This window comes from Dipodomys spectabilis, unplaced genomic scaffold (assembly GCF_019054845.1).
Source record: "Dipodomys spectabilis isolate Male_0828 unplaced genomic scaffold, ASM1905484v1 ptg000095l, whole genome shotgun sequence".
NCBI lineage: Eukaryota > Metazoa > Chordata > Mammalia > Rodentia > Heteromyidae > Dipodomys > Dipodomys spectabilis.
In genome coordinates, this window is record NW_024870772.1 from 12112678 (window position 1) to 12256856 (window position 144179).

A 144179-nucleotide genomic window follows, 5' to 3' on the forward strand; every position below is an offset into this window, starting at 1 on the left:
ATCTGTAACACTTACAAAAATAACAAACCAAAACCAAAATCAGTATACCAAAAGAAATAAGAAATATCATGTCAAAAATGGAGACCAAAGGAATGACATGAAAGGAATTAATGAAACAAAAAGTTGTTTGGAAAACAACAACAAGATTAACCTATAATCAAACTAATGTAAAGAAAGAGGGAGACGATCCAAAATAATAAGGTTAAAGAACAGATACTAATAAAGTTCAGAAGATCAGTAGGGAATATTTTTGGAAACTCTACCTTTCAATACACTGGAAAAGATAGTAGAAAAAGACAAATGTCTAGAAAGGTATGGCTAATGAACCAAAAGAATATAAACTAGTTAAGAATATCACTGCCTTAGCTTATTCCTAAGCAATGTAATCTTTTAGGCTATTATGTAATTGTTTTCCTAATTTCTTTCTCAGCTACTGGTTTTGTGTATTAATTTTGTATTCACTTCATTGCTAAAAGTGTTTATAGGAGCAAAGATTTACTTTTGGAGTCCTTAGGGTCTTATATATAGAATCATATAATCTGAATAATATTTATTCTTTTAATGTTTGAGTCCCCTCTCCCCCTATTGTGTGAAAGGTTTAGAAAGGATTTCTTTTAGTAAAACAAGAGTTAATGTAGGGAGAACGAGAGAAACACTTCTTGCTTCCTGTTCAGGAATGAGAGTTAAAAACTTGAGTCTCTTTTCTTCTTCACTTAATTGCTCTGGCTAAGAATTGAAGCACTATATTAAGTAAGAGTGAAATAAGTGGTCACCCTTGTCTCATTTACGATTTCAGAGGAAATGCTTTCAAATTTTCCCCATTTAGGCTAAACAGTTTATGATTGGCTAGTTTTTATCACTTCAAGGAAAAGCCAGGATTAAGTGGGCTGTGTTTGGGTCAGCTTGTTTATGAAAGGCCAACTCCAGAGTCCTAGGGAACTAGCAAGGAGCAGTTTTTTCCTATCCAGCAAGCCCTTTGATATCAAAATGTCAAGTATGAAAATAGAAAATACGGTTAATACAATAAAGTTTGACCTTGCCTTTAAATATTCAGGAATAATTTATGAGAATTCTTTTGTTGTTATTGTTGCTGTCTTTTCCCTTGTCTGATGTTGCTGTCTACGAAAATGTTTACGGACACAAGAAAGTTGAGCATCAGGCAGAGACTGATTATCTTCTCACCTAAGTTTCACATAAGGCTAATATTAACATTCTGTTTCCCAAATGACAAAATCAAGAAAGAAAGAAATCTAGATAAGCTACACCTCTAAACCACATTATTAAGATCACAAAGCCTAGAAAGAGCCTGCTCTGGGGGCCTTCGATCCAAAACAAAGTGCTTATGACTCCACTTCCTCCATGCAGATAGGAGAAAAGCAACATAGAGAAAAGGGAGGCAGGCAATTCGAAATGTTTGTCACTACAAATATGTTTTTATATACACTACAAATGTATTCAGGTAATATAGTAATTCCACTGGTGAATTGTTTGCATGAAGTGGTATAAAAATAGTACTTGAACAATTTCCATTAAAAATAACTGATTTCATATTATCAGCATAATTGCAACAGATGGCACATTTGTTTGTACTGGATTGATTAATTCATGGAAGAAAGTATTTTAGATGACTAATCTGTAATCTAGCCAGTAAAGACCTGTTTCTATCCCATGCTGCCCTTGAGGAGGACAGGGAAAACAAATGCCACACAGGACAGAAATGAACTTCTTAAAATAAAATGATACAAAGAAGATAAATGGAAGTAATTATCAACAAGAGTATCTACTTTACTAGAAGATTTTACCTTGAAAATATGGAAACACTAATTCATGTAAAAATGGAGGGTTTTATACAGCAACAGTGTGAAAATCTTCAACCTAATCACATGTATCTGGATGCATCTACTAAGTTTATAGATTTTTAAAATGTTATAACCCAATATAACGTGTTAAGACAAAGAAGACATTTATTTTAGTGTACATAATCCTAAGTACAAGACGCAGAAGAGTTTCATTTATGTAAATACTTCTATAGGAATCTGTTTAGCATTTTTATGTTAGGTAGCTCTATTGTGAAATAGTCAAGGAAGAAATTACTTCATGTTTGAAAAAATGTCAGGTCAATTTTAGCAAAGTATGAAGTATGGGAAAAAATGTCAAAGCTAATTTTCTGTGGGCTAGCTGCATATTCCCAAGACATTAAAATGTTTATAAAATTAAAGGAAATATCTACTAAGTAGCAAATTAGATACTAGAATTATTTCTGTCAATACTTGAAAACTCAACAGTAAATATAAAGAAACAGCTGGCTGTAGTGGCACATGCCAGTAATCAATGAGGATAAAGCAGGAGGGTCACAAGTTTGAGACCAGCCTGGGCTATGCCTTGGGGGAAGGGTGGAGGAGGTGAGAGAGGGAAGGGATAGTATAGGAGAAAAACAAAGGAGGGGGTAGCAATGCTTGACAAGCAATGTACTCATTACCTTACTCATGTAACTGTAACCTCTCTGTACAGCATCTTCACAATAAAATAAATTGTTTAAAGAAAGAAAGAAAAAAGAAACAGGACTCAGATAGACAACTCTTTTTTAAAAAAATAATTTCGTGGGACTATTGATAGATTAAAGTCTAGCAATAGATGTAGCCATGTACACACACACACACACACACACACACACACACACACACACACACACACACACACACACAGCCTAAGCTACCAGAGTTTCTGATGAATTTTGTCATGTGTATGTATATTCATATGCATGGAACCATGACCACAATCATAAAACAATAATCATACCCTACACAGGCTGTAGAAATGTTCCTCATGCACTTTGATAATTTCTCCTTTATTCAATTTACCAGCAGCCACTCATTCATTAATCTGGCTTTCGTCATTGGGGGTTATTTTGCATTTTCTATAGTTCTCTATAAATGAAATTATAAAAGTTTGACTTTCCCAACTTAGCACTCTGGCCTCTCTTACTTGGCATAATTTTTTTTTTTTTTTTTTTTTTTTTTTTGTCGGTCGTGGAGCTTGAACTCTGGGCCTGGGCGCTGTCCCTCAGCTCTTCAGCTCAAGGCAAGCGCTCTACCACTTGAGCTACAGCGCCACTTCCGGTTTTCTGGTGGTTTATTGGAGATAAGAGTCTCATGGTCTCTCCTGCCCGGGCTGGCTTTGAACCGCGATCCTCAGATCTCAGCCTCCTGAGTAGCTAGGATTACAGGCGTGAGCCACCAGCGCCCGGCTTGGCATAATTATTTTGAGATTCACCCACGTTATAGAATGAATAGCATTAATATAGCTCATTCCTTTTTTATCATTGAGTAGTATCTCACTTATGGGTACATATGTTTGTGCAGTCACATGTTAATGGGCACTGGGTTGTGGCTAGTTTGAGCTTATTACAAATAAAAAATTATGAACACTCATGTACAAATGTAAGTCCGAATATATGCTTTCATTTACATGGGTAAAGAACTAGGTATAGATGTTATATGACAAGTATATTAACCCACCAAGAGAGTTTGAGAGTTCCAGTTCCTCCACATCCCTGTCAACCCCTTGCAGTCTTGTCAGTTATGCGTATATACATAGAAATGTAACTGTGGGGGCTGGGAAGGTGGCTCAGTGGTAGAGAGCTTGCCTTGCATGCATCAGGCCCTGGGTTCGATTCCTCAGCACCACATAAGCAAAAAGAAAAAAGCCGGAAGTGGCACTGTGGCTCAAGTGGTAGCGCGCTAGCCTTGAGCTGAAGAGCTGAGGGGCAGCGCCCAGGCCCAGAGTTCAAGCCTCATAACCGGACCAGAAAAAAAAAAAAAAGAAATGTAACTGTTACCACCCTAGTGTTAGTTTGCATTTCTTTCATGCCTAGAGCCACAACTCAATCATGTTACTTCTAGTGTTTTTTTCAGAAGGCCTAGCAGTTTGGTCCAGCTGCCCTTAGACCACATCTTTCTAATTTTTTCTCCCATGTAGCTGTGATTACCTGCATATACCACAATGCCTGACTTTTTGTGAGAGTAGAATTAACTCATTGTTTTTCTTTGAGCCCAGATTACAGTCAAATATTCCTGTCTCCACCTCTCAAGTAGCTGGACTTGCAGGCATGCACCTATACAGTCTATATTGTCTATATTAAGAATCATTGCAGGCTGGGCACCAGTGGCTCACGTCTGTAATTCTAGCTACTCAGGAGGCTGAGATCTGAGGATTGTGGTTCAAAGCCAACCCAGAAAGAAAAGTGAGACACTTATCTCCAATAAAACACTCAGAAAATGGAAGTGGATCTGTGGCTCAAATGGTAGAGCACTAGCCTTGAGCTGAAGAGCTGAGGGACAGCATTCAGGCCAAGTTCAAGCCCCATGACCAAAAAAAAGAAAAGAAAAAAGAATCATTTCATAGGCTAATTTCCTATCTTTAAATGATTAACCATTTACATTTTTAAACAATTTTTCTTATTTATTGTTTTGAGAATTCCTTATATAAGTCCTTTCTCAGATATGCAAATCACTGCAAACAGCTTTTTAAAATATATAGCTCATCTTCTTCATTTTCTTAATGTCTTCTAGGAGCTCTTAATTTGGATGAAATACAGTTTGTCTCTTATTTTATGTTAGGTATTATATCCAAGAATGTGTTCGGTATCCAAGAACACCTTGTTTAAATCAGGGTAACAGAGACTCACTGTTTACTTTCAGGTTTTCTATCCAGTGGTTAGAGATGTCTCAATTTGAGAAGTTTAATCACTAAGATTTGCACATCCGGGGAGTGTGTGGGGATTTTAAATCACACACACACCTCCTCTCTTGGAGAAAAAAGATATTTTTTAAAAACACACACAAAAAAACCTTCTCTTGGTATTCGAGTATTCCCTGAATACTCTTTTATTTTACATTCCTTTAACTCTTTTTCCACTTGGCTGTTGGGCTATATCAAGAGAAACAATTTTAACTGTCACATGAACAGAATCCCCAATACTTATAATGAGTACCTCATAAAGCCCCTGTTAATAACCCTAGCATCTCTTGTTTGTCTCACCCAGAAGGATCCTAAATCTTTCATAGTAGACACTGTCTATCAGTTTTTCCAGGCCTGTTCTCAAAGGCTGAGAGGAAAGTAAGTATCTGCCTATGTATCTCTTTATCAACCTTGCCATTCTTCAGATTTGGAAACACTCATGAATTTATACTGGCTTCTAGAAGGGCCTTCACAGGCCTCTGGCCAAAGTAGTTAACACAGACCTTACTTTAAATATTGTGTCAGACCCTTCCTTCACACAGGCTGATAAATAGGCAAAGAAAACCAGAAGGACCTACCTTGAGGTGATGCTGGTATAGCGCTAGCCAGTGCATTTCTCTTTTGGGATCCTGTGGGGATATGGGCCTCCTGCATATGCTGTCACCAGCTGATGTCTAAGAGGTATTGACTAGCACCTGGTGAAAGTTCCTGAGGTTTCCTCCAGGGGTGTATGGAAGATGTGCCTCACACTGAACATCTACTTCCCTAGACTAAACTTTCTGTTTTCATTATATATAAGTCACATTGTACAGAAGACACAAACTCAAGGTTTACTTCTGCAGTTAATAAGAAAAAAAACTGAGCTGTCCTGTTTTATTATTTGCATAAAACTAAAGTTGCTGTCTACAGCCTTTTACTTTCTGTAAACATTAACCATAATGAATATTTTTATCTTTAGTATTTCACTTCAACACGTTCATAGGAGATAGGGAAAAATAATATTCATCTCTGAAGAACAGTAAATAAATTAAAGATATATTTATAGTATCTGTGCACCTAGAAGGGGACAATGGACAGACTATAAAGGTTCTCTGAGTTGTACTGACCTTTACATTCTCACATGGAATTACATCCTGTGTCCTGGCAAAACTTGCTGCGCTGCCTCATCAGCACATCAGAAGCACAAATACCATTTACTATTATCAGCTACGTTCTCTTCCCTGTTTCATGTTTATTTCTTGTATTCAGCTTGGTGAGGCATGGGATTAGCCATATTAGTTAAAAGTCACAAAGAAAGGCACAAGAAGGAAGTAACTATATAAGAACAGATTTACATCAGCCTGGGGTGTGGTCATTATGGAATGAGCTCAAAAGGCCAAGTCCACCACAAATTCTTCATTTAACTGGACAAAGGCAGACTTGCACAGTTTTCAGCTGATGGAACTAGAAGTCAACAATCAATACAAAGAAAGGGAAAGAAGAAGAGAGAGAAATGGAGAAAGTGAAAAGGAAAGGAAGAAAAAAAGGACACATGGAGACAGGGAATCTTTAGAAAATTAGGACTGATTGTTCAGGGATTTAAAAAAAATAAGATTGAAAATACAATAAAAACTGGTCATTTTAATAGTTTAGCAGAAATAGAAGCCAATGAAAACCAAATCAAAGAAATGAAATCTCTAATGAAGAAGTAAAAAGAACAGAAGGATACCCAGCATATACAAATGGGCATAGGGCACTTGACCATGAACTCTTCGAAACTTGAGATAAGGCTGATCTTTACAGTAGAGTATCTACAACAAAGTCCATCCTCATAAGTATTTACTGAATAAATACTCAAACACAAATTTTCAAAACTATAATAAAGTCACTTCTATCCCCTCTGAAAGGAAAAAGTATAAGATCTGGAGCTAAGAATACACATGTAGAGGTAAAAGAAAGTAAGAAAAGACAAATGAAGGGAGAGGAAGGGACAGGCCAGGCCAGCAAAAGGCTAAATAAAGCAAGAATGAGATGCTTCTGCCTTGGAGCTAGAAAAAAGCTCAAGCATAAAGCAATTATCAGTCATAACAGCAAGGACAAACCTAAGAAGAAGTACTATTGACATTACACCCATAACCAAACAACACCAGACCCAAACTAAAACAGGAAAGGGAAAAGCAGGAGTAGTACATAAGCTTCCCTGCTGGCCATCCTCCCAGGAGGGGTTGTCTTCTTGTGGAGCACTTCCTATGACTTGTCTCTTTTGGGTTCTGGCTCTAATACTTCTGCTCTGTGACCTGGGTAAATGACAACTTTTTTTTGAAGGATATCAGCTATTTTAGCCCTGGAAAGGAAATAATAATGCATACTTCTCAGAGCCAAAGTGAAGCTTAGAGAAAATTATGAGTAAGAAATGTTTAGCATAGTGTTGGGCACAGAGGAAAATCTTGCAAATACTAGTGATTCCTTTATTATTGAACACCCCTTCCACACATCCAGACCTGAAGCTTTCCTTAATACTAGAAAGCTATACTAGAATTTAAGTTTCTGCTATTTTTAGTCAGATAGGTTTCACTGTGTTAAAAATGGAATCCTGCCACAGACCAGAAATCAGTACAATAGATAGGCTGGTCTCAATTCCTGTGCAGCTACAACTTTTCTTGATATCTTGTTTCAGCTCCTAAGTGACACATTAATATTCATGTGGACTGCTGAAAAATAGTAGCCAACACCTATTATCTAGAGTGTATTACAGACTGAACACCATCTGTGATTGATATTATTCTCATACTTTACACTATTCTTGGCTCTCAGGTTAAAGTTTTTTTGTCTCTTTCTTTATGGACTTCGTGTCAAATTCATGAAATCATCCATAATCACTCTAAAACAGAATCATTTACATTTCTTAAAAAATAAAAATAAACAGTGGTGAGAACTCTCCCATTCACATCTGATGACACATAGGGTTAAAAACAAAAACAAAAATAGCTCCAATTTACCATTAACTTGTGGGTTAAAAAAAAAAAGAAAGAAAACTAAGATTTAGTAGACTTTAAGAGGGTCTAAGACCCTTTCCTTCACTATGACAATTATTTTGGCCACAATGTTGTATTTTTTTTCCTCCCTGCTGCCTTCTTTTTCTCTCCCTCCCTTCTTGTTCTTTTTAATTCTTATTTTCAGGCATGTCAAAACTGAGACAATAGGAAGACTGTCTTTGTACATTAAACTAAGTTTTTGTTCACTGTAATGGATATTATGGTTGCTTCACCAATACCTCCTCCTTCCCCTCTTAACAAGAATCCTCTTCCAGATGTATGCTCTCAGCTTCCCAACCATCCCACTGGCCCCCCAGCACTTCTAAAGCTAAGACCTTTGGACGAGGACTACAATAATCCCCAACTCGACTCGAGTTAGGAATTCATAGGAAGACAAGTAGCCCCAAACAGGCAAATGTGGCCTAAGAAGAAAAGCTTTATAATCTTTTTTCTTCTGAGCACACTTCTAGAGGCAATTCTTACACTACCCTTAAGGCTTGATAGCTCTGAGTGTTGCTTGACATCATCTTGTGTCCACATGGGGCAACTTTGCCCTAGAATGAAGCTGACCCTAGGGAAGCAGATATGAGAGATGTAATGTCAGGCTTTCATGGCATCTGTAAAGGATGAGTCACCAAATTAAGCCAATCTTGAAACTTCATTTCAAGTCATGAAGTGGGTCAATAACTTCATTTTAATGTTTAAGGGTTTCAGATGGTTTCCTGTTATTTGCATCCAGATATATAAGATCCATTTCATGTTTAAAAGTGAAGAATATCGGCTTTGGCTTTTTAAATTAAATTACATCTCAAAAAGCTATTGGGGGAGGGCTGTAAATAACAATCATTTTTCAATACTTTTTCTATCACATTTAGTAGACAGTACCATAATGACTACCAAAATGACTGGCTTCAGGTTCTTTGTGTAAGGAATGTGGCACTCTATAGAAGTCGATTTATTATTGTAATTATGAAGACAGGCTCCTATGTGTTTTGACTGGTATTGTGTACCAGGTAATTAGTACAAGATTGATACCAGATGAATAATAAAGATAAAAACATTAGGCAAATAAACATATAGTGAAACAACATGCAATAGCACAATGGTTTTATTGACTGCAGAAGAAAAAAATTCTTCCTATCACTTGTAAAAGGTATTTGCTTTATTTAACTCAGTATTTTTTTTCCCATTCTTTATGTGGGTTGAAATTCCCCCTCCCCTAAAACCTGCTTTTCTTTTTTCAAATAATAATATCCACCATGGTTGCATCTTATTCTGAAGGAAAGTAGAAGATCTATCAACAGGCTTTAACAAGGATGTTTCAGTCAACGACTCCTTTCTTCACAAAGAATCTATTTAAAAAAGAAAAAAAGAAAATGAAACTGGGCACTAAGATTAACTTGTCAAAGTTTGTCAAGACACACTTCAGCTGAAAGTTACTTTTAAATGTGAAGTGTTTGTGTAAATAGTAATTGATCCCAAGTAGAATAAACGGCACACTGATGTCTAATTCATAAACTTAATCTCTACAGTACTACATAAAGAATAGACTAAAATTTAATTTTTGTTTCTTTTAGAAATCATTGAAGTATAATCTCTGATACTGGTAGAACCTTATTGTTTCCAGTTTGGGTCCAGGAATGGGGATTAATCCTCCAGTTCCGTTTGCTCAGCTTCCTGCAGGAAGAAATGCTTGGCCAGAGCTATATACAAAACAATGCCTAAGACTTCTGAAGCAGTCTCTGGCTCACAAAGCAAGAGCTTTTGTACTACTATCTGCACAGTCTTGCTGGCATCACAGGGTTCTGAAATAATCTCTAGCGATTATTTCATTGCCCTTGATTTGAAAACTGCTAAGGGATGCTGGAACATGTTGTACAAAAAAAAATTCAACATTTAAAAATATATCTTTTACAACTGGTGTTAAGCATTGTATATTTGCAAATAAACAGTTATAGTACTTATGTAATATCCATATTTAGGTTCTGGTTTAAAGGTTTAGCTAAAATATAAAACTATGAAGAATATTCTTCCATCATAAAATAAATTAGAAAGGAAGATTAAAGTAATTAAAAACTTAATAAACATATGAAACCTTAACCTCCATGCCCTAAGGAAACTTCCTGCTGATCTATCTTACAAATTCTTCTTACACAAGTCTACCATATCTCTTTTCACACCCAATATGAACTCTAACCATTCTCCTTCCCATCTACCTTCCTAGTATTAAAACCTATCTTCAACAAAGAACTGTATTTTATAAGCTTAATTATAATCTGATCTCTCTAATCAGAAGTTCATAATTATACCAAACATATCAAATTCAAACTCTGAATGTGTCAGAAGCTATAGAGTTCTGTCAACACCATATGTATTCTTAACCAACTGTAGGTTTGCGTGGTATATTGTAGCCACTGAGCGCTTCTTGCTGACTCTGTCCCCTTTTCAAATGTTCTCCTGCTTCTATGTCTTCATAGGACTTCACCCTACTAATTAGCATCGAACTCCTATGATTCCAATCATCTCTGAAATGTCTCCAAAAACATAAAGTTTTGATCAATTTTATTAACTTTAAGAACCATATACCATTTCCCTGTCTTATCCATGCTTCTGATCCAAAGTTGTCTCCAACATTAAAAGAGTGTTCAAGAACTAGATGTTTCGATTTGAATCCTATGTCCCTTTGGGTCTAAGATCTGCCTTGGACTACTTCTTCTCAGCCTTGGTCTTGTTCTTCACTGCTGAGAGCTCCTTCTCTTGCCCTGACTCCCACATAGCTCTAGCCCTAGTACCAGCCTCCAGTAGAATTCAGTTCTCTGTCCACATTGGGAAGGGGATAAGGAACAGGGAGATATGGAGGCCTTGAATATTATATACCTAAAATTATATACTATGTATATTATATATATATATATATATACCTGAAATTATATATTATATACCTGAAACTTTTGTCAGAACACTTTAATAAATACTTAATAGCTTCTAGGTGTCATTTTTATTTAGCGAAGTAGCCAAGACATAAAGACTATAAAATTATATTTTTGAAAAGTGATCATAGAAAGTAGTTAAAGTGTTTCTAGTTAACCTAAATAATTTCAGGTAACAAAACCTTAGAAAAAATTCAGCATTCATTAGAATTCATGTTTATTTTGTTGAAAACCAAATGTCTGGTTATCATGTATATTTTTTCTTAGATAGTTAAGTAATGGAAACCAGAAATGAGGAAATGAAAATAACTTTTCTCAAGAAAATATATTAAATGTTTTAAGAGGGGCAAAAAATATATCTTCTTACTGCTAAAGTTTCCATTTAAATGGAGTGTCATAAAGAGTATTTTACTTCACAGCCTTTCATAAGATACTTGTAAATTAAGATAAGAAATTAGTTTTTCTTCAGTCAAGACAACATTCTGTCTGGCTTCATTATTTTTGAGGGTGAATTTTACAGTAAGATATGCACTGCTGAAGTGTTATTTTAGGTCTATATTTACAACTGGTTTTAAACAGCATTCTCTTTTTCAAAAGAAAATTCTATATACAAAATGGATTTTTAAAAAATGAAAGTTTCAGGAAAGATGACAGGACTCAGAATACCTTCTATTTGGCTATACCTTCATTGACTTTTCAACTTTTTCTACTTCTAGCTAGATCCCATCCTTCTTGATTATATCATATATTGCCAGATTTCATCATTATTTTATTTATGATGTTAGACCCTTAAAGATGATCCTCAACTTTTGGCTATTGACTTATTCTTTTATATCCACACTGAGACTTAAAAGATTTAAACAGCAATGTTTAAATTCAAATCCCAAATTTGTCTTAACTGTCTCAGCAGTCTTAGGGGAAAGTGATAAAGTTTTCTTGGACTTACACTTTTCTAGACTTCAGCATACTTTATATGAAGGGGAAATAATGGTTCTTTTTTTAAGAATGCTACAGAGAATACCTAATAGTGAGAATTATGTTCATGAAAAGTATCAAAGGTCATTGTTTAAAAAAATAAGATTTGATCAAAATGCCGTAGCATTGACCCCCTTCTACTAAGTGAAATTACAATAGGTAGACTAGGACTAGAACTTCAATAGGAAGACTAGAACTCAATCTCTAATATTATTTCCTATATTTTTAATGGGAAAGAAACCTTTGGGTAAAAAAGATTCAAAATTAATGTGAGGAGGAGGAAGATAAATTTTCTAAATTATGGAAATCATGGTGCTGGTTTTCCAGAGCTACTACCTGAGGAACAACTCCAGTCCAGCTTTCTTTTTTTCTCCCCCCTGGTTATTTGGAGATAAGAGTCTTGCAGACTCTTCTGCTTGTACTGGATTTTAACCACAATCCTCAGATCTCAGCCTCCTGAGTCACTAAGATGACAGATATAAGCCACCTCTCTTCATGAAACTCTAGCATGAAAGCTCCTGGCTCAACAACATATGGCTCAGAAATTACATTTCAGTAAGTAACTGTGTTGTCTTTAACTCCCGAGAACACATTATGAAGTATTTCCTTTTCCATAAAAAATGGAAGTAACTTAATCTATAAGAAAAAATGAACTCAACTTTCTAGGTTGATTTTCTAGTCCTACATTTTCTTTTTTTTTTTTATTGTGAAAATACCATACAGAGGAGTTACAATTATGTACAATGACCTACATTTTCTTATGTCATTTGTATTTTTGTTTCAGAAGTTTAACAATTTCACATTCTGCCATTCTACACACAAGAAAAGAATAAGTACAGGGGGGAAAAAAAAGAAGACTGGAAATAGCATTTGTAAGAAAAAGTTTGATGGAAAAGGGTATATTATATAACTATTGTATAATCTCAAATGTTATAATCACAGGTTGTTTTATATAGTTTGTTCTATGTATATTATGAAATATCAGAGTGTTAGATTCATATATTCAACATGAAGTACATCTTTCTTTATATGGAAACAACTCTGCAATGTCAACTTTACCTTTTCATATCAGTTCCGAGCCCGGGGAGGTTGGTAAAACTGCTGAGTTGGCCGAGTGGATCTTCTTGGCTGGCCATCACCACCTCTTCGGAACTCAAGAGTTTGGTCATAGGTGCCTTCTTCTTCCTGTTTGCAGAGAGTAATAATTCAATATGTTCAAAACCACTCCAAGTTTCCTATGTGCAGTTTATGGTTCCCATCTTAATATTCCCTTTTAAGGTGCCCAGATATTTGAAAATATCAACTTTTATAATAGAAGACACAAGGGGAAAGATTGAAAAAAAGCAAGGAAAAAAGCAGTGATATTGCTGACAGTCTTTTGATCCATAGTAATAGAAGAGTGTAATTTATGGTGGTTAAGATAAAAAACTATTTCCAAATACTAGCATGATTATCTCATCAAATGACATAATATGTAATGTGGTAAAGACATAGACGATCAAATATTACAATACTAATTTTCTTGAATATTTGGGCTTCTGATATTTTTGTATATTTATTATGGAGAGGAGTCTTATTAAGATATGGCAAAAGAGTTGAAGAGTCAAATAATGTCCACCAACTGTCCTCATCTGATGAAATCTCCAACATCAAGAACCTTACATCTAAACATAGAACAAACAATAAATTGGAATGGAAGAGGGAGGCATATAAATTATATATAAAGAAAGCTACATGCAAGATAGAGCACCACAGTCAAACTTTTTTTCCCCTCAATTTCTTTCTTTCTGAAGGGGTAAATTAACCAGCTCAAGGAATAGCATGGGGAAATTAGGATAAGCAGATTAAAAAGAATATAGAAGAGTACAGTTAATTATAATATTTGAAAAGAACTAAGCAACAAAATGTAGCCAAGACACTGGTTTCTTACTGAATGCAGCCACTCTGTTATTTTGTTTTTAAATTAATTCAGCTATGAATTATATGCCTTACTAGACATGGAAAAATAGCTTTCAATTATCATCTATTATACAGAGTTTAAGTTCCAACTGAATTATCAGAGTATAACAATTTGCATGATTTTGCAAGTTTATTCTTTCTACCTCCTCCTTACTTTATCTTTGAATATTCTTTCCTCAAAGACATAGGAAATAATGTGAGAGACTGAGTTCTATTCTTCAAAATTTTTACAGATATACCTACAGTAATTTTACCTAATGGAAAGGGGAAAATGCTAAGGCAATTTGATCAAATCCTATTTCTTTAGCAATGATATTTGGTATTTTTCATGAACATAATTCTCACTATTAGGCATCCTCATATTCTTTAAAAAGAACCATTATTTCCACTTTATGTAAAGGATACTGAAGTCCAGAAAAGCTTAAGTTGAAGAAAGCTTTATTACTTTGCTCCAATATTTCTAAGACAAATAAATAAAATTTGGGTTTGAATTTAAATACTGCTGCTTAAAAGTCTCAGTGTAGATGTAAAAGAAATAACAGCCAAACATTAAGGATCATCTTCAAATACCATTCATAAGAGAATGGTGAAATCTGACAATGGATAATTCAACAGCTACCTTTTAAAGACAAACTTTAGATGAACTTTCTTTTCAACTATCTCCTTCTCAACAGTCAATCTGAATATAGTTAGGAGTGTCGGATAATAAGTCTATAACTTAGCAAAGCAATTAAAATATAGGAAGAAGCAGGTTGGGTAGTACATGCCTACAATCCCAGCATTTGGGAGACTGAGGCAGGAGGCAGCCTACAGTAAAAAGCTGAATTCTAGGCCAGCCTGGGCTTCATGGCAAGGCCTTGTCTCAAAGATGAAAACAAAAAGAGAAAGAAATTGGAGTGAAAGAAAAAGACAGAGAAGAAAGGAAGAAATACAAGTATTCAGAAAAAGAGTTACTTTTTTGTTATTCTAGTCACTATTCTGAATGATCATTGTAAAGTATTACAGATAATTTTGAAAGGCAGATCTTTCCTTTTATGAATAAAGGTATTTAAAGCTTTACATACTAACTGCAAAGGATGAAAATATATTTGGTACTGCAGAAGAAGTAAGTATCTCAGCAACTGAATGGAATGTTGTTTTCTCTACGTCCAGCGCAAAATGGGCTGAAAAAACATCTGAAATTCTATACTTTACCAGTAAACTATAGCAATAGAAGTAGGACACTATATTTGCTGAGTGACTGCCTAATAAAAATGACATTGCTATTTGAAAACAGTCTCTTCTGTGTTTTAAAAAGTCAGACTGTGCTAGACAAAGCCAATAGATACGACTATAGAGATAACTGACCATGAGATTTCTTTCCTTTAATTTGGTATCTTCATAATCTTTTATAAGTGAACGTTAATAAATAAAGATCCTGACAGTTCAGTTTACAATTGCTGTCAAAGGTACAACATTTACTTTTTAACTGAGAAATTCCTCCTGCAGAAGAGCCCAAGGAAAAGTCTAGTTACAGCTAGTCTGTACCGTCTATAGCTACTATTTTTTTTTAGCATTGTTTCAGTATTCTTTTTATGTTTTATTCTACAGTTCAACTTATCAGGTTCTATTTAACTGACTTTGAATGAAATTCTTCCATGGTTGCTCTTCTAGCCTTTTTCATTTTTTCCCTTTAGGTTTCAATAGTGTTACAGATAAAAAAAAAAACTCAACTCTGCACATTTTTACAGTTCATGCGTACATTTGTAGAGATCTGACATGTTAGCTAGCAAAATTCTAAGGCTATCTAGACATCCCTCTAGGTTTCATGGATCTAACTGTAAACCCACAGAGATGAAGTGGGTTTCCCAAACCACAAATCTTTTTAGAGAAGGAGTCTTGACTAAGGCCATTTTGTTTCTGACTCTCAGGCAGGTTCTTTCTAAGATCTGTGATAACCTATATACAATGAGGATGTCAAGTGTCATCTTCACATGAGTTTTTGAGACTTACGAGCATTTTTTTTGGACTCAAGTTTTTTGCTTACTAGCCATGTTATCAGATAAAAGCTGACATTCAAAATGAGTTCTTTTCATACCAATGTCAGCAAACATACATTGCTCTCTTTTCATAAAATGACAAAAAATACAAAATTTGCCTGTAGTGTCAGGTATAAATGAACTCAGATTTTGGAACAAAACAGAACATAAACCAATAAGAAAATGAGGCAAATATCCTCATTGATAAGAACATTTGATAGACATAACTATACTTTTCCTGCATAAAGTCTGTACCTTTTCATTAGTGTACACTGTATCTGAGGAGCACAGACCAAAAATGTATTCCCAACTTATAAATAAGGTGTGTTACAAAAGTTCCTTGTAAATGAGTCACTTGGAATGTGGAACATATTGCAGTGAAGCTATGAAGCATTTACATAATAGGTTCTCTGTTCCACAAATATTAAGGAGGAGTGCAGCTAACCATACAAACAAAATATTCTAAGGAACAGGCTGAGCAATGCTTCTCAACTGAGAACTATTTGTCACGCAGGGGACATTAGGCAGTGCCTAGAGGGAGCTGCTACAGCATCTAATAGATGGACAACAAGGGTGAGGCTAAACATGCTGTAACTCACAGGACTGCTCATAACAAAGATTTGCTCAGTTTTAAAGCCAGCACTGCTAAGAGTCATACTCACCAGGCCAAGAAAATAAAACATCCTATTCTTCCAGACCATCACTACATAGTTTCCTTGTTTTGGAATTAAAAAAAAACAATATATATATATATATATATATATTTTGCCAGTTAAAGGGCCTGAACTCAGGGCCTGGCTGCTGTCCACAAGCATTTTAGCTCAAGACTAGCACTTTACCATTTGAGCCACAGCACTATGTCCAGTTTTCTGATGGTTAACTTGAGATGAGTGGCCGACTCTTCTGCTCAGGCTGGCTTTGATATGTGATCCTCAAATCTCAGCCTCCTGGGTTGTAAGATTGCAGGCTTGAGCCACCCTGCACTTGACCCTTCTCTCTTTCTTAATGATCACCGTCAACGCTTTCAACGTTCTCAGTCATCTCTCCCAATCCACTCCATCCCCTCACTTTTCTTAATTCTGTAGTATACACATGGAATTTTTTATGCTTCATTCTCCTCTGTTCTTCTCGTCATTGTTTTACTCCCCCTTCCCTTGATTGTACTTCACTCTTTTCAAGTATCTATTTGGTGTCTATCTTATGGGATTTTGCTTTTCTAAGGAATACACTGCTTGTGTTCTCTCCTGAATCTATTTTATGCTAGTTAATACGTCTGTATACATTTATGTTACCCAGCACTTTACTTACGTTGTTTATAAACTAATTCTACCCTCCACATGTGAGGGAAATATGCAACCCTTGTCTCTCTGAGTCTGAGTTATTTTACTTAAATTTTTCCAGGCCCTTCAATTTCTTTGCAAATGTCGCAATATCATTCTAATGGATCATAAAAATCCACTGTGTATCTATCTACATTTTTTCGATCCATTTATCCATTGAGAGGCATTTGGGCTGATTCCATACCTTTGCTATGGTGAATAGTGATGCCATTTAGCATGGCTGTGCTGGGATCTTTACTGTTATCCTAGTTTGTAATCTTTTGGATAAATACCCAAGTGTGGGATTGCCAGATCATAGGGTAGCTGTTTACTTTTTTGAGGAACCTCTATATTGCTTCTCAGAGTGGTTAAACAAGTTTGTATTTTCACCAGCAGTGTATTAGAGTTCCCTTTTGGCCACATCCTCAGCAGCATCTGTTACTATTTTCTTGATAATGGCCCTTCTAACTGGGGTGAGGTGGAATCTCAGTGTTGTTCTGGTTTTCTGTATGACCAAAGAGGTAAGCATTTCTTTATGTGTCTATTGCCCACTTTTACTTTTTCTGAGATGACTTTATTTAGCTCATTAGCCCATCTAATAATTGGGTTGTTGGTTCACATTACTGCTTCCATATAGTGAGGGAAAGAAACAAGCAAAATTTTAGAACTAGAAGGAGGTTTGTAGATTATCTAATGAAGTAGATTTATGTTTTTTTTTTTTTTTTGGCAGTAAATGCAGCACTGTGTAATTTTATGTAAAACATCAGTATAAGATAGCTAAATTCAGGTTAAAATGGATGTTTTTGCATAAAGTGGATGTTTTTGTTATAAGTAGCACTCTTTACTTTCTCTTCAGTGGCACCAAGCCTTATAATCCTTAAGGTACAAAATTATGAACTCAACCTAGCTCAACCTTTGTTACGCATTGCAAACCTATAAGGTAGAAAACTTGGCTAATACATGGAATTGAGGTGGTAAAAGAACAAGAATTGGAATGTAGGCCATTCCCCTTTGCCTTTAACCAAATCTAAGCCCTTTACTTTCATAAATCAAATGCCTAATTGGATAGTAAAAAGTCACCTTACGTATTTATTTGGAAAAAAATTCTCAGGAGTTATTAACATGAGTAATCTATTATAACAGGTGACCAAACATAGCAAATTTTTGATAAGGATAATTTATCTTAGTTTCTACACCAATGAATAAAATAATAAATGTAATGGGAAAAATAGTCTCCCTTTACTCAGAGGAGTTCGAAGATCATCACTTTTTATGTACGTTGTCTAGCAATACTGTATTTGAACTAAAACATTTTGTCAAGAAAAACAGAAGAAATATCAGATACAAAATCTGGTTACCAGATAACTGTTCCAAAAAGCATGAATAACATTTAATAATGGTTTAATTCCTGTACTATTATAAAGGTTTTCAAGAAGCATTTCTCTAAAGGTCTGATTTTTTTGCTTTCTAAAATCTGTATTTTCTAAAGACAACATTATATTAAAACTACTTTTAATTCTGTAGGCTACCATGAAATCATCAAAATACCTAGATCAGGGGTTTTATACTATGTACTTTCAATTAAAGCATAATGTAAGTAAGACAACTAAATTTTAAAGAGGTAGAAGTAAATTTGAAATCACAGTTAAAGCAGATACAGTACTATCCATCATTGTCCTTATTCTGACATCATTAAGATTTTCTACCCTATTATCAAAGTAAAGAAGCTATCTTTGGCAGTATAGATACTCATGAAAGTTCAACCATCAAAGAGCTGTCAAGAAAAAATGGGGGAAACAGCCTACAAGAGATATCCCTAATTCATTGCAAACAATAAAAGTTTACATCTGAATTTATTTATAGTCGGAAGTAAAAAAAAGAGGGGGAGGGGGAATGACTATTCTATTATGTGCCTGGTCCTTTTCAGATTATCTCATTTAATTTTTGCAATAATGTTCTAAGTTTCTTAACCTCACCATTTTATAGAAGAAACTAAAGCTCAGAGTAATTCATTATAAACAAAAATGGCCATGCTTTTAGCAAGATCTCCTAGACTGTATAACCTAAAGTTTTTTTTTTTACTGTATCACACAGTGAGTATTTATAATTCTTGTTTCAGACAGTTTTCCTTAATTTTTTAATAGCTTAATTTTTCCATGGCCAACTTTTTTTTAACTTCAAAATCTTTACAACTTCATTGTAGTATATTTGACATTTAAGAGTTTTATATACTTACAGTACACTACTTGATGTTTTACTATATGAATACATTACAAAATAATTGCAATCAAGCTAGTAAACATACTTATTGTCTCTTATAGTTAACTATTTTTTCCTATTTTGTCACTGTGTTTTGTGACAAAAACCTTCTTAGCAAATTCTACGTATATAATGCAGTACTGTTAATGCAGTCACCAAATCCCACTAGATCTCCAGATCTTACATATCTTGCATATCTTTTTCCTTTAACAAGTATTTCTTCATTTTTACCAAATTATTCTTCCTGGAAACACTATCCTACTCTGTGCTTCAATGAATTTGACTATTTTTATACTCTATATAAGTGACAGCATATAGGATTAGTCCTATTTTCCTTAGCATAGTATCTTTTAAGGTCATATGGTCAGTTCTGAATAAATGAATGGCTTCAGCTTTAAATGCACCATAAGCATCATTTAATAATTACCACCTGCATTGAAATACTATAGTTAAAACTCGAGTGAACATCTTACTTGTCTAAATGTGTACCTTTTAAAAAACTCATTGCCTGTTTTACCTAACAGTTAAATACACTTCAATATAGACCTCAATCTCCTTGATGATTTCCTTGAGAGATACTGTGTTCTGACATTAGCATTTAAGAGCTCCATCTCAAATTGCTTTGGGTCTGGGTTTAGGGTCCGGGTTTAGGGTCCATCATATTCTAATATTTTAATTCACCTAAATCTCAATTTTTTAATGTAGGAAATATTAATGATATATGAAGTATCTTGGAAAATTATGTTACTAAATAAGCAGTAGATGTTTGCTATTATTCTAATAATACTCTTATTATTATTATTAGCTACTTACCAAAAATATTCTTCAAATTGCTTTTGTAGATTAAAAAAAGTAGAAAAGTGTTTTGGAGACTTGTCACTTGACTTCTTCTAATTTTTTCAACAGTTCAAAAATGATACAAAAAACAGGTACTATTACTCAAGCCTATAATCCTAGCTACTTATGGAAGGATAGGTAGGGGAACTGGGATGGCAGTTGGAGACCAATCTGAGAAAAAGATATTCTCCAGATTCCAATTCAACCAATGACCAGGATATAATGATGTATACCGGTCATTCAAGTGGCATGGCCAAAAGGGTAATATGCCTGCCTAGCAAGCATGAGGCTTTGAAAAAATATACACAAAAACAAATCATTTCATATTATGATTATTTTATCCATTTTTGCTTCTTTTGGAGAACAATCTTTTCTAAGCATAAAGAAAAAAGATAAAAAGAAGAAAAGGAGGGGGAAATGAGCAAAGGAGCAAACTGAATACAATAAAAAATTAGACATTTTGCATAAAATACTATGTTGAAAATAAACATTATCTCTTTGAATATCTTGCCTTCAATCGTAAATTTTAAGCAATACCATAAAAAGAAGCCAGTTAAAAACAATATTTAAAAGTAATAGAATATTTAACCAGTACAATGGGGCATATACATGTCTCTGTGTCTGTTGATAAATTTTATGTTTGTTGATAAATTTTAAATCTATCTTTGTAAAAGCTATTGTATTCTAAAAAATGCTAGTTAAGCAAATATCTTTGGAATATTTTATGATTAAGACAGATAAGCACTAATTATGAGAGGTTTACTATTTCACATTTCACTCTCACAATTTATACCATTTTTACAACTTAAAATTCTTAGCTAATATAACAAGATGAGCTAATTCTTTGAAAGTAATAATTAGTACATTGTAATACCAGACTGCTTTGTACTCTAATAAAACCCTTGCTCAATACATTTTATATGAAATGAATAGATATAATCTACAGTGACCAGAAATACACATTTTAAAAATTGAATCAGCAAAAAAAAAAACCTCCACAAAGCTTCACGTCATGTTGATAAGATAAAGGCTAGAAAAAAATATGAGGATGGGAGATTTAATGTGAAATATTTTATATAATTGTAAGAAATGTATATGATAGACATAAAATAATTTGCTGATATTTTCCCTCCCTTACAGAGAACTAAAGAACATGAGACTAACAGAAAAAGAAAAGTTCAAATCTTAAGGCAAGTAGATCCCCAAGATAACCAACATTATTACCATGCTTAATTTCCAATTCATGTGTAATTACCCAAATTGACAATACTTGTATGACAATATAATCATCTGAGTGGAAAAAAATGTTTAAAAACACATATGAATTATTAGGCCAGTCAATATAGTTAGTTATAAGAATGTGAGGTCGTATCGGGAGTCAATGACCTGACACCTGACCTGTGAATAAATTCTCTTGTACCACACGCAAATGGTGGCTCTGCTTCCTACAGCTAGCTGTGAAGGGAGCCCTCACCAACCTGGGCAGCCAACTCCACTGCTCCATATCCTTTACTTCAAAGTATAAATACGCAAATAAAGACCTTCTAGCTACACTCCATAGTTGAGTGTGTTTCCTGTGCTATGTAAGAGATTATAAATTATTTAAGAGCCAGTATTTTATCTCTCCTTATTTTTTAATATTATTTGTCAATATTCCTAGTATGTCTATCTCCCTAAATCATCTTTTATTGTATAGAATTTAGTGTTTACTGTCTACATAAACTTGTACTTAAAGTTGAAAATATGGCCTATATAATACTATTACATATATAAATCTACTAGAGAACTGTTTGAGTGTTTGCTTTTTTAAAAATCAGTTACTCAATTACTCTTCATTCATATTGTACATGCCATCAAATGAAAGATCTACAACCTATTCTGAGGTATATTTCATATATTTTATTATACTTTTAGAGAACTATGTCCCAACCTAAGTGTACCTGAAGTCTGTATAGTATAAAATATATTACATTGGAACAGCATTATCACTGGTATATTCTGAATAAACATGAAATTATTTTGTCAAGTACTTCTCACAAACTGTTTTGGTGATTTGTTAGCCTTCATTGTTGCACGGTGAGTAGAAGTTAGGACTCCCATCTCCAAGGGTAACATCTACAATGTAATTCAGTCTTCAAACAGTTTACGACTTAGAGGTTGGTAAGACAATCTCAATAAGATTATTTTATTACATTATTAGGTTTAAAAGAACTAGTTGGTTTCTCCTCCGTAGGAAAAACTTTCTAGTTCCTTGAGAACTATTAGCTTATAATTCTACCCATATATATTTTCAGTTCCCTACTTAAATTTTGTGATAACTAAGACTGATTATACTTAAGAGGAAAAAAAAAACTCTATCAAAATAATTGATAACACATGAATAACAAGCTTACTGCCATGCTGAAAAATTTTATGTACATCATTTCATTAAACTCACAATTTCTCAGGCACAATGTTAACATTTATTTATATTTATAGGTAGAGGGTATACAGGCTTTGAACATGTACTTGTGGTTTTCTTGATATGTAAAATAGGACTCTACATTTTTCACTAGGATCCCGTGTATATTACAATGGTTTGTGTATATTAAGGGTTATTCCTGGTGACTGACATACCCTGTAACCAAGTTGGACATAAAAATACTCTAGTTCTCCCATCTCAATCACTTCTATGACTTTGCCTCAGGACGTTAATGGAGAAGAAACATGAAAAAGTAATTTTACTCAGTATGATTCAATTCATGGATTTTGTCTGCAATTTCAATATGTGATGAATTAACTTTTTTTTTTAAAGTAGTTTGTTTCCAAGCTTAGGAAATCTTCTCAATCGTTTTTTGATGGATGGATGGATATAGGAAAAAAAGTATCACAGAGATTTTTCTTTGTGATAAGGGAGATTAAATTTTGTAATAAGGGAAACAAATCTATCCCTTGTAAATTAGACAAAGAAAAAATAATATTTACCACCTGATACTATCTATCTATCAATCAATCAATCTGTCCATAAACAATTGTATTCTTAAACATACTGACAATAGGAACCATGTTTTAATTACCTGTAAATCTATACTTGAAGCATTTGAGGTATCTACCAGAAGATAAAGGAAATTACTAAATTCTTGTTTTGAGACTAATGTGCTCATCATTTTAAACAAAAACATAACAAATGTGTTGTTATTCTATGTTCTTCTTGTCCAAACATGGAAGATATCCCCTCATTGTCACTTACTATGCATAAAACAATGATGGCAAGAACAAATTAAGAAAGCTTAAAGTCTCTGTACAGTCAAAGATTTTCTTTGGTTTCTCAAATATTTAATATTCATGGAACTGAGAAGAAGAAACAACCTAAGTTTTCATTCTAAGTACATCCTAAGATTATTTACACTGCTCCTCTTTGTGCAACCTAATTTCTATTCCCTATGATTGTTCTGTTCCCTATTCCTGTTCCCTAGTAAAGCAGCAAACAGATCCTCTGGGCTAAGGAGGAACAGTGAACTTCCTGTGATAAGGTCTAGATTGTATAACCATTTGTGAAGACTTAAGACTATTTATTAAGGCACAGTGAAAACAATTCAAGAGATTCTAACAATTTATAACCATCTTGCTTCAGAGAACAAAATATCTGATACAATAATAAAATTTCACTTTCATTTTCACTGAATAAGAGAATAACAGGCCTAAAAGGTATATTGAAGTAAGAAGGAAAAGCTCATCTACTGTTAAACATTAATATTGGCAAAATCCAGGTTTTGACAAGGATTTTGCCAATGGCAAGCAGCAGGTGCACCAATGGTAGGACTGGCCACAAAGCTTGTCAGAGCTAAACAGAAGCTACCTATTTATGAGGACTGTAAAAGTTTGGAGGAAAATGGTTTGAAAAGAAAAAAAAAAACATTTTATAACTTTGCAACCAATACTATTAGTTAAGAAAACTTTGTTCAATCATTTTGTAAGATAAACTAAGGTAAGAGTATTTGTGGGTCTTATATTGGCCTACATTTTAAGAATGTGGATATAGAATATATAAATATATTACATTAATAATATTCCATTAGAAGACAGGAAAAGAAATGCATTTTTTAAAAAGAATTTGTCCCAAAGTAGTTTAGGATGGATAGGCAATGCCTAACTTCAGTCAGTAGTTGCCAGAGCAATTCAGGGTGAGCAAACATCACTTTCGGGAGGCGAATAATTAGAGTGGCTGCTCTTTCCAAAGCTTTAAAGGAAAGCTGAAGAAATGGAACCAATGCTAATTAAGAACCTTTGTGTCAGGCTGGGCACAGGTGGCTAACATTAGCTACTCCAAAGACTAACATTTAACAATCAAGGGCCAAACAAAGCCAGCCCTGGCAGACAAATCCATGAGAATCATCTACAAAAGGCTTGAAGTGGAGGCATGGCTCAACTGATCGAAAGAAGACATAACGGTTCCTGAGTTCAAGGACAAGTATCAGAGAGAAAACAAACAAAAAATGCCAAATATTTCAATTTCCCATTTTCCTGGCAAGATGTTTATTTAGTTCCATGTTCTTATTGCTATTTTTTCTGAGAAACAAACATAACCGAGGTTAAAAATGATTATCTTCCCCAAGTTTCTGCTCTTCTTCAAATTCACAGTAGATGCACAGAATGAAGAAGAAAATTATATTGTCATATCAAATTATTGTAAGGTTTATAGAAACAGGTATGATCAAGTGTTATCCATCACACATTTTAAATACATAAAGAAACTAACATGTATACATATTATTTAGATGATAAAAGATCTGCAGGACATAAATTATTCACAACGCTATTTACCCTAATCAGTCTACTCTGACTCAACTGAAAGAATGAACTACCCTGAAATGGCTACTTTATCCTTAAACAGCTATGATTTAAAATGAGCTAATATGTTCAATAAAGGAAAATAGCATAAACATTAAAAATTAGTTTAAAAGTGACAGGCTAAGAAATTAAGGGTATAAATATGCTCAAAGTACATTACATGCATGTATGGAAATATCACCAAGAGATTCCTTTGTATAATTAATACATGATAAAAAATAAAAACAACATTGAGCTTACTGGTTGAGTCAAGCTATTTGACTATTTTATACTAGTACATTATAAATGTGAATAACCCAATTAAAAATGCCAGATTAACTCTTATTGTAACTTTAATCCTACAAAATTATTTTTATTGCTTGGTGTTAGTGGCTCACGTCTGTTATCCTACTTAGAAGGCTGTATCGCCGGACTGCAGTTCAAAGCCAGCCCAGGCAGGAAAGTCCATAAGACTCTATTTCCAATTAACTCCCCAAAATAGCTGGAAATGGAACTGTGGCTCAAGTGCTAAAGCACAAACCTTGAGCACAAAATGCTCAGGGACAGTGCCAGGTGCCAATATCAAGCCTCAGGACAGGCACAAGTTAAAGTTTTCCCTCTCTTACTGTCCACAGACATGGAGCATCAATTCTTCTATTAACATGGCTATTGAGAAGAAACATCTAATAAAGCAGTAAAATTCACCAACAGAAATATTTCACAACAAATTATTCATAATAACTACTATATATTTCAAGAAATTTATCCTCAAAAGCTTGAAGACAGATACAAACAATTCTACATCATATAATTAAATTGGCAAGTTCCTAAATTTACTTAAGAATTTGTCACTATAAACCAGGAATTGGGGTGCAGGCCTGTGATCTCATCTATGGAGAGGTAGAAGCAAGAATATCACAAAGTACAGACCAGCCTAGGCAAAATTAAAGAATCTGTATCTCAAAAACAAAATATAAAAGAAAGGGACTAAGGGCTGGCTCAAGTGGTAGGGTGTTTGTCTAGAATATGTGAGGCCCTGGGTTCAGTTCTTCCTTCAAGGAAAAGAAGAAGGGAATCTTATCAACTTCAAATTTTGAAGAACTTGCTATTAAGATGTTTTTTCATTTAATGAGTATTAAAATAAACAGTACATTTTTATCATAAAAAAGAAAGCTCTAAATGGAGTGACAAGTTATAAACTACCAATATTTTGGCTTGGTAGCAATTAGAAAGAGATCAACTGTTAATGATGGTATTTTATCTTGCAACGATGCAGGATTATTCTATAATACTACATAAACTGTGATCCTAAGAGTGTCTCTTCATAATAGCTCTGCCTAGTTCTCCATTAGGAATTTGTTTTATAATTCCATAGACAATGCTATATAACACTTTATAATTTTCATGCAAAAAGTATGAGAAGCATTTAATTTTCCTTATTTGAAATTGTTCCAGGTTAGGAAAACTCTCTCTAGGAAAGAACCTATGACTAGCTCAATAGATTAGAGTAAATCTACTGGGATTAAAGAGTAGGATTTATTTGCACACTTGTTTCCTTGCTATGGGATTTCCTCATATTGTCCAGACTAGTCTTGAACTCCTACTCAAGGCATCCTCCTGCTTCAGCCTCCTGAGTACTAGAATTACAGCTATGTATCACCATGATCGCAGCTAAATAGTTTTAAACTAATATCCTATCTCATTTTCTTGTTTATTAAAATAAACAAGAAATAATAAAATAATCCCTCTAAAGGTACAATTTAGTAAAATCACAATTTTTAAATATCATGCTTAAGCATGGGTGCATACACACACATACTATGTCTTATATTGCTTACTTACTTAACATTTTTCTATTCAATTTATTAATGACAGGTATAAAAATAAGCTCACAGCTGGGCACCAGTGGCTCACGCCTGTAATCCTAGCTACTCAGGAGGCTGAGATCCAAGGATTGTGGTTCAAAGCCAGCCTGGGGAAGAAAGTCTGTGAGACTCAACTCCAATTAACCACTAGAAAACAGGAAGTGGCGCTGTGACTCAAATGGTAAAGTGCTAGCCTTGAGCTAAAGAGCTCAGAGACAGTGCCCAGGCCCAGAGTTCAAGTCCCCCAACCAACAAAGAAAAAAAAAAAGCCCACAACCACCTGACACTTTGTTAATGTCTTGGAACTCTACTAAAATTATTAGCAGAAGCCTAAATCTTGTTTCATAAAACATTCTTCAATGCTGGATTTTGCAGAGATTCTAGAGCAATAACAGCCATTCCTATGTAAACTTTCAAATATCAAGTTTCTAATGGAAACTTCTACCAGTGACTGATACTAGGTTGTGCCAAATAAACATAAAAATATTGCCTTACTTATGTAGCAAATGCTTTTCTTACAGTTATAACAAGATCTGAAAATCAAGACTATATTGTCACAGAATAATTCTCATTCATTTTACTTTTGCTTTTCCCAATTGAAAACATAATATAGAATTATAAAAAGTTTACAAATTGAATTTATATACATAGTACTGAATGAATTTCCTACTTAAAGACAATCACTGTCTTGAGTATATTTTCATTCAAGTCTTTAAGTTGTTTTTATTCACTTACTATGTAAATTTCTCATATATTAGTCTTTGTAATAATCTTTTAAAACAGTTATATTATAGTACAGGTACATGATACTTTACCATTCTCTTATTGCTATACATTTAAGTAGCTTTTAGTGTCTTATTATTAAGTTATGTAGTAATGATAATCTCCCAGTGATTGTTTTATTTTTCCTTTTAGAATTTCCTTAAGGATATACTACCAATTGTAGGATTATTGCTTCCCAATTTTAAAACATTTTATAGAGTCTTGGGGAAAAAATAGAGGTCATGCTAGTTTATACTGTCATTAGCAATACATGAAAGTACTCTTATCACTTCAGCCTTGCTAGCGTACATGGTAACATTTAATTTTTTCATAAATTGATAAAATTTAAATTGCACACTTTTTCAATTTGCATTGGATTACTACCAGAGTTCAATAATCCCAAATTTTAGTTATGAAAGATGACAATGCTACTTCAGCAAGAAACCATATTGAGCATAAGTCTATGGTTTAATGATAAAAAATAAAATCTTTACTAAAATTAACCTGATTTATGACATGAGTAACTGTCATGCTGCATGATAATCAAGACATTAATGGCAAGCAGTTCATGTAAGTAGCTACAGGAGCAATTATTTATATATAGCCAGAGAAAGCATCCTAGATTGTGCAGGGGAGGGGGAGGGATTTAACTTAACAAACACACATAAAGGCTTGATCTGAAGCCAGAACTGAAGCCTGAAGTGATCCAGAAAGCAATATTTCTCTCTTCTTCAGCTTCATGCACTCTGTAAAGTGAGCATCCATGAAAGATAGGCACTGTAAATTATGCTTGGCTAAGATAGGCTAGGATTACTTTACCGAGATGAGGCCAGATATTCTCACAGGGAGCTGACCAGGGGGGTGGGGGAGGGGAGTCCAAGTCCCTATCTATCCCCTACCACTATTCCTCAGGTTAAGAGTCTAGGTTCCAGTCGTTTAAATAAGGATACAGGTGGACCTGTTGCAACAACGAGAAAAAAAAAAGAGTCTAGGTTCCAGCAAGACCTCTTAAGAACTGTAACCTGAATTATATCCATTCCCTTTCATTTCCACAGAGAAAATGAAAGGACTACAGGAAAATGTATACTCCAGCTGTCTACCTTACCGACAGAACAGTGAGCTAGCAAAAAAAGACTGAAAGGACTGCCCTCAGCTAAAACATTTCTTTGCCACGTTCTGAATTTTCATGCACTACTGATTCATCTTTTGATATTGTTAAGCACTGTATAACAGGGAAAATTAAGAGTGAGGGGTAAGTTAGGGTAATAGTAAGCCATACTCTACAGTACAGATTAATCAACCTGGTTTTTCACTTTTAGAATACTTAACTCCAAAGCATGCAGAGGATAGGAATAATAGTTCCAAAAGAGGAGACAGCAAAAGGAAACACAAAAATAGTTGTTACTCTGGGTTGCTTTAAAAATGCATAGCTAAGAACATGAGACTTCAAAAGAATAGAGGAGGAAGCCAAGCCTATAATACTAAAACACTATGTTTCTATACAGGTTGAGAGGTTACAAATCACTTTACATAGGTAAATTATCTAATCCTTGCAAATCCTGAGACTCAGAGATGTTAAGTAACTTACCCAAAGTCACATAGGTAGTAAGTGGCAGAGCCAGGACTGGAACCCAGGTCTTCTGATTCATCCTGTGCATTTCCAGCTCCCCTGGAGCTGAAGCAGGGGCAAAAAGGGAGGTGGAAGTAATTTGCCCAAGACCAGCCTTGCCCTCTCCCCTTCTTTCAAAGGTCAAGAGGAGCATACATTTAACTCAATGACCATATAAAAAAAAATTGTTTCAGGATAAGGCTCACGGAGTCTGAAAATTTTCCCAGCCTTAAATCCAAAATTTCAATAAATAGTAGACAATGTCAGAACTTATTTTGGGTGATACGTCAACACTTAAATGAAATTTATTGGAAAGTCAAAGCAAAATAATTCTCATTTCTAAAAGCAAAACCATTTTGTAATTAAAATTAAGGCAATTTGCTTAAAAACTTTTAGCAGGTTCAGCTATACTTTTTAAATTACACCCTTCTTAAACATTATTTTGAAAGCTGATTATTTTGAAGACATTGATCACCTGTAACCTACTCTGTGACCACATTTTGTTGATATTCTCTCAGCAGTTATTATTATTAAAGCAATTATAATCACTACACCTATAAAAATTCATGTGTCCAGACTTTCCACAGCCAATTTTAAGTATTTTCAATAGGTAAGAACATATATTATCTTCTTGAATTGTAAGTCTTATATTGTTTTTAAAATTATTCCTAAAATGTTTCAATATACCTTTTTATAATTACATTTCTATATCAAAATTTAGGCCTTCCACTGTCTAGTTTACAGAGTAACTCTTTAATTTCCCTTAAAGAAATTATATTTTATCTTATTTCTAACAAAGCTGAAACACATTCAATGAGAAATTTTACTTCCTTCTTTATTTCTTAAGAATGTAAGGAAAACAGGGCTGGGTACAGTGGCTCATCCTTCTAACCTCAGCTATTTGGAGTATACAGACAGGGTGATCACAAGTGAAGGCCAGCCAGGTAAAAGGTTAGAGCCATTCCTTCTTAATAAACAAGTTGGATGTGGTAACATACACCTGTAATCATAGCTGCTGGGGGAAGGGATCCAAGTAGAAGACTCCGTTTTTAAGGCTAAAAGTTAGTGAGAGACAACAAGAAAAGCAAACCTCAAAATAATAAGACAGAAGACATAACTCAGGTGATAGAGGGCTAGAAAAGCCAAGTGAGGCTAATTAAAATTAATATACAATTCAAATGGACTGAGCATATGAGCAACGTTTATTATGTCTAGATCTTTAGATCTTTTGTACCATAAGTCTGCAAACACTTCAGTCTTCTGAAGTTTTACCTTTTAATGGAGAACAACTATTAATAATGCCAGTGCAAAGTAAATGTTTATACAAATCAGGACAAAGTACCAACCAGAGATAGATTGTATCGAAAGATTTTAGAACCAACTTATAGCACTAATAACTCTCAAAGTCTTAACATTCTCTCTTTTCTTGTTGCTTTAAATCTTTAGCTTCTTATTTTAAAAATCTGATTAATACTAAACATTCTTTTAGGTACTGGTAAACAATTTCAGGATATCCTGATAAGATTACCTAATTACCTGATGAGAAAAACTACATATCTGTATCCTCCCTCTTCACATTATTGTAAGCTTTAGTTACTTAAGACTTTTAAGATAAACACCATTTTATTGTCCTGTCATTTATTAAATGGTTCAAAGAATAGTTACTAAAACTCAAAAATGTATGTCCAAAAATTTTAGAACTTGAAGCATACAAAACAAATTGGCTTCTAATACACTGCTTGGTATAACTTTGTGAATCATTACCAAGAATGTTGGCCCTACTTTCCTAATTTAAAAATCTGGGAAAAGCAAGCATATTTACATGATAAGAAACGCCAACCAAAGGTTGTGAAAGGTATACTTCCCAAATTACTTGCTTCAGGATATTCATTCATTTAGCATGCAAAACTGTAATCAGGAACATCAGCAACTGCTCCCAGACTGGTATCATTTCAATCTGATGGTAACCTTATAGATATTAGAGGCTTATATAGAGAAGGAAATACATCTCCCACCTTTCTGATATCCATTTAATTTAATGCTTAATATAAGATAGAAGCCAATCCACTTTGATATTAAAAACAACTCAAGAAATATTGGTGAAAAACTGTTACATCAAGCTGTGATATTTAAGCTTGTAGTCTAGGAAGGACTTTTCAGTAATGAAGGCAATCACCATTATAACACTGAATATTCAACAAGTAATTAATGACCACTTTTTACTGTTTTAGGTCAATACCAATCTGTGAAGTAACATAAAATTATTTTACCATCAACCATAGGTATACATCTTAAGGTATATATCTACTGATTGTTTATGCCATTTCTTTACATTTCTACTAGCTAATATCTAAGAGTAAAGTCAGGCCTCATTTATAACTGTAAGTACATGAAAAGAGGATTTTTCCTGAAATAAGAATATCCTTACACACATACCAGATCTCTTAAGTGAGGTCTAGAATTAGAAATGCAATTATCAGTTCATCTGAAATAGCAAATCATATCAAGAAAGTAAGAACGGGAAGTCAAGAGCAATTAAGACCATTTCCTAGGAGGCTTTGTGTGACAATCTTTTAAATAATATTTGATGGCTTAAAGACTACCTCATTCAATACAAATCTTGCTATGGGTAGAAATCTTCATTATTTTTTTTTTTTTTGGTCAGTTGTGTGGCTTGAACTCTGGGCTTGGGCGCTGTCCCTGAGCTCTTCAGCTGAAGGTGAGTACTCTACTGCTTGAGCCACAGCGCCACTTCTGGTTTTCTAGTGGTTTATTGGAGATAAGAGTCTCACGGATTTTTCTGCTAGGACTGGCTCTGAGCCGTGATCCTCACATCTCAGCCTCCTGAGTAGCTAGGATTACAGGTGTGAGCCACCAGCGCCTGGCTCATCTTTTAATAGTCCTCTTCTATATTAAAGAAGAGCCATAAACCCAAAGGAATTAACTTGCTTTGATTCCTTATTTAAGAGTCCATACCAACTAAACAAAAAAAAAAAAGAGGGAGTGTTTCAGATTTTACATTAGATTACTTCATTGGAGAATTATAAATATAAAACTCAAAGACATGATGAAAATGTCTTGGAATAAATAAGTATCATATAGCTAGTAGGTAAAAATTACAGAAAAAGATATTATGAAAACTACAATGGGAATCTTTATGAAGTGGCAATTTCTGAAAGTTAATGCATAAAAAGTTCCAGAACTAGATAAAATTACATTAAAAGCTATGCATGTTCTGTATAATGACATGTAAAATAAAAATGCAATAAAATCATATTATTAGTACATAAAAAGAACATTTCAGGAATATATTTTACCCTTTACTCAAAGGTTAAAAAAAGTTTCGGAATGTTCAAGCAATCTTTTGAAATATTTTATTACAAAAATATATTGGATTTGAAAATCTCATTTATATGCTATTTAATCAAAAACTATATATAATTATATATATAGTTATATCTATCTATACCTATACCTATATCCATATCTATATACATATAGATCTAAATACAGAGATCTAGATCTTTATATTATCTATATCTATATGGATATAAATATATCTCTCTATATAGATATTTATTGACACAGATATAGATATATAGACAGACACAGATATAAACATATCTTTCTTTCGGGGGGGGGGGGGGGGATCCGGTCGTGGGGCCTGAACTCTGGGCCTGGGTGCTGTCCCTCAGCTCTTCAGTTCAAGGCTAGCACTCTACCACTTGAGCCACAGCACCACTTCCTGCTTATTTTTTTGCTTATGTGGTGCTGAGGAATTGAACCCAGGGCCTCATGCATGCAAGACAAGCGCTCTACCACTGAGCCACCTTCCCAGCCCCTAAACATATCTCTCTCTCTCTCTCTCTCTCTCTCTCTCTCTCTCTCTCTCTCTCTCTCTCTCTATATATATATATATATATATATATATATATATGGTGGTACCGGGGTTGTGTTCACACAAGGCCCTGTAAAGCGCTTATTTGCTATAAAATAATATATTTTAAATATAAATCATAGCCAAGAACTGGCTAATCCTAATTATCCAAGAGACTGAGATCTACAGATCAGCTTGAAGCCAAGCTGAGCAGAAAAATCCATGAGCGTATCTCCAATTAACCAACAAAATAATGAAAGGAAAAGTGTGATTCAAGTGATAGAGCATCAGCTTTGAGTGAAAAAAGTAAGCAAGAGCATAAGGCCTTGAGTACAAACCCACTACCAGCATACAAAAAGAAAGCAAAAATAAGATAGGCAGTTATTATAGATAATTTGAATGGAAGCAAAAATAAGGTAATTGAGACGACTGCTAAGCAGGTCCTGTAGATTTTCTACAATGTTCTACATGGGGGAAAAGAAAAGTGTCATGAGCAGGTAAGGTTGTGAAGAACTACTTTTTTAGCCCCACATCTTGAAGATTTAAAGTACTTATTAACTTTCTATTTGACTCTAAAAAGTGATGTGTAATTAAAAGTATATAATTTTTTTTTTGATCATGGGACTTGAACTATGGGCGTGGGTACTGTCCCTCAGCTCTTCAGCTCAAGATAGCACTCTACCACTTGAGCCACAGCGTCACTTCCAATTTTCTGAGTGGTTTATTGGAGAGAAGAGTTTCACAGAGTTTCCTGCCCGGGCTGGCTTTGAACCTTGACTCTCAGTTATCAGCCTCCTGAGTAGCTAGGATTATAGAGGTGAGCCTCCGGTGCCTGGCTAATTTTTTAACCTATTGTTTTCCAAATTTGTTTTAACCATAAATAACAACTCAGGTGCTCCAAACATACTTGAGAAAAACAGATGGATGTAGCATGATAAAAACACACAAATATCCATCTTTTTCATTTCTTACAAAGTTCTAAGCTGCTTAGCGATTTTTTAAAGTAAATAAAATATACTCACTGTTGCAGTACTTCCTCTCCCTTCTGAATGGAGCTCTCAGCCAATGATAGACACTATGAGTTATTACAAGCCAAGGTATAAACTTTTGTTAGTAGTTCCCAAGATTAATGGAATTGGAAGCTTTATAACAGCAAAGTATTTTTCACAAGGAAAAGGTGAACTCCACTTTTTCACTAGTTTGACAATAAAGCTTGGTATACATGATTTTAGGAAAACAGCATAGGTCCAATAAAGTTCAGGAAATCAGGGTTAGTAGGAAGGATAGCTCATTTATATTAAAAGATACTACTCTCTAGGGTTTACCCACAAGGATTTTCTTTTTTTTTTTTCTTTAAGGTTATCATGCTATTTGAGAAGGAGAATGAAAATGCAGAGAGATGACTAATATAAAAGAGGACAAGTAAAACTACAGAGAAATATCCTAGAAAGTAACAAATGAGTAAGATTTTAAAGAGAGAATGGAGAACTGACAATTGTTTATGGTATGAAATCAAATATTCATCAAAAGTCAGCTGCTTTAGCCATCACCATCAAGGTTTGCTATCAATGGTATATGAGACGGAACTCACTGGGGGACCATCCACTGAAAAGGAATAAAGTCTGTCAAACAGTATACTGTTCTAGATGTAAAAGAAAAGGGCTCAGAAATTAAAACAGATGTATTTTAACTCTGTTAATCTGAAGACTTGCTCTTCAGACTTATACATGAAAAAATATACATACTGATTTTGTTAGGGAAACACATGTCCAATTTAAGACATCTTTGTGAATTTAAAAATAAACCAAAATAAAAATATCCAGCAGATTACTTATTCACTCCTTTATTTCCTGAGAAATGAGTATATCATGCAAGCCTTGTGCATCTATTTGCAAAGAAATGGTAAAATTCAGTAAAATCTGAAATTATAGTGTCAAAAGTCCCTGTAAGTAGATGAAAAGGCAAAATGTGACTTAGAAAGGAAACAAAAATATCCAGAAAGAAAGTAAGTGACTAGACAATCCCAACCCTCTTTAGCTCTGGTCCTACCCATGATGTGCCATTAGCACTATTCTGAAGGAACAATCAAAATTATGTAGTATTCAGTATTAAGATAAAGCATTGGGAACTAACTAATTAATTACTCAATACAATACACTCAGCACGACTAACAAAGGGAAGATTTACTTAGTAAGAGATGAATGCATTACCTCTCATTAGTACACATGGAAACAAAAAGAAATGCTGTCAATTTTTCAAATAGTTATGTTTTAAATAACTTGAGGCATAAATGCTAAAATAACCTTAAAAGAAAGATACCAAGTTATTTTACTTTAGGAACTATTAAACTTCAGAAACAAAAAGGAACATAAAGTGACAATAATATAACCTGTACTTTCACTACTCAATGAAAGAAAATTCAGATTACCTAAACACAATTTAAATAATATTTTACATAGGGACTGAAGAGATCGCAAAACATATGGAACATCAAATCTTAAACATCTATAAAGTAATATATTATTTTTACTATTAATTTAAATGATGGAATAAAATATCTCTATGAATTAGTATGGCTAGGTCTAAATTTAATCTCAAGATTTTCATAAAATTCTATTATGTTCAGCTGTCATAAACTGAATTTGAGTTGTAAGTTAGACATAAATAATTTTAAGGTGACATATCTATCTATGTACATTGAGTTCACCTATGAATGTACCATCTCTGTCAACAGCATTCTATTTCCAATGAAGTGCTTTAGATAACACACAATCTTCTGCAGATGTCACAAGAAGATGAGTAATAAATAAAGAAGGAACAAAGTACATCTAAAACAATCCAACAATAAGAAGTATAAAGATAATGCATGGTGTATAGCTCCATAGTAAACGTTGTGTTTATTACTTAGCATACTAATTTTTTAAGATACAATATGTAATCCTCAGGTTCCATGGTTTATTTTATTTTATTTTTTTTTGGGGTCTGGTCATGGGGCCTGAACTCTGGGCCTGGGCGCTGTCCCTCAGCTCTTCAGCTCAAGGCTAGCGCTCTACCACTTGAGCCACAGCACCACTTCCGGCTTTTTTCTGTTTGCTTATGTGGTGCTGAGGAATCGAACCCAGGGCCTCATGCATTGCAAGGCAAGCACTCTACCACTGAGCCACCTTCCCAGCCCCAAGTTCCATGGCTTATAATCTGAAAATTATGTTCTTTAATGGGACAGACTATATAGTTTACTTCTGGTAGAAAAAAATATATTTTAGTGTATCAGTGAACTTAACCAGATTATGATTTCAGTGCCAACACTTGGAATACTAAATTGCATGCACTAAATCATTCAAGCATTTATGAGCGAGAAAAAAAAAGAGCTTCAAAACCATGAACAAACAGGTATACAAACTTTTAATATCTACGATGTTTTGATATCAAGTATAAATTATAAATAGCCTTATTTTATTACTGTAGAAAACATTTTTAATTCATATTATATATTCCAATCTCCATCTTTCTTCTCGTTAAATAGGATTCTTTTAATTGCTATTCTGTTTAAAAAATAACATTTTGTTAGTAGAAAAATTAATTTATGACTTTTTAAAAATGTTATTTGAATCTGAAAAGAAGTTTTAAATATGCTTTAAGAATTCTTTTATATGAAGAAAAAAAACAATTGTGCAGTTACTCCAAATTTTGAAATAGAGAACACTTCTGTTTTTTAAAGTATGCTAATATGGAAAACTATATAGACTACAATTATTATTTAAAAATAGTTCAAAGTTTACTTTTTTACTTTATTTTATTAGTTTGGAATCAAAGTCAGCTACGTAGCTCAAGCAAGTCTGGCAGCCACTATATAGCCCAAAGCTAGACTTGAATTCATGCGCTCATCTCAGGCTCCTGAATACTGAGATTATAAGTGTGTGCCGTTATGCTTGACTAACTTTAAAATAAAGCCACTTGCAGTGCCTTATTCCTGTAATAATTCCAGTAACCTGGTAGACTGTGGAAGGAAATCATTTGTGCCCAGACGTTTAAGGCTAGCCTAGGAAACACAGAAAGATTCTGATTTTTAAAATGTAACATATTATATTTTCTTCTACAAAAATGTTATCACTGTAAGATAGGAAAAAATATATACATATACTATTTAAAGTAAAACCAGTAAATAGAAAGACATTCTCCATAGGATTTTGTTTTGAAGTTTCAAGAAATAAAAACAAAGACTTTTGTGAAAATGGAATTATCACCTTTACACAGAAATTATAATTTTCTTATCAAATGTGCAGATGATAGATTTTTGTGTTCTGTGTTTTTAAATATATCCCTCATCTAAATATTACCTGGCACATCATAGATTTTATAAGAAATGTGCAAGATATATTTGCTGAAATTTAAATTTTAAAATATATACTACAGAAAACACTCCAGATAGGAGTGAGCCCCATTGCTTCTGAATTACCACTCACAATTGTGTGATAAGGTCTCATTACTAACCATTATCTATACAATCATAATTTCCTCTATGAAACAACAGCTGAACCATGATCATTTTCTAGCAGCTAGAAACAGATACTATAACTTTAAAAAAAGAAAGCATGTTCTAAAGCATTTGTTATAATAAAGTCTCAACAGAATCCAGATCCTGAATATGCTTAGAAAACCAGGACATGACAGTCTTCCCACATTTAGAGTCCATTCAAATGCAAGGATACACAATCATAAAAGGCTCATCTGCCCAGCAATGCCAAGGTATTTTACAGTGTTTCCAATTTGCCAATGGCATCTTCTTATGGGTTTTCTGGTATTAGTTACTGAGTTAAACAGAAGCAATTTGGAAAAGATTTTCAGAGAGCACGAATAGCAAGTTTTCTTGCTCCTAATGTTTGCTCATACAGTGGTGAAAAATATATTGGTTTTTTTTTTTCAATTATTATTCCATACACTTTCACTGACTTTGGGAAAATCCTACAATATTTCAAGAACTCATTTCTTAAATTGGGAAAATGAGAGCATATATTCAGTTTATAAGACCTATAAATCTCGTATCAGATGTATAACTGGAAGTTCCCTAAATAAAGGCTTAAAAACCAGAATATCATACTGTGGAAAAAAGAATTAAAGAAAATCTAGCTAAAAACAAAAACCAAGGATGACTTACCAAACATTAAAATCATTTTGAAGGGAATAAAGTATTTAATCATAACCAGAACACATAATGTGTCCATCTAAAATATTATCCCTGAGAATGTTCTGGATGTAAAAAGGTATATACACATGGAAAAGAGAAAAATATACATTTGGTTTACAAATGGATATAGTCAAATACATCCTAAATCTCAAGTGAAAAACATTAACACTTAAAGTGTTAACTTATTTTTATTTTCCATACAACAGACTCATCATGAGTCTCTTCACATTTCATGCTTTTTATTTAATGATTTATCCTTACAATTTTGATGAACAATACAAGCCACTGATTCCTATAAAAACTTGATTTATATTCAGGCTGTTTGGTATTTAGCATATTACTTTAAAAAATATTCACTAAATCATCACTTGGGAAAGCTGAAGAGGTTTTCCAATAACAAACATAAACCTTAATAGAAGATATAATGTTACTTCACAATTTAAAAAGTACTAATGTAGTGCAAGAGTTAAAAAATTAAAAGCCCACAATCCATATGATAAATAAGTAATTGTGCTAAGGCCTCTAACAACTTCCTTGAACCTTTTGCAGCCCTTTAATTTCTCTTATGTTTTTAATTAAGTAGTTATTACCCTTAATGTACAATGAAATATTTTGCTTTTGATAATTTCATACATTTTTATTAATGTAACTTTGTTATAATCCCTAATTACAAAAAAGAAAAAGTGCTCATAGACTATAACACTAAGTCTTTCAGAAGCTAAATATGTTCAACTCTAACACTGTATTGCATGAATAGACATCCATCCACATAGACTGTATTTCTCCTGGGGCTTTTTATGTATATGTGCAACATACATATTTTAAAAATATGGATAAATGAAGAAATGTTAAAGAGGTGGCCTCTATATTTCAAGAAGAGATTTGTTATTCACACAAATGAAGAATGGTTGATATTTTCCTCAATGATGTACATGATCAAAAAATGTCTATTATATTAATTTATGCATGAAAAAAACTTTGAGAACCACTTGTTTTTTTTTTGGGGGGGGGGAGAGGGTCCGGTTGTAGGGCCTGAACTCTGGGCCTGGGCGCTGTCCCTCAGCTCTTCAGCTCAAGGCTAGCGCTCTACCACTTGAGCCACAGCGACACTTCTGGGTTTTTTTCTTTTTGCTTACGTGGTGCTGAGGAATCGAACCCAGGGCCTCAGGCATGCAAGGCAAGCGCTCTACTACTGAGCCACCTTCCCAGCCCTCACTTGTTTATAAGTAGAAGAAATAGTAATATCTCCAAAGATTTAGTGATTCTACCCTTATTGCTTCTGTAAAATATTTTCAACATCTTACAAGATGTTTCAAATGACTATAGAAAAACACATCACTTTAATAAAACAGAAAAAATAAAGCATAGATGAATATTCAAACAGGTAGAAGGAATAAGAAAATATTATTGTGGTTCAGAAAAGAATCATTGAATAAGCTAGAACATCTGACCTTATCTAGACCCTATCTAGATCTAATATAAAGGATGAAGTACAAAGACTAGTTATGGGGGCAGGGGTGGGAGGGATTGGGAAAGCCACTGACTGTCAAAAGAAAGTTAACACCTCAGTACCAACACCTCTTAAATGGAAGCACTACAGCAAGGAATAACAAATTTGCTCCTCGGTTTTGGTCACCCTAGAATAGCAGAAAAAGAGAAGAAAGGAAGAAAAAAAAATTTTTCTTTCTAGAGTACATTAAAACAATATAAGAATTTTCTTTTGACGATTAAGAAAAATAATGAATAAAAAAACCAGGACTCAACATCTAGAAATACAGATCCAACAAATAATCACTTTCACAATCAAAACACTAAAATATATTTGTAGAAGAAAGAGAAAGAAAACAGTCATAAGGACATAAGTAAATATGGTTAAATGAACTTAAAAAGATATAAGTTAAATATGAGTGATATTTCAGTGTTTTGGCTAAAAAATACTTAAAACTTTAAAGAATGAGAACAAGAAAATGAGATGTTAAGTAAATATAAACCACGAATATTACACTAAAAACATAAAATAATAATAAATTATTTTAGAAAATGATCGTTTTCTAGATTGAAAAGGCAGAAAAATAAAAATCTATGGCCCTAAAGATGATTTCTGTTATTAGGTTTTGTGTTGTTGCTGCTTTATTTATTTTATTTATATTGGAGACCCTGGAACTAGTGTCTCTACACTAGTTTTTTTTTTTTTTGGTGGTGGTGGTGGTGGTGGTGGTGGTTGTGGGGCTTGACCTCTGGGCCTGGGCACTGTCCCTCAACTCTTCAGCGCAAGGCAAGCGCTCTACCACTTGAGCCACAGCGCCACTTCCGGTTTTCTGGTCGTTTATTGGAGATAAGAGTCTCAGGGACTTTTCCTGCCTGGGCTGGCTTTGAACTAAGATCCTCAGATCCCAGCCTCCTGAGTAGCTAGGATTACAGGCATGACCCAACAGCACCTGGCTAGTGTAGAGATTTTAAAAGACCAAAACTAAAATCAGTTTATAAGGAAAAAGTGTATAACTTCAAAGATGAAAGCGTCAATGTTTGACAAGAAATGTATTCATTATCTTACTCATGAAACTAACCCCTCTGTACAGCAACTTTACAATAAAATATATTTTCTTAAAAAAAGATGAAAGCTACTTGTGTAGATGATATAATTTTCTGGAAGACTTTGATATTTTAGGGAAATAGGAATTTTTGAGCCTAAATTTTTGCTAACAGCTTCCCACAAATTAGGGGAATGAGAAAATAACAATTTAATAAAACTTCTAATATGTCTTATACACTCGTTTTTACCTAAATGTAGTTGAAATCCTATCTATAAAGTAAATAACTCCTATATAAAATAGAATTTATGAGGACAAGAAATTTTAAATTACATCATCTATATTATCATACATCTTTAAAAAATAGTTGGTAATAAAATTATTCAAATAATTATTAAACAGATAGTTATGATTACTCTGTACCATATACATACGTACATAAGTGTGTGTGGTGATGCAGTATGAACTCATATAATCTGAAATTTTTTATATGTATCTAAATTTGATAATCACTAGACATAATTTAGTCAAATTTAAACTAATATTTTGGGAAAAAGGAATTATGCATAAAACCCCATTTTATGCATAACACTTTTGGTAAATTTAAATAAAGATACTTATTCCAAAGCATAATATAATAACACATTATACAATCAAGGAATTTCCAATTAATTCATTTTATTTTGGTTCAGCATAATTATTAAATTAAAATCATTTAGGGGTAGCCAGCTTTTAGCAAATTCAAAAACTTTTTCCACTTGCAAAGTTCCTATCACTTTAACTAGTCTTTTATATCTATACAGTTTCTTCAAAGTAGCTTATGTCTTTGTACAGAATTTGGATCACGTACCCATGCTTCTGTTTGAATAGGCTTGATATTGCTTAGTAGCACCTCTTCATAGTTCCCATAATCAATGAATTTAACAACCGCCGTCATACCAGAAGAATGGAGGGCTTCAACTTCTGCTCGGTAAAACTGAGGAGGCAAAAAGTTTTAAATATGGCAATCAATGTTGTCCTTAAGGCATTATGTGGTGGAAATACAACTTCTTAACATGTAAAATTATAATATGTAACATTTTTTAAGAAATCTTACCATTAGATAATACTTTGACTAACATTGAGAGGCTAAATTTTATATACTAATGAGAATACATGACAAATAAGTGATTTTACAACAAAAATACATGACAAAAATGTTAACAAAGAAAGAACATTACACTTAAGTGGCATAGTCAAAAAAAAAAGCATTACTCAGAACTGAAACACAACTTTTATCCATTTACTGCTTGGTTCTGAAAAGTGATATATAGTAACAAATACATAAAGACCTTACCTAAGTATAATTTTAAATTTTACTTTATGGTAATTGAGAGTAGGCAGATTGAAGTACTTCTCCCATATATATCAATCCACTCGATTGAAATTATTGATAGAAATTATAAATAGTTTAGTCAATGTGGAATGGAAGTGAGAATTTTCTGTTAGTGTTTTCTTAAATATTTTCTTCAAGGCAACAGGATGATCCACTAACACTCTGTATTCTAAAAGTATCACTTAACAAGCTCGCCAGTATCAGGAGAGGCTACAGGTGACAATAATTATGTTTTCCACATCCTTCTAAAAATATATATTATGTCAAGAATACCAGGAGTTTGTGAACAGTATATTAATGTACTTAAGTAGTAACTAGTATACCTCATATTACAAAAATATAAAGTGAAAGCTGTGTTTCCCACCCAGGCCTGGAATGCAAATAAGTTTAGAAACATCACATTAGAATTTTGCTTATCTTAGGGTTCTCTGGTATACAGTCCTCCTCTACTTCCTCTGTTTTGAAACCTTACACTAGTATGCTCTACTAATTGTTTAGAGTGTAAGTTTCAATTATAATCTTTTCAAATTATGTTGTTCCACTTGATAAATACTGATATTGTATCCTAGAAGAACAAGTAAGTTGATGCACTAAAACTCCAAACTCTAAACTCTAAAGTTGATGCACTCATTTGGAATGCTTAGATTACTGAAGGAGTAAGGTCGCACTTAAGGCTTATATTTGTGACTCTCCAAAGTATAGCTCTGACAAAGTGGCAAGTTTTTTAAAGCCCCTTTTAAAAAACTCTGTCTCCATAAGACATGCCATATATTTAATTCTTCAAAATTAGAAAAAAGTGACTTATGTAAAATGATCTTTCAGAAAAAAATGGCCTATGTAAAAAGATAAATTTGAGAGGAGCACCAGTCTTTGAGATCATTCAACCCACAAGAAAGAATCAGATCATGGAGGGGCTACATACCTATCTCAATTCAATCTACTGGTCCAAAACCAGTATCACAGGGGTGGGAATACAGATCACATGTCTAAGAGGGATGAGATTGAAGGTAAACAAACAATTTGGAGGTTGAAATAATACTGAGAAAGAGCTGAACTAGACTGGTAGACTAGAAGAAGGAGAACTGTCCCAAATTCTCCACTCTTTTATGGAAATAGCATTACAGAGAAAGCAGGGTATTGTGAGGAATTTTTTTTCATTTCAATAAATAATATTTTAATACATTATATGTATTCTATAATTATATATTATTTGACTAGAGGCACAAGGGCATTACACCTTTGCATTTATGTAGAATTTTTTAAATAACGGATTATATTGAAAGATCACTTCTAAGCCAGCATTTGTCATGCAATTAAGATTATATTTTCTTAATGACAATTTTCTAATGACAATTCTTAATGACAAATTAATTCCTTTTCTTTAATTCTTATCCCTGTGTCTAGCTAAAAAATGAGAAAGCTGTCTATTCTTTAAAAGCTAACTCCATGGTAGATGGCTTCAGAGAGTAATTAGTTCTATCTTCTCCAAAGGTTATATTTATCTTACTTCTGATACTAGTTTAATATATTTAGAGTCCAAAGAACTTCATTATAAAACTGCACACAAACCAACTTAAATGGGATGACTTTATAAAATCAGTAATACTCTAAGAATACTATCCTGTCAAGTACTGTTTTTCAGATATTTTTGACATTATTTTAAGTATATTTGACATAGGTAGCAAACAAATTCCATTTTCACTGATTCTTACAATTACAGTTTAAATTAAAGCACTGTTAAAATGCACACAGCCAGAACCATCTTATACAACCTCTATAGATAATCAATTCTCAACCGTCAATAATTGATTGAAGTAACTTTTCTGCTTCATTCAATCATCTCACTATGTGTAGTACTCTGTTGTTTCATTTGCTTCATTTATTTTCAGTTAATTAGTCCTATTATTCTGGTGTGTGTGTGTGTGTTGTGTTTGTGTTTTGTATTGTCAGCTAGAAAGAATAAAAAGGAAGATTCTTTGTTCCTAAGATTGGTTTTAGACTTGGTAAGAGTTGACTAGTATAGTTTTGCCTTTACTATTTAACAGTATAATCCTTACAGTATTTTAATAGAAAGCCTAAATCACTTGCCAAAGTCTTTGAAAAGTTAAACATGAACAATATCTTATTTTGGCTTTATTTATCAACAATCTTACATTGCCCCATATAGAAAACACTTTCCCATCTTTATCTTCACCTTTCACAAAAGCATTTGAAGGCTGGGATGTAACAGCTCAGTAAGTAGCAAAGCACTTGCCTAGCAAATGCAATACCCTGGGTACAAACCAAAAAGAAAAGATTGTTTATCTATCCATTTTAGATAGGTAGATAAAATAGATAGCGTGTATATGTGTGTGTGTACATATACATATATATGTGTGTATATATATACGTATATATATGGAGAGTGTGTGTGCATATATGTGTGTGTGTGTATATATATATATATATATATGCACAATTAACAGTATGTGATACAGTGAGCATTCTCTCTCAGGTCAACAATGCTGCCTTGATAAAAAATGATTTACAACCAGTTCACTTTTTCTTGCCTTTACAATGAGAGAGAAATAGCTAAATATAAGGAATCCTACACTAACCAATTCAACTGTTTCCTTCACTTTGGAAAGTGGCCTGAGTTGGGAGAGTAAGAGTTTACCTCATAAAGAACATCAGCACCTGCTTTCCAAGCCTGCCTAGTGACCAGGTGAAACAGTTCCAACCCTGACATTTAAGTAAAAGCACGCAGTTCTAATGCAGCAAATGCTAAGAGAAATAAAGGTGTACTATGCTTCTACAACTTGACCAAATCTTATGGGAAAGATTCAGTCCTAGCACCTACAAAAGTATTAAATATTTCATTTTTCCTTATAAATTATATATTTTAAATATACTTGACGGTTTTAAACAGTTACAAGCATAGATTAAAATTCATACTTCCAAAGTGAGAGTGTTCTACAAAGTCCTAACGGAGTGTTTCCCTTAGTAACATTAGCACATAACACGCAGCATCCATACCTTGTTGTCCTCCCAATAAAGTGCAAAGCATTCATCTCCAGGTTTCCACACTTTTGCATACTCCATAGGAATAGATGACTCTAGCACTTTTTCTGGCTTAATTGGCCCAGACCTTCTTTTAGGCCCACTATTGTAAAATATCTTATCATCATAGGGTTCAACGGTGGCAGGTCCTGCTGGCTGCATCGGTCCTACTCGTCTTCCTCTCAGCGGCATGTCGGTCTCTCCATTTGGAACACCAATGAAATTATTACTTCGGACAGGATGTTGATAATTAGTACTTACATTAAAATGTTTTTCAACTTTTACACTACTGAAAGCCTCATTAGTTATTGTTCGTGATTTCCTGTCATAAAAATGATCAGGGTTACCTGTGTAGTTTTCTCTTTTGCCACGTTTTTGATTATTATAATCTATGGATTCTTGAGGAAGTGGATTTTCTTTCGCCTCTCCATAAGATGGACCTTTACTTGGTCTACTTTGCATAGAGTTATCTCTTTTTTTAAAAGCACCATCACTGTGCTGAGATGTTGAAGGATATGAAGTATCTTTAGTTCTATCATATCTAGAATATGGTCTATCACACTTGATTCTCTCTTCAGCCCACACTTCAGCTCCCGTTGAAGTATTCAGTCTTTCAGAACCTCTATTTCTAGATAATCCACTGACTTCTAAAGCTGACTTTAAGTTTTGTGTGTCTCTTTGAAAACGAGGAGGTTTTTCATTTCTTGTTTGCCTGGTATCATTTCGAGGAAAGTGTCTTGGCTGATTATTATCTTTTACTCCATTTTGCTCAGTGTTTGACATTCTGTACTGTCCCTGATGAAGGTGTTGTGGCTGTGACTTAGGTTCTGAAAAGTAAAGGTACAGCATACACACATTAAAATAAAGACTCTGCATTAATGCTTAAACTTATTACATTAATACAAAATCATCAAACTACTACTTTAACATCTTGTGCCATCTTCCCACCTTATTATCTTAATTCTCTGCCATCTTAGTCCTACCTAACAGAGTTTTCCTAGTTAACCACATAACAGATGTAAAGCAAGAAAAAAATGGTGGCTAAATCCATATGTCTTTGTTATCTAATGTCTATACTCCTACAACAAAGCTATTTACTTTTTCAATTTTAGCAAACATTACCAAACCATTAGTGAAACAGAAATACATGCTGCTAACTCAGAAATAGCTATGAAATTATACACTTGCTCACTTTCTTTCTTAAGCCCACTCTATGTATTTCTAGCATCCAATGAATGTCAAAACAAACAGGAATAAAAGAGACATTTATAAGTCTTAGTGATAAAATAGTTCACAGATCAGTTCAAAATGGCCCAATAACAACAAAAACAGAAACCATCAAAGTTCTCAACAGACACTGGGAGCCAAAAGCCAATCTAAACAGGCTTTTCAAAAACTAGAAAATCATTTTCTAAGAAAATTTTACATCTCAACTATCTATTGTGACAGAAAAGAAAGATTTCTGAATATGGAAGATTCAAACACTAGCCAAAAACATTAAAATAAAAACATTTCTCAGGAATATATGCCTTGCAAATGTAAGACAACTTATTTTGACAACTGTACTCAATTTAAAATTTTTCCTTAGAGAAGAAAAACGGTCAGGTTTAATTTGTGCTGACATAATTTATTATGTCCAGTAATTCAGAGAAATGAGAAAACTAGTGACCATACTCAGTTTGGTGACCATGAGTGCTTTTAACAAAAAGCATGTATTTAAAACTAACATTTTCACTGACACATACTAGAGAATGTAAAGAGTAGGTTGATGATTTCTTGTGGGTACGCCATATGGACACTTAATGCATATGACCCATAGCACCCACAGGAGTTTTAAGACATAGAAGTCTTGATGATTCTTTAACAGAGAAGAATAAGGTATTATTCAGTTTTCAAAATAAATCAAATATGAAAATGCTTTAACTAATCATCAATGAGATCTGAATAGATATTTGGAGTATACTTTTCATACCTACAACTTTGCTTAAACTATTCCAGGTAGGGTATTGATATCTATGATAGTCAGAAGGCAAAAATAAAAAGTTTTTCATGAGAATATGTATACTGGTCTAAAGCAGATGGGGGAAAAAAAAAAATCACAAATACAGAAAGAAGACCCAACTTGGCTTTGTATGTATAGAGGATTTTAGTTCTTCAAGAAAAAAAAAATCTAGTCCAGGAAAATCCTTCATATGTTAAAAAGTCAAATGAGCTTATTACTTCAGGATGCAATTATAATAACATCCGCATTTTCCAAGTGAGGAAGTTGAAGGGGCTTGAGCAAGGCACAAAACTAGCATGGGCTACAGCTAGGATTAACCAACAAAGAGTTTCCAAATTCCACTATTAACTTCCCTCTATACATCTCCTCAAACAAAACTACACTTATATACTAATAAACATATGGACTTATCACCATGAGTGGTTTTCAGTATTTTTCTCATGAATTCAGCTTAGGTTTACCACAAAAATCTTTTTTTTTAAATGAAAACAATAATTGGAGAAATCTCCATTAAATATTAATGTATCTGTTTGGGTAACTTGGTTCAATCTTCTCCTTTCTATTTCTTGTGAACATATTGGAAGAATGTGGATATATCATAAATTCACACCTATAATCTAAATAATAAGATTTTAATTTCTTTTTCCTTTATAAATATTCTGTAATGTCCTTATCTGAAGGCTTACCTTTTTTTTTTCCAATCAGTTACTAACAGTCGCCCTACACAGAGCTTTGTTTTCTAGTAAAAGTGCTAAGACTGGTTCTGAGCATTTTCAATTTGTCATGCTGTCAAACACATCCATGTCTGCAGTGCCTGAACATGTCTCATCTTTCCTCTGGCTTCTCCTCAGGTCTCCACTCAGATTTCACTTCTGGGAGGACCATCTATCTCCCCCAAACCCTACTGAGAATGACTCAGACACCTGATGTACCTTGATGACTGGCAAATCATTGGCACAGCAGAACTGCTCCAATCTCTGCCCTGCTACAGTAAGATTTCTGAACTGTATTGTTTGCTACTATATTTCTCCTCACAGAGTGATTGGTGAAGAATAAACCCTAGGCTATAATATTAATATTAACACAACCACTTTCTAGCACTTTCTACAGTGAATTAACATTGCTGCTATAAAAACAATTTTTAAAATTAAAGCTTATTTGTAACCACTAGAATTCATACAACTATGGTATTAAAAATCATTAATAATCTTTTTTTTATATTCTCATAACTTATTTTCCCCATACGGAACAACAGAAGATGAAGACATGGCTTTGTGGAGCTCACTGTATTCCTTACTGCTCTTTAATCCTTAAATATGAAAGCACACTTCCTTGTTTATTATTTCTTTCCCTCCAATATTATATAAGTAAGCATGTCGAGTCATATTTCTGTTTCTTATGAAACTCTTCTCTAATTGGATCATTTTCAACTTTTTAGCATTTTTGTCTACCATAAAATATTCTGTCATTTTTTTACAATATATGGAGATCATTTAATAATCACTTATGTATACCTGCTAGAAATAATAGACCTTCATCTTATAGTTTGTAATCCAATTCAGAATCTGATTAAAACATTTCTTAATGTCCTATTTTGACATTAAAACATTAAAGGACTAAACATTATTACAGGTTACAAATATACTAAAAAGCTTATTGTCCAGTTTGTGAGACAAAATAATCCACAAATAAAGACATACATGAATGTTCATTAAAAAGAACTTTGTCATTTACTGTATTTTATCATTTACTTAGTGTAAACAAAAAAGTATGCTAAACAAAATAATGGCTTAGCAGAAGTTATTTGACTATAAAATCAAATATGCTCTGGCATACTTATAAAATATAATAACATTTGGTTTCCCAATGGAAAGTCATACATGAGTTACTAATATCAAATACTATTAATCAGTTCAATTAAAACATTCAGAATCAAGTAGAATTGTGGGAGGATGAGGATGAATGGAATCAAGGGAGATCTGAATGGGATGCCATAAAAGGAGGTTAGAGCAAAAAAATCAAGAAGTCATAGTCAGAAAGGAGTAGAATGGCTATGGGGTTGCAGCAGAGATTCTCCTGCTGGCCTTCTAGAAGAAAATACTCCATAAATACTGTCCATGAGGCAAATACCTGGGATCGCCCTTAGGAGTTGAAAGCAATCTCCAGCCAGAATCAAGCAGGAAAGAAAAAACTTCAATCCTATATCTGTAAGAAACTGAATTCTGCTTTAAACTAGTGAGAATGTCAGAGGACCTTAAGCCTCAGAGGGTAGATCACAATTTCCACTGAAATTCTAATAAAATTCATGAGATGATAAAGCTACATTTATATACTTTGTGGTAATTCATTTTCCAACAAAAGAAAATTAATTTATCATGCTTCATAACCAAAAAAATAAGCTATTGTATGTTACTGATGATAAATTTCATTTATATCAAATGTGTTTTTTTCAAATAATGCAATGCCTTTCTACACAATCTAGCAATTTTCATGATCTCTGACGTTTAACATTTGTAATAGAAGCATTTCCCTTCCAAGCTTATTTGATTGGATTCAAAAAGAAAGCTGGAAAACCTGAATTAAAAGTGTATTTCAAAGAGAGAGGTTAGAAGGAAAAAAAACTGGGAAAAAATGAGGGCGGGGGTGACATTATTCAAAAAAAAAAAAATTCAATCCTGACTTATGTAACCCTTCTGCACATCACATTTACAATAAAAGAAGTTTTTTTTTAAATTTTTATTTATTGTGAAAATACTGTACAGAGGGGTTACAATTACATGGGCAAGATAATGAGTACATTTCTTTTAAAGAAAATATTTACCATATTCCGTGTTTATGAAAGTGATGCATACATAACATAGTTACTTCGCTTTTCAGTCTTTATGTTAAATAAAGGATATCCTATCAAAACTACATTCCACTGTGAAAGCATATTCACTTATTGAACATTTACATGCAATATATATGTGGACAAAAAGAGAAAGATCAATTTTATAATCAACAGAGATCATAGAATACTAAGTTTTCCAGAAACCCAATCTGTTCATATTGGTAAACCTATTAAAAGTAGTTTGGTGATATAATTCATCATATATTTAGAGAGTAAAAGAAGCTGACTTTTATGTTTCCAGAATGTAGTATCTAAAATTTTCTTCTGTGCTTTTGTCAACCAGGAAATTCTCTAAATAAACTTCTTTGTTTGTTTGTTTGTTTGTTTTTTAATTTTGGGTCCAGTCATGGGCCTGAACTCTGAGCCTGGGCGCTGCCCCTCAGCTCTTCAGCTCAAGGCTAGCGCTCTACCACTTGAACCACAGCACCACTTCCAGCTTTTTTTTTGCTTATAGGTGCTGAGGAATTGAACCCAGGGCCTCAAGCATGCAAGGCAAGCGCTTTACCACTGAGCCACCTTCCCAGCCCTCTAAATAAACTTCTAAACGAGTTCTCAGAACACAGGCATGATCATATATGTGATGGTTGTTTTTAGTAAGTCATTTTGTATAATATCAAATGAGAGTCTTTTCAAACAAAATCTATTTTTTAAATTATCTTACCTTCCACATTCAAAGTTCCCATTTTAGATTCTAAAAAGTCAAATAACGTGCTTGGTGCTGAAGGTCTTGCATTCCCCAGGTCATCTTCATCTTCAGATCTTCCTCGACCCCTGCCTTTTCCTCTGCCTTAAAATGTATAAGCGTAAACATACATTCGCATATTGAAAAGCAAATACAAAAGAAGAAACATACAAAAGAACACTAAATCAGCAAAATTTTTTCAGAGTTTAGGACTTTTAATTTGTCCAAAAGTCACTGAAGGAAAAAAAAAACCACTATAAAACATTCTTTCTTTTACCACCCCAACACAACAAAAAACTATTTTTAGGAAAAAAAATGGTTTTGTCCACTGGATGAAACAATATAAATTCAAAACTTACAGATAAGGGTTAGCTCTATCACTCATCTTTTTTTTTTTTTTAGGTACCAAATTTCTTTATTTGAAGGAATGGTACAAATCACTCATCTCTTTAAAAAGTTTATAGGGATATCCATAAAATAGAAATCTTTTAGTAGGTCTCTGAGTGTATTTTTCCTTTTTTTTTTAACTATGTATTCTACTATTTCTATAATTTAAAAAGTATTTTAAAAGTATTTACGATACTTTTTAAATTACTAGTGAGTAAAATATCGTTACTCTTCTAATGTGGTCTATCCAGAAGTTTGAATTGGTTCACATAAACCACTAATTAATAAAATATTATCTGAAAATTTTTTTCTTTTAACCAGATATTTTTAATGAATACAGAATCCAACCTTCAAAAAAAGCATACAGCTTTATCTATGCAATGACTAAAGAATAACACAAAGTAAAAGTTCTTTGATGTTAATTTAAAATAAGGTTATGTATATACAACCCTTCATAAAAGTGGCGCAGTGCTAGAAATAATAGAATCAGTTCTCTATTACTCATAATAACCGGTAAGGAAGTCAGTGTTAAATGTAGTTTTTATAAAGACCCCAGTAAGTACCCTTGAATGCATTAAGGTCTCAAAATTCATACTTCTACTCACTACAATATTACATGAAGTTATCCCTAACAGCAGTAACACTCAGCCTTTGCTGATAACAAACAATACTCTGAAAAGCAAGCAATGCTCTCTGGCACATTACTTTAATAAGTGATACCTCTTGGAGGAGGACCCACAACAGGCTTCTGTTTATTGCTGTTAAGAAGTACATTCAGTGCTGCTTCTAAGTTGTTGCCATTATCCATGAGGGCTTGCCTGGATGCTTCCTTACTGAAGCCCATTTCTGTTATGTGCTTCAGTGCCTTCTCATCAACCTGCAAGGAATGAAGAGGAAGCTATGCTGACAGTCCATAAATAAAGGGTAAGTTTAACTGTTTACTGACTTTTAACTCAAATTTTTTTTTTTTTTCTGCTGGTCCCGGGGCCTGAACTCTGGGCCTGGGTGCTGTCCCTCAGCTCTTCAGCTCAAGGCTAGCGCTCTACCACTTGAACCACAGTGCCACTTCCAGCTTTTTCTGCTTATGTGGTGCTGAGGAATCGAACCCAGGGCCTCATGCTTGCAAGGCAAGCACTCTACCACTGAGCCACCCTCCCAGCCCTTAACTCAAAATTTTATCTCAAATCAATGCCATACTGATACAGCATTCACTTGCTGTTTTTTAATACTAATACTCTAATATGTTCTACATGAGGACTGTGAACTCAGGACTCACTGAGCAAGTTCTACAACATGTGTTAACCAAAAAGAGAACTTTTTAAAAGATATATTAGAATAAGCTTGTTGAAAACAAGGCTGAAAAGGTACCCAAAGAAAAATTGTCATGATTAAAAACAAAAAAAGGAAAATTGTGAGCTTTCTCCAATTAAGGAAGGGAATGTAATTTACATAGCACTTCCCTAAAATTGCAAAGGAAAATAGGCAAAGACTAAAGCTATTACAGGTGGTCCCATTGCAACAATGAGATGTACAAGACGTTATGCCAAAAAACGAACTTTACAACTTGGGGGGGGGGGGGGGGGGAGATGGGAAGGGATGGGAAGGGGAAACAAAGGGAGGAGGCAACAATGCTTGATAAGAAATGTACTCATTACCTTGCCCATGTAATTGTAACCCCTCTGTACGGTATTTTCACAATAAAAAAAAAAACAAGCCAGTTTGTAGCTGGTTTTATATCTTACCAGTTCTCTATAGACACCTTCATGTTTCCCCTCTGCTTTGGATGACTTTTCTTTCTGTAAAACTTCCCTATTTCGGTTCCCAACAGAACCCATATTGAGGTTACCTCGAACACCACCTCCACCTCCTCCAAATGTCTTGGTCTTTAGATAAGAGAAAATAAAAAGGGTGTAAGTAAACAGCATATTAAAATAGCTCAAGAGCTGGAATATTATTAAAAATTAGCATTTAATTACACCTCTTAAGTGTGTTTGACATGAAAAAAATGAAATAACAATGTCATTAAAGAAAAGGTCACAGATATTTATTAGCCATATCTTCTTTTCACATGTAAAGGAAAGGATTATAAAAATATTTCACATGAATTGTAACCCCTCTGTACAGTATGTTCTCAAATAAAATAAAATAAAATTAAAAAAAAAATATTTCACATGATTATAATCTCTAAGTCACTCGAATGCTGGTCACTCAAATGCACAGTGATATGTATTATAATGTTAGATGTTAAATTATTTTTTGATAAGATGTTTGAGTGATGCCTCAAGACCTGCATTCTAAATCCAGTTAAAAGGCATGCTTATCCCAAAAGGCACCAAACCTGATTCCAATCAGTTAAGTTAGCCCATGGTCTAGAAATATGGTTCCACAGCTTTAGAAAATAAGCTGATACCAGAAAAACCAGAAGTGCTGCTGTGGCTCAAGTGGTACAGCGCTCACCTTGAGCTGAAGAACTCAGAGTTTAAAACCCCATAAGCGAGGAAAACAAAACAAAACAAACAAACAAAAAGCTGACAATATAATTTGAAAAACTGAATTAAAACGTTCTTTACTAACTTACTATTCATATTAATTACATAATATATCATTCCTTATCAACCACATAGAAAAGCTTATGTCTTTTTTCTAGTTTTGTCTGACTTCCATAAATAACTATGTACATCAATACATTTGAAGATTTGATTTAATTTCATTTTTGTTTTCTGAAAACCATTACACTATAGAGAATACCAGTTGGGAAAGGTATAGTTATTTTTACATTATCAAATTTTTTGGCCATACGGTATTTTATACAGTTCAGAAAGCATTAAAAGAGATGGAAGAAGTTAAAACTTGATTTTAATTGGAGATAACATTATTTATGTTTTAAAAAGGCTATAATAGGAAAATATCTTGGATATAAATTTATGTAACAGGAAAATTATTTCAAACTAAAGTTATAAAGCAGAATCTACATAATTAAGGATCATATTATATTAAAAGTATCTGAAAAATCATGTTAGATGACCACTAATGGACAACATATTAAATATCTCTAATAAGAAACTGATATACTACATTATTTAAATTCAATTCTTATCAAAGTTAAGCCATATCCAAGTTAAAACCTGATCTACACAGACCTAAGTCTCTGTATATACAAATTTTGATTTGTGGAACTTCAGCAAAAATGTATTTGAAAAGGTGGTCATATGTGATGCAAAGTTTATTGGATGGGAGGCAACACAGTTACACAATTAGGCTCTGGACTAGCTAGACAAAGCTGGCTGTCCCAATACCTTCTCAGCCTGTTACTACCTCTTGTTCTCAGGAAAATCATTTAATTTTTACCTGTCATTTAGCTTCAGATTTTTCATCAAAAAAAGAGGCGAAGCTGGGAGCCAGTAGGTCATGCCTGTAATCCTAGCTACTTAGGAGGCTAACATTTGAGGACAGCAGTTCAAAGCCAGACCAGACAGAAAAGTCTCCAGGAGACTCTTCAATTAACCACTCAAAAACTGGAAGTAACACTGGCTCAAGTTTAGAGTGCTAACTTTAAGCACGAAGAGGTTCAGGGACAGTACCCAAGCCCTGAGTTCAAGACCCACCAATTTTTTTTTTATAAAAAAAGAGAAGAAACACAAACCTGGAGAAGATTACAGACAGCAATTACTATTTTCCTTATTATACTGAAATACAGCTACCTGAAAAGGCTGGCCCTGACATGTTCCAAATTAAATACATTTCCAGAATTTATATGTTGTCACTCCAAAAGTGCTCTTCCTTTGATGCCAACAGCATTTTCACAACTGCTTTTCCCCTGAGTATCTGGGAATACAGCTCCAAACCACCATATCTGGCCCCTTATTACATGTTTTGAGCCAAGGAAACCATTTCAATCTCAATGGTTAGGAAAAATCCATCTAAGCAAGTATCTTATAAACTAAAATTCTTAACAATATTTAAAAACCAACATAATAAAGGAAATATTACAAGTAAGCAAGAGATTCAAAACAACTTTAAGAGAATCTTGAATGAAGCACAGATGGAAAGTATATAAGACAGTGTATTTGTAGATAAATATGCATAAAATCCAAAGATAAACATTTTTACAATAAATAAAACTAGCAAAGAAAACTGACAAAAATAATTGTAACCCACTGATATATCTCTGATTTTCACTCATTCCTCAGAACTTATTCTTTAGAAACAATTATTCCAGGGGAAATCATGAAAGTGGTAACCAGCCTAACTAAGGTTTTCCTCTACCTTAAGAATATGCAAGAAGAAAAATCTAAAGGACTTGTTGCAGTAGTCAGGCTATATGGGAAGACAGTAATGACCACAAGAAATTCAAATAGATCATGATGATAAGAAGAAATATTTACAACAATTTAACTTCTCACTTCTTTGCTCTTTGCAACTTCAGCAATGGCAGCAGTCCTTTGCTTTTCAAATTCATCATTATCGTTCGTAGTCTTGACAGGCATCGTAACTTGCAGAGTCTTTCTTCGATCAAGTTCTCTGCTATCCACCTGGGCATGCGATATACACTTCTGGAAAATAAGTAAAAATAATTCTGTAATTCTAAAAAACATTAAAGTTTTCATTAGACTCTATGATTTCTTTTAAAAAGCTGGGAGTCCATAAAAACAAATTCCATCCCATAGATATACAAAAACATAAAAATGAATATCAAATACATGTAACCAGTAAATTAATTTAAAAGCTGTACAAAGATGAGGTCATCTAAACCAGAGTGTGACTTCATGTCATGTACAGAACAAGGAAGTTTCATTTTAAGGTAATAACTAAAATAGCTTTCAACTCCAATAAGTAAACTAATATACAAAACTCTGATTTTGTAAAAGACTTCAATTTCCACACTGTTATTAATGTACATGCATGTAAGTATCTATGAATTCACAAACTAAAAGCTAAAAACACTTGTCTCAATAACAATAAAATACTTATGGTTGATGCTGGTTTCTCCTTTTTTCTCTAGGCAGTACAGCAATTTGAATTCAGGACCTTGTGCTTGCTAGGCTAGCATAATACCACCTCCAGGCCCATTTTCCAGTGGTTATTTTTACGACAGGATCTTGCTCCCATCCAGAAACCTGCCTGAGCCCTAACAGAGCTACTGTCATCATTTCTGAGATCACAGTATCACTGGCTTCCCTCCATGGGGACAGTCTCTCACAAACTGTTCTGCCTGAGCTGTCTTGGAACCATGAACTTCCAATCTCAGCTTGAGATGACAGCATGTGCCACTGCCCCCAACTATAGATTGAAAAGGGGGGGGGGGGAGGAGGCGAGGGAGGGTGTCTCACAACCTTTTTTAACCCATGTGGCCTTGAACAGAGATCATCCCATTCTCAGCCTCCCAAGTAGGTACTATTGCTTGGTTTTTTTGGTGTTTTAAGTTTTGATTTTTAGTCTCATAAAATAAATTAAGAAATCCTTGCCTAAAAACAGCTATGAACTGTGCTCTCATTTCCAGTTCTACTAGTAAAAACCCTATTTTTAAAGAAAAAAAACTTTTCTTATTTCAATAGCAAGAAGGTAAAGGAAATCTTCCTAAACTTGTCATACAGTTTTGTGCAATTCAAATTTTCAGCAACATGTTATTGATAATAATACAAAACTAGTATCATCTATCTTTACCTATGAAGAACATTGCAATATGCTACACAAGAAAGTTTCAGAAAGAATGTCATAAAATTATACTAATGAAACTTCTTAATCCCCCAAAAGCTATACAGCATACTCCAAGTTCATGAAAATAAATCATAAGTCTTTCCAAAAACAAATCATTTTTAATGCCTGAAGTAATTTATTAAAGAGAAATACTATCATTAAAATTCTTCAGGGAAATTCTTTCAAATATCTCACTTATTACTTTCAAATATGTTATTTTCAAATATGTTTTATATATAGAGAGAGAGACAGACAGATAGAGTAATGTTTTGTTCCTTGTTTCACTGGGCTCATTTTTTTAATTTTATTGAGAGAATATCATCTTAGGCCACATATGGGACCTCAAATCTCCTTTTTCTCAACTGTCTCTTGTTCCAAAATAAAGGAAAAAATACATTTTAAAAATAATTTCAAAATTTCCATGATACAAGAATGACTCCAATTTAATTCAGAGCAGACCTTAAACACAGGGCTTTCAGAGATGTCAATCAACTGATTCTACCTCATCTTTTAATCCAGATACCTTTTTTTCATACTAAATTTATTTTAGAATAAAAACTACACTTGGTTATTGAAAGACAGCATTCTTTCCTACCTTTACACCCCCAAACCATCTTCACTTTCAGGCATCTCTCAAAGAATATTAAAGAACAAATACAAAGCAGATTGAGTATGACATTTTGGTGGCACCCTGAGTAAAAGAGCAAGCTGGCACAGGGCTGCTCATGGACTTGCCAGGGCTAAAGCAAGGATGGGCTAGAAGAGATGGTTGGGACTGCAGCTTCATGCATGCTGAGCACACTGAGAAGACACACATATTGGCTGCTATGAAGCAGAACTTCTCAGCAAAGGAGCTAAAAAATAGACAGAAAACTTTTCGTTTACACAGGATAAGAATTGGTACTTGTGTGGTAGAAAAGAAAAACACCAACTGGAAATAAAATGAAGTCTCTGGCCAGACATGTATTTGAATCAAGGCAGAAGCCTCAAATCTTGGAAAATTGTAACATACTTTTGTCTTCTTACTTTCTGATTTTCCATATTACAAAGCCCTTTCTCTAACTGAAGAGAAGGGTTGGGTTGGGTTGGGAGGGATGGGGGAGAATGATGAAGGGAGAGACATCAGTCAGGATGCAAAGGACTTATAAACTGACATGCTGAATAGTAAACCTTTTGTACAACTACATAGGGAAATACAAATATAATTTTCTCATAAAAAGTCCTTTGCCTTACCATATCTTAATTACTTGGAAGTTTTTCTTCAGATATGGCTGTTCATTGGTTCAGTCTTTGAAGTAACAAAATTGTTAAATTCCTTCAACTTTGTATTTCCTTATAACTTCTAAATAAACGGCTCAGCACTAAACTAATCACAGTTTAAATACAATGAAAAATACTTTATGCTATTTAAGTTCATCTGCCAACATGAAAGTCATTACCTGTCCAAAAGGCACAAAAGGAGGTGGTCCACCTTCAGTCCCAATATTACTTCTATTGTGTTTTGACAAGCTCTGTGAAAAAAAAAAATCATTCTTCCATAAAAATATACTGACAATGTTTATAAAGCATCAGGAATCTACTGCTTTGAGTAGATTATTGTAAGAAACAGGAAAGGGCCTTCTCTAACTTGTTGCAGACTAGAGAATATAAAGTATCTTATTATTTTAGGAATTCTTTCCTCATCTTTCCTGACCAAAGCACACATTCACACACAATTTTCAGAAAAACTTTATCAGGCAGTTCTTAGTGGAAAAACAGATCTCCTCAACAATTAGGAAAGTCAGAGATAATACTTTAGACAAAAGGATTTCATTTGAAAGCATATAGCCTTAAAAAAAAAAAAAGGCCAGGTGCCATGGCTTACACTTGTAATCCCAGATATTTGGGAAGCTGAAAACAGAACAGCAGTTTTGAGGTGAGCCTAGGCAGAAACTCTGAAAAATCTCTTCTCAATTATTAGGAGCTGGATGTGGTGATGTATACTTGTCATCTTTGCTACTGTGAAGCCTGCGAGAGGCAGCCCATGCCCAGGCATGTGCCCAGCAACACTCCTGGCCAAAAAGGGACACCCTATCTCAAAAATTTCCACCAGAAAGTGAGGCTGGAAGTGTGGCTCAAGCAGTTTAGAGCACCAAAATTCAAACCCCATTATCATAAAAAAGTACATAAGACTAAGAAAAAATATTACATTTAGAATGAAATTCTTAGAATTAAAATTTGCAAGCAAAAAATCATATTGATAAAGGTGATTTTCTTTCTAGTTATTTATAGAGATCAGATTGCTACAGTTTATAAAATGGAAGCTCATTCAATTAAAATAAATATTCTCAATGTCTTAAAACAATTCATACTTTGGCTTGGTACTAATGGTTCATGCTTGAAATCCTAGCTACAAAAGGACTCACTAAGAAAAGAGCTCTAAATAAACAGCTCCCTAAAATAACGGAATGAAATAAAAAGCATGTAATATTTTAAAACAGAAACCATTTTTAGTTTATACTTACTCTTTGTAACTCCCACTTGTCAATAAGGTGTTCTACTTCTCCACCAAGAACTGTGGTATTGGAGTCATTCAAGAGCAGGAATCCATTTTTTATGTCAACAATGCCCGAGAGCTTAATTTTAGTTCCAGGTGGTGTGTTCAAGCTAATGCAAAGGAAGAAAAGTTATTTTAAAACACATGGAAGCTCCTCCCCAAACTGGAATTCAGTCTTACGGGAAAAATTAATCAAGTTTTTAAAATAGTACTTCATATCAAAAGTACTGCTTGGGAGACTAGCTAAAGAACACCAGTAGATCACAAGGGAGGAAGATTAGGTATAAAAGTCTCACTTTCTACCTTAATGGCAAAGAAGTGAGCTTCAGTTTCTATTAAAATGTGTGTGTGAATAATAATATTAAAAATGTAAAGACAAATATAACAAAAGATAGGAACACACTTCCTCAACTATACCATGCTATACAAATACATTTGCTTATTTTGCCTGAGCTTTGACTGTATTAAATTTAGCTTTGGCTAAAATTAAAATTTTACTGAAGAAAAGATTATCTGACTGATAATAACCCGAGAAATTGGCTACCACAATACCTAAAAAATAATGTTCATATTTGTTAAAATCTAGTTTAAGATCAAATGATAATTAACTACATACAAAAACCTATTTAACAGGTGACCAATGAGTTTATATTGAGTGAAAAAGCTCAAAAGAATCAGAACAGCAAATGGAAGCATATAAAATGACTCAGAAAGGAAAATAAATGACAAGTATTTACAAATATCCAATGAAATTTCTCACTTCACACAATAGCGCGAATTGCCTTAACAGAGGCCATGAGGATAAAGGTAACCTGTTCCCTTCCTTTTTACTGTCTGAGACATTCTAATGCAGTTCCCAAAACACCTCTCATAGGAAGAATCAAAAGAAGTGGAATTGCTGTCCTAGGAAGTGGGAGGCACACAAAGCTCCCGGCCTTTAACCATTTCCAAAGGGAACACACTATCCTACAAACCTTTGTTAGGAAACTGAACAGTGTGATAGATAACACACCATTATTCACAATTTACTAATGAAATCAGAAAGATATCATGACAGGTTTTTCTTTTAGTTTCTAGGTCTTTTGTGGTGGTCCTCAGGCTTAAACTCAGGGCCTGGGCACTTCCCTTGGCTTTTTCCCTCAAGGCTAATGCTCTACCACTTGAGCCACAGCTCCACTTCCAGCTTTTTTTGGTGGCTAGATGGAAATAAGATTCTCACAGAATTTCCTTCCTGGGCTGTCTTTGAACCATAATTCTTTTTTTTTCTTTTTTTTCCTTTTTTTATTGTGAAAATACCGTACAGAGGGGTTACAATTACATGGGCAAGATAATGAGTACATTTCTTATCAAGCATTGCAGCCTCCTCCTTTGTTTCCCCTTCCCATCCCTTCCCACCCTCCCCCCAGCACCAAAGTTGTAAAATTCATTTTTCGACATAACGGCTTATGTATACATCTCATTGTTGCAATGGGTCCACCTGTATTTTTTAATTAAGTATTTTATTGTGAAAATACTGTACAAAGGGTTTACAGTTACATGAGCAAGGTAATGAGTACATTTCCTGAACTAGTATTACAGACATGAAATACCAGTGCATGGCACCAAAACATGTTCAAAGAAGTCCTTTTTGTTTATAAACACCTAATCACCTAAAATTTCAAGAAAAAAAATGAAATGGTTAGTCTTCATAAAAAAGTATCATTTTGCTGGGCGCTGGTAGCTCACATCTGTAATCCTAGCTACACAGGAGGCTGAGATCTGAGGATCACCATCCAAAGCCAGCCCGGACAAAAAATTCCATGAGACTCTTATCGCCAATAAACCCACTCAGAAAACCGAAGTGCAGCTGCGGCTCAAGTGGTAGAGTGCTAGCCTTTAGCTGAAGAGCTGAGGGACAGTGCCCAGGCTCAGAGTTCAAGCCCAATGACTGACAAAAAAAAAAATATATATATATATATAATATATATATATCGTTTTTATAATAACACTAATCATAAAATGCTATTCTTAACTATGTTCTACACAAAGCTGAAATACAAACCTCTGTAATTTCTTCAGAAAAACTGTAATATGCACTTAAGATTTCATTCCTTTTTTTTTCCAAAGTTCTTAACACATAATCAGTTTTGAATAGCAGCTTCAAACATATAACAAATGCAAAAGTGCTCATCACCTTATTTTTGGCATATAACTAAATTCTACTGCTGTGCAACTTGTATGACCATCCGTCATCTGCAAACGCAGCATCCTTGGTGCAGCCTGAGATTCTTCATTATCCTTTGGTGCAGCAACATTGCGTATTTTTTGGATTTGTAAAACACACGGACCTTCAAGCTGTCAAAACACAAAAGAACAAAAATTACTTTCTAGTCATGTCTTCCTTGTCATTTACAGTCTCTCTTTTCCATAATGGTTATGCACTATGATTTATAAAGATAACTTCAATTAAGATCAAATCTGAAATGATATGTATTGTATTGTGTATGTTTTTTTTATTTTGGAATGTAAAGATAAAATTTCAAAAACCTTCCCTAAAGAACAATTTTTTAAAATAGCTCATTTTTATATAGTAATAAGAAAGCCCTAGGAAAAGTTATTTTGCTGCATAAAATTGGATTAATTTGATGCATTTAGTCTTGTATGCTCTAAATGTCTCTTTTGCATCACTTACCATATACATTAAGGGACATTCTGAAGATAAAGAACTTCGTGATTTTTTAAGTGATATCAACTCTTGTATCAGCAGTTCAAAGTTGCTATTCAAACTTCAAGTTTAAAGTGCTCCCTCTTGTGGTGTAATGAAGAGCACATACCACAAAGTTAAAACTATAAAATCTGAAAAGTGTGAATTATACTTGACCTTATTTCCACATTTTCTTTTTAGAATGATGTTAATGATATTAGATCTATACAAAATTTTGTATAATATTTGTTTACTATATGGAGAAAAAATACTTTTGCTGGCAAAATTCAACCAAGAACAAAAATGAACCAATGTACTAACTATAAAATTTAAAGTTTTATATAATAAAATGTTTATAGTGAACTTTAAAAATGAAAGTAAAATCTACTTGCTTGTAATGGAAATGAATTTAATAGAAATGATTATGTCCACAAAATAAAACATATCTTTAAGTAGTCCATAGTCAAGGGAAAGGGCATTTTTAAATAAGTAAAATATTTCTTTTTTTAATTTTAATTTTAATTTTTTTATTGTGAAAATACTGTACAGAGGGGTTACAATTACATGGGCAAGATAATGAGTTCATTTCTTATCAAGCATTGTAGCCTCCTCCTTTGTTTCCCCTTCCCATCCTCCGCCCGCCCCCCACACAATCCTCCCCGCTTACCCCCCCCCCGCTGTATATAAAATTTATATTTTTAGAAACAAGAAATATAGAATAGTTATCAATTATTAACAAGCATTTTGTCATCAAACATTAATCTTTGTTTCTTGAGCTGTATGATACCAAATTAGAAATTTTCTACTCCATATTCAACAGTCTTTTGCCTGCAAAAGAATAATTTGGTTATAAATTTATATCTAGAAAACATAATTAAGGAAAAAAGTACCTAAAATTCCATAATTTTCAGTTATGGCAAAGAATTACAAACAACAAAGTTCAAAACCCTTAACAAGTAGCAGTAAGCTGCTAATTCAGAACAAACTTTTCTTTGGCTTTGTTAATGTGACAAATTAAATTATAGGCAGATTATGATAATTGTTTGTCATTCCCTTTTTTAGTAGTTCGTACCTAGTTAATTAAAACCTAGGTGAAAAATATCTTCCTTACATTGCTTAATACGACCTACCAATCGGATGCCATTTAAATTTGGATTTAACTAAAATTAAACTAAATCAAAACTAAAATTGTTCAACTGCACTAATCATATTAAGTATTGTATATGTAAAAGCAGACAGACCACTTACATGGTTACAAATGTCCACTAGACAATCAAGAGATGTCCTATTCATTTGTGTTTAAACATGACTTGTACATGCTAAGAACATAAGAGGAAAACACTTAAGTATGATAGGAAAACATTTGTTTCTATTTAATTTTTAGTAAGAAAGTGAAGACCACTTTGCTGCTCTCAGACACTTCTGTGTGACCATAAGAACAAAAAGTTGAGGTGCGTCAGGTAAGAATGCTGGCCCCACACTTTTGACATGTTCTAGCAAGGAGCCATTATGTTGCCTAATTAATGCTGGCCTCTACATTCCTTTTAGTAAACTGAATAGATAGGGCCAAAAGACAGGTCCACATGGGACCTATAAATGTCACCTAATGTGGGAAAAGAGTCTTTTCAGTTATAAAGTAAGTATCCACAAAAAAGTCCAAAATAGGAATCTATGGATTACCGTAAAAAATATTATACCAATTAGAAAGTCAGATACAGATGCTAAGAAAAGGCAGATTTAAAGAAAATATGAAAGATTATACAGATATTCAGAATAATATATACAAGGTGGCTATATTTAAGATCAATACAGAAATATCTATTATATTTCTAAGTACAAGAAACAAATAGAAATGATAGTAATTTTTAACAGTTCTCACAATAACGATAGAAAGTTCCAGAAGTAAATTCAGCCTGTGGCTCATGCCTATAATCCTAGCTACCAAGGAAGCTGAGATCTGAGGATCACAGTTCAAAGACAGCCCAGGGGAGAAATTCTATGAGACTCTTATCTCTAATTAGCCACCACAAAACTGGAAGGTGAGCTGTTGTTCAAAGTGGTAGAGCACAAGCCTTGAGCGCAAAAGCTCAGAAACAGCACCCAGAGACAAGCCCCACAACCAAAAAAGAAAAAAGAGACAACCTATTTACTTTCAATACATTTTAACACTACAGAAAGGCTCAATGAAGAGATATATCCAGCCATTTCACACTAATTCCTAAGAACTATTTACCTGCATTTCTTTTTAATTTGTAATTTACAAGTCCCTTGGTGGGAATGCCGCACTACAGAAAACAACAAATGCTGTAAGTCCAGGCTCTTTTTGTTCTTTCTCCTCTTTAGATAAGCAGTTTACCAGCATTTTACTGGTAATGCACTATCTAAAGATAGTCATTTCCTTTAAACTCATCTGTAGATGAGTTTAATCTTAAGGAGATTATCATTTGATTCTCAAGTTCTATGGGAGGTAAAAACAGCCTGAGGAATAACAGGCTAACCACAACATAAAAATATCTGGTAATTTCAAATGCCATTAAGGACATGGTTCAAATAGATTTTGTATACATTAGTGAAGGTAATATAAACTGATGCAACTGCTTTGCAAAAATAACTTGGCACTATCTTATAGATAGAACACTAGCCTAAGTTTATCATATATTCATTCAATTCCTGTGGAACACTTTCACATGTTATCAGGAAACATTTACAAATAAAGTAGACATACAGATGCACATTTATAATTCCATCTACTTATTTTTTAGCGTGGTCGTCCACTCCTGTAACCCTAAGCATCTTGGGAGACATAAGGAGAAGCAAAGGTTGAGGCTAACCCAGAAAAAGTTAGACTCCAGCCAAGGCAGAGATGTATACTTGTAGTCCAAATTACTCAAGAGGTAGTACAGGTAGGAGGATCCAGGGGAAAAAGCTCAAGACTATCTACAAAATAAATAAAGTTAAGTATGGGGAAGAGGACATGATAGAAGGGATGTGATTGGTTGGAATGTATTGTAATCATGTTGGAAATGCAACAATAAAATCCCTCACTCTGTATTATTAACATAACCCAATAAAAATAGTCAAACAAAAATGGTAGAGGCCTTGTCAAGCAAGTGCTAGGCTCTGAATTCAAACACAGTATTACAAAAATTAATAGTCTTCTGATGGAACTGGAAATATATTTTAGTGGTAATAATAACCTAATACACAGAATAAGTAATTACTTATTTAAATCCTTACTAGTATTTAGCTTTTTAATATTTTCATAGTTTAATAATATACAAGAGAAAATATATATCACATATTTATTAGTTATATTAAATGATAAATAGAAGCTATCATGTAATAGAAGTTAATAATAAATGTAAGTCTATCATGTCAATTAGCTTCAAAACAATTACAGTTTATAAACAATTGCATATGTAAGTGAAATATTCTGAAATATCATGAAAAAATCAAAAACCCCAAATTCACAACAGTTGTTTCTTGGTATGGGAAGAGGTGGGGATCTATAAGCAAAATAGAACTATGGTTAATAAGCAGAATAGTTGAAATGTTCTACCTCCTAAATCAGAAAGAGGATTCACAGATGCTTGCTCACTTCATTGTTGAGTTTTGCAATATATATTTACATGTATGTACCAAATATTCAAATAATTAACATGAGGTTTAAAAACTGAAACATTGAGCAATTCACTCAAATATCAGAATTGGAGAATGAGAACCACAACCCATACATCAAAGTCAAACTACAGAACTACATTGATGGAAGGGATATGCTAGTTTAAAACATTTCTGAGAGGAGACAATGGAGAAGCCATAATTTATAGAATTTGACAGTTTCTCTAGGCAATAAAAAATGATCAATAAAATATAACTATAGTCTGAACTGGAGACATAAACTGGAAGAGGCTAGTCTAGCACTCAGAGAGCATCTAGCACTGTGCTAGATCACGGTCGTGATCTCACTAGCTCTGGACACTTACCTAAGCATTGCTATCCCAGAAACGAAGGCTTCCTTCAGTCCTAAAACTACCAGATGATTGTCCTAGTTCCTGTCTACAGCAGCTCCACATAACTAGCAGGCCTGAAGGATCTATACACAAGGTAGATTCAAAAGAAACTGGAGAGAAAGGATCTACCATTTTCTTCTCTTCCACTAAGCATCGTGAGATAGCTACTTCTCCCAAACCGGAGCAAATGTAGTGTCTAGTCTTCACAAATGTCAACTAAACTACACTAATATATGGACTATTACCAGTCAAGTAAAAATAGCTTTCTGTGTTTTCCAAATTACAAAAATATTAAATACACTGTTTGCAGTATGTACACATATATACAAACATATATACATTATGCACATATACTATAGATATATTTGACATAAGGTAGAAAGATGTGTGTGAATACACGCGTGTATGTAGACTCTAAGGCTTAACTATGCCTACACAGGGGATCTGTCCTCTATTCCCTGAGTAAACACTGACTATCTACAAGTTAACAGTCCAGCAAAAAGGCCACTTCTCCATGCTCCCAACTAAGCTGAGATGGCTGTCCCTTTGTTGTATATCCTTCCTATGCATTTGCTTCACTATCTTCCCACTGTTGACTCCCTAATCTCTTAGGAGGCTGTGTGTTCCAAGAAGGCATGGACCCTCTCTTGCTGATTTCTTTCCCTTTCAGATAGCACAAACCCACATTCAAAACTGCTTAACAAATCCGGGCACCGGTGGCTCACGCCTGTTATCCTAGCTACTCAGGAGGCTGAGATCTGAGGTTCACAGTTCAAAGCCAGCACGGGCAGGACAGTCCATGAGACTCTTATCTCCAATTAACCACCAGAAAACTGGAAGTGGTGCTATGGTTCAGGTAGTAGAGTGCTAAGCCTTGAGCTGAAAGACAGCACCCAGGCCCAGAGTTCAAGCCTCACATCCGACCAAAAAAAAAAAAAAGCAAACAAAAAACTGCTTAACAGAGATGTAGCTCAAGTACTAGAGTGCTCTCTGTCAAGCATGAAAGCTCCAAGTTCAATTCCTAATATCCCATGTCCCCACACACAACTCTCTTTATTTAAAATCGTTTATCATTATCTTAACTATTTAGCATTTATTAGATATGCCAGGAAATGTAGCAGAAACTTTGCATAAGGCTTAATTTACCTCTGGAAATGAAAAGTACCATAGGTTCAATTGTGTATCTTAAATGAGAAAACTGAGGGCAGTGTGTAAACAAAATACTTTTTAGGTCACCCAGCTATTATGAATCAGAATTCAGACTCAGATCAGTCTCACTTCAAATCTAGTCAGTGTTCTATTATACATTCTAAAATTAATTCTAAATAGGCCATGAGAATTCATTTTAAAAATTATTTCTGTTCAAAAGAGGTCAAGAAAATCAGAAAAGAAATGGCACCTGAGTTGCAAACTGAAGAATAAATAGCAGCCTGCAAGACAGGAAGGCAGGGAAAACCACTCAGGTGCTGTGGTAACAAGGCTGCCATGTTGGGGAAGCAGCAGTTCAGCAGCTCTAAGGAGGTAAGCTCTAAGAAGGTGGCAATAAGTTCTGTTTTCAGTGCTTTGTTTGAAGGTTATATTCATAATATATTTAAATAATTTAACCTGAGATGTAGCATAGCAAGTTCTTAAAACTGCTTTTTCTGAAAATCCTGATTCTTTATTGGGCTCACAAATTAACTAAAAGTAGGAGAGAAGCTCAATATTTGTTTCTACTTTGCATCGGCCTTCTTTGCCTTAAGCCATGCACCTTGCAGCCACCTTGGAATCCAGAAAGGACAGAACTGACAGATTACATTCTTACAAAATATTGTGGGGGTGCAGGGAGGAATGCCCCCCAAAGAAAGTAACAGCAGAGCCTCCTCAGGGGGGCTTCCCCTCCCAAGACAAAGAGAAGATAATGACCGACTATGACTGCTATTTTATTAACCTTTCATTATTTGCTACAAATTAAGGTTCCTTTAAACTAAAAAACATCTGTTTACACATCAAAATTCTAACATAGCAAATAGCTTTCTCTAATCAATCATGAGTACTTTCAAAAATCAAACCCAAGGAGAGCGAGCACTGTGGGACTCATAACCAAAAAGTAATAAATACTGTAACTATTGTGTCACTTACCAATTTCCACTTCTCTATTCTTTACTTCTCTTTCTTTTACTCACAGAGAGAATTTTATTTTTAATTATAAGAAGAGGAATATATAGTAGGTGAAGTCATTTAAATTCCTCAGAAGTCCTATTAATAATTACTAATAAGCACCAATAAAGCACAAAGCCAGTTTCAGTCATTCATTTTTCTGAAAATAAAAGTCTTTGTCTACTTTTAGTAACTGCCTAAAAGAAACATGCTAAACTCTATTATTTAGCAAAGACTAAATTATCATATAGTAAGCATTCAATGAGTTTTTAATTAAACGTGATCCTTTCTCCAGTTATTTTCTTTTTTATTTTTTAAATAAGTTTTTTATTGTGAAAATACTTTACAGAGGGGTTACCATCACATGAGCAAGGTGAAGCACATTATGGGTCTCATTCACTCATTTTGAATTTTGAGGCAGTGCTTCCATCTTGTGGTTGAGGTCTGTATTGCTAAAATTGTAAGCCAGTCACTTCTTGTAAAAATTAGGTTTTAAACGTATTTCATGTTTAAAAAGCATAGTCAAAAGAGAGAGGAGGAACAAATGCAATTATAAAACTGAATGAATACAAAATTAAGAAAATTGAGAGGAGAGGTGAAGTTGGGAGGGAGAAGAATAATGAAAGAGGTGACAATGATCAAGAAACATGGTATTCATATACGTCTTCATTAAATGGCAACTCTTTAATACAACTACTTAAAAATGAAAATAAAATTATTTTAAAAGCATATACAATCTGTCAGTCCTAAAATTCAGATAAAAATTAAACACCAGATCAAGCACCTTTCCTGATAGGTTTCCACTCTAAAGTATACAAACATCCTTAAGTAGCTAGATTGGTAAGAAATCATTTTAAGCTACATTATAATTAATATTCATACCCAGCTTTAAAATGTTATGATAATAATAACTACAACAAAATATAAAACTCAGAGAACGTGAAAAATATGACACAATTACATTTCCTTCATATTATGACCATTTTCTGGCCTACAAGTCTCTAAGTTTTCCAAGGCCTGGTGGCATCAGAAATACAAAAGGCTATCCTGAAAGTCCTCATAAAGGAGATGCATGTGACCTTCCTATCACACAGTTCTCCACTTTTATGATCTACAAGGCCTTAGAACTGAACACGGAGTGCCTAAGAGAAAATGCAGCATAGACTCAGGAACCTGAAAGAAAACTGACATCGTCACTACTTTTGAAGTTGTCTGAACCTTTGTATTAAGTTACAAAGGAACACTGTGAATAAAATATAGGAATTACAAAATAATGTTAGGAAAAGGATGAAAAAAGCCTGAGGAAAATCATTACACTAATAATAACTTTTATCACTATAAAAGTTATTTGCAACTTTTTGTCATTTTATTTTCTCCCAAAATACTCAATAACAATAGTGATTATTTTGATTTCAGATTCAAACTCCCATGCCCATCTGAATGCTCAGATGTGTCTTAGACAAAGAAGTGAAAGCTCAATGTATCCATAATTAACTAACTTCTAACTATATACCTACAATCTTTCTTACCTGATCAGAAATCTACCTGCTTTCCATTCTCTTTCTCAGTTTTCCAAATGCTGAAGGTAGCATTACCCAAGTCTTTTATAATTATAATTAATTGTAGCACAGGCCATGTGAGTAATTACTTTTGGCCTTTCAGTAGAGGAAATTTAAAGACTCTTCTATGCTTTAATCTATGACTGGTATTACTGATCAGTATTGGGAGAGTTCCAATGTGCTGTACTGGGTTTTACTCCTAATTGAACGAGCTTCCAAAGGGTTTGAAAGATATATTTGGAATGCCTTTTCAAAAAGGCCACCCAGTGTGGATACAGTTGGCTCCCACTAAGTTCTCCTCTCTCTTGCTTCTTAAAATACTGGGGCAAATACCTTCTGATCCTCTTTTTTACCTATAGCTTTCTCTTTCAGAAATGATAGTATCTCAAGCAAGCTTGGAATATAGTAGAATCAGTCAGAGCAGGGATTTATTCTAGCTTTAATTCTACTTCAGAGAAAAGTCCAAATAAGTTGTAGAATTCTATGTTTGGGCATTTGGTCAAAACTGAAAAAATAATCACGAATCTTACTTCATTCACTGAATTTCCTTGGGAATCCCTCAATAACAAGAAACCCAAATAAGGTAGTGAAAATGCATGCATCCTAAATTGTTCATCACCCTCAAGAATTTCCATATGCATGGGCTGGGAAGGTGGTTCAGTGGTAGAGCGCTTGCCTTGCATGCATGAGGCCCTGGGTTCGATTCCTCAGCACCACATAAGCAGAAAAAAAAAAAAAGCTGGAAGTGGCACTGTGGCTCAAGTGGTAGAGTGCTAGCCTTGAGCTGAAGAGCTGAGGGACAGCGCCCAGGCCCAGAGTTCAGGTCCCACAACTGGACCCCCCCCAAAAAAAATTTAAATAAAAAAGAATTTCCATATGCACTACACCATATTCAAATCTCAAGACTTGCTTAATTCTTCAAAGTCATAGGAAACAATACTTGAATAAGAAAATTAAAACCTACCAAGATTAAATAACTTGCCAAAAGTCACAAAAATGAATAGGATTTAAATCCAGGCTGGCAATTGCACCTATGTCTTTAATCTGTTACCATTCCCTACTGCTTTACTTCTCTCCACACAATGTGAGCCATGCCTCCTCTGCTTTTTGGGACAGCTAGCCTATCATCTATTTAAATTTTTCTAAAATTACTTTCTGGAAGGTTGGTTTCTAGTCTGTTGTGCTGGAAAGCTAACTGGGTAACTCAAATCTCTTTCATATACTCTCTTTCTCCATCACTACCTTTCTTACTTTCTTAATTTATAAAAAGAAAAGTAGAAAATATTACCTTAGATCATAATCAGATCTACTCAAGAGATACTCAAGTTACTTACTGAAATACTGAGAGAGAACAAAGGAAGAGGTGACACTGTTCAAAAAGAACAATACTGGGCTGGGAAGGTGGCTCAGTGGTAGAGCACTTGCCTTGCAATGCATGAGGCCCTGGGTTCGATTCCTCAGCACCACATAAGCAAAAAGAAAAAAAAAAGCCGGAAGTGGCGCTGTGGCTCAAGTGGTAGAGCGCTAGCCTTGAGCTGAAGAGCTGAGGGACAGCGCCCAGGCCCAGAGTTCAGGCCCCACAACCAGACCCCCCCCCCCAAAAAAAAGAACAATACTAATTACCTGACTTATATAACTATGCATTACCTCTGTACATCACCTTTATAACAACAAAACATGTATTTTCAATGAAAGAGGATTTAAAAAAAAGAAATAATGAAACCCTAAAGCTTCTGCTTCTCAACTAAAAAACTATAACATAGTTAAGTGACTGGTGATTCTGGAGTCACTCCTTTATTTCAATCACTATTAATATATACAACACTATAATAATAGTAGCGGCAAAAGACGAGTATATTTCACTGACTAACTCTTAGTATACAAAGAGACAAAGCAATCCATTTCATGTAAAAAACATATTCCTTGAACATATGCTTTAAAAAAACAGCTATTATTTATAACATGTAGACTGTTAATGATTGGCAAATAAAATGACCAACACCTATGTGTCAGTTTAACTTCTATGAAAACTGTTTCTCTAAATATATTCATAAACAAGAGAGAATCTGGGATAATGTCAGAAGCAGGTAAGGGAAGAAAAAGTGTAATTAATGAAGAGAAGAAAAGACATCTAATAATTTGTTTCATGTCAAAGGAACTATTTTTTATTTCTATTCATTGTATATATAAAGTCACATTAGCATTAAGAAAGAGCACATTTTAGATCAGGAAGTTTTAAGGTTTTGTTGCTGTCATCTCCATTTAAAGGTCTTTTTTAAAAAGCTACTGCACAAATCATTTAGAAACAAAGTGTTGAAAAAGTAGAGGGAGCAGAAAAGAGTGTCACCACTGTATCCAGTAGGCTCATAACAGAGCTAGGCTCTTAACCTCTCAAAAGAAAGTAGATAATCTGCAACATAGTGTCTTGTATTGCACATCTCATTGTTACAACAGGTCAAACTGTATCCTTGTTTAAGCATTTTGTTTTTTCCCTGCCCCTCCCCAAATTAGAGAAGTGTATATACAAGATGCAGGGCATTGACATCAAATACAGTGAAAACAGGGGTTATACCATGAGGCAGGAACATACAAAGCAACAATGGTACATTATAAATATGTTAGAAACAATAGCAAGAAAGAAAAAAACACTGTGTCCCTATCTTAGGGTTCATTTCGCTTGACATCATCTTATCTTGTCATATGTACATAGCTTTTCACCTTTTCTGTTTGTCCCAGACATATACTAGTTATTGCAAATAAGGGAAACCATGGAACCTATGTTTCTTTGGACCTGGCTTACTTCACTTAATATAATTTTTTCCAAGTCTTTATATTGTCTAACAAATGAGGCAATGTCATTCTTTCTGATGGAGACATAGAATTCCATTTTATATATATATATATATAGCTATATATCTATATATATGCATATATATAGATATATACATATATATAGATATATAGAGAGATATATATCACATTTTCTTGATCCATTCATCTACTGAGGGGCATCTGGGTTGGTTCCATATCTTAGCTATGGTAAATAAGGCTGCAATAAACATAGTTGTGCTGGCAGCTTTAGTATGGCCTTGTTTGTGATCATTTGGGTAAATGCCCAAAGGTGGGATTGCTGGGTCATAAGGAAGTTCTATGTGGAGTCTTTTGAGGAATCTCCATACTGCTTTTCAGAGTGGTTGAACAAGTTTATACTTGTTCAAGATGTACTTGTGGAGGTGGGAGGGAAGAGATGGTAGGGGAAAAACGAAGGAGGAGGCAACAATGCTTGATAGGAAGTGTACTCATTACCTTGCTCATGTAACTGTAACCCCTCTATACAGTATTTTTACAATAAAAAAAATCTTTAAAAAAATCATTTTCAAAAGACTTGAGTCTCCAAAATATGCCATGTTATTTGGAAAGAAAAGCATTACAGAAATACACATACACATACCATGTGTATACAAATATATACACCACCACACAACACCACATTATATAAATAATACATACTAGGGTTGAATCTAACATTTTTTTCCTAAATCTAACATTCATTTAAGGGCTGGAGGCAGCGTGCAAGGGGTTGAGCACTGTTTTGGCCCTGATTTCAAACTCTAGTACTGCCTAAATAAATAATTAAAAATAGCTAAAAATTTTTAAAAAGAAAGTAGATAATCTACAATCCAAAGCTCCATTTTTAAAATTCAAACTAGCATAAAGATATACTTTGATTTTTCTTCTGCTTCCTGTGGAGAATTAATGTACTCAAGATTAATGCTCAATCTGGGAGTCCTACAATCCAGTATGCTTCCCTAACCAGCATAAACATCTGCTAGAAACTTGTTCAAAATGCAAATTCTCAGGCTCCCTCTTACTTCAATAGCATCAGAAAGTCATGCAGGGGCAAAGATAGTTTAGGCTCAGCAATATGTACTACAGTCAGATCTCATGACAATTAAGGTATAAAAGTCAATGAATTACCACTATAACCAAAAGAAAAAAAAACAGTATAATGAAGATCATGGAAATCTTGAGATGAAAACTTGAGCATGAACAAAGCAACCAAGACAGATAGCTTTAGCAAAGAAAAACCTATGGCAATGGCATCCACAAATCTGCAAGACTACAATTTGTCACAAGGAAATCAGAGTTCTCTATTTTCCTTGAGAAAATATAAAGAAGACTTTGGACTTCATGGTGCAACATAAGAAATCAGTTTAAAATATAATTAATATTTGCTCACAAAGTGTTGTTAAACATCAAAGTAAATTTCTGATGTAAGTTGTAAAGCTTTGTTTGTTCAGTTAAATATTTGCCTCAAAAACTAAAGTGATAGCAACTATCTTTTATGGTCCTTTCCATCTACTGTACTAATATTTAGAAAATATTGAAAAATGTTGTTAAAGAACTTCTAAAATCATTCAGAATGTAATGTATATGATGTGCAATAACTTTTCAACTCTGAGTGTTAAAAACTAAAAGACTATGTATCCAAACATAAAACCTATACAAGTATTTATGTAACTGACATATAATGTCCCTTAATAGTTTAAAGCGTGACCAATATCTCATAAAAAAAGCCTCCACTGACACAATGAAATGTATTCACAAAATATTAAACACAAATAGGAAATGTCATTCCTATCTCACTCCTATCTTAAAAATATATCCCTTTATTTTAAAAAGAAAATTGTAACATGAATACATATAATTTTATATATAATAAAAATAATAGCAACAACGCAATGTACTTTTGCTAAGAAGCCACTAATATCCTCTTGTCTTAAACTTTTATACAACAAGTTTATTAAACTTAGTAACAGTTTGTTAAGGTAACTAGGATAAAAAGAACCTTTTCTAAACTCTGATTATATGTAGCAACTGTCACATGTAGAGTAAGTATGCTTCAATAATTTATAATTCCTGAAACAGAAGTTTTTTTTAATGATTAAAAATCATCAGAATTTAACTTCATCTTCTTTATAAAGGAAGTCACCATAATTTTGTAACTTGTTTACCATAGAATATTTTCTGCTGTACTCTGGAAACTTAGTAGACTATATAGTAGTTTAGTAGATATTCATATTTGCTGTGGTTAGGAAAACTTAGGAATTTAACGATTTGTTTTACCTTTTCTACCTTTCCACCATTGATGTCACTGGGAAGGAATTTCTTTCCAATTGTTCTGAGATCTGTCTAAAATAAAAATATTATTATTAAAATAGAATTATAGAAAAAGTAAATCTAATCTCAAGAATAAATTTGAAATTACTTAAGATTGTGGAACAAAAATTTAATGAATATTTTTAACTGATTATAACTTCCAAATATATAATCAGTCCTTTTGAATAATGTAGCTGTATTCATAGGTTGCTTTAAATGTGTCAGTAAAGTGAATAGCAACATGTAAAAGTCTTATATTTCTTTGTAACCATTATCTCATTCTTCTCTATTAAAAATCCCAAATATTTCAAATTCCAGTGGCTCATGCCTATAATCCTTGCTATTTAGGAAGCCAGCCCAGACAGGAAAGTCTGTGAGACTCATATCTCCAATTTACCACCAGAAAATCAGAAGTGGAACTGTGGCTCAAAGTGGTAGAGCACTATAGCATTGAGCACAAAAGCTCAGGGACAGCACGCAGGCCCTGAGTTCAAGCCCTGGGACAAACACACACAAAAAAATAAATAATAATAAAATACCACATATGATTTTTATAAACTGTGATATTACTGAAAAATTGATGCCATAATCTGAAATCAAATGACAGCTTTTGAATGCATAAAAATAGCAAAATTTTAACAACTAAATCCTAAAACACTTTGATATGCAGAGGGAAAAAAAAGCATATAGGTTGTAGTACACATAATAAAACAAACCTTCATTACAAATTGTTTTACAGAGCAATATCAATGGAATAGCAAATAAATAAAACTTTATTAGAGTAAAATAAATTCATTTAATTACATAAGTTACAAAAAAATAGAAGTTGGCAAACTAATGACTACATATATAAAAAATGTACAAATATATATATCTATATATCTATATATATAGATATATATAATTCAGCAAAGCAAAATAGTGAAAGCAAAGCGTAAGGACTAGCATAACAATTTTACGTCATTTCTGATGAAGAAAGAAAATCCCCTCAGAGTCTACCAAAAAAGCAAAACTTTTAAGGATCATGTCCTCTTAAGGAAATGAAAACTTAAAGGAATATCAAGATGTATATTCAATGCTTATGAAACAATCAATGCTTATAAAAGAAGTCCAATAAATGAAGGTAAGAAATAATCTTAATAGAAAATGAGGTTAGAATAACCTCACTTGTTCATTACTTAAAATATAGCAAATGAGACTTGACGCCAATATACTCAGGAGGTTAAGATCTGAAAATTGCAGTTCAAAGCTAGTCAGGGCAGGAAAAACCTGGGAGACATTTATCTCCACTAAAACTACCCCCAAAAAAGCCAAAAGTGGCGCTATGGCTCAAGTGGTAGATCCACCACCTTGAGAAAAAGAAGTTCAGGAACAGTGCCCAGGCCTAGAGTTCAAGTTCTAGGACTGGTACCAAAAATAAGTAAATAAATAGTTACTCTGTGTTGCCATAAGCACAAGAATGCATCCAATCACATAAATTTCACCTAAGTGAAAAATCTGTTATACTTAAAGAAAACACACTAAGTTATTAAAATTACAATAATGGGAAATGAACACATTTAGAGGCAGGTTCGTTTTATTGGGTGTTAGAATTAAATATTCAAATAGTGAGGTATCTTCATATTTCAAATATCCAAGCTAGCATATAAGTAATATAACAGATTTCACAGATCCTGTACCACCTTTTACTATTAGGTTTCCTGAGTTATTTCTAAAAGTCATGCAAGGATCACCCATAATCAAAATTAACCAACTGGAACTGCCAGGCACACTAAACCACAATACAAAACCTGTGCAGCTGTGCTTTAGATATAGTTTTTATGCAGGCCCAACATAGTAACAAGGGATAAAGAACTATCAACTGTATGTCATTATGAAAATATGGAAGGACAAATGGGTATAAAATATCTTCCTATATTAGCATTCCCTCTATTAGAACTATTTTTGAAGATTAAATGTTAACAAATGACTTGCACACAAAGCAAGCACCCAATGAATTAGCCTTGATGTAGTGGAAAAAACAGTACCAAATCTATTTCACAAAGTTATTGTCAGGCTAAAAAAAGACAATACAGGGGCTGGGAAGGTGGCTCAGTGGTAGAGCGCTTGCCTTGCATGCATGAGGCCGGGGGTTCGATTCCTCAGCACCACATAAGCAAAAAGAAAAAAAGCCATAAGTGGCGCTGTGGCTCAAGTGGTAGAGTGCTAGCCTTGAGCTGAAGAGCTGAGGGACAGTGCCCAGGCCCAGCCTTCAGGCCCCATGACCGGACCCAAAAAAAAAAAAAAAAAAGACAATACATTCAAAATTTACGTGACTTTCACAGTGTTATACACACATTTGTGGAATGCTAGTTAGGTGTAATTTACCAAGATGAAAATGACATTCTAACTCTTTAAAGATCCTAACTCAAAATCAATTTATACATACAATGAAAGCAATTTTATTATTCACACATCATTACAGCAGGATCACTAGGACAATGACCCAGTGGCCCAGAATACTTTTAAAACTGAATATAAGGGAAAACTGTAGAAATATTTTGCCTATAAAAAAGAAAATCTACTGGGGAAAAAAAGAAACAAGCAAAAAAAAATAAATTTTTATTGATAATTTTCAAAGCCTCTCTATATAAAGACAAAATATACATGTGATTGTTGTTTAGGAAATATCTACTAAGGCAAATCATTTTGTATTATATGGAAGCTCAAGGGAAACAAAAACATAATCTGCTGTAAAATTTACTAAATGCTGTTTATAAAATTCAGTGGTTTAATTTAAGACTGCATTATCAACTATTTCTATTAGCATAGACATCTGAAACAAACCTCTATACAGGATATTAATGCTACTTCTTAGTATTCTTAACCCCCATTTTACAATGTAAAAGTTATGAATTCTTTTTAGAAGAGGATCTGAGCATAAGAAAGTCATACAGCATATCACAGGAAGCTAACTCTACAAAAAGACCTGTTTACAAGATTCACCCAAGGCTGCCATCTAGGAATTTTGCCCTAGAACTACTCCCTAAAAGTGTCTCACTGCCTAAACTGTGGCTAAATTATAACTACTCTGAGGAGAAAAAGAGGTTGCATGAAGGAAATCTGTAATTTAGGTACATACTAGGCAGAAAGTACCTTTCTAAGCAGTCCAACAAAAGCTCGAGCTTACCATCTTATCTAATGGACTTCCAGACTGAAACACTGCACACATGTTATTCTACTTTCCCTTCATGATCAAAAGAACAAAGCTCACAAGAGGGAGAGAAAATAGGCAAGCTTGTGCATGGAATAGGCTCCGAGTAAACAAGTATACTATATATAATATAATCTATAATACAAGTCCTTCTTAATTAATGGTTGCAATCTTTAAAGCAGAAAAACAAATTCAACAGGATACTATAAGCTTATGAAAATGATTAGAAAGTAATTCTCCCCTCCATTATTCTAATGCCCTCAAAAAGAGAATCTTAGATAATAAACGATATTGAAAAACATTGCATCAGTGAATGGAGATAGAAAACAAACTCAATGAAAGCAGGTAGATGATTGGGAAAACCAAGAGAAGGAAAAGGGATCCATATGACTAAAAGTACAGTTATGCATATGTAAAACAATTAGCTGCACTTCAACAGAAAATAATGTTAGGAAGGTCTAACATTTATGCTGTGTGGGTACTGGTGTAAGACAGGAGGGTAAATAGAAAAGGTGAAGTGGGTGAATACAATCAAGACACTTTCTGCCCATGTGTGAAAATGGAACGATGAAGTTTGTTGAGATTGCCTTGCAGGGCTGTGGAAGAGTGACAGAAGGGGTAGGTGTAATCAAGGTACATAGCATACATAAATACACATGTCAAGATGAAACCCTCTTGTACAACAAATTGACACTTATCTTAACAAGTGATAGGTTTAAAAAGTCTATTTGTCACCAGGCACTGGTGGCTCATGCCGTAATCCTAGCTACTCAGAAGGCTGAGATGTAAGGATAGCAGTTAGAAGCAAGCCCATGTAAGAAAGTCCATGAGACTTATTTCCAATTAACCACCAGAAAACCGGAAGTGGAGCTGTGGCTCAAATTGAAAGAACACTAGCCTTGAGAAAAAGAGCTCAGGGACAGCAGCCAGGCCCTGAGTTTAAGGCCAAGACTGATAAAAAAAAAAAAAAAAAAAGTGTACTTATCTGGCACAAGTTTTTTTTTTTTTTTTCCAACTATATATTTCAGAGAAAATTATGAATTAATTCATTCAAAAAAGTATTGCAAGGCCCTCCTTCCTATGCATACAGCAATATTTAATCTTGATTTTATTACAGGTTCATACCAATTATATAAAGGTTACTGCTACATGCCAAAGCATATAAATAAAAACAAATAGCAGATTGTCATAAAAAATCTCTTCAACCAGAAATAAAGTTCTTTACAACATTTTTAAAAGTAAAATTCAGTAATATGAGTGCAAAGAATTACTGCTGTGACAATCACAGATAGCATGTATCATATTTCTAACTAATGCTTACACTAAGAAAAAAAAAAAACAACTTCATCTGCTGGTGGCTCACTCCTATAATCCTAACTACTCAGGAGACAAAGAGAAGGAGGATCAAGTTTTAAAGCCAACCCAACAAGCAAAAAGCTTGAGAGACCTCCCTCATGTCAATCAGTGCTGGGCATGGAAATCTATGTCTGCCTTTCCAGCTCTGCTGGAGGCTGAGTTTGGGAAGATCAAGATTCAATGCCAGCTGATGCCAAAATAAAGTTTGCAGAACTGCATCTCAACAGGAAATACTGAGTCTAGTAGAATGTACCTCTCATCCAAGCTATGGCCAGAAGCATAAATAGGACAATAGTTCAGGACAGCCCAGAAAACAGCAGAACCAGAGCAAAAAGGGCTGGAGACTAGGCAGATGGAGTACCTGCTTACCAACTACTAAGCTCAAACCTCAGTACCACCAAAAATAAAAATTAACCAATAAATAAATAAATGACATTACCTAGGAGAGGGGAAAAAAAAAAAAAAAAAAAACTTAGTCTGGAGATGAGAGTATAGCTTGTCTCCAGAGCACTTGCCTAGCACGCAGGTAGCCCTTGGCTTCAAACCCCAAAAGCACCAGAACAAAACTCTTCGACTTTTGTTAAAAGTGTTTATAAGTTAATAAATTTAACCTACATTGAGAGCAATCAGGATGATGTCATTTACATTGATTTTGTCAGGAGAACTTGTGCAAGCTTCAATGCCTTCCTCTGAAAGATACCTGTTAAAATAAAATAAACAGCTTATTACCTAAAATCAAAATCTTGTCTGTGTAACTATTATCTTTAAGTAGTTGTACAAGGGAGGTGTCATTTAACAAAGCAGTATATGAATACAATGCATATTGATCTGTGTCGCCCCTTCAACAATCTCTTCTCCTTTGAGCAACTCCAGCTTAATTCTTTTTTTATTATTATTCTAGAGGTAATATACAGAGTGATTTGTTTTCTATTATAAATGTGTACTGCAAATACTAGGAAAGATATTTGCATAGAGACTCCCATCTTGCTTACTATTTCTTATTTCTCATAGAATAGAATAGACAATCCTGTTTTATTTGTATGCTTAAGGAACACTGTCAATAAAATTACCCATATACTTGATGATAAAAACTAAGTTTTCATATATTCTATAATTCAAGTAAAGTTTACTTGCAAAAATATCTGCAACATCTCAAATTTTTTATAACCAAATTTTTTTAACTACCAGTGCCACTTTAGACATTCTTCCAGATGTAGGAAGGACTGCTAGTCTAAGAGCTACCTCATGCTTATTCTTGATGGTGTGGTTAGCAATCCCACCACTAACCCCTACACACTGTCAGACAAACTGTACCAAAGAACATGCTTTTAAGAAACAATAAATGGAATAATTCTCAAAAGTATAGCAAGTGAAAATAAACATGAATAGTTAGGACTGTACAAAAGAACAACACAAGACTAAGGTCTAAAAGTCTATGAGCAAGACCATAGAGACATATTCAGGAATATACACAGTATATAAATTAAATCAACAGGTACTATTAAATGCTTAAGACCATGGCGGTGATAAACTATAATGATAAATAAAGGTAAATAGTCAAATGTGTTGCAAAGGTCTTTTGTATGTAGATGAGTCAGTAAGAATGAAGAAGTGGTAGATAGAATGATAGTATATAGTAACTGTGCAATAAAAGTACATGGTCAACTAAGTTAAAACATTGTTTCATTAAAAGTATCTGTGGTGATTTCCTTGTCCTGTTACTTTTTTCTGCTCATTAAATATATATATATAAAATTCTAATTAATTTTCTAAATTAAGCTTTACAAATGTCAATTAAGCCCTATATCTATAGTAATTATGAAAATCAGAAACAAGATTAGTAAAATTATACAGTCAATGACTGTAAAGTCTCATATACAGCACAACACAATACATAAGTGGCTTCCATATAAGACTAAAATAACTGTTGAAATGTTGAAAGGACACAAATGAAAAATTGTACAGAAAAGGAATATCATAAGCCAAAATATGAAAAAAAGAAACTAAAAAAAAGCACATTCTAGAGGTCACATCCTGAAGCATTCTAGCTGGAAACTGAGGAAGAAAGAGAAGTAAGAATAGACTGAAGTAGAATCTCAATGTTGTTTCGATTTGCATTTCTTTTATAGACATAGATATTGAACATTTCTTCATGTGCCTAATAGGCTATTCTTACTTTGGAAAGTCTTTAGCCCACTTTATTAATGAGGCTGTTGTTTCTTTGAGGATCTGTTTTGGGGAGAAGTATATTTTAGATATGAGGACCTTAACTAAACATAGAGCTTCCCTATGACAGTAATCTCATTCCTGGGCATTTATACAAATGACCACAAACCAGCTTGCACTAATGCCACCAGCACAACTATGTTCATCGCAGCATTCTTTACCATAACTAAGATATAGATTTAATCGAGATGCCCCTCAATGGATGAATGAATCAAGTATATATACACAATGGAAATCTATGCTTCCATCAGAAAGAATGACATTGCCCCCATTCATAAGGAAATGGAAAAGACTTGGAAAAAATCATATTAAGTGAAGTAACCCAGATCCAAAGAAACATAGGCTATATTCCCTCAATAAGTAGAATATGTCTATCAATCTACAAGTTAATACAATGAATAGTAAAAGACAAATAATTACACCTGGACATGATTAATTAAACAGTACTCTAAACATCTGCACAGTGAGAACAAAGGAGGATATTCTTAGGAGAGAATCACAATGACTCAATAGCTATGTGCATATCGATACTTATCAAAATGAACTCCAAGAAAGAGAAACAGAGGTTGTTCATTGTACTGTTTGCAGTCATTTCTTTATTCTTTCCCCCCCCCTTAGGTTATTCCCTTTTATCACTGTTTTCTATTTCTGTACCCTTTGTCTTGTATATAAGTTTATGATTTGAGGAAAAGAAGGGGAATCACAGAAACAGTGGGACAAAGAGTAAACCAATTCAACAGTGATACTCACTAGACACTATGTTAAAAATAAACTTTACAATCTGGAAGGAAGGGGGTTTAGTAGGGGGAAAAGTGGGAAAAAATGAGGGAGAGGGTAATAGTGTTCAAAAAGAAATATACTCATGACCTGATTTATGTAACCATAACCCTTCTGTATATCACCTCTATAATAAAATTTAAATTAAAAATAAAAAGAATAGGTTGAGCCCAATTTAGATAGCAACACTGCACTAAGTTATATAGGTGAAATATTAAACATGGATTGAGTGAAGACTACTTTTCAAACTCCTAAACAGTGGGAAATAGAATGCAATAATTAAGAGAACATTATTTCTTAGAAGTAAATTATTATAACATACAAATGAACAGGAATAGATTAAAAAAAAAAAAAATAAGTTCAAATCTTCAGTTTTACAAATGAAGAAAAAATTCCTGAAGGTTTTAATTAAACTTGTCTCATAATGCAAACTTTGCTGATGTAAGCTAAAAACAAAAGTGATTCTAATTCTCTGTTCAGTAGTCTTTTCATTAGAACTCAATATTTTAAATCAAATAACTAATGTTAATATTAGAAATACCTTCTCACCAACAAAAGCCAGTATTTAAGCAAATTAGTTTCCTAATCAATTTGGCATTACAAAGAAACACACACACACACACACACACACACACACACACACACCACACCACACACACACACACACACACACACACACAGAGCAAATCCAATCCATGAGATATAAAGTATATCAAATAAGAATAGTTGTAGTTCTATAATAAAATATGAGGAAAGCAATACAACTAAAGATTAGAGATTCAAAAGTCATTAGGACAATAAAAATTCCCATCCCTACAAAATACTACAAGAAAAAAACCTAATAAAAATGCTAAAGGCAGAGCATAAGACAGAATGAGGATTTAACTTTATACACACAGTCGTAAAATATGTGATTTCCTTCAAGTGTTGGGCTTTCTGAATACCACAAATTATCAAATGTGTCTCAATCTCCATTCTATACTTTTACAATGTCTCCCTTGTTCACACTTAAGATTTTGAAAGAAAAAAAAAGTATTTCGGTTTTACTCTGAAATTATCAAGAAACAGGGTATCTATTTGCACCTTCCCTAACAGGTTAGTGATTCTTCTATAAATAATGGACATTTTCACAAAAGGACTTAGTCTAAAGTATTTAGGATTTATTAGCAATCTTTATGTAAATAATTAAAACACATTGTTAATGAATAACACAATTGATAATGTTAAAAGTAAATGCCAAAATCTGCTTCAAGACGTACCAAAGAACTTAATGACAAGAGTCACCAGCCTTAACTGAGGTTATCAACAAAGAATGGAACTGAAAATAGGAGCAGGCACACTAGATTTGGTCCCTGTGCAGTACCTGACCAATGGACATCAAGGGAACAGAATTCTAATCACTTCCAATGGGCCACCTTTGAGTACTAAAAATTCAAAGCAATATGGACCCTAAAAGAAGATGCAGATTGCAGAAAGCTCTCATTTATTAAACATCCAGAAAAGGCAACATTTTCCCTCAGTAGAGATTTATGGATCAATACTATATATCTAGATCAAAAACTTTTCACATCAGAAATAAAAGCTCTGAAATAATTTTCTTTCCATGCATTCCCTGAAGCAGGTAAAATCCTTGACATATACAAAGTAAACAAAGGTTTACTTGTTTTGTTGTTTTTACTTTTGTTTTTGCATTACTGGAATTTGATCTCAGCCTCTTACTTGCTAGGCAGGCATTCATTCCCCCGTTTGATCTGCATCTACCTCTTATGCTTTTGTGACTTTGAAATAGGGTGTCACATTTTTTTCTAGGCCCAGCTTGGACCAAGATTATCCTACTGAAACAGTCTACCTAGCTAGATAACAAGTACAGCCATCATGCCATTTTACTGATTGAGAGAGCATCTCACTAACTTTGCCTGAGCTGGCTTTGATTCACGATCTTTCCACTCTCCACCTCCAAGCATCTGGAATTACAGGTGGAAACCATGGACCCAGCAATTTTCCTTTGTGTGACACTGGGAAAGCAAAGACAGAGTATGATAGCAACAAATGTGATACCAGAAGGACTTCATGGCTTATTTTCATTTTTGTTTTTGTTTTGGAGTGTGTGTTTGTGTGTGTTTTGAGGGGGGAAGGGAGTCTTTAATCTGTATTTAGTCATTTCCTACCATAATAAGATTAATATCCAAAACCAATATAGGAATTTAGTGTATGAATTCCTGCTTAGCCACAAAGAAAACAAAGATAACCAAGGATGGCAAGAATAGAATATAACAGACAATTGGTAAATGAATATGCTAAAAGATATTTTTGATCTTAACAAATATGGAAGCTGTGATTGCAATTTGTTAAAACATTTAAAAATTATTCTATTTAAACAGGTCTTTCTATTGATTGTACCTATCTTGTTACCATATTAACTATTTGAATAGATTATAATACACCTCTGCCCAAATTTCAATTTTTCTATTATTTTTATAGGTCACTCTTGTACTAAGCCAAAAGTAATCCAGTAACTGACTTGTGATTCCTTCCTGTAAGACAGAAGAAAACATCCTGTAATTTTCAATTTAAATTTACACATATAGAAATAACAAAATTAATAATGTAACAAAGCTAACAAGAATTTGGGTATAAACTATGCTTCATACAACCTACTACAGATAAAATCAATATATTCAATACTGCTTACCAATACATTGGAGGAGTAAGGGAATCATAGAAAAGAAAATAAGTAGGCACACCAGAAGTAAAGTAAATGAATTCCTTGCACAAATCTCTACTAAGTCCAATGCATAGGAAGATTAAAATTCTACTAAAGGTAAGTCAGAGAAAAGAGTACTATAACAAATGGTGGAAAATGAAAGGATTTTTAATATCTTTAAACAACCAACACTACTATATTATTTTCTTCTTTACATAAAGTCAATAACTATCCCAAAAGAAAGCTACAGTCTTTATTCCAACAATTACAATAAGGATGGGAATCAAAGTTAGCTTAAATTTAATTTTCTCTGTGATTTAAATAGAGATCAAAGTTATATATCATTTAAAATTCTTCTGAGCATGAGCACTTAATGCTAATCTTAATCTTGCAAACTACATTCAATATTTTATTCAATAAGTCATTATGTAAAATGTATTTATCAGTGATTAGTTTTTATTTCTGCGTGCGTAAATGTATACTTTTTGCCAAATCACTATGTTTTATCACCTGCGATAAAATATTTTCTGCACATACTATACATAAGTAACAGAAAATCTATGTTAATTTTCCTACACTAGCTTTTCAGACTTATATTGTGAAAATAAAAACACTAAAATCAAAGATAACATAAGAAATCACTGTAAAAATCTTAACATTCTAAAGCAAATGTTTCACAAAATTAAACAGAACCAAAATTGAAGGATAAACATGCAAAAACTCCTTAAAAATCACTTAATTCCAAAGAATACTTTGGAATTTCTAAATAAACAATTTCCGGAAATACTTTGACATAACAATTAATATCCACACTATTCAACTTTCAGTATTTTAGTAGCCAGACTCTCTTTTTTAAGTATTCTAACATAAAAATTAGGATTTAAAGTACTAAGGAAGAGCTTTTGTAAAGGTATATCTAATTTAGGAATATTTAAAAATGTTTAAATTCTGAACACTTAGATATTTTGTTAAGTATTTTTTAAGAGTTGCAGTATAGCTCAATAGCTGCATACATATGACCATATAAGATGATGCTAAGTGAAATGAACTCCAAGACTTGATCACAAGGGGGTTTTTGGTTGTGGTGGTGGTAGTGGTGGTTGTTTTTAATATATTATGTGATTTTTTTTGTTTCTTTTGTATGCTCTGCCCCCTAAGGTATATCCCCTGTTGTCACTGTACTTAATTTTGGCACCCTGGTATTGTATGTACGTTTTTCTGAATCAGGGAAGGAAAGGGGAACAAGAGAATGGTTAAACAAAGGACAACAGGGGAACCAATGCAACAGCGATATTCACAGTATGTTAGAAATGATACGTACAACTTGGGAGAGGGGGCCTGGGAGGGAGGTAAAAAAGAGGAATGAGGGAAGGGTAACAAGTTTAACAAGAAATGTACTTATTACCTAACTTGTGTAACTATAACCCTTCTGTACATCACCTTGACAATAATTTAAAAAAAAAAAAAAAAAAAAAGGTTGCGCTTTATTAGTAAGCTAATGCTGTACTATTTGAAAACGCCACTAGATGGCAACCTTGCTTCACAAGAAAAATATCAAACTTGCTGGAAACCAAGAATCCAAGATGTTTTAGGGGGTTCTGGCATTTGTTTCTATTGTTAGGAGTTAATAAAAATTATAAATAAAAATTTTCTAGAATTTGGGGATTTGTGATTCATAAAAAATCCACTCTAACTCAAAGGTATTTCTACATAACAAAAAATAACAAAAGTATATAAAAACATTTTTTTAATTCTTTTTACAATCATCCTTTGAAAATACAAAATTTTAAAGTACAAATAAATTATTAAAGATTTTTTCTTGAAAAATGCTTACAAGGAACATTTTCAATATTATTTCAGTAGTTGCTTCTGACACCAAAATAGTAATATAGTTTTAAGAAAGTTATTAAAGATTAGTAATGATAAATCACAAATTTCTAACCATATTTAATGTATTTAAACATTTCCTCATACTTACACTAATCTATGTAATATTAACACCAAAATGTTTATTTGGTACTGCTATCGTTAACTGAAGAAACAGTAATTATGTATCACTTTTTTGAAATACCATAACTGATGTATAAAAAATTATAGTAGCCAAGATAACCTATGTTACTCATTTTCGCAAACCAAGCTTTCATATAAATAAAATGTGTAAAATAAAGGCCTAGCGATTTTCATTTCACTGAGGCTCTAGTTATTTCATATTTCCACACTTTAGTTCAGAAGAACTGAGAATGTTTTTGTTTTTTTAATTTCATTTTAATGTCAAGGTGATTTACAGAGGGCTTACAGTTACATAGTAAGGTAGTAAGTACGTTAGTTGTGGAACTTGTTACCCCTTCTCTCATTTTCCTTCCACTTTCCCTCCCTCCCATTCCCCCGCCCAAGTCATACAGTTCATTTCCAACATATTTCTGGTGAGTATCACTGTTGCTTTAGTTCCCTCTTTGTCCTTTGTCTCACCGTTTTGTTGTTCCCTTTCCCTTCCCTGATTCAGATAATATATACAATACCCAGGGTATCAAAATCAAATACAGTCACAACAGGGGATAAACCATAGGAAAATTACACAAAAGAAAAAAGAAAATCACATAGTGCATTAAAAACAACAACAAAGAAAAACTTCTTGTTCCCATATCTTGGAGTTCATTTTGCTTACCATCATCTTATATGGTCATACGGTCATATGTAGCTGTTGAACAACTCTGTTTTGAACCATCCTAGACATATACTAATTATTACAAATGAGGGAAACCATTGGATCTATGTTTCTTTGGGTCTGGCTTACTTCATTTAATAAGATTTTTTCCAAGTCTTTCCATTTCCTTACAAATGGAGCTATGTCATTCTTTCTGATTTTCAGCCACTCTGGAAAGCAGTGTGGAGGTTCCTCAAAAGACTACACATAGAGCTCCCCTATCACCCAGTAATCTCACTTCTGGGCATTAACTCAAATGACCACAAACAAGGCCATGCTAAAGCTACCAGCACAACTATGTTCATTGCAGCATTATTTACCATAGCTAAGATGTGGAACCAACCCAAATGCCCCTCAGTAGATGAATGAATCGAGAAAATGTGGTACATATACACAATGGAATTCTATGTTCCCATCAGAAAGGAAAACAGGCTTTTTTAAAACAAGTTATGTACTAATAAATAAGATAACATGATACTTCTGTCCTCATCACAGCACAAAGATATTAGCTACAAAACCGAATATTCAGTACAAAGGCTCACTCTGACTACTGAATGTCAGAGCAAGAACCAAGGCAAAGCCTTCTAGGATTAACCCAAGGAGACCTCAGTACATACCTTCCATATGTCTGAGACAAGCAGAAAATGTCAGATAAGATGATGTTAGGCGAAATGAACCCTAAGATAAGGACACAAGTGGGATTTTCTTTCTTGCTATTGTTTCTAACATATTTATAAGGTGATTGTTTTGTTGCTTTCTATGTCCCTCCCCCACGGTATATCCCTTGTTCTCACTATATTTGATGTTGGTATAATTTGGAGAGGGGAAAGGAAAAAACAAATGGTTTAACTAGGGATACAGGTGGGCCAACTGCAACAATGAGATGTACAAGATGCTATTTTGAAAGACGAACTTTACAACTTTGGTGGGGGGGGGAGTGTAGTAATCGTGCATCTGGGAGGCAGGGATGGTAGGGGAAAAACAAAGAAGACAACAATGCTTGATAAGAAATGTACTTATTACCTTGCTCATTTAATTGTAACCCCTCTGTGCGGTATTTTCACAATAAAAAAACTTATTAAAAAAGTTAACATAAGAAATGCTACTTAGAGCTGGAAATATGGTTTAGTGGTAGAGCTCTTTCCTAGCATGCATGAAGCCCTGGGTTTGATACCTCAGTACCATATAAACAGAAAAAGCCAGAAGTGGCCCTGTGCTCAAGTGGTGGAGTGCTAGACTTGAACAAAAAAAAAAAAAAACCTCAGGTACAGTACCTAGGCCCTGAGTTCAAGCTCCCAACTGGAAAAAAAAATGCTATTTACCATAGTCACATATAGATGGGAATGCATTTTATGCATTGCTCAAAGAAAGTTTAACCTGTACTTCTAGATGAGACACAAATTTTTGTGTTACCCTCTAAATATTTAAATTCACTTAATTTTTCTGAGGTTTAATCTCTTCTACAAAATGATGGAACATACTAGAAATACTGATCTAGAAAGCTACCTTAAATGTGACTGAAACAGTATGAAATAACTAACATATACATTACATACACTAAGTAAATATTAGTTTTCTTTTTAAACAGTATGACTATTTATTCCAGAAAATATCTTCAAAATACAATACCCAAAGATTTTTTTATACCTTTCAACTTCACATATATGGACTGATATAGTCTGACAGAAAGGAAACTGTTGGCCCTTATTCATGCTAGATTCTTCCCTACAAATGTCCTTACACTGCCTTCACAAACAAGCCACGTTACAATTATTCCAATAATCAACTACTTCAAATCATTTCATCTTTTGTTTCTATTTAGTTCTTCCCCATTTCCCTTGATGAAATGCTTTCTTTGCTGTCTCTAACAAATCCCTATTTGATCCTCAAGACTCAGCTCAAAAGTCTCCTGATATCTTTCTTCAGTCAAGATCTTCAAATAAACTTTTTTCTCAATCATTGTTCTATTACAACACATCTGATGTTTTGTTTTTTATGGGCAACACAGTCCTCTCTTAACCAAAGTTACTCAAAGAAAGATATCCTAAACATGACTGTCTCACTAGAAGTAGGCAATAAATGCTTGACAAAATGAACACATTCCAACATTTCATTTTTCAAAAATGAGCTGATTGGCTGAGTCTCCATTTTCTTAATCTTAAAATGAAGATAACAGGTACTGTCCTGTTATGGTTTGAATATAAAGCACCTTTTAAAAGGCTCATGTATCAGAGGTTTGGTTCCCAATGCAGCAGTGTTCACAGGTGGAGCTTTTGGGAAATGATTGGTGTATGAGAGAACTGATGTGGTTAGTCCACTTATGGGTTTATAAGTTGATAGCATTATTGAGATGATAGAAATTTACCCAACAGTCCTAGCTGGAAGAAGCAGGCACGTCCTTCCAGACACACCATGCCCTCGGCCTCCCCTCCTATGTCTCTGCTTTCTGGATGCCATGAGATAGGTTGCTTTGTGCCACCACAAGCTCACCGCAGCCATGCTCTGCCTCATTAACACCATGAAAAATCAAGGAATCACAGGCCAAAAGCAATCTTTTGTTCTCTGCAGTTGTTTTTCATACTTTTTCAATGGGTTAAATATATAACAAATGTTTATTCAGTGCCTCGCCTACAGAACTTAATAAATTTAAATATCAGTAAGGAAAAATTAGGCCTGGGACAAAAGACCTAAAGACCTTTTCCATTCATCTTGCCTTTTTTCCCAGCTGAATTCCAAAATGTATTTTCATTGGTACACATTCTTGTGAAGCATTTCCAATATTAATTTCCTTATTCAGAATTAAACTAAGATGTCTTGGACACGTTGTATTTCTTTCATTTTCCAGTCTTCTTATAATATTTCAGCTTGGGACCTCATATCATTGGAATGAAACTCTTTCAAATTATTGAAGAATCTACTTCTAGTGGAGGGGATAGTGAATTGTGTGGGAATATATATGAAACAAAAAAAAAAAGAGAAAGAATAAAAGGATAGAGGAAATGGTAAATGGAAAATGATCTCATTCTCCACTACTCAAGTACTCAAAACACTAGGGAGGTATTTGCTCATAGAAAAACAGGAGGGAGGGAGTAATAGAAGGAAGGGAATGAGGAAGAAATATAAGAAAAAGTAAAGGGAGAGGAGGGAAAAACACACAAAGTTTTTCTTCCAATCTGAATGGTTTGCATCAACATAGCAAACATAGGTATTAGGGATCTAATACAAATAAGCCATTTCATTATAATATCTCCAGGTATAAATGTGAGTTACTTAGTCGCCCATTTGGTCACTCCAGAGCAGAACTTTCCAGTGGAAAAAGCTCCTTCTAAGATTTCCTACCATATTCTGAAATGTGAAGTAATAATCAAATGCCATGGATACCTGAGAAAAGCCTATGAAAATCAAACAAATATCAAGAATAACAAGCATGAAAAACTATATGCAGAGAAATACACTCACTGTTAGGTGATTTTGTCACTGTATTTACACAGACCTAGATGGTATAGCCTTACTAGATAGATATCTGGAAGAGATGGAGTGTGAGACTCTGTGTGTGTGTATACATACATATATTTGTATGGCTATTATATTGCATAGTATATTATATATAATATACATATACATACATATATATGCAATATACATATATATAGTATATAGTATAGTATAGACCAAATACTATTCCAGGTCCTGAGGATTCCACAATGAGCAAGACAAAGTCTCCACAGGGAGACTACAAATAAAGCCACATGAGTAAAAGGCACACGCATTGTGGGGGATATGACATATTAAAAACATACTTTAAACTATCTACAAAAGTCTTACATAGGGGGCTGGGAAGGTGGCTCAGTGGTAGAGCGCTTGCCTTGCATGCATGAGGCCCTGGGTTCGATTCCTCAGTACCACATAAGCAAAAAGAAAAAAGCCAGAAGTGGCGCTGTGGCTCAAGTGGTAGAGCGCTAGCCTTGAGCTGAAGAGCTGAGGGACAGCACCCAGGTCCAGAGTTCAGGCCCACAACTGGACAAAAAAAAAAAAATCTTACATAATATTTATATATTCTTTGTTGTAAAAACTTCTTAAAAAATGCATGCACAAAAATCATTACAGTAATACTTCTGAGAAAAGAAATACTTCTGGGATAGAACCAAAGATGTGAGTCAAAGGTACTTCTACATTTTTTTATATAATTAGAAAAAAAAAGGAACAGATGCCAATTACTGCAGTATTAATAACAACTGTTACTGCAATGTTAATAACAACTACTGAGTGTTTAAACACTGTAATTTGTTATATTATTAACTAAAAATAAAAAGGAAATGCAAATAATATAGAGTTCTATGTTTACCTAACAAAGTTTATACAAAAGAAGAATATAGAGAGGAAATTATCAAAAGAAAAATGTTAAAGAAAAATAATAGTATCTAAAGATCCCAAAAAGTTCCCAACAAATTATCACAATAAGGGGGAGAAACACTCAGATATATATTTGTGAATTTTCACCATGTCAAAGATAAAGAGAAAAGATTCTAGAGAAAGCAAAAAACTACTAAGTGAAAAAAAACTAGGCTAGCACCACACTTTTTATAACCAATGCCCTCTAGATGATAAAAGAAAATGATTTCTTATAATTCTGTACCATCAAAAATGTCACTCCAAAGTGAGTTAGATAATTATAGTTTCAGATATGAAATTGCAAAGACATTTACTTTTTTATCCATTCAGAGGAAATAAAATTACATAAGGATATGATCTAACAAGGAAATTAAATAAACTAAGAAAGAATGGAACCAGTGAAGAAGTAAAACCCAGAAGACTGATAAATTGAAATTCCAAGAGATGAACAGCAGAACTAAAGAAGTACTGAAGAGTACTTCAAAGAAGAAAGAAAACACTTAAGAAGAGAAAATTCCACACATTCTATCACTTTCTCTCAATATTAGTATACTGGCATTTTGAATTGGACAACTATTTGTAGGAGAGAGTTGTGATATATATTGTAAGATATGTGTTTAGCAGCATCTGTGGGTTCTATACACTAGTAACACTCTGTAATTTTATAACCAAAATTTCTCCATGCTACCAAATATCTCCAGGTAACCTCTGCCACCAATTGAGAATATGTGCATTAGAAGAATCAGAAGTTAAGGCCATGCAAGAGAAAAAAAAAAGCAATTAGAAACTTACAAAATACACACACATACACACACATATATACACACAAACTCACCCAAAAGAAAGCTGTATAAAACATAAAATCAGACTTTACATGTTTTTCTACAAAGAAAACTTGCAGTCATGATTTAAAAGTTTAATTTTGAGTGCTGCGTCAACAAATAGAAAAGACATTAAATATTTAATTATAGTTGCATGACAGAATTCACGTATCATTCACCTTGGCTTTGTAAAAATATGAATAAATAGGTAATTCAAATTATAAGCTGCTAGAAAGAATTTAATGTACTAGCAAAGAAAGATAAGTAAAGAACAAAGTTAATTAAAACTTATGAAATCATAACAGCCTGACAATACGATATTATTCTGAATATACACCACAAATATTTAAAAGTAGGAAGAGGGAGAAGAAAGATAGATAGATCATGGTCTATGGTTTTCCATTATAAATGCTTCTCTAATAGTTCATTTTAAAATATAATCATACATTACTGTGATAAAAATTTTATGCAAATTTCAAAAACCCAGTATCTTTTACAAGAAGAAATCATGAGTTACATGAATTAAAATAGAAGTCATCCTGAAATTTCACTGTAATCTAACTTTATAAATGCTATCAAAGAGCTACTAACTCAAATTACTCAAAAATATAAAGAAAAAGAACCTATCAAAGTTATCATTAGATAAAATGAACTCTTTAACATCAAAACATAATTTGAGCTGGGCACCGGTAGCTCATGACTATAATCCTAGCTACCCAGGAGGCTGAGATGTGAGGATTTCAGTTCAAAGCCAACCCAGGCAGGAGATTCTTATCACCAAAAAAAAAAACCACCAGAAAACCAAAAGTGGCACGTAGCTGAAGTGGCAGAGTGCTAGTCTTGAGCTGAAGAGCTGAGGGACAGCACTCAGGTCTGACACACAAAAAAAAAAATTTGACTCTGAATAATGCAGAAATACTAGAAATACTCTGAAGTTGGGTAGTGGTCTAATTAAAAGTTCTGTTTTAGATAAAATTAGTTTGGAAAGTATAATAAACCAAAAGTACTATCATCAACAGTCAAGCTATTGATGAAGTATAAAGAAATTAAAAGCAGTACATAAACACAGAATAGCTATCAGGTATCAGGATAAAGATGATAATTACAATGACAAGTATTTTGTGCTTGTTTTGATAACAGTGTTTGAACTCAGGGCCTCACTCACTCACTCAGCTTGCTTGACATAGCTAGCCAGGCAGGCTTATTGGGGAGATGGGAGTCTTCGGGTTTTTCTCTATGGGCTGGCCTGAAACTGTGATCCTCCAATCACAGGTAGCTAGGTATAAGCCACTGTCACCCAAATATGGTGACAGAAAATACTTTCTCATTATTTAAAAATGAACTATGTAACTTGATAGTAGACATGGGAGGGGGCAAACAGAGGAGAATAAAGGAAGAGTGACATTAAACAAAAAGCATTGCACTCATAACCTGACTTAGGAATTGCAACTCCTTTGTACAACTAAATATTAATAATAATAATAAGAATATGAATAAAAGAAAACCAGTTCCATGCCTTTTAGTAACAGACAGGACTCTAAGTATTTTTAAAGTATTATTTAATTTAATCCTCACAATAACTCTAGGAAGAAGATATTATTTCACCTTCATTTTCTATATAAGAAAATTCAGATGTGTTTACCTGCCCAAAGTTATATAGTTATGCGAAGTTATATATTTACTATAAATGATGGAATGGTATCTAGGAATGGAAAACTTGGTAAAAAGAGTAGATAGAGGAAGAGCGGAACACAGTTACACTAGCCCACCTGGGGAACAGAGCAGAATACCATGAACTGACCCCACTGGGTAGGGAGGGGAGTCTTCATACTATAAAATAATTCAGACAAAAGGAATTAATAAAGCAGTTCATTGAAGGCAAAAGGAAACTGAACAGAATTTTTAAGTTCCATACCTATATAAGTGCCAGATTAAAAAATAAAGCAATAATGTAAGGTTTTTTGCAAAAGGTCCAAAGACGTTCTAAATATAATCAAATCACCATTTTGGGGGGAAAAAATGAAGAAACGATGACTGGGCCCATATTGTCTTTAAAATATGTAATTTTATATCACATGTAAGAAAATCTACCATACACGTGTGTCAGAATCAGGGCTTGAATTCAGGGCCTCCCACTTTTGCTTAGTTTTTTTGGCTAAAGGTAGTGCTCTATTACTTAAGCCACAACTTTACTTCTGACTTTTTGTTGGTTATTTGGAGATAAGAAGACACTTATAATTGTCTGCCTGGTCTGACTTCCAACCCTCATCCTCTGATCCCAGCCTCCTTGATAATTAGGATTATAGGCATGAGCAACTAATGCCCAGCAAAATCTAGATTTTTAAATGGAACAAAAAAATGTGCTAACAGAAATATATTCTTAGTACTTAAATCAAGTTGTTTATTAGTTAGAAAAGCTTGGTATCTCCTGGCAACATGTTTTGCTACATTCATCCATATTCTAACCATTTTTGGAAATATTAAGTAAAACATTACTTGGGAAGTGAAGATGGGAAGATGTTGGTTCAAGACCAACCCAGGTTATAAAAGCATTCAAGAAACTATCTCTTTCAATGTCTGGACTCACCTGTTACCCTGCTACAGGAAAGTACAACATGTGGTCCCAGTGTCATTTGCCTGCCATCCCAGGGGATACTGAGAAGCAAAAGTAAAGATTACATGCCAGGAAGGCCCAAGCATAAAGTGAGACTTAGAAATATCCAACACGAAAGGGCGTGGCTTAAGGGATAGAGCACCTGCCTAGAGAGCAAGAGGCCCTGAATTCACTCTCCAGTACTGCAAAAAAAGAAAAAGAAAAATTTATGATGACACCTCCCTGAGAACTTGCATTTTATATTTTTATTCTTCTCCCACTAAACAAGCAGTCATTAATTCTAACTACTTGTTACATATCTGAAATGATGGTTGGCTTTTTATTTTTATGGTTAAAAAATTAAAACATTTGCATTGGATTCCATACTTCAAAAATTAATATCAGGCTGGGAAGGTGGCTCAATGGTAGAGCGCTAGCCTTGAGCTGAAGAGCTGAGGGACAGCTTCCAGGCCCAGAGTTCAGGCCCCACAACCGTACCCAAAAAAAGAAATTTAATATAAATGCACAAAGTTTATGAAAAAATATTGTTGCACAAAACAATTTAAACTGAAAACATTATTCATAACTACTTATCTACATTTTAAATAGGCCACTACAATTTTAGTTAATGTCAATGTAACACATTAAATCCATTTATACCTATGATGCAATTTATGTCACAAAAGAAACAAATACAAATAATTAGCACCCTAGGGAAATAATGTTTTTTCTAAACATTTTAAAATTAAAATTAAAATCCATAAAAACAACATAACTAACACGGACTAAAAATTACAAAATGGAAGCCAGGCGTTGATGGATCGCACTTGCAATCCTAGCTACTCAGGAGGCTGAGATCTGAGGATAGAGGTTCAAAGTTAGCCCAGACAGAAAAGTCTATGAGACTCTTATCTCCAATTACCCACCAGATGTGGAGGTGTGGCTCAAGTGGTAGAGCACTAACCTTGAGCAAAAAGGCTCAGAGACAGGACCTAGTCCTTGAATTCAAGACTGAGGATCACCGCGCGCTCACGCGCGCACACACACACACACACACACACACACACACACACACACACACACACTTACAAAATGGAATTCTAAAGCACAAAAAACCATGCTAAAAAAGAAAAAAAAAGATGTAGTGATTATAGACAACCAAGAATCATAGTAAGCCTTATTGTGGCCAGTATAATATTATCCTATCAAAAGGACTGGAGTTCATAACCACATGCTTTAGCAGTTAAAGTTCCATGTTACAATGACCAAAAGAACCTTTGCTCATTGATACTCTGGAACAAGGTAGCTTTTATTATTTCGAAATAAGAATGGAGTAGTATGTCTATTACTATGTCAATATTCTATGAATATTCTGCCATAAGTATATAAAAATTACAGACTACAGACTTAGGGAAATTTTAAGGGCCATTTACAATACAAAGAGATTTATTTGTTACTAATTCCACAGTGTTTTCTACACTAACAGACAAGTTCTTTTATATGTGAACTATTAAAGGGGAGAAAAATGGAGTTCCACAAAGAGGCCAGAGACCACCAACCAAACCAAACCAAACCAGATAAGGTACAAAATCACAAATTTGTAAATATATCAGAGAGCTAAAACCATCAAGAAACATATATGAACTGAACTCAAAAGTGGAAAGTTCTTGAACTAAATTGAAAAGTGATGGCTTCTTCGCTGAAATGACTGAACAACTACTCCATCCCTCCCAGATAAAGAGGAATCTCTCTTATGGTAGCCCACAATATGCATATGGAAAAATCAACCAGATTTAAGACTTTTTTTTACAGGCATATGTAGTCTGGCATGAAAGATTAGAATCCCAAAGATTTGCAGACCCAACTTATTCTGCAACTACTTGCCAAATCTCTCTTAAGTCTTTATAAGGTGATGTATACTAAAAGTTGGCATGACAATGAGAGTGAGAGAAACAGAGAGAGGGGGAAGAGAAGGAGAGGGAAGGAGAGAGAGGGAGATCAGAAGAGTGGCCTTTGAGCACTTGCTTTCAGCTACAAATGACTACAAAGGAACTTGTCTCTTTTCTCCACACCTGCATTTCCAGACACTCCAACATTCAACTACCAAAAACAAAGGAGAACAGAGAAACCCTTCAAGGTACTCCAGGATATCAGCAAGGGACAGCTGAATAAGGCTCTTAACTGAGATTAGAGATACTCCAGGCTTTAACGTAGGAAACAGGCAATGGAGTCATAAGAGATCTCATAAAGTATAGAAATCAGATCATGAACCAAGACCCTAGTAATTGTATAGTGAAACTAATAGGAAAAGTCTCCCATTGCTTCACAGCTAACAGTTGAGCTGAGACGCAAAAGCAATCTCTTGAATCTGTTAGTGCTTGTATTCCAAGTCCTACTAAGGGAAAAGTTGACACATCACCCTGAAAGCAACTGAAATCAGTAAATCACACACACACACACACACACACACACACACACACACACACACACACACACACACACCACAATAAACACAACTCTGATTGATTCAGTCCTCTTCTTTAAGATTTAGGTGTGGAAATAAATATTGTCTGTACAATTTTTTTATACAAAATGCCTAGAATTCAGTAAGATAAATTATATAGCACACCATAAAAAAATTAACAGTAGTCAACTGTCAAGCACTTGAAAATGTCACTTGGATATAAAAATGTGTCTCAATTCTACCCCCAAATGTTATTCAAAATAAAAGAAAATACAGACCTGTTAATCAGGACTATTCACTTTATTGCCCAAACCATAAACAACCTAGCATGTCTATCAACAGGATAATGATTTAAACTGTGGCACATTCAAATATGAACTATTACAATTAAAATAATAATAAAACTGATACAAAGCACATGAATGAGTTTCAAAATTATTATTCCTAAGAAGAAAAAAATGAAAATCTATTCTAAGATGCTTAATTACAGAAAGACATGAAGACAGATGTAGAAAGACAAGACAGGGCACCAACCTATAAAAGAAAAAATCAGGACAAAATGGTTTTGAATGATAGATGCATTTCTGTATCTTGTTTGATATGGTGATTACATAAATATATATATATATATATATATACAACAGTCAAACTTATTATATTAAACATTTAAAAGCTATATATTTTAATGTATACTAATCATGCCACAATTCAAAAAGAAAAATCAGTGAACATTTGTTGAGTCTTTATTCTGAGGATACTGTGTAAGAGAATGTAGTGTTTGACCTCAAATAAATTCAACCCTCATAAAGCTTGGTTCATTTGAGGAGGCAGACATATAAAAAAAAAAAAAAAAAAAAAAAAAAACCTACAGCACAAAGTTAGCAATAGAATGCTAAAGGAGCTTGAATAAAGGACACCAGAGAGGACTTACAATAGCTGATGGCTCTGTTTTAAAATGATAAGCAAGAATTAATTAAATGGTAAATCACCTCCAAGGCTTTCAGAAGGAAGAACTCAGGTGACAAGAAGAAAAAACACAGACTTGTGAGAGAATTTCATGCACAAATTATACACAGAATACTTTACAGTTGGCCCTCTCTATACATGGCTTCTACATTCCCATGTTCAACCATGTTCAACCCATGTTCAACCAAATACAGGTCAGATTATTTTAAAAACAACTACAGTTGTACTAAACATGCACAGACTTTTTTTGTCATCATTCCCTAACAGTAAAACAACAACTCAGAATAGTACAGACATGGTTTAAAATAGAAGGAGGAATGTGTAGGTTGTATATAAATACTGTACAATTTCACTTAAGGGACTTGAGCACTCTGCAATTTTGTTAACTGTGGAGATTCTTGGAACTAATCCTCCATGAGCACCGAGAAAGAACTTTACAAGGCTGGATCCTGAAATACAAGCCCATAAAGATTTAGCAATCAACACACAAAAATCAGTTTACATCAGAAAAATAGTAGAAACTGATCAAAAAAAAAATGAGAAGATGGACCAAAGAAACCTGTTAGTACCAATTTAGAAGGTAAGAAGAAAAGGCAACGAAGGGTAGAATAAGAATATTATAAAAATGGGCTGGGAAGGTGACTTAGTGGTAGAGCGCTTGCCTTGCATGCATGAGGCCTTGGGTTGGATTCCTCAGCACCACATAAGCAGAAAAGGCTGGAAGTGGTGCTGTGGCAGTGGTATAGCCCTAGCCTTAAGCTGAAGAGCTGAGGGACAGAACCCAGGCCCAAAGTTTAGGACCCACGACTGGCAAAAAAATAAATAAGGGGTTGGGAAAGTGGCTCAGTGGTAGAGCGTTTGCCTTGCGTGCATGAGGCCTTGGGTTCGATTCCTCAGCACCACATAAGCAAAAAGAAAAAAAGCCGGAAGTGGCGCTGTGGCTCAAGTGGTAGAGCGCTAGCCTTGAGCTGAAGAACTGAGGGACAGCGCCCAGGCCCAGAGTTCAAGCCCACAACCGGACCCAAAAAAAAAAAAATTATAAAAAGAAATGATCAGGGGCTGGGAATGTGGCTCAGTGGTAGAGCGCTTGCCTTGCATGCATGAGGCCCTGGGTTGGATTCCTCAGCAACACATAAGCAAAAAGAAAAAAGCCGGAAGTGGCGCTGTGGCTCAAGTGGTAGAGCACTAGCCTTGACTGAAGAGCTGAGGTAAAGTGCCCAGGCCCAGAGTTCAGGCCCCAAAACCGGACCCAAAAAAAAAAAAAAAAAGAAATGATCAGTAAGTGACAAAGAACTAAATTTCTGCAGTATTAGGGTAGATAATGCAGAGAGAATTGTAATAGCGAATTTCAAGACTAAGGAATGCTATCCAATGTAGCAAAGAGGTTACTAAGGAAAGGCCTGAAAGTTACATCTCAGCTGGAAAGTGATTAGTATTCGGCCAGTGTTTGAGTAAATGAACATATATATGAATAGATGAGTGAATATATATACATATATTCATTCCAGAAAAGCTAGACACAAAGTATTTTCTAAAACAGGAAACTGATCTTGGAGGAAAAAAAAGTCTCATTTAATAATTTTTTTAATTTTTTTATATATATTTTTATTGTAAAAGTTTTCCCATTTGCCTATGATTGGTTATATTTGTTAAATGAACACGTTTGTATGTCATCACAATGTTAGTTTTAACTTAAATATGCCAAAATGCTTAAGATACAAAAGTTCCAATAAAATAGTAATATAATTTCTATAATCAGAAGAATATTTACAATGTAAATTGTGTAATGGATATCAGTCAATAGAAATCTCTACATGATTAAACTAGTAATTCTGGAAGTTTGAGGACACACCCCAAAAAAGGAGCAATATGAATGCGCATAGCAATAAGCACTGAAAACTGCATTTTGTTATTATGCTAGACTTCATCAACATATGGTAAATGGACATGAATTTACTGTCATCAGAATATCAATTTCTAATGATCAGTCTATTGCTGTCAAATAAAGTTAAATTAAATATGATTGGCTACTAAATACATCTTGTTATTTAAATACAAACTATATTTTGTTCAGGATTAGTATGTTTTAACAGGCTTTCCAACCTCATACTCTTTTCCCTATCCTTAAAAAGTACTGATTTATACAAAGCAAGACCATCTGAGGCGTAGGTATTCCACATACATCCAAAAGTTGTATTGATGTTATAGTAATGCTCAAATGAAGGGAATAAAGGATTTCTGTTTGCCCCATATAATAATGGAACAGGGTCTATGAAAATCAGTAGACCATTTCAAAGATACCTGATAATTCATATTGTACGAATTGGACAAGTGCATACTGTAAGTGCTAGCATATTCCTGTCCATTCATAGTAGTCATTAAAAATAAGTTTAAGAACCCACAGGAAGGATGAGGTAAAGGCAGAAGGTGACACAGGAATGAAAATGATTGAAGTAATTCATACCTATGATAACAGTAAAGAGAAGACTGCTCAGAAGCCAAACATGATAGCTCATGCTTATAATCCCACAAACCCCAAAGGATCCTGTTTTGAGAATAGCCAGGGCAAAAAGTTAGTAAGACCCCATGTCAATCAGTAAGCCTGTGGTAACAGCTACAAGGGAAGCCACAAATAAGTATAAAGATCATGGTTCAAGGCTGGCACAAACAAAAAATGAGATCCTATCTGAAAAATAATCTAAAGCAAAAAAAATTTCTAAAGGCTGGAGCTATGCTCCAAGAGGTAGAGCATTTGCCTACCACATACATGGTGCAAGACCCTGAGCACATATGATAAAAATGATCATTGTTTCCTTAAAAAAAAAAAAGGAATGGAGGGGAATAAGAATATTAATATAAAAGGTAACTTTGATCAAAGTTATTATATACATGTATAATACATAGATAGAATATCACAAAAAAAACCTATGCAGTTAATATATGCTAATAAAGAAGAACAAGGATTGTGGTTGCTTTGGCAAGTTATATTTTACAAATACTGGAGTAAGTAGCATGTTGCACTTATGTTTTCTAATCATGGACTAAAATGCCTATGCCACTAGTCACAGCAAAGACTAACACACTTTTCTCTAAAAGACTAGAGTAAAAATCATAGTCTTTGTGAGCCTTATGATTTCAGTCACAACTGATCAACTCTACTCTGAAGGATAAAAACAGCTATAGACAATAAGTATGAATACTTCAGACTGCATTATATTAAAACTTCATTTACAAAAACAGGCAGCAGGCCACGTTAGGCCCACAGGCCACAAGTTGCTAAGTCCTTATTGAGGGTACACTGCCAAATCAATCTCTCCTCATAAACTAACTCAAAAGAAATAAATTAATGAAAATAAATTAATTATTTTAAAAAGTCTCAAAAATAGGGCTGGAAAGGTAGCTCAGTGGTAGAGCGCTTGCCTTGCATGCATGAGGCCCTGGGTTAGATTCCTCAGCACCACATAAGCAAAAAGAAAAAAGCCGGAAGTGGAGCTGTGGCTCAAGTGGTAGAGTACAAGCCTTGAGCTGAAGAGCTGAGGGACAGCACTCAGGCCCAGAGTTCAGGCCCCACAACCGGACCCAAAAAAAAATTTTAAAAAAAGTCTCAAAAATGAATTCTTTAAAAACGTAATGCCGATAAGGGCAAACATGGGGCCTATGTTTCTTTGGGCCTGGCTTACTTTACTTAATGTAATTTTTTATAAATCTTTCCATTTCTTAACAAATGGGGCAATGTCATTCTTTCTAATGGAGGCATAGAATTCAATTGTGTATATATATATATATACATACCACATTTTCTCTTTTTTTTTTTTATTGTGAAAATACTGTACAAAGGGGTTACAATTACATGGGCAAGATAGTGAGCACATTTCTTATCAAGCATCGTAGCCTCCTCCTTTGTTCACCCTTCCCATCCCTTCCCAGCTTCCCCCCACCTCCCCACCCAATCCTCCCCCCCCCCACCACCACCAAAGTTGTAAAGTTCGTTTTCGACATGACAACTTGTACTTATTGTTGCAACAGATCCACCTGTATCCTTATTTAAACGACTTGTTTTTTCCCCTTCCCCTCCACAAATTATACCAACATCAAATACAGTGAAAGCAGGGGTTATACTGTGGGGGAGGGACATACAAAGCAACAAAGAAATCATCTTATAATTGCATTAGAAACAAATGCATGAAAGAAAAAAACATTTAAATGCATATCTTAGGGTTCATTTTCCTAACATCACCTTATCTGACCTTTTCTGCTTGACTCATACATATACTAGATACTGCAAATAAGGGAAACCATGGGACCTATGTTTCTTTGGGCTTGGCTTACTTCACTTAATATAATTTTTTCCAAGTCTTTCCATTTCCTAACAAATGGGGCAATGTCATTCTTTCTAATGGAGGCATAGAATTCCGTTGTGTAGATATACCACATTTTCTTGATCCATTCATCTACTGAGGGGCATCTGGATTGGTTCCATATCTTAGCTATGGTAAATAATGCGATAAACATAGGTGTGCTGCTTTAGTGTGGCCTTGTTTGTCATCATTTGGGTAAATGCCTAAAAGTGGGATTGCTGGGTCATAGGAGAGCTCTATGTGGAATCTTTTCTGGAACCTCCATATTGCTATATGTCTAGGACAAGCAGAAGAGGTACGACCATATAACCTGATGCTAAGCAAAATGAACCCCAAGATAGGGACACTAGAGATTTTTATTTTCTTGTTGCTCCTTTTAATGTACTTATACTGTACTATGTGATTTTTTTTGTTTGTTTCTTTGTTCTTCCCCCATAGTATAAGCCCTGTTGTTGTCACTGTGTTTGATTCTGGTGTCCTACATCTTTAATATACATTTTTCTAATTTGGGGCGGGGAAGGGAAATAACAAATGCTGCAATAAGGATACAGGTTGACCCATTGTAACAATGAGATGTACAAGACACTATATTGACAACGAACTTTACAACTTTGCGAGGGGATGGGGGTAGGGGAAAACACAAAAGAGGGGATAACAATGCTGGATTTGAAATAGACCCATTATCTTGCTCATATAACTATAACCCCTCTGTACAGTATCTTTACAGTAAAAAATATATATTGAAAAAATTTAAAAACAAACAAAAAAATAAAAACATAATGTCCTGTGAACTTTATACTGTATAAATGGTTCCACATATTTAATTTTTGAACGCATCCCATTACTCCTTAGAGAAATGCTTATTTACAAATAATAAGACTGTAACATTACAGTGACAATGGGAAATTATCTGCCTTCAGCTACTGAGACTTATTAAATTCATGCCCATAGTAAGCCTGAATAATACTTTAAGATAATTTAATTCTTAATTAAAAACAAAAATTGATTCAATTATTGAACTTCAAAAGGTTGCACAAGGTTATAATTTAACATGTTTATCTAGGCGTCCAGTGCTTTTTGATCAGTTTCCCTTCTATCGTTCTCCATGTTCCCATCTCTTCAAGCCCATTTCTAAGTGGCATTCTCACAATGCTGACTTCATGTTCACTGATTCATTCATGTGTAATCGTTATTTAGGCCAAAAAGAAAAAAAATACAACAAAAAAAAAAGTCTGGGGAAGGAAGGTACTACATGTAGGAGAGTATGAGGCATACTAGAACTGCAACAAGACAGTTGTATATTACAAAGATTCAATCAAACCTAGCCTATTTCTTACTCTGAAAACAAAGATCTTATAGCCATACACTTTTTACATATACTTTTTGTTTAAAGCATTATCAGTTCAGTTTACACATAAAGCTACCATGATAAAGTAAAAAATTTTAAAGAATTACCAACATTTCAATTTTATTTGCCAACAAAACATGTTATTAGTTCAAACCATGTCAAGCAGTTAGCCAATATAATGGCACAAAGTTTCATAATACCAATTTCAAATAATTCATAACTAAAATTTAAGAAACCTTATGAAATACCATACATAAAAAGGCATTATCTCAAAACAACCTATTTGCTATGTCCAAATTAGGTAATGACAATATGATTAAATCAGTAAGAAGTAATGTCCTTTCATAAGCAAATAAAATATTTGCTACTTATTGTGAAATGTCATATAATATAGGAAAAAGATTTTTGCAAAATGAGTCATTTGCAACCAGTAAGTTCCTCACCAACAACACCAACAGTATATATTTTTTTTTCGGAGGGGGGAGGGGATGATCCTGGATCTTGAACGCAGGGCCAGGCACTATCCGTGAGCTTCTCTTGCTCTACCACTTGAGCCACAGCGTGACTTCTAGCATTTTCTGTTTATATGGTACTAAAGAATCTAACCCAGGTCTTCATATGTGCTAGGCAAGCACTCTAATGGGAAGCCAAGTTCCTAGCCCCAAAAAAATATTTTTCTAAGTCGAATATTAAATATTTAAAAGGTCAACTCAAGAGTATCAGTAAGTAAAACATTCAAAGTGTGCCCAGGTAGAACAGAACCACTCCAGGTGTGGCCAAGAAGGTAAACCTTTAGAAATTTTGGGTAGCATGACATTGTCACAAGGATTTACTAGTTTTCAAGTGTATTGACCTGTGACCAACTGTAAAATTTTAAAACTGGAAGATATGTTTGAAAGTCACCCAGGCAGACCACAGTTCTCAAAATCACTTCCAACTGGATAAAAGACTAAATTTCTTCAAAGCCAAGAACATGATGTATGACATCTTCCCCATCAGCAAATTAATTCTGCTGAGGAAGTAGCTAAAGCAGTAGTCTGTCTAGCAAGCATGATACCCTGAGGTCAAACCCAAGTACCACAATGAAGAATTTAAAAAAAAGCAAGCTTCATGGCTCTGTCCTCTTTTCTGTGAGGTAACACTAAGCTGTGAGTACTCTGCTGTGACTGAGAAGCCACAAATCACTGAGGCAATCCTGTTCAAGACTGCAATTCCTCAGCTGTAACAAGCTACCACCAGCTGATATCAATGCTACTCCTGGTCCTTGGGTTCACACTAGTAAGTAGCCAGGGATGAGTAAACAATGAAACAATAAGACACAAAGAATCTAGCTTTCTATACAGCACAGAGCTGAACTGTCCCAACACTCTGGATTGTTTTGTGACTGAGAAAAGAGAGTATGTTATTTGGGCCTCTATTGTTGGCCTCTGCCTAGTTTTCAATACAGGACATCTTTATAAAATAACAGATTTAATACAGCCCAGTTTTGTAATTAATCTGTTTCTGTATTTTGACTTTTATAATGCCAGTAGAAAATTTATACTTATAAATATAAACCAGTAAGAACTTGAAGGCCTTGTGGAACTTTCATAATAAGGTAACTTAGGTATGCACACTATGATTTGTGGTATTTTTTTTTGCCCTTTCAGCTTTTTCTTTCTTTTTTATTGTGAGAATATCTTACAGAGGAGTTACAATTACATGAGCAAGGTAGCGAGTACATTTCTTAACAAGCATTGTTACCTCCTCTTTGTTTCCCCTTCCCATCCATTCCCATCCTGCCTCCCCACCACCACCAAAGTTGTAAAGTTCATTTTTCGACATAATGACTTGTACATCTCATTGTTGCAATGGGTCCACCTGTATCCCTAGTTAAACGATTTGTTTTTGCCCTTCCCCTCCACAAATTATACCAACATCAAATACAGTGAAAACAGGGGTTATACCGTAGGAGAGGGACATACAAAGCAACATAGAAATCATCGTATAAATATGTTAGAAACAATTGCATGAAAGAAAAAAAAACATTAAATACTTACCTTGGGTTTCATTCCCCTAACATCAACTTATCTGACCTTTTCTACTTGACTCAGACATATACTAGTTATTGCAAATAAGGGAAACCATGGGACCTATGTTTCTTTGGGCCTGGCTTACTTCACTTAATATAATTTTTTCCAAGTCTTTCCATTTCCTAACAAATGGGGCAATGTCATTCTTTCTGATGGAGGCATAGAATTCTATTTTGTGTGTGTGTGTGTGTGTGTGTATATATATATATGTATATATATATATACACCACATTTTCTTGATCCATTCATCTACTGAGGGGCATCTGGGTTAGTTCCACATCTTAGCTATGGTAAATAAGGCTGCAATAAACATAGTTGTGCTGGTAGCTTTAGTATGGTCTTGTTTGTGATCATTTGGGTAAATGCCCAAAAGTGGGATTGCTGGGTCATAGGGGAGCTCTATATGGAGTCTTCTGAGGAACCTCCATACTGCTTTCCAAAGTGGTTGAACAAGTTTACACTCCCACCAACAATGTAGTAAGGTTCCCTTCTATCTACACCCCCTCCAGCATCTGTTGTTATTAGAGTTCTTGATTGTAGCCATTCTAACTGGGGTGAGGTGGTATCTCAATGTTGTTTTGATTTGCATTTCTTTTATGGCTACGGAGGTTGAGCATTTCTTCATGTGTCTATTGGCCATCCTTCTTTCCTCTTCAGAGAAGTTTCTCTTTAAGTCTTTAGCCCACTTATTTATTGGGCAGTTGTTTCTTTGAAGATTTGTTGTTGGGGGATTTAATATGTTGAGTTCCAAGTATATTTTAGATATGAGACCCTTGTCCGTTATATGGCTAGTGAAGATCTTCTCCCAATCCGTGGGCTTTCTACTGCTCTTGCTAGCTATGTCCTTTGCCATGCAGAAGCTCTGCAATTTCATGCAATCCCATTTGTCCAACCTTTCTTTGATTTGTTGTGTTTCTGGGTCTCTATTAAGAAAATTTCAGCCTGTGCCAAGGAGACCTAAGGTTTCTCCTATTCCATCCTGTAATGTTTTCAGAGTGTCTGTTTTGAGTTCAAGGTCTTTGATCCATTTGGAGTTGATTCTGGTGCAGGGTGATATATAAGGATCTAGCTTTAGTTTTCTACAAGTAGTTAACCAATTTTGCTAGCACCATTTACTGAATAGGCTGTCTTTCTTCCATTCTATTTTTTTAGCTCCCTTATCAAAGATTAGATGCCTATAGGTCTTTAGGTTCATTTCTGGGCTTTCAATTCTATTCCATTGGTCCTGAGGTCTGTTTTTGTGCCAGTACCAAACTGTTTTGATTACTATGGCTTTGTAGTAGAGTTTGACATTTGGTATTGATATTCCTCCAGCACTTTGTGGTATTATTTTAAATATGTCCAATCTCATTACCTCAAACTTTTAAATGTAGTATATGATACTGTACTCTTTTTCATAATTCTAAATCCAGCTCTCAACTTAAACTCTCAATTTGTTAAGATATTATGTCTAATAATATTAAGGTGTCTTCCAATTGCTACAAAGCATAAAAGCTATGAAGTTTAATGAATCCAATTGCTGTGGATTTTAGCAAAAGAGCTAAAGATATTTACACAAAGCTCAATGGGGTTGTCACTTTGCAATGTAAACAGTGTGCAAACACAAACACAAACATTCAACTATCAGGGATGTTGGTATAGCCATCCTATTTTTAGTGTGCATACATGAAATTTTTCATTACATTCAATTTTTAATTATCAAAGAAAAGACAAACTGGGTGCTGATGGCTCATGCCTATAATCCTAGTTACTCCAGAGGCTGAGATCTGAGGATCACAGTTCAAAGCCAGCCAAGACAAGAAAGTCTGTGAGACTCGTATCTCCAAATAACCACCAGAAAACCAGAAGTGGTACTGTGGCTCAAGTGGTAGAGAACTAGCATTGAGCAAAAGACCTCAGGGACAGCATGCTCAGGGACAGTTCCCAGGCCTTGAATTCAAGCACCACAAACAACAAAAAAAGAAAAAAGAAAAAAAAAACTCAGTATGTGCTTATAAAGACAGCTGGTGAATATGTAATTAAATAAAATGGAAAACACAGTAAAAACAAAGCAGCAACCAAAATAGAGGAAAACACATACATCTTGCTCTTGCTCAACTTCAAAATGTAGTAACCATACATTCAGGTGGGGCCTGGGTACCCTACTACATCCATTCTCAAAAAACAAAATTGATAAAAGCAGTCAAACACAATCCTGGAGAAATCACATTTATTATGTATATGAATATGGGTTTTTTTTGGTTTTTCTCCCTCCAAAACATGTAGAAGCTTAATCCCAATTGTGAAGGAATAAAGTGTATAGAAACAATATGACTATGATAATTTAGTGTGAATTAAAGTTAGCAGGCTGGAAGACCACATGATTGAATATTTTATAAGAAGGAAGAGGGGAAAAGAAGAAGAAGAAGAAGAAGAAGAAGAAGAAGAAGAAGATACACAAATGCTCCTTGCCATGCAATCAATTCCCTGCACCACTTCGGAATTCTACCACCAGCAAGGCCATCATCAGATGCAGATTCTCACACTTGGACATTGAGAACTATGAGGTAAAATAAATTTAAAACCTACCTACACTGTGATATTATATTATCAGTATCATGGAACATACTGAGGGAATTAACTAACAGCCTCAAGAAAAAGTCATAGCAAATCCTCTGGAGTTTCAGAAACCCCTATACGCCAACTTGGAATCTCAGTACACAAAAAAGGACATCTATACTTGACACTTTGAGGATGGGGCACTTCAGGGACACTGAGAAAGCCTATTTTGTCTGTTTTGTGTCCTAACCAGGAACCAGTTTGTAATTCACTGTTTAGAACCTAAAATTAACACTAACTAAGCAGTAACTTCAGGTAAAAAGCCCTAGTGGGCTGGGATCCCTATTGAAGCTTACCACACTGCCTAGATGCCTACTTCTGTTCTTCATGGAAGGCCTGAGCATGAAGTACAATCTCTTCGTCCAAACCCCTTTCTGACCAAGGACCCACACCTATAAGAAATTGTGAAATAATCAAAAACATCAAGTGTGTAAAGAAACAATTAGGACCTAGGAAAAGCTTCCGAAAAGTTTAAATAGTTTTCAAGAACATACTTTAAATTTTATCCCTAATACAAAAATACACTCAAGTGTGATCATTAAATATATTATCATTAAATATAGTTCACAGTAACTGAATACTATCAAGATAGAAAATACAATAAACTGAGAGCACTTTCCATTATAGGTTATTTCTTCATAAAACTGTTCAAATTTTACATCATTTCAGAAATACACTTTTCAAAAAAATAGAAATTTCATGTTCCTTGAGACAAATTGATAAATATACCAACAATAATGAAGATGATATTAACATTTATTTCATAATCATGTGTCTCTGGTGTGCCTCACACCCTACTACACATTATGAATACTACAAAAATGTGGGGAAAAAAAACTTGATCCTTCCCTTACAGAAGGTTACAAATCTATAAGGCATCAATCAAAATATTTTAACTCATTAGAAAAGCCAAATATTTATTTTTCTGGAACTAAAAATAGAATATATGGCAAAAAATTCCATTACCTTTATTACAACTTTATTGTAACTTAACTTTATTGACTTTCTGCACACAAGAACATATCTATGTTCCTTTTTCCCCTCTCAAAACAAAGCTGAACTGAGTCAATTCCAGATCCATTATAAAACACTGGCCTAATTTATCAATATTCAGTAGTGTTTCCTATTAGGTATTTCACAGAACTCCCTTTATCATGTTCAAATGGGAGTTGGAGTAGGAACTGTCTCCCATCCTTTAAGGCTGACAAAATCCTTTGGTACATGTTGAGGCAGACACATATGCTTCTCATTGGCTATCAGTGGCCAACTAATAATTTTTAAGGGGTACCACTCTTGGTACCCCTTAAAAACTTAATAAAATGAAAATGTTTATTCTTAACCTCTTCCCTCAGTATGCATAACAGATTGTACTCTGAAAGGTTACAGCTAATTTTTTAATATTATATTTAGAGGTATATTATATTGGAGGGGAGGGATTTGCAGGAATTTTTTTTAAATCTTCAGGTATCTAAATTTATAATTTTTCAAAATCACTGTGCCTCTTAGTACCAACTCAAGAAACTAATAATGATTTAACCACATAATCTTGGAACTCATAAAGATACGCCCATTTTCTCTCCTTATAAAAGCCAATAGTTTTATAATGCACTTTTTTTCCCCTTCTCTGCCAGCTCCTGAAAGGCTACTTATGTTCTCTAAAATACTGAAATTTCTCAGTACTGGAAACTAGCCTTTGAAACAAAGCTCAGTCCATGGATCATTAATAATTCAAGCCAGATATGTAGACTCTAAGTTTTCAACTAACCTCATTTTAAAAAAGGGAAGTCGGGCGCCGGTGGCTCAAGCCTGTAATCCTAGCTACTCAGGAGGCTGAGATCTGAGGATCACAGTTCAAAGCTAGCCGGGCAGGAAAGTCCATGAGACTCTCATCTCTAATAAACCACTAGAAAACCAGAAATGTTGCTGTGGCTCAAGCAGTAGAGTGTTCACCTTAAACTGAAGAGCACAGGGATAGCGACAAAACCCAGAGTTCAAGCCCCAGGACCGACCAAAAAAAAAAAAGAGAGAGAGATGCAATAAACTAAATAATGTTTTAACACAACACATTGAAAATATTATTTCAATACATAATCAATTTAAAAGCTAAGGTCCTTACATGCATTCAGATTTTTGTCCTAAGTCTTCCAAACCCAACATACATTTTCCATTTACAGCACATCTGAATTACAACCACATGTATTTTAAGTGTTTGGTACTCAAATGTGGATATATGGTGTAGATCAGGAATGTTCCTCCAAAGGCTCTTGTGTTGAAGGCTTGGTACCCAATGCAGCTGTGTTCAGAGAGGGACTATTGGAAGTGACTGGATTATAAAGGCTCTGACTTAATCAATGGACAGAACCATATATGAATCATAACTGGACAGGAGGTGATAGGAACTGTAGGTTGTGGGGCCTACCTGAAAGAAGTAAGTCACTGGGGCTGTGCCCTAGCAGTACTCTGTCTGTCTGTCTGTCTGTCTGTCTGTGTGTGTGTGTGTGTGTGTGTGTGTGTGTGTGTGTGTGTGTGTGTCCCCTCTCCCGACTCTCTCCCTCACTCTGCCTCTTTCCCTCACTCCCTCTCCCCCCTCTTTGTTTTCCCTTCCCCTCTCTTCCCTCCTCCCTTTCCAGCCACAGGAAAGTTAGCAGGTTGGCTCCACTATGACCTCTGCCATCATATTCTGCCGCAGAACAGGCCCAGAAGCAACTGAGCCAACTGACATGAACTGAAATCTCTGAAACCATGTGTCAAAATGAACCCTGGTTGTTCAATTTGTTTTTCTTGGGCATTTTGCCACATTAATAGAAAGCTGACCAATACAGTGGCTAATTCCTACCATACTGAGCAGTACAGCTTTACATGATCTGATCCATGCCTTCGTTCAATAACCAGTTACCTTCAAAATTTTGATCTTGTATTTTCTTATGATTTCTTTTATTTCATAATGCCTGATATTTTAGATGTCTGAATGGAAAATCATACATATCAAATAATACCCAACTATGATTCTGGCCTAAACCCCCAAAATGTGAACATTTTCTAAATGTTCCCTACCTAAGTGAATTGTAATTATTTTAGGTATACAACTCTGAAAAGCAGACATGCACTTCCTGACACTTCCTTTGTCACTCCTAACACCTAACCCATGAAAGTTCTGTCCATTTTCCTAATTTCTTTCAAATCAATGTACTACTCTCTATTGCAACCATCACCACCATTTTCTTCAGTCCAAGAATATTTCAAAATTTAACTTTGATGTCATTCTACCTTGGCCTCATATTCCCTGAGTAAAACTCTTCAACTGCTGTCTATTAACACAACTTTACACAGTGTAAAAGATCCAAGCAACAAGACTTACTCCTAAGTACATCCCTGCCATATCTCACTACACTGACCTTCTCTGCTGCCCCACAGCCACCATGATCCTTCAGATCTTTATAATCACCATGCTCCCTACTGCCCTGGTACCTTTGCAGGTGCTACTCTCTAATTTAGTCTATTTAATTTCCACTCATCCTCTAGCGCTCAACGGGACATTCTTTGATCCACATGAGGAGGCCAAATTTCCCTTCCTAAGTGCACATGGAACAATGTCTTTTCTCCTACTGTATTTTAAAGATGAAAAATGTTTAAATATGTAATAACTTTCTCTCCTTAAGACTACATCTGATTACACCAAACAAAATGTCTGCAAGAACGTAATGATCAGTGTGTGCTAATAAGAGTATTGATGAACTTGCCTTGTTTTCATCCCTAGACAAATACCAGACACAATACTAAGATACATACAACAAATGTTGCTTTTACCATATTAGTTCTAAAGAAGGCTTTTCAGACTTCCCAAGTCTGAATTAATTGCTCAAATATGTTTTAACATCAACCTTACATGAAAAAGATCAGCATATAACATGTTTACATTTGTCCTCTCTTGCATCATTATAGCCTCAAAATAAAAAGTACCTTGCATAAAGGAAACATAAGCATTTACTAGGCATATTTTGTTCACAGCTTATTGTACAGAATTATACAAATTTCTCTATTGACTTTATAAAGGTATCTCCCTTTAGTAATATTACTGTACTGAAATGGGGGGAGGGAGTAGCTAGCTAGTTGTCTCTAAAGGCTATAAAACTGTAATACATGCAAGAAGTGAAGAGAAATAGAAAGAGAATAAGACTCATACAAGAATGAAATCCATAGAGGTAAGGTACAGGTTAGGTACACACTGGCATTCAGCCCTGGAGCATAATGCAATTCTTTTCTGCTCTTTATCTGTGATTTGACATTCTTCTTAATACTTTACATTATCACTCACACATTTCTTGCCATACTCTCTCCACTCTTCTTTGTTGTTCTACAGTTTCTCAAGTTTCTCTCAAAAGTTATGCTAAAATTTTGGCACTGTTGGGAGCACAATCTACTTCTAAAAATTACTTTGAAGTGTTCTTCAGCGACTTCGAGATGCTTCCTTTCATAAAAGGAGAATTTTTAGATTGATGGTACATAACTAACATAAGTCAAAATGCCACTATTATTCTTTTGTCAAAAGCAGAAAACATAAGCTAAAATAAATTGATGTCGTACTATTTTTATGGTTCTTGAAACATTACCATGCAATTTTTAGATGATTTAGCAAATGCTGCTATGTAAAAGAAGAAAATTATTTCAACATGCTGAGGTAGCAAGTTTCTTTTTATAACTTCTGAATGCTTGAAGTAGTCAAGTCTACAGGCAATTGGAACTAGATTTATAGTTCACACACACAAAAATCACTGCAAATTGCAACCTAAAATCTGAAAAGTTTAACAATATTCCCAAACACTTTTAGGAGTTTACAGTGTCAGTGGAAGCAATAAGAAAATATATAATAGGTTTTAAGGATATAAAGCCAACATGTCAAATTACATGTGAACATTTTAATTTTTCAAACAATATAATCCTAGAAGACCATTACAAATGTTCACTGAAGAAAAAGAAAATATTTCAAAAAAGGGAAAAAATCCAATATATATCCCTTAAATAATTAATAAAAGTACTTGGTTTCTTCTAGCTTTGTTCAACATCTAGAAGATATTATAATGGTTCCGGTCCTTTCCAAGAGTATTTATGTCAAACTGCTAATGAAAAGGTATTTCATAATTCTGGATTTTTTAATCTCATATTTATATACAAAGTCATATCCATATATACACAGATATATTATCTAAAGTAGGCTATATGCTGAGAAGGATTCTCAGTTTTGTTAGTACTAGGAAGCAAGAATATATATTGTGGGGCAATGAGGTCAAGGGAAGGAAGGCAGACAAATGCAGAGAGGAAGTGGGACCTCTCACAAGGGTGAACTCTACAGGAAATAACCAGCAAAGAGTGGGGAAGGAGACATAGGTCAAGTGGTACAGCACCAGTCTAGAAAGCAAGCTGATCAGGTATGAGGCCTGGAGTTCAAACCAGTATAGCTTTTAGAAAAGAAAAAGGACCAAGATACTATATCCACATTATTTAAATTATCACCACTGTACTGCAGAATTCCTTGAAATGCTTGACTTCAAATAGTTTGGGTACTATATGGACCATTCAGGAGAAGAAGAAAAAACAGATACAGGGTGAGGGACAGACTACCAGGGTGGCTACTACTAAATTTATATCTTAAAATACAGGTTTCTGTAGGGACAACGGAGCACCAGAGACTTAAGAAGGGGGGAAAAATAACAACTTTCCAAACCTTTGAGATTCTGTATTTAAACTACCATAAAGAAGCAGAAGATTGATGGAGAAAAGAATTCCTGCAAACACTTAAAACTTGCCATAAAAAGTGGCAAGGCTATGATGTAACATCACTGGAGAGTTAGAACAATCTAACAAAGAGAGGAGAACTCTGACTGGCAGGTACATTCCAAGATCATCTATACCTTAACTTTACTGAGAACCTACAAAATAGTATACGCCCCCTTAGCATTACAGATACATAGAAAACTAGCTGGTTCCCCGCTCTCAAGGAGCTTTAGAGTCCAAAGCAGCCAAATTTAGTATAGAATTTGGATCCAAAAAAGACTAACGTTTCCAGGGTAAGTGGGGTTACAAATAAAATTTACAAATAAAATAAATTTACAAATAAAATCATATTGATCTAAAGCACTGAGGTCAGTCTAATGAATAGGGAAGAATTCAAGTAGAAGGGTGGTCCGAGATCTTTCAAGATAGCCTGGGAGGTAAACAGAAACTCTGGTAAAAAGAACAAAACTAAAACTCAGTGAGGTGCAATTGATACAACTTGTAGCAATGGTGTTCTAAAGGAGGAGGAGAAGGAGGGGACAGAACTGGTGGTAATAAAGTTTAAAAGCACTTAGTCTCAAACACCACCACTTCTCAGCTACATCCCTAGGAGGGAAGTTAATAATCCTTCGCACACATAGGATAATAAAAGTGCCTGTAAAACAACATCTCCAAAACCCAGGTGTAAGTCCTTCGCTTTGCTGATTGGAAACGTTCTTCCCAAAATCAAATGCACCTCTTTGAGGCACGAGTGCCTCCCTCTGGAAGGTTACCTTCCTTTTGGGTCATCTTAACTCTACATCCTCCTACTGTACCCGAAACAATACACTTTCTGACGGTGCCCAAAGCCTTTTTTCCCCCTCTTCATCATCTTCCAAAGCCCACTTCTCTAGGAAATTAACTCTCCCCCAGCACGGTACAGTTCACAAATCCCCTCCCTCCCTCCCTCTCTCCCTCCTTCCTCCCCTCCCTCCCTCCCCCCCACTTCCCCTTCCGCCTGTTCTTTCCTTGCTGTCTGTTCCTACTCTCCAAGGCGGTAATTTCTGAAAGCCAGGGCAAATCTTTTCACTCCCTTTTTAAAACCTATCCATAAGTCCAACTGTCCCTATGTCCAACCGGGGGGGACGATCGTTTTGCTGAATTAAACTGGGTGTTTACAACAGTAATGGCCGCAGCAGATCCAGAAACTGTTTCATTTCGCGTTTTCTTTCATTGCTTTCAGACTTTAAAGCTTTAACATAAAGTCTTTTTTTAAAAAATCAGAACGCCATTCTTCCAAGAAAAGTTGCACGGGGCAACGCTCCCATCCCACCCCCGACACACACACACACATTCACACACACACTCACACACACGCACGCACAAGTTGACAACGAGGCCATTTTCAGCTTCAGGAGTTGAGGCGTGCGGCGGAGGGCGGCTTCGCTCCGGTGCGCGCCCTCCTCGGTACCGAGGAGACCCGGGCGGCCCCCGCGGCGGCGGCGCGGGCCGGGCTCCGCTCTGCCTTCAACTTCCCGCCGGCCCCGCCGGCAGTGGCCGCCCCGCACCGCAGCCCTCGGTGCTCCAGTCCCACAGTCTCCTCCGGTCCCACAAGTCAGCGACACCCCAGGGGCTGCTGCGCGGCACGGAAGAGCCTGGCCCGGTTCTCCCGGGCGGCGCGGCTCGGGCCTTGGCGGCAACCCGCCTCTACAAAGCCCTTCCCCGCGGTCCCGATCTACTCCACTCGCCGGGCCCGCCGCCCGCCGCCTGGGCCCAGGCCGCAGCCGCCGCCCCGAAGGGAACCGGGAGGACTCGCTGGGGCTCCGCGTGGCGCCGGGGGCGGAGCCGGCCCCGGAGGGCCCAAAGGCCTGGGGGCGGTAGGCGGCCTCCGCCTACCCCGACACGCACCCCACCACCCCAAGCCCCGACCCTCCCAGGGGCCCCGACCCGCGCCCGCGGCCCGGCCGCCGGCGGGACTCACCACTTACCAACCCGCCTGGGACAACGCCGCGCCGGGGGCCTCGGCCATGGTTAGCTGCTTAGGCCGGGGGGTGCCAGAGGGAGGTGGGGGGGCTGGAGTGAGGGTGGGGGGAGGCCTCCTAGTTGAGATTTATTTTTTTAAAAAAAAAGAAAAAAAGAAAGAAAAGAAAGAAAAAAGAAGAAAAAAAAAAAACTCCTCTGGTCGGCTCTACAACTGGGCATGCTCCGTGCGGCGGGCGCTTCCGCGTGCGGGTTCCGCTCGCCGCGTTTTCCGAGCGGCCGCAGGGGCCGGCCTGGTGTGGGCTGGGAGGGCTGCGGGGCGCCCCGGAGAGCGGGGCCGGGAGACGCGGTCCGGGATTGGAGTCGGAGACGGTTTACTACACCCGGACTGCGCAGACTTTAGCCTTCCCACCGGAGGCTTCCTGGTGTTCTTGGGGCCACTTGTTTCAGAGTTGCACACCTGGGGAAACTAGTTGGAGAGGTTCTTTGTAGAAAGTCAGGTCCGCGCTTCCGGTCACCCGGAGAGGGCCGGGGAGCGCTAGAGTTACAAGGGGAGGAGGCTCGGGTCGGCGCTAACCAGGTCACGTTGGGTGCAGGACGACTCAGAGGTGTCCCCGGCCTACTCGGCACGGGAGAAAAGTTTTCTTTGTTGTCAAGACTAGCTCCATTCACTTCGCCTTCCGGTCTGCCAAGACTTAGGAAGAAAGCAGCTCGGGTGGTCCAGGGTCTTAGCCGCACACTGGAAGTGAATGGGCTGCGCTTTAGGAAACAGAGGAGAACCAGGCTGTGCTGTCCACGTGTGTTTTTCCGGTCGCCCTCCTGCCCGGCGATTCCATACCCCAGTGTGGCCTTGCGACCTCGGCCTAAACCGCTACCAGGCCCGGTTCCCACGGCCCGGTAGGGACCGGCCTTCGCCGACACTCGGGAGGGCTGAAGCCCACCGCCGAAGCCCACGGCCGGTCCCCAAGTGAGCATGCGCGGCGACGTCGCCGCCGTGCGGCGCTGAGGACGCTCCAGTGTGATTGGACAACCTGAACCCACTCCAGCCAATCAGAGAGGAGCAATCGGCAGACGCTGCGGGCGGGAGATGCTACTGGAAAGTTTGTTAGTCCTTTCGGTCTTACATCTGTTTGGCTACCGTGGGGCACACTTATGGCTACGGTGGGGGAGGAGTGGCACCGTTTACTAGGTGCCAAGTTTCAGAGGCAAACTGTTAGAAAAACTCCATCTTCACCTCTCGCCAGAGCTACTTAGGCTGAGTGATAAATATCGTGGTCATGAGCACAAACTTGGAGCTGGGGACTGAGAGATTAGGCCAACTCCCAGGATTTTGAAAGAACTTGGTAGTTATGGAAGAAAAGGAGATAATTATTCTGAGTAGAGCTAAAATTCCCCAATACGGATTTTCTTATTTTAAAGTATTCCGTTTGCCTTTCCCAGAATTTCTGCTTCTGCATTAGTGATTTTTTTTTTTGGATAAAGTACTATGAAATTTACTATCAGACACATGATTCCAAAAAAATGTAATCACTTTAAGAATCAGATGTAACTACATCCTGCTTACAATTTGGTGGTCACTGACGATGTTTAGGTCATTTGTAGGCATAACTTATCCAGAAAGCAGTAATATACATGTGTATAGAAATATTATGTATTAATTATGTAAATATTATATATATATGTGTGTCCAATATACTATTTTAAAGGCAAATAGACTCAATTTGCCAGTGATTTTTGTTGGTTGTTAGCCCAATGAGCTCCCTTCCCATAACTTAGTACTCACCTTCCCCTCTCCACAGCTTGGCATGCTCCCTCCTAGGCAACACTAGACCCATTTAGTAAAGGCAGTAAACAATCCAACCCCCCTTTGCCTTGAGATGGCACTCCTCTGGAGCAACTGCCAACAAATAAGGCAACAAGAGCCCCTTGGAGTGACCCTTCAGGTCTGGGCAGCTGCAGGGTCCCTTATCTACTACTTGGGCAGCAGCCATAAATCTTGGTCTGCCATGATGTAGCCCCTGGTCCTCACTTCCACACCAGGGGCTCTACCTCCTAGCCCCTTCCAGCCCCTTCTAGGCTCAGTAGGTTATCAAAGTCACCTCAGACAATAGCAGGCTTCTCTCCCTTGTGAAAAGGAGTCTTGCCCGCCCCTTTCCTAGCAAAAAACCTTTCTTTGTTCTCAGTACCTGAGTGTCTACGTGGTTTTCTGGCAGTCTAACATTATTAAATGTGCTCTTACCAGTTATTTACATCTTTCAATTAATATAACTTGTTCACTGACAAAATGATCTATTATCTCAATCACCCGTTCTTCCCCAGATAAATAAAAGGCTTTAAACATTTGTTTTCACATGCAGTGTAATAAGTTACCATTGCATTGCATTATGCTTAACTTCAATAAAGTGCACTATGAAGCACTGAATTCCCTGTTTCAATAGGAGTCTCCTGTTGGAAAAATTTGGAAGAATAAGAGCATCAGGAATAAAAATTGATAATACATTTAATAATGCCTGAGTTTGGAGTATCACTATAATTATACAAGAGAAACCTTTCCTTTCTGAAGAGTGCCAGATTATAAATACAGAACAAATTATCACAATTTATTGAAGCTTACTAAGAGACACTAGATTAAAAAAACTTGTTTGCCAAATAAAGGAAGGCCAGAGAAAGATTTAATATGTGGCAGCCACAGCAAGACAGCATTTCAGTACATCTTCAGCACAATTCAGGATACAGACATGAGTTTTAGTTTTTTATATACAGAGAACTGAAGGTAGGAAGAGAGAAGTATACAGAATAAACAGTTGTGGTCAAAATATGACATGCTTGATCATTGTTTCAGTCTTTGTATAGGAAAGAATGCTAGAGAAATAATTATCAGTCTTGGATTATTAGGATAAGCAAGTCATTGTTGTAGATGGTCTTTCCTGAAGAAGGTCTATTATTCCTTAGGGGTAATTTTAATCCCTTGTCATAAAGATGTTATTAATGAGTCCTGTCCTTCCCAGATTCCAAGGTGAAGGCACAATGACTGGGGAGAGAATAGCTTATGGCAATGACACATATAAAGTGAAAGCAGATATGCCAAGCTTTTCTTCTGCCCTTAGTTAGTGCTTGGGACCAAGTAAGCAGTCAGTGCCTTTCAGTGAAAGAAGATTTTAAATACTTATTACACTTACGTTGTCTCAAGTGTCAAGGCATAACAAAAAGGGGAAATGTACCTTTACCATTATCAAACCTTGCCTTAAACAAGTGATTGAAGGTGAAATAACAAATGGGACAGTCTGGTGGTAAGTGCTTACTAATGCTGTGTAACTACACATCCATCATATAACAAATATTCTTTCCAAAATTATTTTACCTATACCTCTGCATAATGTTTCTAGCCAGGGACTATTCCATTATCCTCTCCACATGGCATATTTAGCAATTTCTGGAGACATTTTTGGTTATCATAAACTGACATGTGGACGTTGTCAATTGCATCTGATGGATCAATGCACTTGACAGTTCTGCACCAATAAAGAACTATCTAGTTTAAAATGTCATTAGTGCAAAGGTTGAGATATCCAGGTCTACATGTAAATATAAATTTAAAAGACATGCAGAGAATAACATAACAAGTCAGACTTGAAGACAGGTAAGTCCAAAATTTGGCATATTCTACAAGAAACATAGCCTGGGCTTTTCAAGTAAGTCAAAGTAGCTGCCAAATGGAAAGAGCATTCTTCCAGATTAGAAAGATACAAGAGACATGAGAAAAGATTTGAATCCTATAAAGGAATATTAAAACTAATCTGTAGCCAGTTGTAAAATTTTGAATATGGGCCAGGTACTGGATAGTAAAATGGAATTATGTAATAATTTTATTCCTATTATATATACTGTGATATAGCTCTTAATGTTTGGTATTTTATGCAGGAGCAATTATTGATGAAGAGTTGGGTCTATTACTTGATATGATACAGTATATTTGAATATATATTAATATATATGAATTAACAAGTACATATAAATATGTACAGACAGGTATATTAAAAATGTAAGAGGAAAAAATATTCTAAAATACTAAAAATAGATCAATTCATTGGAGGGTCTTTGTGCTTTTTTGTTATTTAAACTTTTACTAGCTTCAAAATGTTTCATGTCAATAGAAAAAACCTGGACCATACTGATTTCATATCCAAACATTTAAATCAAAAGTGATCTACAACAGTAAGTTTGTGCTGTAGAAAATGGTAACTACTGATAAAAATATTGGTTTCCATTTTTAATTAAATTAGCCATTGATTTACAAAAAAAAAAGAAAAATCATAAATTCTAAAACAACCCGATATTGAGGTAAATCCAAAGAATAACAAAAGAGTTCTACTATATTTCTCCCACTGCCCCTCAAAGAATTATAACTACTTGGAGGTAAAAGTACAAACTAACAGATGAGAGAAAGAGAGTGCATTTACCTTTGTTTTGATCATTTCAGTGAAGGATAAATGTCTCAGCAAAGAAGAGTATAGGTATGTAGGACTAGAAGTTACAGTAAAAAATAAATAAATAAAATAAAAACTAGTTACAAATGTACACAGTTCTTTCAGGACAAATTAAATATCCTGAAATCATTTACATCCAGGGAATGTTAAAGTAATCTATGATCAGCAAAAATATGTATATTCTAATAGTACATTAAGTACTGATGGAAATACTCCATACCTGCATTGTCCCGTATGGTAGTAGCAAATCATATGTGGCTATGAACTAGACATCAAACACAAATATATCTATACAGGGGTGTGTGATTGTGTGTGTGTGCATGTGTATTTCAGAAATGTACAATGGAGAGAATGCTATATGTGGAGACAAAAGGAAATCAATCTGAGAATAGTTGCCAAAGGTTATTTTATTTGTTTGCAGTTTTTTTGTTTTCTGTTTTTGTTTTTCTTTTTGTTTTTGTCAGTCATAGGGCTTGAACTCTGTCTCTGCGCTCTTCAGCTCAAGGCTAGCGCTCTACCGCTTGATCCACAGTGCCACTTACAGTTTTCTAGTGATTAATTGGAGATAAGAGTCTCACAGACTTTCCTGCCAGGTTGACTTTGAACCAAGATCCTCAGATCTCAGCCTCCTGAGTAGCTAGGATTAAGGTATGAACCACCGGCTCCCAGCAGTCAATTTCATTAAACAACAACAACAACAAAATATGGAAATATTGTGACAATGTAGCTACTATTGCTTGGAGAATATAAATATGGATGTTTTTATATTTGACTTTACCTTTATATATATATATATATATATATATATATATATATATATATATATATAAATTTAAGTACCTCAAAAACAAGGTGTAGAGCTGTTCTCCATATTTTATAATGCTTAGCTTTTGATTTCTAAAGCATATTGTTTTATTGTAACTATTGTGAAAATGTAATCAATATAAATCAAGAAAAAATTATAGAGAAAGGAGAATAAAAGAAGTACTATAATGGTGGCATTAAGAAATGTGACTAGGCTGGGCACCGGTGGCTCACATCTGTAATTCTAGCTACTCAGGAGGCTGAGATCTGAGGATCGCGGTTCAAAGCCAGCCTGGGAGGAAAGTCCGTGAGACTCTTATCTCCAATTAATCACTAGAAAACTGGAAGTGGCGCTGTGGCTCAAGTGATAGAACGCTAGCCTTGAGCTGAAGAGCTGAGGGACAGCACTCAGGCCCAGAGTTCAAGGCCAATGACAACGACGACAAAGGAGAAGGAGAAGGAGAGGAAGAAATGTGAGACTATTGTTTGAAAGTGAAGACTTGTGCTTGCCCGTACCAGAATGTAGTCTTAAAACTAACGGGGAGACAATTTCAGTTTGATATAATGATGAATCTATTTGTAGCAAGTAAACAATGTGAAATCCAAACAAATTCCTAGAGTTGAAAGTATCAGGACTCAATTAGTTGTTCAATTGATGTGAACATTCTAAAAAGGTAACCAACTGATTCATTCAGTAGTCTCTGAGGGATATTTTTTTAACTCCCTTTTGTTAGAGCCACAAGAATAACAGAAAGAGGAGAGCTGTAATCTAGGCTATCAAGTACAACTCCAGGCAGAGCATCACTTATCTTTTTTATGCACTTTGTTTTTTTGTGAAATCTTTAATGTTAACATATAATTCAACAAATAAAAGGTTTGTAAAACCATAAGGCTCATGACATAACCGAGTCCTTCATTCAACAGGGATTTTGAGCTATACTATAAGACAATCATGTGTCCAGACACTATGGAGTGATGTAACCAACAGTCATGAACCTTGTCCTTTGAAGCTTATAATACATTCATGGACAAAAAAAAGTAAAATTACTTGTGCATAATAACTAGTTACAATTTAGTATGTAATTATTCAACCAAACTTGACATCCTACAATACTAAGAATGTACACCTTCTTCTCACTTAAGTTACTAATTTTTAATTGTCTTTCTTATGCATTGTGTTTATTTTATGTCCTACATGGAATTGTTGGTTTCTGTTTATTCAAATATCATCTTAACAAAAATTTGTTTTCCTGGGTCCTAAATTTATTTTATTAGTGAAGTAGCAGTTAATAAGATAAATGGGATCCTTGTACACATAGAAATTTTATTTTACTCTTTTTTTTTTTAAATTTAATTTAATTTTATTTGTGAACATACTGTACAGAGGAGTTACAGTTACATGGGCAGGATAATGCATACATTTCTTACCAAGCATTGCAGCCTCCTCCTTTGTTTACCCTTCACATCCCTTCCCAGCCTCCCCTGGCCCCCCCTAATCCCAATCCTTCTCCTTCCCCCCCCCCCACCAACGTTGTAAAGCTCGTTTTGGACATGACAACTTGTACTTCTCATTGTTGCAACAGGTCCACCTGTATCCTTAAACAACTGGTTTTTCCCCATCTCCTCCACAAGTTATACTGACATCAAATATAGTGAAAGCAGGGGTTATACTGTGGAGGAGGGACATACAAAGCAACAAAGAGATAATCTTATAAATGTGTTAGAAACACATGCATGAAAGAAAAAAAACATTAAAATACACATCTAAGGGTTCATTTTCCTGACATCACATTATCTGACCTTTTCCGCTTGACTCATACATATACTAGATATTACAAATAAGGGAAACCATGGGACCTACGTTTCTTTGGGCCTGGCTTACTTCACTTAATATAATTTTTTCCAAGTTTTTCCATTTCCTAACAAATGGGGCAATGTCATTCTTTCTGATGGAGGCATAGAATTCCATTGTGTATATATACCACATTTTCTTGATCCATTCATCTACTGAGGGGCATCTGGGTTGGTTCCATATCTTAGCTATGGTAAATAATGCTGCAATAAACATAGTTGTGCTGGTAGCTTTAGTGTGGTCTTGTTTGTAAACATTTGGGTAAATGCCCAAAAGTGGGATTGCTGGGTCATAGGGGAGCTCTATGTGAAGTCTTTTGAGGAACCTCCATACTGCTTTCCAAAGTGGTTGAACAAGTTTACATTCCCACCAACAATGAAGTAAGGTTCCTTTCTGTCCACATCCCCTCCAGCATCTGTTGTTGTTAGAGTTCTTGATTTTTGCCGTTCTAACTGGAGTGAGGTGATATCTCAATGTTGTTTTGATTTGCATTTCTTTTATGGCTAGGGATGTTGAACATTTCTTCATGTGTCTATTGGCCCTCCTTCTTTCTTCTTCAGAGAAGCTTCTCTTTAAGTCTTTCGCCCACTTACTTATTGGGCAGTTGTTTCTTTGAGGATTTGTTGTTGGGTGGTTTAATTTTTTGAGTTCCAAGTATATTTTAGATATGAGACCCTTGTCCGTTGTATGTCTAGTAAAGATCTTCTCCCAGTCCGTGGGCTTTCTTTTGATCTTGCTAGCTATGTCATTTGCCCTGCAGAAGCTCTGCAACCTTATACAATACCATTTGTCCAACCTTTCTTTGATTTGTTGTGTTTCCGGGTCTCTATTCAGAAAATTTCGGCCTGAGCCAAGGAGACCCAGGGTTTCTCCTATTCCATCCTGTAATGTTTTCAGAGTGTCTGCTTTGAGTTCAAGGTCTTTGATCCATTTGGAGTTGATTCTGGTGCAGGGTGACATATAAGGATCTAGCTTTAGTTTTCTACATGTAGTTAACCAGTTTTGCCAGCACCATTTACTGAAGAGGCTGTCTGTCTTCCATTCTATTGTTTTAGCTCCCTTATCGAAGATTAGATGGCTATAGGTCTGTAGGTTCATTTCTGGGTTTTCAATTCTATTCCATTGGTCCTGAGGTCTGTTTTTATGCTAATACCAAGCTGTTTTGATTACTATGGCTTTATAGTAGAGTTTGAAATTTGGTATTGATATTCCTCCAGCAGTGTTCTTTCCGTTGAGGAGCGTTTTTGCTATTCGGGGTCTTTTATTGTTCCATATGAATTTTTGGATTGCCTCTTCTATTTCCTTGAAGAATGAGGGTGGAATTTTGATAGGTATTGCGTTGAATTTGTAGATAGCCTTGGGAAGTATTGCCATTTTCACGATGTTAATCTTTCCAATCCAGGAGCATGGGAGGTTTTGCCATTTTTTAAGTTCTGTGTTGATTTCCTTTTTCAAGATTTTAAAGTTCTTATTCTTGCTCCTGTTGATGTGATGAATAATATTAATTGATTTGCGTATATTGAACCAGCTTTGCATCCCTGAAATGAATCCTGTTTGATCGTGGTGTATGATTTTTTGGATGAATTGTTGAAGTCGATTGGCCAAAATTTTGTTGAGAAGTTTTGCATCAATGTTCATCAAAGAAATGGGTCTATAGTTCTCTTTCTTTGATGAGTCCCTGCCTGGTTTTGGGATGAGGGTTATGATGGCTTCAGAGAATGTGTTCGGTAGTGAGCTTTCTCTTTCAATTTCATTGAAGAGTTGGAGGAGAATTGGTGTGAGCTCTGCTTTGAAGGCCTTGTAAAATTCCGCTGTAAAACCATCTGGTCCTGGACTTTTCTTAGCTGGGAGGTCTCTTATTGCTGTTTCTATTTCAATGCTTGATATGGGCCTGTTAAGCTGGTTTAACTCATCTTGGTTTAGTTTTGGCATGTCAATATTTGCTAGGAAAAGGTCCATTTCTGTCAAGTTCTCAAACTTATTAGCATAAAGTTTTGAGAAGTATTCCCTTATAATGTTCTGAATCTTGGTTGTTTCCGTGGTGATGTTTCCATTCTCATCTCTGAGTTTATTAATTTGGGTGTGTTCTCTTCTTTTTCTGATAAGATTTGCTAAGGGTCTGTCAATTTTGTTAAGTTTTTTGAAGAACCAACTCTTTGTTTTGTTGATTCTTTCTATAGTTTTTTTGGATTCTAATTCATTTAATTCTGATTTAATTTTGATTATTTCCTTCCGTCTACTGGATTGGGGTTTATCTTGCTGCTCTTTTTCAAGGAGGTTTAGATGTGTCATTAAATTGCTAGTTTCAGATCTCTCCAATTTGTTGACGTAGGAGCTCAGAGCTATAAACTTGCCTCTGAGTACTGCCTTTGCTGTGTCCCAGAGGAGCTGGTAATTTGTGTGTTCATTTTTGTTGAATAGCATGAACATTTGAATTTCCTTTCTAATCTCTTCCATGACCCACTCTTGATTCAGCAGTGTGTTGTTCAGCCTCCATGTGATACTGGACTTTCTTTGGTGGCTTTTGGTGTTGAGTTCTAATTTTATTCCCTTGTGGTCAGAGAGAATGCAAGGTATAACTTCAATGTTTCTGAATTTAGACAAGTTTGCTTTGTGGCCTAAAATGTGGTCTATTTTAGAAAACATTCCATGTGCTGCTGAGAAAAAGGTGTATTCTGATGCTGCTGGGTGAAATGTTCGGTAGATGTCTGTTAAGTCTAGTTGATCTATGCAGCTGTTTAGATCTGCGGTTTCTCTGTTGAGTTTTTGCCGAGTTGATCTATCTAGTGGGGAGAGTGGTGTGTTAAAATCCCCAACAATTAATGTCTTTGGATCTATATGGGATTTGAGGGAAAGTAGTGTTTCTTTGATAAATTTGGGTGCTCCATTGTTTGGCGAATAGATATTTAGAATTGTAATATCCTCCTGAAGGAGAGATCCTTTAATTAGTATGTAGCGACCTTCTTTATCTCTTCTCACGAATTTTAATTTGAAGTCTATTTTATCTGATATTAAGATTGCAACTCCCGCCTGTTTATGGGGGCCGTTTGCTTGGTAGATTTTGTTCCAGCCTTTAACATTGAAAATGTGTTTGTTTTTACGGGCAAGATGTGACTCCTGCAGGCAGCAGATAGAAGGGTCTTGTTTTTTAATCCAACTAGACAGTCTATGTCGCTTAATTGGAGAGTTCAGTCCGTTAACGTTAAGAGATAGGACTGAGAGGTAATTTGGGAGTTCCTGCCATGTTATCCACCTTCTTGGGGGCTGCGAAAACTGGGTTCTTCCTATGGTTCTTGGATTCTCAGTTTGGGTGCAGTTTCTTGGCCTTTGTTGCGGTCTTGTTGGTTTTCTATGTGTAGGACATCTTTAAGAATCTTTTGTAGGGCTGGTTTGGTGGAGATGTATTGTTTCAATTTTTCTTTGCTATGGAAGGTTTTTATTTGGCCTTCAGTTATGAAGGAGAGTTTAGCTGGGTACAGTATTCTTGGTTGATAGTTGTTTGTTTTTAGGGCATGGCATACATCATTCCAGGCTCTTCTTGCTTTGATTGTCTCTGCTGAGAAATCTGAGGTGATTCTAATTGGTTTCCCTTTATAAGTGATTACCCTTTTCTCCTTGACAGCTTTAAGGATCTTTTCCTTGGTCTGAGTTGATCCTGTATGGATTATAATGTGACGGTGGGATGTCCTATTCTGGTCTGGTCTATTTGGGGTTCTAAAAGCTTCTTGTATCTGAATAGGCCTATCTTTTTGTATGTTTGGGAAGTTCTCTGCTAGGATCCTGTTAAACAAATTTCCTAGACCATTAACTTCTGTTTCTAGGTGCTCCTCTACACCCATTATCCTTAGATTAGGCCTTCTGATGGTGTCTTCCAGGTGTTGGATAGATCTATCATACTTCTTGGACTTGTCTTGGATGGTTGTATGTTCTTTCTCTATAATATCTAGGCTGTCTTCAATCCCTGAGATTCGATCTTCTGCATGGTCTAACCTGCTGTCAAGACTCTCTACTTTGTTTTTTTATCTCTTTTCCTTCTAATTGGTCAGCTTTGATGGCTTCAAGTTCTTTGTTGAAGCTCTGTTTTAGGTCTTGTATGAATTTCTTTACTTCCTTAATTTTGTGTTCAGTGTTTGTTCTCAAATCACTTAGTTGATTGGTTATGGTTTCTTTGGACTCCCATTCCTTCTGTTGGGTTCCATTCAGCATTCCCTTTGTGGTCTCCCTGACTTCCTTCAGCTCTTTGTTAATGGATTCCATGAATGCCTTTAGTGATCTTTGTGTGTTCTCTACCTGGTCTCTCAATTCCTGAATTACTCTTTGATTAGCTTCCTCCCGTTCGTGGGATTCCTGCAGTTCTCTTTCCTCCCATTCGTGGGATTCCTGCAGTTCTCTTTGAGTGTTCTCAGCCTGCTCACGCCATTCCTCCCTTTCTCTTTGAGTATTCTCAAGTTGTTCACGCAAATCCTGTATCAGTTTTTGAGTAGCTTCCTCACGCTTATGATATTTCTGTATAAACTTTTGGGATGCCTCCTCTCTCTCCCTATCACGCTCATACAGAGTCCTTTGTAAGTTGTCAAACTTCTCATTTATCATGTTTGCCACCAGTGTTTGTAGAGCTATTTGGGAACTCTCCTCTGGATTGTTCATTATCTGATCTGACCCCTGATTGTCAAGATTGGGAATTGAGATACCCGTATTTGCCATTTTTCTTGTGTTTTTCCGGCTTACTCTGCCCATTTGAGATGAAAATAGCACCAGTTTTGTGCTAGAACACTATCTTAAGGCAACCATCAACCAACATTTGCATTTATACAGTCAATAGTCTACAGATACAATCTAGTTCAACAGATACATCTGTTCAACATCAAACAACTATATGTTAATGGGCTTCAAACCGCAGAGAAGAATTTGGAAAACCAGAAATTTTTAGGGTTAGGGAGAGATGTGGGTAAAAATTAGGAATAGATTGGTGTGGGGAGGCACAGGGAGAGTTAACTATGTCCTAATCTCAATGCAGGAAATAGGTTGGGTAGGATGCAAGTAGAGAGGGAGAGAAAAAGAAGAAAGGGAAAGGGAAATGAAAAGAGACCAGAAAAAAAATTAGACCATCTATTTAGGGAGGAATGTGAATATAATGAGAAAACAGGAGGGAGATAGAGGAGATGTGAAAAACTTAAAAAATGCTTAAAATATTATATAGGTATAAAGAGGTAGTACTGCTATTAAGGAATTTAAGTCTCAGAGGTTTTGGATTGAGTAATAAATTTGTGGATTAAGTATGTACACAATGGGGGATAGGGTCTACTAGTTAACTATGGGTTTATCTGAGGATGTGCAGGACAAGAGTTAAGTCACATACAGAAGAACAAAAGAAAGGAAAAGGTGAAAAGGATAAGAAAGGGAGAAAAAAAAGATCAGAAGTTCAGTAGAGCTAGACAAAAAACAAAAAGATAATTAAGAAAGAAAGAAAAAGAGAGAGAAGACAAGAAAAGAAAGGAAAACGTACATTCATGTATTCCTAAAATAAAAATTATAAGAGGGAAAAAAAAGTTACTGGAAAACAATTATTTTTTCAAAAAAGGCAAAAATTAAAGATTAATAAGAGTTTTAGAAAAGGAAAAAAAAAATTTATATATATAAGGTACCAAAAAAAAAAAAGAAAAAAGAAAAGAAGAAAAAAAAAGTTCTTTGATTTTTTTTTTTTTTATTTTTTTTGGGAGGGGTGGGAAGAATCCTGTATCTCCCTTTTGTCTGTAACCAGCCTCTTGTTGGAGTCTCTGGTCAGCTTGAGGTCCTGTGGCTTGATTGGTTTCTTAAGTCAGTTTGTTCGAACAGGCAGAAAAATGCTCTGCTTTACCCAAGATTTTGAGATCCCTCTCCCAGGTTAGTTTAATGGGAGGGTGATCTGCTTTGAGAATCACAAAAGAGGGGTGATGAGGCTAGGTTCTGGTAGAGTTGAGGCCTTTCAACAAACAGTAGCTTTTCCCTGGGGCTATTTTGTGAAAAATTCACAGCACCCACCCTGGAGCCATTCTCAGGGTTTCTGTTTTTCAATTGATTGTGGAGGCTGCTAGAGGGAGGGGCAGCCTCTGGCTCTGGTTACCCAGTGAGGAAAGCCACTCCAATGGCTGGTGCCTGAGCTGGGTGACTTTTCCCTGGATGGAGCTGAGTCTGGCAGGTCACTTTGCCATTAAGTTCTTGTGACCTGTTATATGACTCGTTTTATTCCAGGCCTGAGTTGGAGCTAGCAGCTCCTCCGAGCTTTGTCGGTATCCAAGATGGAGATCACCGGTGCTGGGGGGGAGGGGTGGCCTTCCCTCCTCTGCTCCCGGAGAAGGAGTGAGGATGTCGGGCTTCTACTCACGCCGAGTCTTGGATCCTGGGTCGTCTCTGGTCTGCAAACTGCAGGATGAAGGTGTCCGCTCCTTGTCGGTTCTCGCTGGTGTTGAGTAGAATCCTCTCACCCGCTGCGTCTGGCTCCTTCTTCCCGGACTCTCTGTGTAAGCGCTCAGGTATGGCCGCGGCTGCGGTCGCCGCCGCGACCCTGCCGCCGCCGCCGCGGCTGCTGGCAGGCGCTCAGATGTGTCTCCTTGTCTTGGCTTCCCCTCTCTTGTCTAACTCTCTGTCCTGTGATGGCACACTTGGTGTGATTCTCTGGCTTAGGACTGTTCACTGGAACTCTAAACCTGCTTTCTATGCGAGAGCTTGTTCAGATTCCAGCTTCTCCTCCGCCATCTTCCTGGAACTCCACCTTTACTCTTTTAGCAAAGAAACTATGTGGTTTTTAATCCATTACTAAAAATATAACAATGTATAAGCATACTTACACACAAAATATAGCCAGAGGAGTATTAAGTGAAGGAAAATCTGAAAAAAGGATGTGTAAATGTTACTAGCCTAGGACTCTCATGATGGCAGAAGAATGATTTTATTTACTACTTTAAATTTGAAGGTTAATTTTGTGTATCAGTTTGACTGAGTTAAGGGATACTGATCAAACAATTGTGGCTGTGTCTTTGGAAGAGATTAAAATTGGGATCCACAGGTCAAGTGAAGATCCATCCTCACAAGTGGGGTCAAATTATATAGTTTCTTAAAAGATAAAGGATGTAGAACATGTGAATTCTCTCTTTCTCACGCCATCCTGCCTCCTAACTTTCTTCCCTCCCTTCATCCTCCTTCCCTTTCTCTCTTTGCTAACTGAGACAGCATCTGCTTCTGCCCTTGGATTATTGGATTTTCTGGTTCTCCAGCCTTTGGAATTAGACTGAGTTACTTCATTGTTTTTCCTGAATCTCCAGCTTACAGACAGCAGATTATGAGACTTTTTGGTCTCTATAATCACATGAGCCAATTTCTATAACAAATCTCCTCTTGTACATACATCTTATTGCTTATGTTTTTCTAGAGAAGCCTAACTGAATGTAGACCTTTGTTCATCAGGATGCACATGTATAGTTCATGAACACATATAAGAATCTGGTAAGAATAAGGCATACTAGATTGTTGTGAAATATTCTATGATTGACAGTTGCACAACTAGAAGTTCTCTCTACTTTTGTTAAGGATTTTGTTATCTAATATAGTACAACACTTCTCATGACTCATATTGTGTATTGCTCAGTTTTACTCTGAATGTCATAAATTATATTTATGTATTTGAAATATTTTATTTCCAAATCTGTATCCATGTTGCTTGATATACCAAGTAGTACAGGAGGCTATACAGATTATCTAATGTTTTCATTTCAGTAACATAGAACACAATACTTTTTTAAAAGATATAGCATACATACAAATACAGGGGATTCAGTACAATCCCAGAACAGAAGAACAATGGATCTTTAAAAGGACTAAAATTTTAAAAAGAGAGTACAATTACCTGAGTGTGGTTGTTCGCCTCTTTAATCCCAGCACACAGAAAGCTGAGGCTGAAGGACTATGAATTTGAGGCCAGATTTTATGTTAAAAGGAGGGGCTTAATGGATTGTGACATGTATCTTTTAAGAAGAAGATAATGAAGATGATGATGATGGGGGGGAGGGGGAGGGGGAGGGGGAGTGGTGAGGGGAAGGGGAGGAGGGGGAGGGGGAGGAGAAGGAGGGGGGGAAGGGGGAGGGGGAGGGGGAGGAGGAATTAATAGTTGAACGTCACCGACCTGACTTCGAGGCAAAATTCTGTCTACATCTCCAATGTTATAATCATCTTCTTATTTTGCAGAACACCTTAGCTCATGAGTTATTTATTACAGTTCCAACCCTCAAAAGCAGACTAACATTCTCAACTCTAAATGGAAATTTCAGGTAAAGGAGTCTGAATTGAAAAGGATAAGGAACTCACCTCATGGTTCATCATCAAAATAGTTAGGGGATAGGGTAGCATTTCATGCAAAAAATGCCAGAGGACCATCAAGGGACAGAAAAAGACATTCAAGAGGATCATTTACCTAAGAAGAGATCCCAAGAAATTTCCAACAGAAATGGATTTTTAAGACATATAAATCTATTTTTTCAGTTATATATTGTGTTTTTAATAACCTGAAGACCTACTGTACCCACATACCAAGTGAATCATCACAGTTTAGTGTGATGATTTATTTCAATTTGCCCATACATAGTTTTATTTAAATAAAAACCAGTTCACTTTCCAACAACTTTACATATCATTTCAGAAGTATATATAAAAGGAACTGGCTCTTGTAAGATAAGGCCATATATATTTTTCCTTTTTAGCTCATTTCAATTACTAAAGTCTGCAATATTGCCATACTACTCATAGCCACGGAATAAACTCTTTAAGCTATTTAGGATAGAGGACATACCTCTATTGTGTTCAAAGAATGATCTGATCCATTACATAGAATTATCTGTTGTCATAAAGAAGTGGAGATGTAGTTTTTGTAAATTTTCAAGCCTTCCTGAATTTTAGGTGGCGTAAGAAGCTAAGAGAAATCTAGATTCTAGTAATAGCAATGAACAAGGCACCAATCAGAATGTTCAGATTGGCAAGGCTGTAGGTTTCTGAATTTTAACAGCAACAAACAAACCAAGACCTATAAGGATGTTTTCAAATAGATGCATTGGTAAATGTGTTGGCAAAGGGTAATAAATTGAATAATTTTTATAATTTTTTCCATGGCTCTAAATAAAGATATTAGTAAGCTGTATAACATCTTAGACAAAATTTATCCCCCCAAATCTTACAAATATCCTTTAAAAACACTAAAAACATCAGATGAAAATTATTCCTATGTAAATATTAATCATGAGTTATTTATTAGTGTGATCCAGATGTTCACAGGTGCCACCAAGTATGTATGGTCTTGTTTGTGATCATTTGGGTAAATGCCCAAAAGTGGGATTGCTGGGTCATAGGGGAGCTCTATGTGAAGTCTTTTGAGGAACCTCCATACTGCTTTCCAAAGTGGTTGAACAAGTTTACACTCCCACCAACAATGAAGTAAGGTTCCCTTCTGTCCACATGCCCTTCAGCATCTGTTGTTGTTAGAGTTCTTGATTTTTGCCCTTCTAACTGGTGTGAGGTGGTACCTCAATGTTGTTTTGATTTGCATTTCTTTTATGGCTTTACCTAGCTTTCTTACTGTTTGCCTTTATGCCCCAATTACTATGCTGTTAGGAAGAGCAGATTGATCACATGAAGATGTGATAGCTGACAGTCCTAGTTATCACCCTAAGGGTAAATTACCACCTACTACCACCAGATTTGTGGGTCAATGAACCTTGCTTCATGTGATTCTGCCTTTGTCCTATGAAAATCTTCAAACTGAAGCTTCAGGCACTGTGGAACAGAGAAAAGCTGAGCCTCCTGTGGTTAGTTAGATTCCCTAACCTAACCAAGAGAACCGTGTAAAGACAGGCCATTTTAAGGTAAGTTTTAAGATAGATAGTTAGGCAGTCAACGTAACTTGAAACTATCAGGTATAGATTGCCTACTCAATACTAGGCACTCTTGCTAGATCCCTTGTTTGTATTATTTCCCTTAGTCTGCATGATGCCTCAATATTGGCTTTATGCTGTGTTATTAGATATATTATGTTATTTATGTCAAGTTTTTAGTCAATAATGCTGTTCCAAGATATTTCCTTGTCCCTTGGGGAAAATGACTATTACTTTAAGATGTTCTGTTTTCTAGCTGTGTTCTCAGAAATGCCAGTACTGTCTGATCAGTACAAAGAAAAACTACTATGAGGTTACAAAGACCTAGCTATTTCAATGTTGATGCTTAGAAATAAATGTTTATTTCCTTTTTGTCTTGTGTTGTTAGTATGTTTGTATTTGGGAGGATAAGAAAGAGCACATAAAAGGTGGAACAAGGATGAAAAAATACAAGAGATAATCACTAGACACTATGTGGAAAATGAACTGGCTATCATAGGGGTTGGGATGGGCAGGAAAGACTGGGAGAGAGCAACAGAAGAGGAGACATAGTTAAAATAGAATCTTACTGACTGTACCTGATTCATGTAACTATAATCCCTCTGTATACCAACTATACAACAACAATTAAAAACTATAAAAAAGAAATGTTTAGATAATTATGATTATTTTAAAGATCTGTTTTAAAAATTATTACAACTAATCTTTAAACTGCCTTCTATTTAGTGAAATACTTTTTCCTCAACGTGAGAATACAAATAGAAAATGTGGAGAGATAGTATAATTTTATATGTATATACATAGTAATAATATATGTTTAATTTTATGCATTAAGTATCATTGGTACTACTTATCAGACACATATTTCTACTGCAAATATTATAAATTGTATGATACATATTATTATTGTTGAAATACTTGTGACAGAAATTGAACCTACATGGAGTTGAAGGCAACAATTCAAACTGCATTGTTTTATCGGTCATCAGCAAATGGAACAGATGCAGTATTTTGTTGACAGATAATATTCCATGGTATATTGGATCTTGAGCTAGAAACACTGGTGAATATTAAAGTCATAAATAATTCAATCCTTTGTAGCATCAGTATATGACCTCAAAATAACCCTGTTCAATCTGAAGCCACAGTAATGGCCCAAAGTTCGGCAGGGCCAAATCATACCCTGCCATATATAGTAACAGAATATAATATAGAGTTTCAACAAAGAAAATACTGCTAGCATAATAATGAGGCATTTGCTGAAATGCACACAGAGTTGTTGACCTGAAACAAAAAATCCACAGAAAGGATGTATTTTGAAGGATGTTGACAAAGTAATTAAAATAACTAAAGAAATGGACCTCGCTTAAAACTTAGCAAATAATAAGTCCTGTCTTAGTCACTTAACCTCTAATTTATGTTCCCTGATCCTTATAGGGTATTTTAATATTCAGTCACTCAACAGAGTAAATTCAGAGCATTGCCTTAGTTAATTCTAGTGCTCCTACCACAGTTCCTCTAACCGTGTACCAAGCAACATGATTTCCATAACACACTAACCTCGTCTTCCCCTCTCTGCTGGCTATTTAGTTACCATGCCCTTAGCCTTGAATGCTCCTCTTTCCTTTTATGCATCTACTATCATTTTTGTGTCACACAGACACAACTGCTGCCTCCTGCCTTTCTGTTCACAAGCCATTAGGAGCTCTTGTTTTCTATAGTTTTTATGATACCGTGTTGATATCACTTATGTGTCCATACATTCATTCCTGGAGTGTGAAGGGCTTAACACCAAGGACCATTATTTCATCCTTTTCCTACTCACACAGCTTGGCGTGGCCTTGCAAATTAGGCCCCAGATTTGAACACTAACTCTACCTTTTATTAGCAGTGTGACCAGAAGTGTTGCTTAGCTTATCTAAACCTTGTTACCTTCTAATAGCCCTTGCATTGGGTGTTTAATGAGATTAAATACCATATACAGTGCTGGTCATACAGCAAGTACTCAAGAACACATTAATTCCTGAATGTTATACACATTTGTTCTGATCTGACTAATGAGATGTTTATTCTAAGTTAGACTGAATTAGAGTAGTAATAGCTTCCCTCCTTTCCAGATTTAGAAAAGAAGAAAAAAACTTTAGAACTTTTGTAAATCTCTAGTGCACTGCAGAAGGCAATATAGAAAAAAATAATAACCCCAAAGATATTTTTGAGTCAATGCCTTCATTTGTTCCAGAACATCCACCAAATGACTAAATGATCACCATCAGCACAACAGTAATAAATTATATTAAATTTATGATTCTGCCTGTATTCATGAGAGTACATTTAAATTAATTAAATCCATTTAAATTAATATGCTAAAATTTAGGTATGAAAGTGGATATGTTCTTATCATTACAGAAAATACTATGTTTATTATACATAAAAGATCCAAAACACATCCATTATTGAATATCTTTAGAGATGGTGGTTAATGGTAAGGAAATAAGAACCATGCTGGAGTCGTTTTGACTGCAGTTCTGACAAAATAGCATCATTTTGTTTAGCTCTATATAAAAGACAATATTCCAAAATATTTATCTATAGGTTCCCATGGAACACAATTATACAGCAAAGCCACAGTCAAGGAAGTTCACTGTCTCATAACATAAAAAGGCAAGAGAGCGTGGCATAGAATCTCACTGAGCTCCTGCTCTAAGTCCCTGAAGTGCTTGAAACATTTTGCATTTTTCAGTATAACACTCAGACTGAGGAAGAATTTATTCTGGATAATTGCCTGAATAATAATTTAACCTTATTCATGGCCCTGGACAGTAATAATAATGAGCTGCCAGATGCTAAAAGCTAGAGTCCTGAATACAGGACAGTGGCTGAATGAAAGGGAAATGTCTATGTAGTGTAGAGAAGTCAGAAATCTTTCCCAGGAGAACTGGAGAGTGCTTCAGAAACAGAAGGGAAAAAAATGAATCTTGTCTTTCCCAGCTATGCCAACCTCTTTGTCTTATGAGGACTGGAGATACTTGTCTCCTTCCTAAATGTAAGGGCAAAGAAACCCTAAAAAACAGCTCTTAATGCTTAAAGCAGCATGTAAGGGGTAGAAGGTAGAAAATGAGCTGTGTTCGGAGTCCCCTTCATTACTACTGCTCTTTATTTCTTCTTGTACTTAAGCTTTTTTCAGAAATGTCAAGCAAATAGTCAGTATGGTACTACCTCCAAAGGTGCATTCTATCTATAAATAGTGTGTGTGTATGGAAGGAGGGAGGGGGATGATCCTTATTATATATAAACTGTAAGGCTCTTAAATTTCAAGGCTTTTAGGAAAGCCTAAGTAAATTCATTCATTCTGAAATTTAGACCTTCCAGCAGATGATAGCTTTAAAATTGATGATTCTCACTCTAAGTAAAATGAGTTTTCTCAGTTAGTATTAATACATGGAATTACATGTAATAAACAAAATGTAAATAGATTAATAAGGTTTTAATTTTATTTATTTATTTTTGCCTCAGACCTCAATCTACTTAGTATTTTTTGCTGCTATTGTAGCATTATATCGCTATTTTTTAGATCTTCATTTTAGTAACAAAAAATCGATACATGTACACATATACACATGTATGTGCATATATACACATGCATTTATATGTGCATTTACATATATACCTATGTTTATATGTGTGCTTGTATATGTGTGTATGTGTATGGATATAGGGAGATGGTAGGTAACTCTCTCTTGGTAATGTTAAATGAGACAAATCGATACATGTACACATATACACATGTATGTGCATATATACACATGCATTTATATGTGCATTTACATATATACCTATGTTTATATGTGTGCTTGTATATGTGTGTATGTGTATGGATATAGGGAGATGGTAGGTAACTCTCTCTTGGTAATGTTAAATGAGACAAAGGAACTCAATATCCTAAGTAATGCAAATTCCCAAATATATTAGCGCTCATAAATTCTCAACTAGTGGCCCTAGCTGTGGCATTTGCTATTCTATTGATGAACTGCTTTTAACTCATGTTTAACCATGCACAATGGCTCATGCCTATAATCCTAACTACTTGGGAGACAGAGATTGGGACATCACATTTCAAGGATAATCTGGGCTTAATACTTTGTGAGACTAAATCAATGACTAGGCATGATGACAAATGCTTCAAAGGAAGCACAATGGCTGAACACAGGAAACAAGTCTGTCATCCCCAGTGTCACAGGGAGGCACAGGAGCAGCCCAGTCCAGCCTGCGCATAAAGAGATAAGTGAAGGTTTTAAGATGAAAATACACACACATGTGCGCTCACAAACACACACAGATACACACAAGTTGAAGGCATAGCTCTAGTGACAGAATGTCTGCCTTGCAATTTCAGGATCCTGTGTGTGTGTGTGTGTGTGTGTGTGTGTGTGTGTGTGTGTGTGTATAATTGTTTTGTCTTGTTTTTTGTGGTATCAGTATATATCTCTATCTATATATCTACCTATCTATCTATATGTCTTTTTTGTGGTATCAGGGATTGAATTCAAGAAACTAACCCCTCCCAAATCTAACAAACCAATCATGAAATGGGCAAGGGAGCTAAAGAGAGACTTCTCAGAAGAAGAGATAAAAATGGCAAAGAAACACCTGAGGAAATGTTCATCATCCCTGGCTGTAAAGGAAATGCAAATAAAAACAACAATGAGATACCATCTTACCCCAGTCAGAATGGCCCACATCCTAAATTCAGCCAATGCTGGCAGGGATGAGGAGAAAGAGGACCCCTACTGCATTGCTGGTGGAAATGTACACTAATACAATCACTTTGGGAAGCAGTCTGGAGACCTCCCTATGACCCTGCCATACCACTCCTGAGCAACAGGAACCAGGGTACAAGGACACACGCACCTCCATGTTCATTGTGGCACTGTTCACAATAGCCAAGATATGGAAGCAACCTAGATGCCCCACTACTGATTAGTGGATCCAAAAATTGTGATACCTATATACAATGGAATACTATGCAGCCATTAGAAAAGACAAAATAATGGCATTTGCAGGGAAATGGATAGACCTAGAGCGAATCATTTTCAGCACAGTAAGGCAAGAGCATAGAGACAAACAGCACATGGCCTCTCTGATATGTGGATGCTAAAGCCAAAATGCAAGATATGACAAAGTAACAGGACTCTAGAAACAAAAGACTACCACTCATTTTGTCATATCATTGCCAAATGATTCCATGTTCTTGACCACATATATGGCATATATATATATGTGCATAATGGAGGGAAGCTAGGAGGAGGACACAGAATCTGCGGGAAATAAGAAAACACACAACAAACAGGCCCATCAGCTGCACTGGACATAGATGAAAATGAACTAAGCAACCCAAAGACAGCGATAGGAAGGGAGGACTGAGAGGGAAAGAGGGAACAGTTTACACTAAGCAAAAGAAAAGAAATGTAAACATCACTTAATGTAGAAGAAATAATTGTATTCTCAAAGCTCATAGAATTCACAAACTTTATAGACCATGATAATGACAATTTGCCTTGTGAAGGTTAAAATGTATCACTATACCACAATACTGTGAAATATGTGAAATTTATATACTAATAAAGATTTTTGTCCACGTTAGATATACATTCTTACTTGGCTTGTAGAAGACCATATTCTCATGCATTTTCTCCTGCAAGAAAGACAACAACTTTGCAGAACTGACCTATTGGAAAACTTTTAAATATATATTTATTCTCAGGAAGGCACTCTTTCCTAAAACACTATAATCCAAGGTTCCAAAGGAGCAGTGATCTGAAGGTTTGTGATATAATAAAAAGGAACTTGTCTGCACCAAGCTAGAGAAATGTAAACAGAGCAGAAAGTAGGAAACATAGCATGGGATGAAACTGACACTTAAAAGAAGTATGGTGCAACGGACAAGGGTCTCATATCTAAAATATACTTAGAACTCAAAAAACTAAATCCCCCAACAACAAGTCCTCAAAGAAACAACTGCCTGATAAATAAGTGGGCTAAAGACCTAAAGAGAAACTTCTCTGAAGAGGAAATAAGAATGGCCAATATACACATCAAGAAATGCTCAACCTCTCTAGCCATAAAAGAATGCAAAACAAAACAACATTGAGATCCTACCTCACCCCAGTTAGAATGGCTACAATCAAGAACTCTAATAACAACAGATGCTGGGGGGCATGTGGTCAGAAGGGAACCCTACTGCATTGTTAGTGGGGGTGTAAACTTGTTCAACCACTTTGGAAAGCAGTATGGAGGTTCCTCAAAAGACTCCACATAGAGCTCCCCTAATGACCCAGCAATCCCACTTTTGGGCATTTACCCTAATGATCACAGATAAGACCATACTAAAGCTACCAGCACAAGTATGCTTATCACAGCATTATTTACCATAGCTAAGATATGGAACCAACCCAGATGCCCCTCAGTAGATGAATGGATCAAGAAAATGTGGTATATATACACAATGGAATTCTATGTCTCCATCAGAACAAATGACATCGCCTCATTTGTTAGGAAATGGAAAGACTTGGAAAAAATTATATTAAGTGAAGTAAGCCAGGTGTAAAGAAACATAGGTCCCATGGTTTCCCTTATTTGCAATAACTAGTATAAGTCTAGGACAAGCAGAAAAGGTCAAAAGCTATGTACATATGACCATATAAGATGATATTAAGGGAAGTGAACCCTGAGATAGAGACACAGGAGGTTTTATCTTCATGCTGTTGTTTTTAATGTATGTAAAATGTACTATGTGATATTTTTGTTTCTCTTTTATGTTCTTTCTCCACGGTATAACCCCTGTTTTCACTATTTGGTGTAGGTGCCATGCATCTTGTATATACATTTTTCTAATTTGGGGAGGGGTAGGGAAATAACAAAATGCTTCCATAAAGATACAGGCTGATTCATTGTAACAATGAGATGTATGAATTAGTATGTTGAAAATGAACTTTAGAACTTGGGGATGGGGGGAGGGAGGATTTGGAGAGGTGGGGAGGGAAAAGATGATAGAAAAACAAAGGAGAAGGCAACAATGCTTGATAGGAAATGTACTCATTACCTTACTCATGTAACTGTAACTCCCCTGTAGAGTATTTTTACAATAAAGAACATATTATGCTGGGCGCTGGTGGCTCATGCCTGTAATCCTATCTACTCAGGAGGCTGAGATCTGAGGATCATGATTCAAAGCCAGCCCAGGCAGAAAAGTCGGTGAGACTCTTATCTCCAATAAACCACTAGGAAACCAGAAGTGGCGCTGTGGCTCAAGTGGTAGAATGCTCACCTTGAGCTGAAGAGATGAGGGAGAGCACCCAGGCCCAGAGTTCAAGCCCCACAACCGACAAAAAAAAAAAAAAAAAAGAAGTATGGTGGTCAGGCGAACATCTCCTATTTGAATACTCTTCCTCCTAGAGGGTAATTACCTTAATTGCACTTATTCACTGGGCATGCTGCCTGAGGGCCAAAGCTGATTAGCTTCTTTACTTGCAGACCATATGCTCAATGTGCTAAGAGACAAAGGCAAAAATAAGTTGAAAGATGGGCATATAAAGAAGATTACAGGCATGGCCAGTGGCTCATGCCTGTAATCCAGCCTTGAGCTGAAGAGCTTGGGGACAGTGGCTAGGCCCAGAGTTCCAGCCCCACAATCGCCAAAAAAACAAGAAAAGAAAAGAAAAGAATGAAGGAAGGAAGGAAGGAAGGATACAAGGAAGGATGGAAAGAAGAAAGAAAGGAAGGAAGGAAGCAACCTGAAGTAGTGGCTAAGATGTATAAATTCCCTACCCAGATTCTACAGTGAAAGACTAAGGGCTTAGTTAATGAATCCATGAAATTACAGACTAACTCAAACCCATCTAAATTCTTAAGCAAACGGTAAGTCAAAAGAAATGTCAAGCTTCTTAAACAAAAGTTGGTAATTATTCCATTCCAGGTTCAAGTTATCCATATGCCTGTTTTCAATGATGCTGTTGTTAAGTGTATATTTTGGCTATAGTGGAAGACTTTTGTGGTGTAAATATTCCCACTCTGGCCATTTCAAAATACCACGTGTGCTGCCAAATATAGAATTAAGAATAGATGTACATAATTGGCTCTCACAGGAAGTAGGCTACTAAAGATGAACATCTATCACAGGGTCTCCTTCCTTTGTGCTCATTATTTATGGAGGATGCTAGACTTTGGAGATCATTCCATAGAGGACCAAAGACAGACAATTGATTTTCTTTTTTAAAAAAATGACTTGAAGGGCTGGGATGGTGGCTCAGTGGTAGAGTGCTTGCCTTGCATGCATGAGGCCCTGGGTTCGATTCCTCAGCACTACATAAGCAAAAAGAAAAAAGCCGGAAGTGGCACTGTGGCTCAAGTAGTAGAGCATTAGCCTTGAGCTGAAGAGCTGAGGGACAGTGCCCAGGCCCAGAGTTCAGACCCCACGACCGGACACACACACACAAAAAAAAACAGATGGTAAAAAAGGGCTGGGAAGGTGTCTCAGTGGTAGAGTGCTTGCCTTGCATGCCTGAGGTCCTGGGTTTGATTCCTCAGCACCACATAAGAAAAAAGAAAAAAGCCGGAAGTGGCACTGTGGCTCACGTGGTAGAGAGCTAGCCTTGAGCTGAAGAGCTGAGGGACAGCGCCCAGGCCCAGAGTTCAGGCCCCACGACCGGACCTTCCCCTCCCCCCCAAAATGACTTGATATAGGATGAAAGTGTGACCTTAGCTGATCCAGCAGAATGAATCTAGGACTTTTGAAGTGACAAGTAGTTAATTTTTCTCCCTCCTTGTCTTGAATTGCAGAAAATTTAAGTTGAGAGATACTGGAAGCCAATTGAGGCCTTGAAATGATATCCCACAATGGACAGTATGGTTACCAATAATAAATTGTTTTAGGCCTTGATCAAATCAAATCTGGATAAATGAAGTTATATATACCAATAAATCCTTCATCTATTTGGATAGGACTCTCTACCTCATATATCCAAGTACTTCTCCTAGAACATTCTAAATTAGAGGAAAAAATACTATATTTTAGTAGTTTTATCAGTCATTATGAATGTTTCATCAGATTCCCTTAGTCACAATCTACCTTTTTTAATTAAATAGAATACCACCATTCATAAAAATGCAAATAACATTTATAAAAGATAGACTCCTGATTACTTTGTTCCCTATCTGATACCTTTACAGAAGCTCAATGAATTTAATGCATGAAATAAACACTGGCATCTTTCATGTGCACCAGTTTAAATTGAAAAGTAGGTTTCCACAATAGAGGATTTCTGTGACACTACACCAGCCCTTCCATCTCTGGTAAAAAAATTTCCAGTGCCATCACAGCTTTGCCTCTATTATATTCCACTCAATTTTACTGGTCATCACGATTGTCAGACTTTGTCACTACATAAATTCTTCATATAATTAAGTAATTTACATTATCACATAGGAGAAAGACTTGCATGTTCTACTAAAATGTCCTATTTTGCCATGTCACATAGAAATAATTTGAAACAAGTTGACCTGTTTGTATCCTTTAAATTAAAGGCTCTTACATTGATCAAGTTGAATGGAAATTCCTTTGAATAACTAAAGATAATTTTTAGAAAATATACTTGAAACTGCCATTTAGTCAAATTCATCCAAAAATATTAATGACTTCTTTCGAAATCCTAAAAAAAAAAAAAACACTGTTAAAACACATGGAATTCTGATTATGACAGAGCTTCATTTACATTTAAAATGATTATCACTTGATCTAAGTCAATTGTTATTCATAGATAAATTAATATACATATAATGTTACATATGTTCGATAACAAAATAATATATTTGATCTTTCATTGAACAAGGATGCTACACAATTTCTTTTACTTCAACAATATTCTTCTTTAACATTTCAACTTCCCATTCTCATATTTATGAGGAACTCTTTGTGCCTCCTACTATCTGATGGT

At 35.2% G+C, this 144179-nt stretch overlaps 1 protein-coding gene across 4 annotated transcripts; it reads right to left on the reverse strand.

The window, feature by feature from the left end:
• Nucleotides 1–8844: 8844 nt before the first annotated feature.
• Tdrd3 (tudor domain containing 3) lies at nt 8845–117243 on the reverse strand. 4 transcript variants are annotated; one of them, XM_042685540.1, is made up of 16 exons: nt 117160–117243; nt 80013–80097; nt 74816–74881; nt 61471–61631; nt 59266–59407; nt 58201–58272; nt 55468–55617; nt 52807–52947; nt 51785–51941; nt 50657–50782; nt 45080–45930; nt 41540–41665; nt 33996–34048; nt 29076–29162; nt 12719–12844; nt 8845–9106 (listed from the first exon to the last, which is right to left on the reverse strand). In XM_042685540.1, the coding sequence occupies exons 1-16, from the start codon at nt 117198–117200 to the stop codon at nt 9076–9078; spliced, it is 2415 nt and encodes an 804-aa protein (XP_042541474.1). In that variant the 5' UTR covers nt 117201–117243; the 3' UTR covers nt 8845–9075. The 4 variants fall into 4 exon arrangements, 3 of the variants coding, with proteins under 3 accessions (XP_042541474.1, XP_042541476.1, XP_042541475.1); XM_042685542.1 differs by lacking the exons at nt 29076–29162; nt 33996–34048 and having other exon boundaries at nt 8845–9108; nt 12722–12844; XM_042685541.1 differs by lacking the exons at nt 29076–29162; nt 33996–34048.
• Between the last annotated feature and the right edge of the window lie 26936 nt (nt 117244–144179).

Excerpts from the sequence above, each read along its gene's own strand:
- Tdrd3 (XM_042685540.1), bottom strand. The coding sequence starts at position 117,200 with ATGGCCGAGGCCCCCGGCGCGGCGTTGTCCCAGGCGGGTTG. Across the intron at positions 41,666-45,079 it reads TTTATTGGGAGGACAACAAG|TTTTACCGAGCAGAAGTTGA; the intron begins GTATGGATGCTG and ends TTGCCTCCTCAG. Across the intron at positions 34,049-41,539 it reads CTATTCAAACAGAAGCATGG|TGTCTATCATTGGCTGAGAG; the intron begins GTACGTGATCCA and ends AATAACTCATAG.